The 144,179-nt window shown below is 40.3% G+C and overlaps 1 protein-coding gene across 1 annotated transcript; it reads left to right on the top strand.

Moving 5' to 3' along the window:
• Positions 1-41,291: 41,291 nt before the first annotated feature.
• LOC131224864 (uncharacterized) lies at positions 41,292-136,808 on the top strand. The gene is made up of 24 exons (XM_058220295.1): positions 41,292-41,800; positions 41,900-42,007; positions 55,518-55,666; positions 55,758-55,839; positions 56,533-56,951; positions 68,264-68,696; positions 68,798-69,021; positions 71,758-71,953; positions 72,128-72,273; positions 72,358-72,532; positions 72,689-72,742; positions 79,129-79,308; positions 87,863-87,975; positions 90,244-90,426; positions 108,452-108,509; positions 122,320-122,379; positions 122,513-122,554; positions 122,638-122,768; positions 122,909-123,044; positions 123,124-123,201; positions 131,426-131,542; positions 134,415-134,477; positions 134,597-134,716; positions 136,389-136,808. Exons 1-23 carry the CDS (start codon positions 41,654-41,656, stop codon positions 134,681-134,683), a joined length of 3,381 nt encoding a protein of 1,126 aa, XP_058076278.1. The 5' UTR covers positions 41,292-41,653; the 3' UTR covers positions 134,684-134,716; positions 136,389-136,808.
• The last annotated feature ends 7,371 nt before the right edge of the window (positions 136,809-144,179 follow it).

Here is a 144,179-nt window from a genome sequence, read left to right as displayed (position 1 = left end):
CCGTTGAGAATTAGGTCAATGGAGGTTCAGATATGAGTTTATTGAATATCTTCCAATTGGATATGATAGGACTCCAATTCCAATTGAGTGCCTTGAATCGAATAAGGAAACATCCTAATAGCTACAAGTGGATCCCTAGAAACCCTAGGTTCCCATCTTTGAATTTCTTAAGTTTTTCATTAAATCTCTCATAATTACTCTCTACACTCCCAGATTTAGATTAGATCTTCTCCTAGTTTTAATTCTACTTACTCCTAGAATAGACACACAAGATTAGTCCTCGTGGATTCAACCTCGGTCTCACCGAGATTATTACTACATTGCGACCCCGCACTTGGGGTTGTGAACACTTATAATGTTGGATCAATCGGCAAATTGACCGAATTAAGGGGTGTCCCAAGTTAGGTCAGCCACCCCAGATTTGTTTAATCGACCCAGGTCGGACATGGACGACCGACAATAACTGGACTACGTGGGATGCTTGCACCCATTGTCAGTTACGCCGAAGTTCTCCCAGGTGAATCAAATTAGTCTAACAAGGGATTGATCATGTATGTTTACAATGTATAATAATGACCAATTGAATCTAGGATACCCTAATTTTCATGGAATGAGTCTACTTATAACAATTAGCAATGTGATCCATAAGACTCATGAGCTGGGCATGGTGGTATGGGACACCGTGTTCATATTATTGGCCTACGCTGGGGTGACGAACCTCCCCATAGTGTCTGTTAAGTAATGTTATTAACAACTTGCCTATCGTATGTGTTCGATTGGGAGTGACGAACCTAAAACGGATTAAGGGACACAGGCAAGGAATCGCTACGGTCGTTTCGAGCCTAGTGATCTGGTTGAGACTGATGATAAAATGGAGGTACTTTAACATCCCCAATATGCTGGATGAGCACGACTTAATAACTACTTGGCTAAACTTATATATAAATCACATCGCATTAGTTTAGGTTGCTAAGTCGCGTGATGGGGGAGTGTTGGCATTTGCGAAATAAGTGTTGAAATTGCTTGTGAGGGAGTGTTGGATTTTAAGAGCATACATCATTTCATATTTTTATTCGTGCATTTAACAAGAGTATTTGGAAATGTTTGTTTACCCGCTCTATCATTACCTATGCTAATTAAGTTGATAACATGTGTAACTTAAAACTAATGAAACTATTGAGTTAGCTACTCATTCCCACTTAGGACTACGTTTTAAAATACCAACCAGATGATATCATTGATGCAAGTACCATCGAGATCTCAGATGGGCAGGCTTGGATCTACTTGCACCATCGCCGTTATGTTTTGGAGCATTGGGCGAAAAAATAAAATTTTACACTTTATTCATTTTAGGTATGTATATTGTGGCTTATGTAATAGTCATCTGGGCGAACACCACTTTTACAATTGTACAATTTGAATGTTATTCATGTATTTCTGAGTTTAATTATCTCTTCTTAACTTTTGATGTTGTTGATTTAAAGCTACTCTGATTATTGATGATAAGCGAATGCTAACCGGATTGTGCAGGCACGTGGGAACTTGCCTACATGCATTTTTACTAGGTTCACACCTGAAAACTCGACACTGGAGTCTCTGTACTAGGGTGTCGATTTTCGGGGCGTGACAAGGGATAATTTTGTCTCGGCTAGAATGAAGATTACCTTGTTATCCAAGATGTACTTGAATAATTGATAGATGGTTGAAGGAATCGCCCCGACCTTATGGAGCCACGACCTTCCTAGCAGCAGATTGAAGGAAGCCGATATGTCCAACATTTTAAATGTTATGGTTGAAAGGTCAGGACTGATCTGCACCTTGATGTCCACTTCTCCCTCAACTGTCATTTTTGAGTTGTCGAAGGCTCTCACATTCATGTGGTTGGGTCGGAACGTAGATGGCTTGTTGCCTAGATGAGATGCAGTCCTTAGTGGCACATGTTCAGTCTTGAACCATTATCAATGAGGACCAAAGGAATTCAAAGGTCCTTGTGTCGCGTGGCTATATTCAATGAACGCCCATGGTTGCATCCTTTTGGCGGTAGCTCCTCGTCTGCGAACGTGATGGCTTAGGGAGTGAGAAGTTTTCCAATCATGAGGGCGACCATCTCGGGTGGAGTGTCTAAAGAGATGTGCGCATCACTCAAAGTCTTGGTGAACATTTACTAGTGAACGCATGATGTATAGAATATTTCCCATCCCATAGAGAGATCTATATGGGAATAGAATTGACCTAAGTTGCTACATCATCAATACTCTTGTTCTTGTTGCCGAGACTCAATAGAGCACCTTTGGGGTCTCCTTGGTTTGGATTATCTCTTCTGATACACCATTCGTTAGGGTTCATGTTCCCCACTTCGGCACATTCTGGATAGTGCCAATGAACTACATTGTAGGAGGGAGCCGTCTTTTCTTCCAAAACTATTGACATGTCAGGAGCAAATGACTACGTTGTTGAAGAGCTGGAGGCTTGTGGACCCTCATATAGATATGTTGCTTGTAAGACCATCCTATCGCTGGTGTTGCATGGGCCATGGCTTTGTGGTTCTGAATTATCCATTATAGGAGTGGGATAGCCAATTAGAATAAATATGAGTCTGGTGAAGCACCTCCTTGCTGCTACTAGTTATTGATTGGAAGGTTTTCCAGCGTGGGCTAACTCATGCGGCAGAAGAGGGGTGTTCCCCATAGGCCCTCCGGCCTGGGGGGCTGGAGTGGCTCCTTGTAGGATGACTGGCTCAATTGTGGAGAAGGCACCTTCCAAAACTACCGGCTCCCAAACCAGGCTGTTGTAAAATGCCCCTTGCCTAGCTAGTGGGAGTGATGAGGGACTGGAGGGAAGGCTCCCTCCGAGATCATTGGTTCATCTTCGGGAGGGGGTATCGATGCCCATTGCAAGATTATAGGTTCATCTGTCGGGCCATACGTGATGGTGTGAATAGACTGTATGGAAGAGAAGTACACTCATCTTTGATGTTGTTGATGGCAAGGTCGTTTGACGAGCTAGGGCCCGATTGATGTCGCAACAAGGGATTTTGAAGAATATTTGTTGGAGCAGGAGTAGGTCCGGGTGCTAATATAATGATATTTCAGTTATCAATCAATAATAACGATCTATCGTGTGACCGTGACCTTGATGATACGCACAATACTCATTCTCGTTATAGTTTGGAGGTAGAGGATCTGAGGGAGGTCCAGTTGTAGAGGGGTGAGAAGATGCTTTTGTACTAATGTGGCCATGATCTGACTATATAATATTTGTGTTAGTAGGGTATATTTTTTGGGCTCCCTTGCCGCCGTTGGTCTGTTTTGGTATGGGTACTAGGCATTGTCCTTGGGTTGTCGTTGTTGTTGTGTTGCGGCGGTGGTTGTGGTTGTGGGATCTACTATGGTGGTGGAGGATTCGGCTGATCTCTCTGCTAAGCTTGATGAGGCTAGTATTGTTGAAACTAATGGCATCCTTGTTGGGGAGTGCACTGGTTGCCTTGAGTAGTGGCAACGATGTTGTTGATTTCTATCGGGCACTAGGCAGAAACATTTTCGTTCCCATTCTCATGCCATATGAGTCTTCCTACAACCTTGTTCCATTTCTCCAGGGCGGCCTAATGAGGCCAATGGTAGATTGTCTCGGCCCTTATTTCAGGTTTGACTTATTCCCTAGTACGGATGAGTTGGGTGAAGTTTGTGTAAGGGTACGAGATCAGGTACCCAGAAGTACTCGGGTATACCAAGTGGATGATCATGGAGATATACACCTTGTTGTCAATGAGAGTTTTCATTTTGGTAGTCATGGCCCGCCAATGTCTAACATAGGTGGATAATGTCTCATCGCTTTGCTACCTTAGGGTTGTTAGGTATGCTCTCCTGGGAGAAGGTTGAGGAGTAAAACATTTTTAAATAAGAAACATGTTTCTTTTTAATGTTGAGGCGGGGAAAAGTTTCTAAATAGGAAATATGTTTCCTTCTCTCATCTCTCTTGTAAACCTTAATTTCTTAAGTTTCAAGTAAGCACTCTCTATTTAGGGGGGGATTTCTCTTGATTTAGATAAAGAAGAAAGCTCTGTGTTGCTTCACCATGGACACACTCAGGTATATTGCCCAACCATATAAATGTCCATTTCCCTTGTTTCTTGTTTTCTTTTTAACTTTTGGCCTTTTGATGTACCTCTTTTCTTTTGTGGTTTAACAATGCCTGCATTGATTATGTAAGTGCTTTTCAGCAATAGTTAGTACTTTCCAATAAAAACGCACACATACACTATCGCTGACTTGGAAAGTTGGAACATCCATCTAGTGGGCCGTCTCATGGATGGACTAGGCTACAAAAACCATACAGATCAAGTAATCATGTCCATCTGATCAATTGACATTCTCCTTTGCCAGTAGCCCATGGACCGTTTTGCATCTCCACCTATCGAATCTAAGGCCTCAAGTCCATCGTCCAGGATTGCTCGGTCAATGTGGTTTCTCTACTTTTTTTGGTCAAGATTTCAGGCTGAAAAGTCTTCCAAGTTGGTAGCGAATGTCAAAGTCATGGCATAGACTATTAACTTGGGTGACATAATTAATGTATACAAACATGATGTTGGTGAAGAATCCCTCACAAGTGATAGAATACAAGTCGAGAAAAATGGAGTCATCATCTTCCCAAGTCCGTGTGTTCAAGGGGATCCTTTCTCTCTTCTTCATCGTCTTGGTATTATCATCATCATCAATGGCAGAGTCCAGAAAAATACTACCTGATTATAATCATCAAATAGGTATGTGCGTGGAGTCCTTCCCATCCATATGCAGCCATCCGTGCCGTGATGGTAGTTGTGCAAGATCTGGCTTTCCACTTGGTGGAACAACATCTAAAATAGATGGTTCTTTTCTCTCCAGGTGGCCCATAGCGTACAAAACAAACGGATGGCTTAACCATCGGTTTGCTTTGTACACTAAATCATAGCCCCTTCGAGCAGGAAATTAGGTGGATGATATAATCAGTGCGTCCCACACCTGATGGATGGATGGATCTTGCACACGTCTTTAGTGTTAGAACATGTGCTTGCATGCTTGTGGGCTTCACAAACTCGTGTGTATGTGTGGTTCGATTTTGTTATGATTTCATTTCTTTGTTACCTAGAAGTTAGAAGGGTTGATTCGTTTACAACTGCTCTTTGTTATCTACAACTGACGATGTTGTGTGGGTCCACTGTGATGTATGGCTCACATCCACTCCATCCATAAGGTTCAACCCTTCAATTTCATAGCATGTACCAAAAATAAGGCTGATTGGAAATACAAGTGGGTCACACCACGAGGTAAAGTTAGGGGACGCGGATTGCGTCCTACCCAGCCTGTTTCCAACTGGGAATGGGCAGGATCTTTGAGTGGCCTCCGTGACATAGGGTCTTATCCTCACCTTCGATCCATTTTTCCGTACCATTTTAGGTTACAATAACAAAATTGAGGAAGATCCAAGGCTCAAATGGACCACACCACAGGAAGGAGCGGTGATAATGATTCTCACCATTGAAAATTTTCTAGGACCCACCGTGAAATTTATTTTCCATCCAACCTATTCATAAAGTTACAAAGACTATCAGCACCATTCAAAATTTCTGTGGCCTCCAAGAAGTTTTCAACAGTAAGAGTTTAATCACCATTTTGTAGTCCATATATGTCTTGGATATAACTCAATTTTAGGCTTATATCCTAAAATGATACGAAAAAGTGGATGGACGGTGTGGATAAGACCCACACATCACGGTGGCCACTCAAAGCTCCTGGCCGTTCCTAGCATGAGACGGGCTGGGGTTGGACGCAATCCACCCACCCTTATAACCTTTCAGATTGTGTGCAGGGCCTGCCGTGCTTTGAATATCCAATCCAATTCATTCATAAGATGCACCCCACCTGGATGAAAAATCATAGGGTCCACACAAAGCGCTGTAGAATGAGATTGTTCTTCAAACATTACCGAGGAACTGACCTTAAGTTTGAAATTATATGATTCTTCTCTTCTTCTTCTTCTTCTTCTTGATTTTGTAGATGGAGATGCGCTTGTAGTAGATTCCAATGGAAGTAGAAGGTCAAGGGTGGCCAGAGAAGAACCACTTACACCACCATCTCCAAAGTCCAACCCAAACTCTCATGTACATCATTGAGCCACAACATATCATATTCTCAACATTTAACTGGATCCTCATTCCCATCAGAAAACCTCTAGTGTAATTTCACATGATTCATGAGATTTTTGTAAGATTGCGCAGCGACTTGATTCTATATCATATAACTCCAGTGTGTTGATGGAAAATGGTAGAATATTTATATTGAAAAGGAATTATTTTGATTCAACCTTCACTTCCAAGCATCCAATGACTCTGATGTGTCAGCAACCTGAGATCACAGAACAGAAAAACAGGTTTAGATTCTTTCAGTATTATCCTCCCAATACGAAAAGAAGAATGATGATTTTTTGTGCATGATCAAATGTAGTTTGGAGGATCATGAAATCACAGCACATCAACAACGCCAAAAGAACAATAAACAATCCTAGCAATATTCAGGACATCAAAAAGCACTGCGCAACGCTCGCTATTTGGGAAGCGGATTTGGAACCTCATGGAGTGCTCCTAGTATTGCTTTTCTGTCAATCGGCAAGTGCTCTACCGTAGGGAGTGATATAACATTACTGCCAGTTTTGAGTTGCAAAGCATTTGTATTCCAGAGACCACATCCAAATCCACCCTTATAATACTAAGGGATTTTCAATTTTGAAACTAGAAACCGAAAATCCAACGTTGCTTCAAGTGATACAAATGCGGTCGAAGAACGATGATTAAGACAAACAGAAAGCAATTTCCACTGAAACAGAAGATTGTGGCACAACAATAGTGTCAGGGTGGAACAGCAGTGATTATATAGTACTTCTTTCAGGGTTCAAGTCATGGTTTACCAGACAATCATATTTCTGAAGTGGTGTAACCTCACCTGTTGGAGTCCTTCCTGATTTAAACAAAGTTCAAAAGAAAAAGAAAAAATAGGAAGTTAAAAGCAGATTCACTTTGGCCAAAGCTCTGATTCTTTAACAGAGTGTGATGCATGATACCCTGGCACTTGGAACTTATAAATTGGATACTTGAAACATTTGTGGGTTCAAAATTGGATCCAATGTGAATAAAGAAATTATCCTTATCTGTTTATGTAGCAATCAGATACATGGTTATTTATTGGTCACTGGAGAACTAAAAAAATAAATCAAGAGCATATTTCAATGGTCTGTTTTTGGGACTGGTCCAGCAACAATTGTTTACATTTCAGTTGGTTTAAGTTGAATTAGTGTATGCCATGTGTGAAACTTTTGATTGCATGCTATTTTATTTTTATAAGAGAAATATTTTAAAAATAAATCATGTATTACATATGGAAACATTCTAAAAAATATTTATATGGATTAGTGGTAAGATGAGGGATTTCCACCGCACTTTGCACATCCACATCGTCACAAGAAGCCTAAACTTTTTTATAGTTGGTTTGCACCCATCTAAGCCATTGTGCAATTAGGGAGTGAATTAGGGTCTAGCTAGGGGTTTGACCCACTGATGTCTAAGGTTTTAGTTGTAGTGTTTGTTGAGTGTGCATAATACATGGTTGTACAAACAGTTTGGACCGCTGAACCCTCAACCCCATTTGTATAGAAAACCCATCACTGTACAAATTTCAGCCTGTGCATTGAATAATATCTCGTGCGAAATTACTTTCTGCCTATGTTAGACATACTCAATTCAATGAAGTCTGTCAAGCAGATGAAGAGCTCCACAACATGATGCATTTTATGTACCTAACTAACAAGCAACAAGTAAACAACCCCATCAAAATAGGAATGTTGTTTTACAATATGGAATTTTTATCCAAACTATCCGAATGAAAATTAGCAGAAGTTTCTAAACTGAAATTGACAAATCAGATATAGATCTTATACATGGAGAATCATCAACAACTAAATAGCTGGTGGGAAGATGATGGGCCAGCTCACAGTAATTTCAACAAACACAATCAATGCAGGAATTTATTAAGAATCCGATTTCAGCCATTTTTCATATTGACTTTTCAGTAATATTACAAGTGATCAATTAAACAAAGGGGAAGTCTCGGCCAAAAGGATTTGATAGCCAACTAAGGCATCTATGGTAGGAGATTTACTTACATCTGCACCTGCATTGAATATATTCGAGTAATGTAAAAGATTCTCAAACCATCAGATCCATCAGATCTCAAACCCACAAGACAAATAGGACAATTGATTATTCTTAAATGCAAATGAAGGGCCCAAGATCCATAAATTAAATCCTTAAACCAGGCAACATGCCACCACATTGACAACAACAAAAAATTCCAGCAATGCTTCAAAGCAATGAAGTATTAAAACTGAGCAAAAAAAATCATGAATCAAGTCAAAATGAAATCAAATGGAAAAATAAAGCAATCATATGTGATGCACTGAAATTGCAAATGGCTTAGCATTTATGGTCAAATTGCACATCCATGACTATAAGCATTTGTCGAATCAAGAAAACCAAAAGCATTTTTAATAGGCTCACTTTTCCACCGAGCAATAGGAGTTATTCAGTACACTTGCTGAATATAATGATCAAAACAAGTGCAATCCAATCAATCAAATTCCTCTTAGGAATTTCATCGAACACGCCATGTGCACACCCAATCACTTGGCATTTTGCATAAAAATTTAACAGCCTGATCTGCACAAACGGGGCTCATGAGATTATACAGCAACATGTTCTGCAGCGGCCAGCTTTCTGTCCTGGCATAGGAATCTGATTCCTGATCAGATCCATCAATTCCTTAAGGGAAAGGGGAAAAACAAAAAAATCAACTTCAAATACCTGTACATGCAACTGGAAACTATCCGGTAATATACCTGGGAACAAAAGCATGCTAACCCCAAAAAGGGTTTCAACAATGCAAATCCCTAAAAAGGGATTCGACAATGCAAATCCCTAATCAGGTATTCTAAATTGCAGAAAGCAACAGCAAGAAGGGAAAAGGTTTACATCATACCTGAGAATCGGAGATTCACGAGCAGCGGAAGGCCGAACTGCAGCAGAGGACCGAGGAGATAGAGAGAGAAAGAGAGAGAGAGATGACTAGGATTTTGAGAGAGAGAGAGTGAGAGGGAGAGGGAGAGGGAGAGGGAGAGTGAGGCAGAGAGCGAACGGAGAGGGAGGGAGAGGGAGAGGGAGAGCTTAAGGGACCGGAGAGGGAGAATCGGCACGCGGCTGGAGATGAAAGGGCGGAAATGAAGGTTGGTTTTTTTTTTTTCTTCTTATAGGACCCTTCACCCGCGGCTATTAAAACCGGCCGCCAGCAAACGGTAACCCCATCAGTCGGCTAAGCCACGCTTTCTTGTAGTGAGATCTGATCAGATGGTGTCAAAGATTTAGAAAAACTTTGATACTCTGGGGTGATGGATGATACACAGGCACTTTGTAATTACTTAGAAATTGCACCCATGGTGTATGAGTAATTTGAATTATAATGTCCAAATTTGCATCCTAGTTTAGATTTATCATGAAACAAAAGTAGCGCTTAATTGATTATGTGACTATTAGACTTGTGGACGTCTATTTGATGGCTAAATATGGAATATATCCGATAGTCCTACTTCAACAAATGAGTATTTGTGAATAAGAGGTTAGGATTGTTCAACCATATGTGAATCATGCATGATATACTACCAGTGTGCCAAATAACTTGAGAATTGCAAATCCAAATCATCTGCTTGCCACAGACAAAAATTCTTGTTTTTTGATTGGTCCGCATTCATTGATGTATTAAATGTAGTGTGTGATGATGTGGCCTAATCTGATTGCAACAAACAAGAATCTCTTGTTTGTGGCAAGCCGGCTATCCAGATACAAGAATTACATATGTTTTTCCTACTTGATTTTGCTTGAATTGACATACTTCTTTGTTCAATGTAACTAGAGGTGTACATGAGTCAAACCGAAACTTGACTTGGCCACTTGCTGACCCCAGCTCGAACTCGACTCGGCTCGGTCCTCAAGCCTGACTAGCCAACTCGGCTCGGTTCAGTCAGCAACTCAAGAACCAAGAACGAGCCGAGTTCGTCTGTGCAACATTTTCACAAATACATGGACTGCACCTTCAAAATATCACTATATGTAAAATAGTAGCAATGGTTTTACAAGTATTTCATCAAACACCTTCTAAGCAACATAAAAATCAAGAAACAAAAAAAAAAAGAAAAAAGAGGGTATTTGTTTCATATACATACCTTCCTTGCCACCAACCACACTTTGTTGAGTCATTTTATTAAACATTTGGTGAGCAACATTAATATCAAAGTAACCGAGTAACCAAACTGGTTCGATCCAAGTTCGATTCGAGTTGGGTTTGATCCAAGTCAAGTTGAGCTCGGGCAAGCTCAAACTCGGTTCGAAATTTTTTCGAGCTAAAAAAATCAGCTCGACTCAGCTCGAACTCAGTTTCGAACCGAGTCGAATCGAGCTTTTTCGAGTCGAGTCGAGTGAGCTAACCGAGCTAACTCGATTCGTGTACAACCCTAAATGTAACCATTGCATGTTGGCTCTCTCTCTTTCTAGTTTCTAAGCATTCCAGTCATGTAAATATGGGTTTGGTGATGATTTGGTGACCTAGATTGTTTTATCTGATGGGCCCCACTTAGGTTATTGATGAAAGGTGTGGAAGCCAAAAAATCTAAGACCCGTGCATTAAAAAAAGAAAAAAAAAACAAAGGAAAAAAAGAAAAGAAAAAAGAATCCACAACAATGCTCCTCCACTTTGGTGGAACCAAAACATATTTTGAACGCAGGCTAGGCAGATGTCCTTGATTCAAATAATCTGTACCGTTCATCAGGTGGGCCATATCCATTGCTCAAAAATGGATAATTTCTGATGATCCTAATCCTCCAATTGCTTACTTAAAATGGATGCTAAAATAAGTTTCACAATCAACATGCAAAATTCATCTGACGGAACCACTAGGATCATCCAATCTGTGTGATTTCTTTGCGAAGATATTCCAAAGTAGAGCCCAATATGATGAGCGGGCTAGATCATATCTACATGTGCCACAAGTTAGACTTTGTAGGAGTTTTGGTCTACCTAAACGGACATGTGACCTCGACAAAATAAAAATAAAATAAATAAATAAAATCTAGCCTACGTTCCGAAAGTTCTTCGATTGAATTGAAGGGCAATGTTGTTGTGTGGACTATTTGCTTGTAGATTAAGTAGGAATAGATTAAGATATAAATATGTAATTATCATAGATGCTAGCTATTATAAACCTTGTCCAGAGTCATCGGCCCCATTAATCTAGTGGGCCATCATGTAGGTCAGCCATAGCCCAAAAATCACAGCGATTGGACTTATTAATTGCACCGAGATTTGCTAATGGGAGGTATACTCAAGCAAAAGAAATGAACGGGACAATTCCGCTGGCTTATCAGATATCTAGATAGAATCGTTCATTCACAGGTACTAGTGAAGCATGGTCCATCAGATCAATGGTCACGATCATAGAGGGGAGAGAAATAAATGTATGATTTTTTAATAATTAAGAGTTCCTGTATGATCCTCAACCGATCAAAATGGCCTTGTGTTTTTGCTCCAACCAACAACCAAACTGGTGGGCTGGCTTTTGGGACAATCCAGAACGTTCATCTGGAAGGGCACATTTTGGTTGGTTCATTTGTGCTTTTCCCAATGGGAAGATGTTATAGGCATGTGGGCCCCACCTGTATGGTTGTTAGCCGACCGTACGCCAAGCCTACTGAGTAAACTCTGTGGGGCCCACCATCACTCATGCATTTTATCCACTTTTTCCATCCATTTTATAGCCCAAAAATGAAGCATATCCAAAGCTCAAGTGGACCACACCACCTGAAACAGTGTAAATTGAAAGTCTACCATTGAAAAGCTTTTGGGGTTCACAGAAGTTTTAGATCAAGCTGATATTTGTGTTTTCCCTTCGTCCATGTCCGTGTGATCTTATAAACAGGTTGAATGGCAAGCAAACTTCACTGTGAGCCTTAAGAAGGTTTCAACTGTGGAAATCAACACTTCCACTATTTTTCCTGTGGTATGGTCCACTTGAGCTTTGGATATGCTTCAATATTCGACTCAGCTCTTAAAATGATCTGAAAAACGGATAGACGGCGTGGATAAACCACGCGTATTCACGGTGAGCTCGACAGAGTTGACTCAGTATAATAAAAGCGCACGCAATCCGATTTCTCCCGTTACACCAAAATAATGTTAACGGTGTCCATTTTATTTGTTTTTTTACCCTTGGTATTGCCTACCTAAGTTTTGAATCATCGTTATCTCCAGGGTTCCACAATGGGGCGGGGTGCGGATTAAGTACTACCCCCGCCTGTTCGGAGCTCGGGGCAGGCGGAGGCTACGAGGGCCACCGTGATGTATGAATGTTATCTAAACTGTACATCAAATTTGCGTCTTTACTCTTGCTCCGGTGGTAGACTCTCACGAGTTTCAACACCCTGTCGAGGGTTCGAGTGCCCATAAGTGGTGGAATTCCACTACGGCGTGAGTGCCCGGGGTGTGTGTGTGCGCGTGTGCAAACAAAAAAAAAAAAAACTAGTCGTACATCAAAATTTCCATATCATTTTAGAGTACTGACCACAAAAATAAGGGAGGCATATTCAAGGCTTAAGTGGACAACACCATAGGGTGCTAAGGACACCCACCATTGAAACCTTCTCAAGGTCCACAATGTTTTTTATTTGTCATCCTACCACATATGCTCATATACACCTGTTTGAATTGAAAAAACAAATATCATCCTGATCCAAAACTTCTGTAGTCCCTAAGAAATTTTCAATGGTAGGAATTTAATCCCCACTGTGTGGTCCATTTGTTCCTTGGATATTCTCCATTTTTTGGTTCATAATTTAAAATGATATGAAAAAATTCAAACTTCGCGGTGGCCCTAAGTGGCCCTCCGAGCCTCTACTTGTCCCTAGCTTGGAACGGGTGGGGGTAGTACCTAATCCACACCCTCCATAATGTACATTAGGCAGTTTACCCGCCAATGGATGGCATAGATGTCATGAAAGTTTCACTTACTCATTGCTAACCTTAGTGCTAGGTCAGCGAAAGTATCCCCTTGAATACACAGATAACCTGGTTTCAACCCTAAAAGAGAACAAAAACTAAAGAAATAAGAGAAATTTTCGTCTATAATTTTTCCTTTTAATTGAGCAGCTTTTCTAAACATCCAACACTTTACTTTTCATTTCTAAATCTGTGTTGTACAGATTAACTTTTTAAACAAAAATACCCTTGTTTTTTTAGTTATACTCCTTTCATTCAATTATACCCAAAAACCCATCTTTACTTCATGGTTCTTTTTGAAATCTCCAGTTGAATCTCCCGTTATTATCATGTTACATATGCAATCTTTCACAGGATAACTGGCCACATTGATAAACCTGGAATCTTTCGGATTTTGTCCATAATTGATTTTTGCAATCTTTCTCAGGGTTGTATTTTGAAATCGTGTTTCACTTCACCACACTCTTCTTCTTCTTGAACTCCTGTTTCATTGGAATAGCAATTGTGGAAGGTATGAATATGGTTTTTTTTTTTTGTAACGAAATTGACTGGTGAAAATTCACCTAGTTCACGGTCAACCGCAGATTTTCACGGACGACCGTGACTCGCTGTCCATTTCACAGTCGACCATGGGTTTTCACGGTCGATCGTAGACTTCACATTCTAGTTCCCCTCTAGGCTTATACAGTCGACCATGGATTTTAACGGTCGACTGACTCTCTGGACATCCCAGGGCCGACTGTGCATTATCACAATTGATAGTACTCGGTCGAATATACCAAGTACTCGGGTGAAATTCACCCAGTACTAGGTCAAATTCACCGAGTACTCATTGAAATTCGGTCAAATTCACCTAGTTCACGGTCGACCGTGGATTATTTATTTTCTCATGTGACTATTTGAGGTGTCCCGGTTTATTTGATTCCAAAGAAACTATTTATTTATATTTTAATTTTTTTTTAAAAAAAAAAACCTTGATCACATGCTCATGTACTGTTGTAGGTTTCGCTTGAGCCTCAAGACAAATATTCAGAAGTTAGTTTTGTTGGGTTTCATGAGAAAAGTATAAATAATCATGAATTATGAGTGTATAACTATAAGCATGTGATAACTTCATATGAAATTACAACTACATGGTAGTGAACATTTGCTTGACCTATACCTGTATGTTAGGAATCACATTTATTGAGCCAGAAGAGGTTCTAGGCTCAAGATTTGAGCTATAAGTGTCAGGCCTAACATGTCATGTGTATTCAAATGGTCCAGGCCTATCGCATGTTTAGTTAAGCAACTTAGTTTAACTTGGTCTTTGGTATTTAAAAGCTTTAGCACCTTGAGAACAATTATATATGGGTAACATCTTTCATGGACAAAGAAACATCCTCCTAGTTAGGATGCAAGTCTTTATGCAAGGCTACATACTCAAGTGATTTATGGACTGCACATGTTGCAACTCGGAGAAGTGCACTTATAATGTTGTTTGTTCCTTACCATATCAATTTTTCCTTCTTTTGACACACGAGTTTCAGATTAATACTCCCATTTATTAGATAGGCATTTTTCCTAGTTGTGAATCATGAAACTTGTACTGAATCTTGTACCAGTTAGCCAAGTGTTGACCTGAAATAGTCATTGGTATGTTTCATCTTTTGTGGAAATCTATGAAGACGGGAAAGATGGTGTTTTAAAGCAAACTAAGTTTTCCCTTGATTTAGTCTAATCATTAGAAACCCTACCTGAATATGCTAGTGTACATCAAATACAACTTATTGGGCTTTTCATTCTTCTGTCTTTACACATTTTTCCAAGGTTGTAATTTGAGTCTAAAAATTGGATTCTTCGATTCATCGAGTACAGGTAAAAATTCACTGAGTACATGTGTTGAGACGGTTTGTGACCGTCCTAAATTCACTGTGAAATTTGGTAGTGCAGGTTAAAATTCGCAGTAGAGGTGTTGAGATGGTTTTCGACCATCGTAAATTCACTGAGTACATGAAATTTGACTATACAGGTGAAAATTCACCGAGAACAGGTCTTGAGACAATTTTCAACCGTCGTAAATTCACCGAGTACATAAAAATTGACCCTAGTGCAAGTGAAAATTCACCAGGTATAGGTGTTGAGATGGTTTTCGACTATCGTAAATTCACCGAGTACATGAAAATTGACCAAATGCAAGTGAAAATTCACCAAGTACAGGTGCTAAGATGGTTTTTGACCATCGTAAATTCACCGATACTTGAAAATTGACTATAGGTGAAAATTCATTATACATGTGTTGGGACGGTTTTCGACCGTTGTAAATTCACAGAGTACATAGGTTTTTCCAGTCAATAGTGAGATTTCACGGTCAATCATTACTCTCTGGACCTTTCGGGTTGACCATGCATTTTCATAGTTGACTGTGGAGCTACCGCTCAATTCTTCCAAGGTTAACCATGGGTCCCTATCCGTCCTTTCCTCGAACATTTGTCCAGCTATCCATGGTCGACCGTGGATTTTCACGGTCAACCATGTCTATTTGGTCAATGAAAATTGACCAAGTATTAGGTTAAAATTGATCGAGAACTATGTGAAATTGAGCAAGTTCTCCCGAAAAATGACCAAGTATAAGGTGAGAAATCACCGAGTACTCGTGAAAATTAACCAAGTACTGAGTAAAAATCGACCAAATACTTATAATCATAGTTTAGGGTTTTAGGGTTTATGATTTACACAGGATAATTTCTTCAATTATACCTGCAATGCATGACTTCTTGGATGGATGCACAATTTTCTTCATCTTCTATCTCTCAAATCCATCTTCAATGTAACTAGGTTTCAACTAATGAAGAAAATGAAGTGGAGATTCTGTGAAGAAAAAGGAGGAGACTATTTGATGAATAAATACGAAGAAAGGAGACAATTTCAGGAAGACATAAGAAGAGAGGAGACGATTTCAGATGATTTCAGGAAATGGGTTTGTGGGATATTAAAGGTATTTTCTTCTGAAAAAAGGTTTTAAAGTTTATAAATAGAAATTAAAGTGTTGGAGGTTTAGAAAGGCTGCTCAATTAAGAGTGAAATTTATAGAGAAAAACTTCTTAAGAAAGAAAGTAAACCCCTTGGCTGACATGGGGTGGCAACTTGGTAAAAACAAATGCTTTATTTCCTCATTAGTTGATTAATGGACATGTTTCAAATGAGGATTGTCACTCATTTGCATTCTAAGTTTCCAATGATAATTCACTTAGGGTGGGTTTATAATATGGACAGTTTAATTTGACTTAAAGTTGCCACGTGCGCAATTTCTAAGTGCCTAGTTTCAATTATCTCATCCGCCAAGGTATCAAATAAACTCCCCACAGTGGGAAAGGTGGACATGGATTGCGTCCTACCCTGGCCCGGATAGTAATCCGTCCGGGCAGGGTTCTGTGGGGCCCACCGTGATGTAAGTGTTTTATCCATGCTGTTCATTGCTTTTCTCAGATCATGAGCCTAAAAATGAGGCAAGTCCACAACTCCAATGGACCACACCAAAGGAAGTTGCAGTGATAATGACACCCACTATTGAAACCTTTCTAAGGGCCACTGTGATGTTTTTTTACCATCCAATCTATTCATAAGGTCATGTATACATGGATGAAGTGAAAGCACAAATATCAGCTTGATCCGAAACTTCTCCAACTCCCAAGATTTTTTTAATGGTGGACATTCAATCCCCACTTTGTGGCCCACTTAAACCTTGGAACTACCTCATTTTTTTGTAACCAGGCACACCCAGCTCGAACTCGGATCGGCTCGGTGACCGAGCCAGCATCTGTAGCTCGGCTCGACTCGGTCAGCAATCGGACCAGTTCAAGCCGAGTTTGAGCTCAAGCTTTCAAGCTATGTTCGAGTTCATTTTCAAGCCAAGTTTCGAGCTTTCGAACTTTCTAGCCGTTTAGTTTTTGAATTTTTGAGTTTCGAATTTTAGAGTTTTCGAATTTGAATTCGAGTTTAGGTTTCAAGATTATACAATGTCGGAACTTAGAATAAGAAGTCGAAAGTATCGAGTTAAAATTATAATTTTACTGCATACATTTAATAACACAATAGAGCATAAAATGAAATATCAAATACAAACTAAAGACACTACTGTAAAGGAGATTCGTTTGCTAAGCTCGAGCTGCTATCTAAATCTTCATATATGTACTCATTAACCTTTCTCAAATTAGAAGGTAGAGATAGCTTTTTATCTCCCTCTTGTATAGTTTGAATTAGATTTTTCAAACTTTCTTTGTGAGAAGATTTATACGTAGTTCCCAACATCCTGTAAAACGCATCAAGACTGGAGAGAAACTTAGATGAATTCTTATTCTTTTTCTTTTAAGCTATGCAGCTTGAACCCGCTTCGATATTGTCACGCCCCAAACTTGAAAACCGGGCTCACAAAATTTCTGATCACCGAATCCGGCGCCGACAGCCTCCGTAGAACCCCATTCTCGGCTCCCGGTACCCATCTCCCAGGTTCCGATCCTGGAATGTTATAAGGAAGATTTCTAATATCAATTTAATTCATAATGAGCATAACCATAAGCATAACCTACGAACAATAACCACAAGAATATCATTACAAAATTCACTATGATAAAAAACTTTTAAGTACAATGCGTCTGAAAGGAAATACAAGATAATGCGAATAACGGAAAATTCAAAAGCTGGACTGCACGCTCTCGCTGCTACAATGCTACGACTGCGTCTTGGAGTCACCTGCATGTATCAATCGTGCATAAGCTTATAGAAAGCTTAGATAGTGGTGTAAGTGTGTATGCAATATGAGCGTGCTCAGAATGCAAGGTCAGAGTAATGTGGAATCATGGTGATACGTACATGAATGCAATAAGCCGTACCAAGGCTATGCGGTGTAAGATATGAATGCTATCAACCATAACACGGCCGTGCGATGCGAGATGCAACTCAAGCATGCCAATCTTCATCATATATCAGTACAGTTCTCGTTCTGGATAATCAGCGGCGTTTAGTACACTCCAAGTGGCACTGCCGCTCTCCTAGACGCACAGTCCAAGTGAGCGTAAGAAACCTCACTATCCGCCTGGCCAATAGTCTGTCAATACCTATCCGGCATGTCGATAGCGGACCCATTCACGAGCTGGTCAAGCTCAGTCTAGTATTGCCCCCTACCCTCAGGCGAGTAAGGCCACACCCCTTTTCAACCGACCACGACATAGTGGGAGACGCGGCCTCCTGGTATTCGGCTCTCGTGCGCTCATATATCCACTCGATTTCGACATTGGAGTCATCCTCTAGTACCATCGGGTTTAGAGATTTTCACCCAAGGACATTTATGGAGCCCCGATACTTAGTAACAATATTTTCAGTATCCAATCCAGCCACCCATGATGTGTTTATGGAGGCTATGGCCTTGATGTCGTTAGGGCATATAATAATCACAATCATACAAATGCAAGTGCATGAATCATACTATCAGACATGCAACAATCTTGCACGTACCGTGCACTCATGTAGGGCAACTCCGCCTATCAGGGAGTCCATAAACAATCTACCCGAAGGCATGTGCAATGATTAGTCAATCCTCACATCAGGCATACATATGATGCGTATGATCATGAATCATGGATCTATACTAAGCATGTTATGTGGTGATGGGTTCTAATCAAAACGAAGATGGGCCTAGACGACCTACACATTATAGGTATGGGCTAATCAAAGGGCCTTAGGACGAGTGATAATGTGAAAATTTAACCAACATCATCCTACAATGTGGACGTCAAACCAACATTGCTTCCAAGGCACGGCCCGCCATCGAGATCATCACAAGAACCACAGAAACACATTGTAATGGGTCTTATGTATATCCCATCGGGCCTCGACCCATGGGCCTCCAATACGTCAAATGGGCCTCAAACCATGGTCTCATATATATCAAAGTGGGCCTTAGTGGGCGGGCCACAAACACATTAAGATAGGCCTCAACAATGGCCTTAAAATAATCTCCAAAATGGTTGGACGGTTGGGATGAAACTCATGCATCATGGTAGGTCCCATAGGGATGAAAGGCATAAACAAATCACATACTCCATGGTGGAGTTCCACACTGATGAAAGGTGTGGACATAATACATGCATAAGTGGGTTCTAAGTAGGACCCACCAAATGTTTATTTTCCACCCAACCTAGGGCCCAACATAATGTTTATTTGCAATCCAACTGTTCATAAGGTCACGTGGACCAGTGTAGGACCCACTGTAATATTTATTTATCATCCAATCTATTCATAAGGTCACGTGGACCAGGGGAAACTGGGGCCCACTAAAATGTTCATTTGCCACCCAAACTGTTTATAAGGTCACACGATCGGGGGGGGGGGGGGGCACCGTAATATTTACTTGTCATTCAACCTGTTTATAAGGTCACGTGGACCTAGGGGTGGGCCTGGGGCCTACTGTAATGTGGTTCACAAATCCAATCCACCCATTATGTGTTTCCCACTTGACTGAGGGTTCAGACCAAGTTTCGGCCACATTCAAATTTCAGGTAGGCCCCACCAAGTGATTTTATATGTTTTAGGCATGTCTTTACATGATTTTACATGGCATGGCCCACCTGAGTTCCGTATACGACTGATTTTTAGAATATCCCATAATTTAAAGGGGACACCTAAAATGCACAGTGTTGATGTTCGAAATGCATCACTGTGGGGCCCACAGCTGGGCCGTGAGGGCCAACCCGTCCGTCCGCCAGGCGCAGGCAGCGCCTGCGTGCGCTCTGCAGCAGCAGCGGCTGCTGCTTTCTTTTTTTTTCTTTTTTTTAAAATCTGTTTTTCTACAGATTTTCCTAGGTGGGGCCCACATCAACAAAATCCACTCCGGCCATTGGTCCCTGCAGGTCAATACAAACCTATGAAGTCCAATATTAGATGATTTTTAATGTACAAAAACACCATGGAATGTTTCAATGGTAGGAACACTGTTTTCTATAGTATGGCCCGCTAGGAAACCAGATTAGTCTCATTTTTCGGCTCAACGCCTAAAATGATCTGAGGAAGAGGATGGACAGCTTGGAGTAAGTACATGGATCAAAGTGGGGCTTGCATAAGTGGCCCACCCCAAAAGCACCTTTTTCTTCTCTTCTTTTTTTTGTTAGCCTGTAAGTACACACCCTGTCAGTACACGCACTCCATGTTAGCTACCCCTGCCTCACGTCCAGCGTCAAGAGACGCTGGACGGTTGTGATAGACACAACATCATAGTGGGTCCCACATGTACGTGGCCCACCTACACTTATATACATATATAATATATATCTTATATTATATATATAATATATCATATATATATTATATAAAATACAATATATAACAATAAGGGCATTGGATCCATTTCAATAGTGGATGGTGTGGATCATCACCTACAATAGGGTGGGCCACACCGTCTGATGTTGATGGACGGGGTAGATATAATGCATTTTGGTGGGATCCACATCATCGCAATGGAGAGAGAGAGAGAGAGAGACAAGAGAGACAGTGATGAAGGGGAGGAACCCCGCCACTATGGGCCCTTTATGGATATGTTACATTCATCAAAATGAGCCCACCAAGAAGTGGGCCCAAAAATAAAAATCAACGGTGGATCACCCACCTTTGTTCCTTCTTCTTACTCCCGTAGGCTCCTAAGCTCCTTGCCTTCATCTTTGATGGAGGTTGATGGGATTTTGATGGTGGGGATGAGAGATGAGATGGTGGGCCATACTTGTTGTTTGGGAAGGCTTGGAGAGGCTTGGACGTATGGAGTTTTTTGGTTGCTTGAGAGATTTGAGAAATGAGAGAGAGAGAGTGAGATGATGGGAGTGATATGGATGAGATGATGTAAGGAAGGGGATGGGAGGGTATGGTTTGGTTTGAAATAATTGTAAAAGAGGAATGGGTGAGTTTGAAAATTGTAAAAGGGATTGGTGAGGTGGAGAGAGAGAGAGGACTTTTGAAAAGGTGGGGATGGGTTGTTGTACTTTGGGTAAGGCTTGTACTTGACATTGATTGATGGGACATATCGTAGAGATTCCCTCGATATTCGCAACGCGTGGCGCTTCTTCGGAATGAACATAGGCCCACATCTCCTAGCCTAGGTATCGATTCGGTGCGCGAGTAGTGGCGTTGGAACCGTGGTGACGATGCGGTCGCTAAGATACAAGTTTCGGTTCGAACTGACTTAAGTATGCGGGACACAATTTAAGATCATGCACAAACGTCGGATACGGGTTGAGGATTATCGGAACTCGACCGGAAAGACCGCGGAATCTAATGGAACTGTACGGACTAGGACACGGGCCTTACAGATATCATGTTATCTTGGAGGACATCACTGATGTGTAAAAGCCTCTTCCATACTGCGCTTTAAGGTGAGTTAGAATTGTTCTTCTTCCAATGCTAATAATTTAGCTTCCTCCTCTGCCCTAGAAAGTTTGGATAGGGGAGTGAAAGCTTTTTTGTTTGAATCAATAAGTGCTTAGAAAAGAATTTAGACTTCCTTTGGGGCTTTAAGATATGGTTTTGCATCTCCACCCCAACAGGATAAGTGTAATCTGAGCTGATTAGTTTTGTTAAGAAACTTAGCTCCACATAAATGACACGAAATCTTCAACTTTCCAGACTTTGGAAAATAGACTAAGGAACTATAGTCTCAAACGTCGATCAATAGTTCACTTGAAGACATATCTACATATTGTCTTGGAAAAATTAGTATTTTAGTAATAATGAAATACAACATAAAACAACAGTAAGTTATGGATGGAAAAAAGTCATTAATGTATTACATGTATAACATCCATCAACATAACATAAAAATAAAAATAAAAAAGTACCCATTACATCATTTTCAAGTTCCAATAAATTAACAAGAAATGTTAACTAACTCCATTCATGTTTTTGTTGTTTCATGTGTTGCGGCTTGAAACACATTCTCATCATCTTCTTCATCAATATCAGAACCTTTCCAACTCGGATGCAACTAATCTTATGTACAAATTAATGCTTCCACTGTATCTAGTGAAAGGGAGCTTCGAGTCTTGCTCACGACCCTACTCCTTGTGCTAAAATCAGATTCCGATGCCACTATTGAAATATGAATTGATAAAATATCTCGTGCCACCGTCGATAGTATAAGGTATTTTCCTTCATTAACTCTCATTTTCTACCACTCCAAAACATCGAAGCCTGAATCCTACCGCATTACAACTGACTCTTTGAGATACAAGTCTAACTCTGATTATTTGGTTTCAAAGTTTGTATTTTCTTTCGTTAAGAAAGACATGTATCATCATCAAGCATAATGTCAGAGCTTGTAGCAACATGCGATCTAACTTCGTTAACACTTGATGTGGATCATGTGGTTGTGTATGTATTGTATAATGCTTCGATTACGTTACGAACCTTTGAGGCTTTAGTTACTACATTTTCATTAGAATAAATCTTTATAAAGATGTACTTAACATAATTCATCTTACACCGAAGATTAAGAACAACAACTAAGGACATTAACAAATGGCATTCATTCGAGTACTTATCGAAATTTATTTGCATACCACCTGTCATGAGTTGTAGAAAAAATAGACCTTCACTGGCACCTTTCTTTAAGGCTTTCTTGATCTTCAACACAGCTGGAAGAAACATATTTGTCGTATAAAACTTATTGTCAGAAAATATTTTCGTACAGTCATAAAAAACTTTTTAAAATTTGTGAACTTCTTTTGTTTTGCTCCAATCTTCTTCAGTAGACAACCAAACATACGCTCTATCACACGCTGCATATTCTGAAAATGCAAGTTCCAATTCTAGGGCCAAATCCAACATCTCAAAAGTCGAATTCTAACATGTGCATGCATCTAGCTTTAACGTTTTTGAAGACTTCATATTCAAATGTTGGACAATGTCATTTCATATACTCAATCTTGAAGGTGAGCCCCTTATGTACTTTATACCCTCCCTCACATTCTCTATAGTTTAGTTAATTGATTTCAACCCTTCTTGTATAATTAGGTTCAGAATGTGTGCATAACATCGAATATGAAATATTTTTTCCTCAAAATATAAATTATCAGTTGCCTTGAACTGGTTACGTAAGAATGATATTACACTATCATTTGTTGAAGTATTATCTAAAGTTAATGAAGTGACTTTTTTTCAATGCCCCAATCTCGTAGACGATTGTAAATGCAATCTGAAATAACTAAACTGGAATAGGGAGGTAAAAGGTGGCAAAAGTTTAATATTTTCTTGTGAAGTTTTCAATTTTCACCAACATAATGTCCAGTCAATGAAATGTATTACTTTCTTTGATTTTGTGCCATCTATATATCAAATGTTAAACTTTTCCTTAAAACATATGTTAAATCTTCTTTCAACTTCATTTTCTCACTTACGTACATCTTCATGCACTCCCTCTTCACGGTAACACAGGAGACCTTCAGAAACTAAGGATTAAAGAATTTATTGTATCCCATGAACACTTCACTGTCTATCATTTTAAATGGTTGTTCATCAACGATAATAAGCCTTGCAAACCACTCCTTGAACTTCTCTTTTTCAAACTTTTGAGTGGTAAGTTTACCTTAAAAATCAGCTTCTTTGGACTTTGTAAACGATAACAATTATAAACCCGAAGGTAGAATTCTAGGTCTCCTTGAACAACTTTACCTATGTCTGTTTAAATGAGTAGTCAATCCCCCAGTATTTTTGTTGTATAGAGTTTTGTAGTGCAGACATTTGATCATAACGATATTGTAAACTACTACTTCAAAATCATCCCAGATAGCTGACCGTTTCTTTCCTTTACTTGCAGCTGAAGACACATCTCCCTCAACAACAAGATGTGATGTGGCTGACGCACCGGCACTAGGGGTATTTGAGACTTCATCCTCACTAGCCATCTCTAAAGATATGAAACAATTTCATCTAACCTTAGTAAAGAATTACCTAAGTGGTGTATTATGTGTGTATAAATGTTATCTAAACTTTCAATAATTTTCTAAATGTTTAGATTAGTTACACATTCAATGTTGAATAAATTGTAATGCTTTTATTATTCAATTTAAATGCCATGTTAAAATTTTATCAGTAACTCCCCTTATTTCTCCAGAATATATGAATCGTGTATTTGATTCACACGTCAACTATCCACATAAAATATGGATATTTGATGAGAAAAATAAATGCAATAAATATATCCAAAGAGAATTAGCAGGAGTGACGAACCGAAACAAGTATGTGCATTTAAATTAGAATAAATGAAAATATTATTATTTATCCAACATTGAACTATCCAAAAATGGACAATTTGAGAATTTCCATGCATCCAAGAACACACTGAATCTATGTCTGGCAACATAGAAATCCTCAAATGGGCAACTGATTATCCTATACTACAACTAGAACAATAAAACAATTAATATCTAGGCAAACAAAAGAGCAAGCTGAAAGATAACCAACTGTCATCATCCAACTATTAACAATATTTATAAAAATAAAAGATATCTAATAGACAATAGATATAAGCATAAATTAAGACTAGCTAACAAAAATATAAAAAAAACATTGTATCTCTCTTTCAGACTCAACGGGTAGATCTAGTAGTTCTATGTTAAGACCCTTAGGCCGACGTGAAAGCGGACTCTAAAGGAGCTATCGCTCAGAGAGCACGGCTAGAGGTGTTACCTCTTCTACCAAATGGGCTGTTGAAGACCCCTCTCCCTCAAAGTTGGAGAGATTGGAATTGAATGAGAATATAATGGACCCTATACATGTGGTGGCACATGTACTTGAAATTATACATTCGTCAAGTGGACAGCCCTTCCATAGACGGACCATTGCTCAAAAATCACTATGACAGTGGACGGCCCTTCCGCAATGAACATGCTAGTATATAGTCTAGCCTGGTGGACAGGTGCAATATTTAAGCCATCCATGAAAAGGGTACCACTATTTGGTTCCCTATACTAAGAATCAAGTTGTTCTATTGGTCAGTTGGCACACTTAGCAAACATACAGTTGACAAAAAATCATTCAAAGTTCTCTAATCCATAAGGTCTGCTCTAGTGGTACTGGTACGACCATAGCTTATAGTAGTAATGGGCTGTTGTGGGGCCCACATGATGGATGCATGACATCCAACCCATCCATCAGATGCGTTCTCCCAACCTTTAGTCATAAGCTTAGAAATCAGGCTGATCCAAAACTCAGGTGGGCTATTTTCTACATAATGGTTGGATCAGTTTAATTTTTAGGGCATCTAACTTTAAAATTTTTTAAGCATCTAACTTTTATAGTGGGCCGACCCTCTTTGAAAAATTGAATTCCACACACACCACAATAACCCCGTGAATAACAGTTGTGGAACAAGCTTATTCTACGGTGACATGCAGGAAATGCCATCGTTAGGCATTTGTAACATAAACATCTCAGAATATGTTAGGGTAAAATTGGCCAGCTGAGGTCATGATGTGATCTAAACATCACATATGTACATGAAGTGGCCCACCAACGACTAGAAATAGTGGCAGAAAATTATAGCATCATTATTAGGAGTTACAACATAGATACCCATCTACATCACATGCCGCCAACCATGTCTCGGATGAATGGTCAGCCCAAAATTAGGCAATTTTGCAACTCAGCTGGGTCTTACTGAAAATCAAGCTGAAAGGTGCTGGTTTTCATACCATGTTGAATCAACACAAATGCAGAAAGAATAACAAAAAATGGAATGCATTTCTTACAACTTGTTCAAAAGGAAAGAGTTAGCACCAGAGCAAACTGCAAATCTGCAATTGATGAAGTGTTTGAAGATTTATGCCGGCAGGGGCGACGGGGCTATAATTTTGACAAAAGATTAAAATAAATAAAAAGATTAAAATAAATCATCATCATCATATGAATAAAAAGATTAAAATAATTCATCATCATCATCCATTTGGGCAGGGGCGACCGGGCTTGCGGCTTACTGGCGGTTGGACTAGGACTGGCGAGTTGCGGCAGGGGCAGGGGTGACTGAGCAGGGGAGTTGCCACCGAATAGTCGATGTGGCAACTGGACAGGGGAGTTAGGGTTTAGGGAAATGGCCAGACATCGACGCGAGCGCCTGAGAGAGGAGGGAGAGAGTAGAGAGAGAGAGAGAGGGAGGAAGATGGGTTAGAGTTTAGGGAAATGGTCGGACGGCGAGGTGAGCGCCTGAGAGAGGAGGGAGAGAGTAGAGAGAGAGAGAGGGAGGAATGCGGGTGGTCGATTTCAAGCTGGAGTGAGGGAGGGTTTGTGTTTCTGAAGTAGGGTTTTTTTTAGAAGGGTATATATACCCTGCACCGAATCGAGCTGAGTCAAACCAAGTCGAGCCGAGTTCAAGCTGGATTCGATCCGAGTCGAGTCGAGTTGGGGCAAGCTCGAACTTGGCTCGAACTCGTATTCGAGCTCCTAAAATCAGCTCGACTTGGTTTGAACTCAGCTTCAATCTGAGTTGAGTCGAGTGAGCCAACCGAGCTAGCTCAGTTCATGTACACCCCTAAATGGATTAGGATTAGGGGTATACATCGAGTCGAACTGAGTCGAGTTGGCCTTAGCTCAACTTGACTCGAACAGTGGCTAACCTTAGTTCGAACTCGGCTCGGCTAGGTCCTCAAGCCTGACTGGCCAACTCGGCTCGGTTCGGTCAGCAGCTCGAGCCAACTCGGGCCGAGTTCAACCTAAGATCGAGCCGAGTTCGCCATTGAGGCATTTCCACAAACACCTTAACTGCAACTTCAAAAGCCCACTGTTTTACAAACAGAGGCAATGATTTTATAGCTATTTTCTCAAACACCTTTTAAATAACATAAAAATTTAAAAAAAAAAAAACCAAAGAGAAAAAAGGTATTTGTTCCATGTATATACCTTTCTTACCACCTTACGTAGCTCGAGCCAACTCGGGCCGAATTCAAGCCAAGATCGAGCCGAGTTCGCCATTGAGGCATTTCCACAAACGCCTTAACTGCAACTTCAAAATCCCACTGTTTTACAAACAGAGGCAATGGTTTTACAGGTATTTTCTCAAACACCTTCTAAATAACATAAAAATTTAAAAAAAAAAAAACCAAAGAGAAAAAAGGTATTTGTTCCATGTATATACCTTTCTTGCCACCTTACCATCAGCCAAACCTTCCTTGCCACCAACCAGCCAAACCTTCATTACCACCTTGCCACCAACCACATTTCGTTGAGTCATTTTATCTAACAGTTGGTGAGCAACATCAATGCAAAGTAACCGAGCCACCTAACTAGTTCGATCCGAGTTCAATTCGAGTTGGACTTGATCCAAGTCGAGTCAAGCTGGGGCCTGCTCAAACTCGACTCGAACTCAATATCGAGCTTAAAAAATCAGCTCGACTCAGCTCGAACTCAGCTTCGAACCGAGTCGAATCAAGCTTTTTCGAGTTGAGTCGAGCGAGCAAATCGAGCTAGCTCGGTTCGTGTACACCCCTAATTAGGATTTAGGCATTACTGAACTCTCATGTGTTACTAAAAAGGCCGAGCTATTAAGTCCTAGAGGAGGAAGAAGAGGGGGGGGGACTATGCCAAATTAAAAAATTAACAGCAGAATTTAAACAAATATAAATACTGATAGCAATAACCAATCTCACGATGTTGAAATTAAATACAACCTCAAGAGTACAAGTATTGAGAGATTGATACAGATGTTGTTCTAAGGACAATCTTACATTAAAAACCAAAGGTTTATGGTAAGACAACCTAATTCCTAGAACGATCTGTGTATCAAAAACTCAAACTGATATAGAGAAATAAAGAAATAAATAGCAAAGAAAATAACTAAGCTATTATAACATTCTCACACCTACATAAAAGAAATTACAACATTCTCTACAAATGCAAAAAGAAAAATTACAAACATCCATAAAAAGAAATAATCAATCAACCACAAGACCAGAAGTTATAGTGGTTCGCTTGTGTGTACACCAACTGTTTAGAAAAATAGTCACACAACTACTCTACTCCTAATATCCTCACACAATGGATATTAGCGTTCACTATGAAAATAGGTTTTTAAAGGTTTACCTAAAACCCTCACAATTGTATCTTTCAAGTAGGCTTACATAATACAAAAACCCCACACTTTGAGTTTTCTCGATCACCTTAGACAAACCAAAACAAAGAGATTTTTCTAGCACAATCTCAATATCTTAATAAAACCAAAATAATGAATTTACAAAACTGTAAAATACTTATCTGGATATTCTCCTTTTGATGCAGCTTAGTAGAACCAAATCGGAGTAGAAGTTTAACGTAGAAGTTCAATGTTCACACTCACTTGTGAAATGGTTCTAAGTTCTAAATAGATTTTAAATTAAAACACCTTAGGCTAGCTTGATTTGATTTTAATTCCAAGAAATGAGAATACTTCAATCCCTCTTTCAAATAAAATTAGAATGAAGAATACAAAATCAAATGCAACGAAAGCCAATTAAAGAGAATATAAAATGAGCACTAAATAACTTAAGAATATTACTAACTTATCTCTCAGAGTGACGTATTGATTTAGCTTAAATTGAATATTAAACTCTGAAATTCGTACCTATTTATAGTTGCAGAAATTGCACTCTCGACTGGTCCTAAGGTCGGCATGACTAGTCGTAGGACCAACAAACTTTTAAAAGTTTGGACGCGATAAGATAAGGCCGTTCCAGGACTGGTCGTAGGGTCTGCTTGATCGGTCGAGTGGCCTCCACGACTGGATGAGTCCTATCCACGACTGGTCGTGTGGGACCCAATTTAGTTACTGGACTTTGAGTCGAGCTTGCAGGACTGGTTGAGCATTGTTCACATGACCGTTCGAGCAGTCTCTAGGACTGGTTGAGTCTTTAACAAAAATTTTCAAAAATCAGTAACAAACTTAGGACTGGCCGAGGAATTCTTGGACTGGTCGAGCCAGTGCTAGGACTAGTCGAACTTAGTCCAAGACTAGTTGAGAAACAGTCAATGCAATTATAAAGTGACTCAATTTAAATTATGTATTCAAAATGACCTACCCTATGGTCAATTTAGGGTTATTCATATCTTGTAAGTAATGTATGAACATTAAATCTTCATTTGCTTCAGTTGATAGTCGTTCTTTGAAGTTCACAAAGCTTGATATCTTGTCATATGATGAAGCTTGAACTTGAGACTTCTAAAGCTTGAATTTGACTAACATTAAATCTTAAGCTTGTAGATCAAAGTAAAGAAACTTTGTCTTAACTTGGATAAAGTTTTGAAAACTTGAACTTTGAAGCTTTAAAGATTGAAATCACACTTGGTGTTGTACTTGAACTTGAACATGTAACCTTGCATTTAAAGTTCTTGAATTAAAGACCTTTGTCCTTGTACATGAGATGCATTGTCTTGAATATGTAGATGCGCTACACAAGACACAGATTTGAAGAGGTTTTGGCACTACAAAATTTGACAATAATAGGAGCTAGAAACCATAGCACTTACAATCTCCCCCTTTGTCAAATTAGTGACAAAACACACTTCATAACATAAGCATTATATGCACAATAAACGCACAATAAAGAATCATGCACCAGTTATCAATAGGTCACAACAATTTGCATCTACTCCCCCAACAAAACTACTCCAACTAATAAAGAAATGTATACCTATCAACAATCTACATGCCATATATCACAAGCATGATAAAATTCTCCCCCCTTTTGTCACAATATGACAAAGGAAGGAACCAACAAAAGGAATAGGAAGTAGATAAATAAGGAAGAAGAAGAAGAGTAATGAGGAATAAATGATCAAGATATTAAAACAAGTATTGTTCAAGCATGATCAACCAAGTTCAACCAAGTTCAACCCTATAAAACAAAAGAAAGTCAAGTAGCATAAAAGTTATTACAAACTATATAAAAAAATACTAATTAGAACCTGAAAAAGGAGCAGGTATGGTAAGATCAAGTTGATAAAGTCCCTTGTTAAGGCGCCTAAAATATTTGCGTATATATTTAAATTGCAAATTATTGGACACATTCATATTCTCTACCTTCTCCTCAAGTGAGCGCAACCGCGCATCAAAGTCAGATGGCCGATAATCAGGATCATCTGCTGAATTGGATTTGATTTCATCAAAAATATCATTCATATTGATGTCATCGGGAGGTAAATCGCCTTCTTCTTCAGTTGCGGCATCAGCTCCACCAACACCCACATTCACTTGGCCTGCGGCCAACCGCAGATTTATTTTATTTATATTGGAATTGTTGAAAATTAGGTTTTGAATCAGAGCTTTTCCAACAGGCATAGCCACTAAAATATGGGAGGCCATAGGCGAAGGGAATGTCACTGTGTCCTGGATGGAGACAGAATTGAATGATGGAATGACAGATTAAAGAAGGAAGACATACGAAGGTACCAGAGATGATGGAATGAAGAATCCGAACCATAAACGTAGTGAGTTCGGTTTTGTTACCAGAACGAGGATAGACATTAGAAATGAATATCCCATGAAGGACTCTGTATCTGAGTAACAAATACTTTGAGGCAAGCGTATTTTCATTAGTACTCCATTTCACATCTATATTGTAAAAAGCTCTAGTAAGCATACGCTTCTCTGATTCAGATGGTTTTGCCACTAGAGTGTTAATGGGAATACCTTCATCATTGACAGGTATGTCCATTAGACCAGAAATAAGCTGTCGGTCTATTTCAACAGGACCTTCTCTAGTTGTAATAATGAATGTCAGATTTTCAGTAGAAAAATTAGAAATACATGCATACATAGCTTGCGCAATGGACCGGTATACCGGCCCACCCCAATGTAGAATGTTATCACATCCTATAGATTGGAGGAGGGGAAGGATATCAAACGGAACTAGATGTTCAACATGAACAAGTCATTCAATTATAACATTGCGCAACCTAATATCCCACACATAAGATGGATCATCTTCGGGTGACCAAAGGTGACACACTGTGATAGGAGTCGACCTAGAAGTTGAAGGACCATGAGAACTTTTTTTTCTGGCTCTATCTTCCATTTGCAACAAAGAAATCAAAGAACAAAGAGATTGCAAAAGAAATAAAGTGGGTTTTTACTAAATCAGATTTTTAAGAAGAAAACCCCAAAAATCACTATGAATCAAGAAATAAATTACACCAATGATGAAAAAGGAGTGTTAAAAACTTAAATCTACAAGGAAAACGTAAATAAAACACTAACCTTAAAGATCTAAGAGATGGGTTCGACCGGTCGACCTAGGACCCGTTGGAGAAGATACCCAAAATGAAGAAAAAATGAATTTTTTCCCCAAATAAAGCACCAACCCGCACTACACAGCTGGTCGAGTACATACTCGACTGGTCGTGTCACGACTGGTCGAGTATGCACTCAACTGGTTGTGTATAGCCCAAAATATGCAATATTCATAAAATTTTGAAATTTAAACATATATACATTATGATATAGAAATACGTAATATATCAATTCAAATTGCACATACCAAGATTAAATTTCAATTTAGCAAACCTGCTTTTGTCGAGCGGTTTTGTGAATATGTTAGCATGTTGAGACTCGGTCGGAATTCCAAAGAAATTGTTTTTCATCTACTAATTCACGAATGTAGTGGTATTTAATGTCAATGTGCTTGGTTCGTGAATGCTGAATTGGATTTTTATATATATTAATAGCACTGAAATTATCACAATATAGAACCATGGAGTCCTGTGCAATTCCATAATCGCTTAACATTCTTTTCATCCATACAAGTTGAGTAAATGTATTACCTGCTGCAATGTATTCAGCCTCAACAGTTGAGACCGATACAGAACTTTGTTTCTCACTTTGCTAAGAAACTAAATAGTTCCCAACATAGAAGCAACCACCACTGGTTGATTTTCTATCATCAACATTACCAGCCCAATCAGCATCCGTGTAACCAGCTAATTGAACACTAGTATCATGTGGACACCAAAGACCCAGATTTGCTGAACTTGAGACATATTGCATAATCCGCTTAACTGTAATTAAATGTGACTCTTTAGGGTCAGATTGATATCTAGCACAAATCCCTACGCTAAATGCAATATCAGGTCGGCTCGCAGTTAAATACAACAAACTACCTATCATATTGTGATACAATTTAGAATCCACTCTCTTACCTGTAGACTCCTTTGAGAGTTTTAAAGTAGTACTCATAAGAGTATCAAAAAATTTTTCATTCTCAAATCCAAACTTTTTAACTAAGTTTAGAGCATCTTTAGTTTGCGAGATAAAGAAACCATCAGGTTGCTGTTTAACTTGCAACCCTAGAAAATAATTTAATTCTCTAACCATACTCATTTCAAACTTAGATTTCATAAGATCTGCAAACTCAACAGTCATGTTAGCACAAGTAGATCTATAAATTATGTTATCAACATAAATTTGCACTATTAAAATATGATTATTATGCTTCTTAATAAACAAAGTCTTATCAACACTTCCCATTAGAAAATTATGACTTAGTAGAAGCTTAGTCAACTTTTCGTACCATGCCTTGGGAGCTTATTTTAAACCGTAGAGAGCCTTTTTTAGGCGATAGACATGATTAGCATTCTTAGGGTTTTCAAAATCCATTGGTTGTTCAACATATACTTCTTCATGCAAATCGTCATTCAACAAAGCACTCTTTACATCTATTCGATATATTTTGAACTTTCTAAAGTATGCAATGGATATAAATAGTATAATTGATTCAAGACAAGCTACTGGGGTAAAGGTCTCATCATAATCGATGCGTTCAATTTAAGTATATTCTTGTACAACCAGCCTAGCCTTGTTTTTAATGATATTACCACGTTCATTGACTTATTTTTGAAAATCTATTTTGTTCCAATAATGTGTTTATCTTTAAGTCTTGGAACTAAGTATCAAACATCATTTCTAACAAATTGATTTAGCTCTTCTTGTATCGCGACTATCCAGTTTTCGTCAGTAAGAGCTTCTTTTACGTTAGCTGGTTTTGTTTGAGATGTAAAACACACGTAATTATACATATCTTTTAACTGTTTACGAGTGCGCACACCAGTGAGAAGGTTTCCAATAATCTGATTAGTTGGATGGTCTTTAACAGTCCTTAGTTCAGTGTTATTTTGACTTAATAAAGTATCTTGTTTATCAATTAGAAGTACTTCATCATTTTCTGAACTTGAGACAGGTGTATTCAAGTGATCGTCAATAACCACATTAATTGACTCTTGAATAACACCGGTTCTCATATTAAGAACCCGATATACTCAACTATTCAGAGTATACCCTAAAAATACCTCTTCATCACTTTTGGTGTCGAACTTACGTAGATTTTTCCGGTCATGAAAAATGTAGCACTTGCTGCTAAAAACTCGAAAGTATTTGACAGTAAGCTTCTTATCAAACCACATTTCATAAGCCGTTTTATTATTTGATTTTTAAGTATAAACGCGGTTAAAGTATTTACGGCTTCGACCCAAAGATTTTTAGAGAGCTTCATATTATTTAACATTACATTAGCCATTTCTTGAAGTACTCTATTTTTTCTTTGTACTATACCATTTTGTTGTGGTGTTTTAGGCGTAAAGAATTCATGTAATATTCCCTGATTACAGCAAAACTTCTCAAAACCGTTATTCTCAAATTCTGATCCATGATCACTACGGATCTTATAGACTTGAGACTCTTTTTCAGTTTGGATACGTCTAAGTACCATTTTTACTTCATCGAGAGTTTCTGATTTGTCTCTTAAGAAGACTACCCATAAATATCCGATAAAGTCATCAATGATTACCAGAATGTACTTCTTGCCACCTCGACTCTCCGTTCTGGTTTGTCCAATAAAATCCATGTGGAGAAGTTCGAGCGGTTTAAATGTGGCATTGAAGTCCACCTTTTTGTGAGAACTCCTTGTTTACTTGTCAATCTGGCATTCACCACATATTTTATCTATTTTCTGTATTTTGAGTAGGCCTCTAACTAACTCTCTTTTGCTCAATATATACAAGTTGCGGTAATGTACATGTCTGTGGCGTTTATGTCATAACTCGGTCTCATCGGTATGGACCATATAGCACGTTAGATTAGATGAGCTAGAATCACTTACAATGTAGCAGTTTTCAGAAGTTCTGCGACCAGTTAATATTACAGAATTATGTTTATTTAAATTTTTGCACCCTAGGTCAGTAAATTTTACACTATGATTATTATCGTATATTTAAGAGATGCTTAATAAGTTGTGTTTTAACCCTTCTACATATAAAACATTCTCAAATAAAGGGAGGTTAAAAAGTTGGATTGTACCTTGGCCAATAATCCTGCAGTTGCTACCATCACCGAATATAACTGAACCATCAGTCATGTTTTTAAGATTGGTGAACAGACCTTTGTTACCAGTTATGTGCCTGAAGCATCCACTGTCTTAGTACCACTTTGAATGATTTATAGCTTTGAAAGCAATGTGGGCAACCAAGCATGTAACCTTAGGAACCCATTTCATTACAGTCTTGGGTTTAGGAGTATAGTTGGTCTTCTTATGTTTGTAGTTGTTATAAGATCGACCCATTGACTTAGATTTTAATAACTCCTTAAGTAAATTAACAATTTCCTTAGCTAAAGTATTACGATTTTGATTTTTATAGTTGATATGGTTGCTTTTATGTTTTAATGATTGAAAAGTTTTAGCATTTTTAGGATAATTTTGATTTAGACTTTTCCCTTTTGAGTTTGAAGACTCTCCTTTCCCAAACTTAGAATGAGTATTTTTATGTTTGGGAGGAATACATTTGTCGTAACCCAATCAAAATTGGTCGCCACATTTTCTGGATCTGGATAATAGTTTTTCTAACTTAGGATCACCTTGGGTATACTTTCATGTATCCTTTAAACTCAAAAGTGAAAAGACTTAAAGTTTTAACTTTTTGTTTTCAGATTTTAAGTTTTTAACTTGGGAGGTTTTGAAATCTAAGTCGCCCTTAGTTTTTTCATAACAGTCTGAAATGTGAGATTTTTTCAAAAGAAGAGAATCAAAATTTTCTTTAAGTTTTGAAAACTTCTCTTTTTAAAGTTTAAATTTAACAGCAATTTTACAACTCTCCTTGTAAAGGGCATTATAAGCATCTTGAAGATCTTCTTCATTTTCATGATCACTATTCAGATTTTCTTCACTAGTTGAATCATCATGATCTGAAAAAGTGAACTTGGATAAAGTCATAAGGGCTTTGACTTCATTACCCAACTCGGTTTCAGAATTTTCTGATTCAGAAGAGGCTTCAGAACCAGAAGATTCATCCTAAGTAGCCAACATACCTTTCTTTTTAAGTTTGTCCTTTTTAGGACACTTATTCGCTAAATGCCCATATTCATGGCAATTGTAACATTGACTGTCTTTTAAATATTTTCAGGTTTTAGATTTAGATCTTTTCTTTTCATTAGGTTTTTGAAAATCAATCCTCTTTTTACTTTTGAAAATCTTATAAAACTTTTTTGCTAGAAAGGTCATATCATCTTCAGAATTTTCTAAATCAGAATCACAAATATTTTTTTTAGAAATACATTTAGAAGATTTAAGAGCGATAAATTTACCTTTAGGAGCTTTAAAAGTTAACTCATAAGTCTGTAATGAGCCAACTAATTCTTCTACCCTCATATTATCCGTATCATGAAGTTCCTGAATCGCCGTCACCTTTGAATTGAACTGTTTAGATAGTGAGCGTAGTATCTTTGCACAGACTCTGCTTTTTAGGATTCTATCACCGAGACCCTTCATAGAGTTAACAATGTCATTTAATCTTATATAGAAGTCCATGAAAGTTTCACTTTCTTCCATACGTGTTTCCTCAAATTTGGTTGTGAGGATTTGGACTTTAGATTTCTTGACAATTGTTGTTCCCTCGCGTGTCATTTCTCAAATATCTCAGGCTTGCTTTGCAGTATCACAAGATATAATTATCTTGAATTCATCCAGTGATAGTGCGCAAGTAATTGCATTTAGAGCCTTTGTATTGGCATTACTCTCACTTTTCTGAAGAGTGGTCCAAGAAAAATAAGGTGTGACTTTCATAGATTTGGATCCATCGATACTAGTTACTTCAGTGGTAGGAGGGGTCCAATTAGTCACTGTGGCTTGCCACACAATCTCATTCATGGATTTTAAGAAAATCCTCATTCTGGCTTTTCAATAGGCATAGTTGAAGCCATCAAATGGTGGAGGCCTAGTGACTAAAAGGCTATCAAAATTTGACATCTTACAAAGCTTAGATCGATTAGTTCAGAAAATTAATCCAAAAGAAATAATAATTAAAACGAGCTATTAGGCTCTGATACCACTTGAAAAGGCCGAGTTATTAAGTCCTTGAGGAGGGGTGAATAGGACTATGCCAAATTAAAAAATTAACAACGGAATTTAAATAAAAATAAATACTGATAGCAATAACCAATCTCACAATGCTGAAATTAAATACAACCTCAAGAGTACAAGTATTGAGAGGTTGATGCAGATGTTGTTCTAAGGACAACCTTACACCAAAAACCAAACCTGATTCCTACAACGGTCTGTGTATTAAAAACTCAAACTGATACAGAGGAATAAAGAAATAAATAGCAAAAAAAATAGCTAAGCTATTACAACATTCCTATACTTGCATAAAAGAAATTGCAACATTCTCCACAAATGCAAAAAGGAAAATTACAAACATCCAAAAAAAGAAATAATCAATCAACCACAAGACAAGAAGTTATAATGGTTCGTTTGTATGTACACCAACTATTTAGAAAAATAGCCACACAACTACTCCACTCCTAATATCCTCACACAGTGGATATTAGCGTTCACTATGAAAATAGGCTTTTCAAGGTTCATCTAAAACCCTCACACTTGCATAAAAGAAATTACTATATTCTCCACAAATGCAAAAAGGGAAATTACAAACATCCAAAAAAAGAAATAATCAATTAACCACAAAACCAGAAGTTATAGTGGTTCATTTGTGTGTACACCAACTATTTATAAAAATAGCCACACAACTACTCCACTCCTAATATCCTCACACAGTGGATATTAACGTTCACTATGAAAATAGGCTTTTCAAGGTTCATCTAAAACCCTCACAATTGTCTTTCAAGTGGGCTTACATAATTCAAAAACCCCACATTATGAGTTTTCTGGATCACCTCAGACAAATCAAAACAATGAGTTTTTTCTAGCACAATCTCAATGAAACCAAAATAATGAATTTACAAAACTGTAAAATACTTATCTGGATATTCTCCTTTTGATGCAGCCAAGTAGAACCAAATCGGAGTAGAAGTTCAATGTAAAAGTTCAATGTTCACACTCACTTATGAAATGGTTTTAGGTTCTAAATAGATTTTAAATTAAAATACTTTGGAGTAGCTTGATTTGATTTTGATTCCAAGAAATGAGAATTCTTCAATCCCTCTTTTAAGTAAAATTAGAATAAAGAATATAAAATCAAATGCAAAGAAAGCTAATTAAAGAGAATATAAAATGAGCACTAAATAACTTAAGAATATCACTAACTTATCTCTCAGAGTGACGTATTGATTTAGCTTGAATTAAATATCAAACTCTGAAATTTGTGCTCTATTGATAGTTGCAGAAATCGCACTCTCGACTGATTCTGAGGTCGGCACGACTGGTCGTAGGACCAACAAACTTTTGAAAGTTTGGGCGCGATAAGATAAGGCCGTTCCACAAGTGGTTGTAGGGTTTGCTTGACCGGTCGAGTGACCTCCACGACTGGTTGAGTCCTGTCCATGACTGGTCGTGTGAGACCTAATTTAGTTGCTAGACTTTAAGTTGAGTCTGCAAGACTGGTCGAGCACAGGTCGAGCACTATTCACACGACCGGTCGAGCAGTCTCTAGGACTGGTCGAGGCTTTAACAAAAGTTTCCAAAAATTAATAACAAACTTAGGACTGGTCGAGGAATTCTTGGACTGGTCGAGCCAGTGCTAGGACTAGTCGACGAACTTAGACCAAGACTAGTCGAGAAATGGTAAATGCAATTATAAAGTGACCCAATTTAAATTATGTATTCAAAATAACCTACCCTATGGTCAATCTAGGGTCATTCATAACTTGTAAGTAATGTATGAACATTGAATCTTCATTTGCCTCAGTTGATAGTCGTTCTTTTAAGTTCACGAAGCTTGATATCTTGTCATATGATGAAGCATAAACTTGAGACTTCTGAAGCTTGAATTTGACTAACATTAAAGCTTGAGCTTGTAGATCAAAGTAAAGAAACTTTGTCTTAACTTAGATAAAGCTTTGAAAACTTGAACTTTAAATCTTGAAAGATTGAAATCACACTTGGTGTTATACTTGAACTTGAACATGTAACATTGCATTTGAAGTTCTTGAAATAAAGACCTTTGTCTTTGTACATTAGATGCATTGTCTTGAATATGTAGATGCACTATACAAGACACAGATTCGAAGAGGTTTTGACACTATAAAATTTGACAATAATAGGAGCTAGAAATCATAGCACTTACAGTTACTACCACCAGTACAGTCCACGGAGGTCCATTTGTAGGGGGGAGCAGGTTAGCTGTTACCAACTATTACTAATTGTTACCAGCGTAACACCTCAGTGGTGTTACCCCCAACTGTCTGGGGCCTACCTGATATATTTGTATTTGTTGTATATCCACGTCGTACATCTATTTTCTCATATCATTTTAGTATCAAATTACAAATTTTATGAAGATACAAATCTCAGGTGGACCATACCACTAGAAACAGTGATGAATGATGATTAAAAACTTTTTGTGGGCCACAAAATATTTGGATCAATCTGATATTTGTATGTTCCATTAATCCGCGTCTTCTTGACATTATCAACAGGTTGGATGGGAAATAAAAATTACTAAACCCTTACAATAGGCCGTTTGGAATTTTTAATTGTGAGGCACTCAGTCACCACTTTTTCTTGTGGTATGGTCCACCTGAGATTTGGATCTACTTAATTTTTGGGGCCGCATCTTAAAATGGTCCGGAGAAACGGACAGACGGCGTAGATATACAAAATAAAAATAAAAATCATCAAAGTGGCCCCCACGGTAAGGGTAACACCCACTGAGGTGTTTCCCGGGTAACACTTAATCCTCTCCCTCTGTAGGGAGCCCCTGAATGGAAAAGATCAGTGGGGCCACGTTAGTGTCATGTGTGACATCCACTCCTTCCATCAGTTACGCCAGTTAAACTAAGGAGTCAAAAACTCAACTAGGCCACACCGCAGGGCGAGCGGATTGGGTGAGACCCCGGATCCACCGAGGTGGGTGGGACCCTGGCTGTGGGCCCACTCTGATGTATGTGACTGAATCCACGCCGTCCATCCGTATTGAAATCTCATTTAAGGCATGACCAAAAAATGAAGTAGTTTCAAATCCCAGATGGACCATAGTACACGAAACAGTGGTGACTGACCATTAAAAACTTCTTGTGAGCCACAAAAGCTTTGGATCAAAATGATGTTTGTGTGGTCACTTCCTATAAGTGTTTATGACCTTATCAACAGGTTGGATGATATTTATACTGTTTTTTGGTAACACAAGATTTGAGTCAGCTTCCGTTTTGTCACTATACCTAAAATCAGCTTTCAAAATGGTTCGACGGTGTGGATTTAACGCACATATATCACTGTGAGCCCCACAGTCAGGGGTCCTACCCCACCTAGGTGGATCCGGGGTCTCACATAATCCCCTCCCTCATCCTAGTGGGATCTTATCAACGGTTTTTGGATGGCATATAACATCATGGTTGGCTAGGAACGTTTTGATGGCGGACATTTGCAACCTCATTGTCCCAGTGGTGTACCACCTTCAGTCTTGGATCGGTCTGATTTTCGAGATTCACCTGCTTACACGAGCTGGCTCAAATGGACGGTATGGATGTCACACGCACACACCACAGTGGGGCCTGATAGAGGGTTTTGCTGCGCGGGCTCTCTTCAACAAATGTTGTGGGAAATTCGTGTGCGTGCCGATCCGGATGAGGCTGGGAAACACCGACTTCGGTGAGGCCATGACCGTGGGGCCCACCTTGATATATTTGTTTTATATCAATGCTGTCCATCCATTTTTTCAGCTCATTTTATGGCATGATACAAAAAATGAAGCAGATCCAAATCTCAGGTTATCCACACCACAGTAAACAGTAGTGATTGACTACCAACCTTTAAAATTTCTTGTGTGTGGGCCACAGAATTTTTGGATCAAGCATAGATTTATGTTTTCCCTTCATCCATGTCCGTGTGACCTTATCAAAAGGTTGGATGACAAATAAAATTACAGTGGGCCCTAGGAAAATTTAATTGTGGGTGTTCAATCACCACTATTTTCTGTGGTGTGGTCCATCTTAGATTTAGATCTACTTTAAGTTTTGATATCATACCCTAGATGAGCTAGAAAAACGGATGGACGGCATGGATATACAAAACACACATCAAAGTGGGCCCCACTGTCACGGGCTCACCAAAGTTCTGTTTCCCCGGCCTCACCGACTCCGCTCTCCCTTCGCTCCAGTAGTGCCAACGTGGCAAGAGATCCCGATGTTCATCCGGCCCGGAATCCTCTACAACAAATTTTTTTTTGGGCATAAACACCCAAGCTCTGTGGGATCCACCATGTTGTCTTTATAAAATCCACTCCGTTCATCAGGTGACAACCATTATATGAACCGTACAACCAAAAGATAAATCCGATTAAATTCTCGTGTGAGCAAATCCCAAAACGAATGAGTTTTTTTATATCAGGATGACTTGTATCTTTTCTTCCGCCTGAATCTTACACCTGATTGACGGGCTTGATGAAAGATATTGCACCATACTGGCCCCGCAAACAAAGATTATGGGATATAGATAATTTTTTACCTTACGGCCTAACATCGAGAAAAGAACGTGATAGACGGAGTGGATTTTACATATAAAACATGGTGGGCGCTACAGGCTTCGTTGTTTTACACAGTGCGTAGCACGAGTGTTGTGGACGATTCCAGTCGCGTTCATCCAGCGGTTCCCACTTCCTACTCTATCTGCACCAGAACTCGGAACGCAGGTAGTCCGCAGTCCCCTCGTTAGGGGGGCTAAGCAAGTACGTCGAATGCCAACCACCCACAACCATCTTTATCCGTCCCATCCTCACCACAAATCTGTCGTCCGAAATGATGGCCAGATCGAGCTGACCGTTGGACCCTACCGCACATCCGTTGTAGCCCCTCCAACCAACCGGTCAGGATCTCGCACACGCGTGCCACGTCAGCACCCGTGAGGGGAGTTCCCACTCTTACTTGGCATTTCATAAGTAATAACGAAAAACAGATCCGACGGCATTCCAAGCGCGGATCTTCTCCGGCAAATCAAAATGCATCTCGCTCCCTGAAATGCTCCTCTCTCTCTCTCTCTCTCTCTCTCTCTCTCTCTCTCTCTCATCCATTCTCAGATCTCTAAGGTCCCATTTTCACCTTCCCGAATCCCAAGATGTATATGGCCTACGGATGGCCGCAGGTCATCCCTCTCCAGCCCTGCACCTGCCCTTCATCCGAGCAGATCATCTACCTCAAGCTCATCAATCGCCTCCTCCTCGTTGTGGGCCCCACTCACCTCGAACTGTGGAGCTCCTCTCAGGTATTTCCTTAATTTCTCCATTGATCCTGCCCTTTCTCTTATCCTCCTCTCTCCCGATCTCAATTTCGCTGAAATCTGTTTTTTTTTGGTCAAAATCAGCATAAGGTGAGATTGGGAAAGTATATGAGAGATGCGGATTCGGTCCAGAGAGAAGGGGAGTATTTGCAGGCGATTTGGAGCCCCGATACGAAGCTTGTTGCTGTTCTTGTAAGTGTTCGGATTACAATTACGATTATGATTTTCTCGTCTTTTTTTTTTCCTGGCTGAATTTTGTTCCGGATTCAGTGCATTTGGTTTGTGATGTTTTTTGCTTGTTTGGATGTATTATCGAATTAAATTGAAGATATTAGTGTACGAATTAGAAACAGTGAAATTGTGATTTCGTTAGATTTTACGTTGAAGCGTGTGTTTGGCTGTTAATTGAACTTAATAGCAATGAACGAGTTCAGTATAGTAGAAGTGACCAAGGTCACCTAAGCCCATAATTGTAATTCCATTCGTTTCAAGTTAAACATTAATCAGCTGTAATATCAGTTCAGGTTCTTGTCTCTCATTGTGAATGGAGTGGGATCTGGGGATAGCCTCACATTGGTCATTTCCACTTATTGGCTTGAATTATTGCAATTTAGTTCACTTGAGCATCCAAGCGCAACCTCAGGTTGTGGGATCCAAATTGCAGTGACTTGGCATGGATTTTGAGCTGATTGTGCCAGGCCGGTCGGGCCGGCTATTCAAAGCTTTGATTGCTTGGCATTGGCAGGCCCGTTAACAGCCCTGAAAGCAACCTAAGGCATCAAACCATTATATTGTTGAATCCCGTTGCATGAAACTGTAAAAAATAGAAAAACCATCCATTCAATCATAATAATTATTAGTTTGTTTATAAAAGAGTCTGACAAATTTATTTTTTGAAACGAAAGTCTGACATATTTATATACTTCTCCTCAAGGCAAAAGAAACCCTAATATGATCATAGTCATTAGTTGCTTCTAATCCTTAAAAAAAAAGATACCTATTATTTCTAATCCTGGCCATCTGTTTCAATAAATATAAAAAATGGCTAACATGACCTTGAATCTTGTTAGAACCATTCGTGCTTTACACATGTTAGCTGTAAGTTACTCAAATGATATCAAAATTGCATTATCTTGTGCTTCTTTGAAAGCTAACTCAATTGGTTTCAAATGTGATCAATTTCGTGTCATTTAGACAATGTATCGTACCTGAGAAATGTCCCACAAAATAGGCTACAAAATGCTGAAGGGGAACTTGTTCAACAATTCATGAGTAACTCTAACGAGTAATTAAATACTATCCTACCATAGGCCAATAAGATAGTCAATACGGTCTAGAATACCCATCAAAGCCATTGACATGGTTTTGACCTCCCATTAAATCGATTTGGACTCTTTGTATGGTCTAGATTTGTAATATGAATGCTTAGATGGTTAATCAGGACCCTTAGATGGGCCCACTTTGCAATTTAATGGCTTGATCATTGATCTGCCAGCAATTTGACCGTGTTGTGGTCTCCCATTGGAGTAGGACCATCTTTCATCAATTCCCAATATCTTGGAAAGAACTTGTCCCCCAGGTTAGAGCCGGCATTGATTCACTGCCTTAGTTTTCTTTTATAATGTGGCTTCTTCGTCTTCGTCAGCATTTGATGGTGAAGGCTTACATGTCCGTTTGACATCTCTTGTGTGGGAAGTCATGGTAGGTCATGCCACTTCCTATTTTATTTTGTCGTTGTTCTTCACATCCTTGGTACTGCATTCCACTTCTTTAGTTGTGGGTTTGCAAGCTTAGAAAGGTGGACTGTCAATGGGGATTTCATCTTTTGCTCTTCACTTCATCATCTTTCTTGCTACTAATCATTGATCTCTACACTCCGATCATCATTGGGATGGTACGTTGTGTCCATCTCAACCCGAACAATCTCCTTATGACTCGGCAACATGGTCTTTTAATCATCAGTGATCTTTTCTTTCACCTAGATGCTTGAGTCATCCACTGTATTACTCTTCGATTGAGATCATTTGATCCATCCATGGATCCATTTATCAACCCATTGGTGGATTCCTCAGGTTCATCACATTGGATTGGGAGGCTTTTGTTAGAAACCTCTTCACTAGAATTTTCATTCGCAACTTCTTTAGTTTTCATTGTTTCCTTAAATTCTTTTGTCTCTTCTTGCTCTTCCTATCATGAAGAATTGAAGGACAACTGAACCTCTTTAGGCATCGGATTTATTATGATCATTCTTCCATTGTTCATGAATTATGTGTTTTCTTCTACTCATCATGGATGGCTTTTTGATACTGTCCATGGTCATCCAAGCATCATATGCCAATTCTACATGGGATTGACATTAAACCATACTTCGAATATTATTCTTCAAATGAATAAGGTAAAGGTATCATCAAGTGGTATGTTTTAAATTCTTGGGAAAATATTCCAACTTTTTACAATTTCATTATTACTTCCTTGGATACAAAATTCTCGCAATTATTTCCATTGATTTTCATCTTAACACCTCTTCGATATACCATGCTTTAAATACTTCACCCCATGGCTGTTTAGCAGCACCTGCTCCAGTTTCTTACTATGGGGCATTGCTCTTGAGAAGTGTTTGTTTTGCGGCTGACTTTTGTAGTGAAGAAAGGTATTATATATGACTCGTTGTAATCAGCACATTGCTCTTGTGCCTACAGGGATTCCCTATCTCTTTTTATTAGGTTTTCTAGGAACTAGTGAAAGCAGATCTATCCAACTCTATCTTTGAGTTTAGCGAGACAGGTCACCTTTCATCAGAGTTGGGAGCTTCTTTTGTTGCATTCATCCTTAAAGTGGAAGGAGCTGATAGCCTTTGTGACTTTTGGTTGGTGAGCTTGATCGGGGGCCCTTACATGATCTTAGCTAAAATCTTGGGTACCAAATTCCAGGTAGTTCTCTACAGGGTGATCCCTGAGTTCTAGGGTGCCTTTGTAGTGGGTAGGCAAATCCTGGACAACGCACTAATAGCTCATGAGTGCTTGGATGTTCCTCATAGGGAAAAAATGGTATTGTGTGCAAATTAGATATTGAACACGCTTACCATCTTGTGAATTGGTATTTTCTTGACTACATGTTGGGAATGATGGGATGTGGGACTAATGGAGAAGGTGGATGCAAGAGTGTGTTTGCTTAGCGAGGTTCTTTGTTCTAGTCAATGGCTCTCCAAAGGTTTCTTTAAGGCCTCAAGGGGTTTTAGGCAGGGGGACTTGCTCTCCCCTTTCCTTATTGTGGTGGCGGCAAACGAATTGAGTGGGATGTTGGATTGGGGGCAATCAATTGGGTTAACAAGTGGTTTCGACATTGGAAGTGCTAGATTACAGATTTCACACATTCAGTTCATCGATGACACTATACATGGAGATTCAGTTCTGAAAGTGAAGTTCATTCAATGGTCGAACGGCTGAAAGGGACCCACATGGCCTTTTGTAATGTAGAAGTAGAGCTGTACATGAATTGAGTTAGCTCGGTTAACTCACTTGACTCGAAAAAGCTTGATTTGACTCAGTTTGAGCTGAGTTGAGCTGATTTTTGGAGCCCGAAAATTTTTTGAGCCGAGTTCAAGATTGGCCGAGCTCGAATCGACTTGGATCGAACCTCAACTCGAATTGAACTTGGATCGAACCTCAACTCGAATCGAACCAGTTCGGTGACTTGGTTATTTTGATATTGATGTTGCTCACCAAGTGTTTGAAGAAATGACTCAACGAAGTGTTGCTTCGGGTGCATACATTCTCCGTGGGATCGGCTGGTGGCGAGGAAGGTATGGATATGAAACAAATCACCATTAAAAAAATATTGCATGATGAAACTACCCTTGAAATTTGATTTTGATGCTGCCTACTGAGTATTTGATGAAATACCTGAAACTGCTGCTACTGTGTTGCATACCATGAGAAATTGAAGGTGCACTCTATGTGTTTGAGAAAATGCCACACAGGCTCAAACTGGCCCAAGTTGCTGACCGAACCGAGCCGAGTCGAGCTGTGCCAAGCTCGACTCGGTTCAACTCGTGTACAACTCTATGTAGAAGTTAAGGCGGTGTATAACTTAAGGAAATTGATTAGATGTTTTGAGGTGGTCTTTGTTGTTAATGTCTTAAAATCTGTTAGTAACAGGGTCTGTCGATGCCATCGAGCAGATGATGCCATCGACAAATGCTCGATCCCATCGAGAAAATTAGAATAAATCCATGTTGGTTGTTGGACTGTTTTAGATGTTTTCTCGATGGCATCAAATGAGGCTTCAATGCTATCGACAGGTCTTTAAGGGATGTCGATGCCATTGAAGGCCCCATCGAAGTTGCGCACAGAATTGCATAAGTGAGCAATTTATTTCCTATTATGGTTGTGATGGTATATATATCAGCTGTAATCAGGATTAGGGTGAGATTAAGGTGTATTAGGGCTTTCTAAAACATTTCTAAGGGTTGTTTTGAAGGAGATTCAAGGGTTGTTTGAATCGGTAAGATCATCTATCTGTTGTAATTATGCTTTTAATAGTGCATTACTCATTGCTTTGTGCTATGGTTTTTCCCGCAAGGGTTTTTCCGCATAAAAATTGGATTGTTCTTGTTTGGGTTTGTTTGTGCATTGCGTGTACTTTGCTTGATTTAATTCCATGTGCTTTCACAGTTCCCAATAAGTGGTGTCAGAGATAACGTTGGGAAGCAGATTGAATCTGAAAGCAAGGTATCAATGGCATCTAACATGAAGTTCGATGTAGAGAAGTATTCCGGTAAAAACAATTTTGAACTATGAAAAGTTAAGATGAACGACATCCTAGTTCAGTAAGGATTGGATGAAGCTTTCCTTAGAAAGTGACCGGAAGCTATGTCTGTAGAAGAATGGAACAAGTTGGATAAGAAAGCTAATATATCTATTCAATTGTGTCTAATGGATGAGGTCCTGTATAGTGTTGTGAAAGAGAAGACTGCGGCTGATACATGGGCAAAGTTAGAGAACATTTATACAAAGAAGTTCTTGAAAATTGTTTCTATTTGAAGTTACAATTGTTCAATATGAAGATGACAGAGGGGGCTGACGTTGAGGCCCACATCAATAACTTCAATAGGCTTGTTTGCAAGTTGGATGTGGAGGAGATGATGAAAGATGAAAATCAGGCATGTATTCTGTTGAACTCCCTTCCAGCGTCGTAGGAGTTGTTCAAAGACTCTTTGTGCACCAGTAAAACGACCATCAGCGTTGAGACTGTTATCTCAACCATTCAGTCGAATGTGATGAGAAAGAAAAGCGGTGACGTGGGTAATTCTACAGATGCACTGATTACGAGGGGAATGAATTATGAGTAGGACAGCAGATCTTCGTGATCGAGGCCAAAATCCAAGGGCAAGGGTAAAGGAAAGTTGAAGTGCTGGAATTGTGGCATGACAGGGAACATAAAGAGGGATTGTAAGAATCCTAACTCGAGGAAAGAAAATCCAAAGAGTTCTTCCAAGGAGGTTAACACAGCAGAATCTAGTGATGACTGATGAGGCGGGTGGTAGTGACGTGTTGACCACATCAAAATCCGAGTATTTCAACGATGAATAGATCTTGGATATGGGGGCTTTGTATCACATGATCCCTCATAGGAGTTGGTTCACTAGTTACAGTGAGTGCGATGGTGGTCAGGTGTTTATGGGCAATGACAATGCTTGTAACGTGGTTGGTGTTGGATTGGTACGCATCAAGATGTTTGATGGCATGGAGCATATCTTGACCGAAGTGAGACACATTCCTGAGCTAAAGAAGAGCTCGATATCTTTGGGTGTACTCGAGTCACTTGGGTGCAATTTCATTGGGTTCGATCATGTCCTTAAAGTTTCAAAAGGGGCACTTATGATCATGAAGGCGTAGAGGAATGAAAACCTTTATAGGTTGATTGGGGGTACTTTATTGGGTAGAACTGCAATGTCTATAGCGGATTCCTCATTTGCACGTATGTGGCATACACGCTTGGGCCATATGAGCAAGCGGGGCATGAATGTAGTTTCTGACCGTTGTTTAATTCCAGTCTTTAAAAGCATTTATTTTAGTATATGCGAGCATTGTATATATGGTAAATAGTCAAGGTTATCTTTTAAGTCCGGGAAATATGTTTGTAAGGGGGTTTTGGATTATGTGCATTCTGATGTATGGGGGCCATCGCCCATAGTTTCTGGTGGAGGGTCGTCATGGTTTGTTATATTAATTGATGACTATTCTAGAAAAGGTGTGTGTATACTTTATGAAAAGTAAATTCGAGGTTTTCACCAACTTCAAGCAGTGGAAGGTGATGGTGGAAAAGCAGATAGGGCGACAGGTGAAAGTGTTGAGGACAGATAACGGTGGGGAATTCACTTTTGGGGAATTCAATCGGTTTTGTAAGGGTGAAGGGATTGTGAGGTGCAACACAATGTGCGACACACTTGAGCAGAATGGTGTGGATGAGTGGATGAATCAGACTCTCTTAGAGGGCCCGATGCATGATGGACAATGCTGCGTTGGGCAAAGAAATGTGGATTGAGGCAGCTAACACGGCCTATTACTTGGTGAATCAGTCCCCTTCCACAACTATTGATTGTAAAATTTTAGAGGATGTGTGGAGTGGCAGCAGGTAGACTACTCGGGGTTGCAAGGTTTGGTTGCGATGCTTACTCTCATATATCGTCAGTTGAGAGAGATAAGCTAGACCAAAGGGCCAAAAAGTACATTTTTTTCGGCTATGGAAATGATGTGAAAGGGCACAGGATATATGACCAGGTCACACGGAAAATTATCCTTAGTTGTGACGTCAGGTTCAACGAAGGATCTTTGTTTCGTAAGGATGAACATAAGGAAGCAGAAAAGTCGGTTGTGGACATTCAGATAGATGGAGATGAGATACAAGCTGATACTGAGACGTAGACAGAGGTACATGAGTAAGTGGAGTAGCCACCTATGAGAAGGAATTCGCTAAGAAATCGTAGGTTACTGGCGAGATACATGGATGACTTGAATGTTGCATTTTCCCTCAGTACGGATGAGGAGGATCTGTCTACTTTTCAAGAGGCTCTTGACAATATAGATGTCGAAAAGTGGAAAGCAACAATACATGAGCAGATAGACTCTTTGTACAAGAATGAGACGTGGGAGCTGGTGGAGCTTCCCGTCAGCCATAAAGTGATCGAGTGCTAGTGGATCTTCAAGAAGAAACATGATAGGTATGAGGCAAGGCTGGTAGCGAAGTGATAAGCTTAAAAAAAGGTGTGGACTTCATTGAGATATCTGTGCCTGTGGTGAAACAAGTATCTATCAGATTCGTATTGGCGCTGGTTGCCCAATACAATCTTGAGCTATAATAGATGTATATGAAGACTGTTTTCCTGCATGGGGAATTGGAAGAGCAGATTTACATGAAGCAACCAGAAGGTTTCGAAATACAAGGGGTAGAAAACAAGGTTTGCAGGTTGAAGAAGTCATTGTATGGCTTAAAACAGTTGCCTAGGTAGTGGTACAAGAAATTTGATTATTTCATGATGAGTAAGAGGTTTACCAGGAGTGAATATGATCATTGTGTCTATTACAAGACACTGAGTGATGGGAAGTTTATTATCTTGGTACTGTATGTCGATGACATGTTTATCGCTAGTCATAACATGCCTGAGATCGACATACTGAAGACTTAACTATCCAGGACATTCGAGATGAAAGATCTGGGAGCTGCAAAGAGGGTTCTCGGCATTAACATATATAGAGACAGGAAGAGGAGCAGGCTATGATTATCTCAGGTGGAATACCTTGAGAAGGTATTGGTGAAGTATGAGATGGACAAGGCAAAGTTGGTTAGCGTTCCACACGCAACTCATTTTAAGCTTTCTTCTAAATGATGTCTTAAAATAGATGAAGAAAAGTAGGTTATGTCTCGTGTGCCTTATTCGAGTGCGGTTGACAGCTTGATGTATGTCATGGTCTGTACAAGACCAGATATTTCTTATGCAGTAGGTGTTGTTAGCAGATACAGGTCTAACCTTGGTAAGAAAAACTGAGAGGCATTGAAATGACTACTTCGATATATTCAAGGTATGTAGGACTACATCTTAACATTTGAAAGATCAGAGGACAAGTTAATAGGCTATGTGGATTCAGATTACGCGGGTAGTGTGGACAATAGAAGGTTGATTTTCGGTTACTTGTTTGTGTTAGCGGGTAGAACGATTTGTTGGATGTCGAAGCTTCAGTCTATAGTGGTTCTTTCCATAACTGAAGTTGAGTATATGGCGATGCCAAAAGCATTCAAGGAAGATGTTTGGTTAAGAGGAATGATAAATCAGTTGGGACTTTAGCAAGAGGCTGCGCCGATTAATTGTGACAGTGAAAACACGATCAATTTGATGAAAAATTATGTTTATCACCCACGTACTAAACATATTGATGTGCGTCATCATTTTATCTGACAGGTGCTTGAGGAAGGAGGCGTGACTCTAGAGAAGATCCATACAAGCGTGAATTTAGCTGACATGCTGACGAAGGTGGTTCCCACAAAGAAGTTCAAGTTCTGTGCAACTTCTCTAGGCTTGGTGAAGTCGAAATGAGGACGAAGTGTGCATGAGAAGCGATAATGAAGCTATGATGGAAGACAAATTAGAGATGGTGAAGGATAGGAAACTACGGACATTGATGATTGAAGACATGGTGGAGATCGTTGTTGATGTCTTAAAATTTGTCTGTAACATGGTCTGTCGATGCCATCGACAGACCACTCGTTGCCATCAACAAATGCTTGATCCCATCGAGAAAATCAGAATAAATCCATGTTGGTTGCTGGACTGTTTTAGATGTTTTTTCGAGGGATGTCGATGCCATTGAAGGTCCCATCGAAGTTACGCCCAGAATTGTGTAAGTGTGCAATTTGTTTCCTATTCTGGTTGTGTGTGTGTGTGTGTATTAGGTGTTATCGGGATTAGGGTGAGATTAAGGTGTATTAGGGTTTTCTAAAACGTTCTTAAGGGTTCAAGGGCATGGCTAGGGTTTAAAGGAGATTTGAGGGCTGTTCTAATCGGTAAGATCATCTATCTCTTGTAATTCTGCTTTCATAGTGCATTACTCGTCGCTTTGTGCCATGGTTTTTTCCTGCAAGGGTTTTTTGACGTAAAAATCAGACTGTTCTTGTTTGGGTTTGTTTGTGCGATTGCATGTACTTTGCTTGATTCAGCTCTGTGTGCTTCCACGGTTCCCAACATTCTCCAGCCTCAAAGAGAGTGTCGCTAAGTGTGAAATGTTGGGGTGTGTATCACAAAGGAAGAAGTGGACAACTTGGCAGGGGTGTTCCAGTGCCGGTCTAGTTCGTTTCTAACAACGTACCTCAGGCTTCTGCTTTGCATTGGTTGGTAAGCCCACAAAACAGTTGTGGAATAGTCATAGAAAGGGTTAAAAGGAAGTTATCTAAGTGGAAAAGTAAACCTTTATCACTAGGCGACATGCCGACGTTGATCATGGTTACATTATCCAATTTGCCTCTATACTACATCTCTCTTCAAGTACTCGGCTTCCATTTTGCATAAATTAGAAATATTGAGGAGGGATTTTTGTGGCAAGAAGCCGAAGCGAAGCAAAAGTTTGATCCGTTGAATAGGTATGAAGCGTGCAAACCATATAGGGAAGGAGGAGGAGTTAAGAGTCCAGATACTATGAATGATTCACTTCTCAGGAAATGGTTGTGGAGGTGGTAGAGGCATTGAGTAGAATGTTGGATTGGGGTCAATTGGTTAGGCTAACAAATGGTTTTAGAACTGTAAGTGCCAGATTACATTTTTGCACCTTCAGTTTACAAGCGACACTATCCTTTCTTATGATGCAGAAGTTGTGGCAGTGGATAACCTAAGGAAATTGGTTACATGTTTTGAGGTGTTCTCGAGCCTCAAAGTGAATGTCGCTAAGAGCAAAATGTTGGGAGTGTGGATCACAAAGGAAGAAGTGGAAAACTTGGTAGGTGTATTTTGGTATTGGTTTGGTTTGTTCCCAACGACATATCTTGGGCTTCCACTTTGCATTGGTATGCCCACAAAGTAGTTGTGGACAGAATCATAGAAAAGGTCAAAAGGAAGTTATCTAGGTGGAAGAGCCGGTATTTGTCACTGGGTAGCAGGCTGACATTGCTCAAGGTTGGATTATCCAATTTGCCTTTATACTTCATGTCTCTCTCTTCAAGTGATCGGCTTTCAGCTTGTGTAAATTAGAAAAATTATGGGGGGATCTTCTGCGGCAAAGGGCCAAAGTGAAGGAAAAAGTTTCGTCTCTTGAATTGGGTCAAAGAGTGCAAGCCATATAGGGAAGGAGGAGCGGGAGTTAGGAGTTTGAAGACTGAATGCTACGCTTCTCGGAAAATGGCTGTCGAGGTTTGCCATGGAGAAGGAAAGATTATGTGGGAGGTGATTGTAAGTAAATATGGAGTTATAGGATGGGAATTGGTGTGTGAAAAGATTTTCATTGTACAGGGCATTAAGGTTGCAGAAAGGGGCTTCTAGGTTGACCGGGTAAGTTCAAGGCATGTGTCTCCTATGTTTGTGGTGATAGGAAGAGGCTCCGGTTCTGGGTAGATCTCTGGTTTGGGTAAAGGCCTTTCCAAGAAGTCTTTTTGAGGCTTGCAAGTTTGGCTCTAGACTTGGGCATGACAATCGACTAGTGCTTCATTGCTTTGGTGATGCAGTGGTGTGTGCTTCCCTTTGTAGAATGAATTTAACAAAAGAGGAAACAAATGTTGTTGTTGTTGTTTTTTTTTTGTTTTTTATTTTTATTTTTTTTTGCAGTTGTTGGACGGTGGATTACTAGCTTTATACCCACTTCGGGCGAAAGGGATTCGATGGTATGGTCGTTGGGCAAGTCTGACCACTTTTCGGTTTGCTCCTTTTACAACATGCTTGAAAGTTCCCCTTTAGATGCTAGTGATAGTTATACGTCGTTTATTTGGTCTTATGCGGCCCCTCTTAAGATCACGACATTTGTGTGGTTGGTGGGGAGGGATCAGGTTCTAATAATTGATAATCTTCGGAAGAGGTCGATGGTGTTGCCTAATTGAGTGATGTGTATGCGGGGTGTGGAGATAGTGGATCACATGTTTATCCATTATTCATTCTCTATGAAGGTGTGGGAGGGAGTTGTGGTCTCGTTTGGTATGTCATGGGTCATGCTAGGAACCATTGTAGAAGCCTTGGGAAGAAGGAGAGGGTGGTGTGGAGATTAGCCATGCTGGTAGTCATTTGGGCCATTTGGGCGGAAAGGAATAACCGGAGTTTCCAGAACATATGTGGGTCGTGCAAGATGTTTATAAAAGAATAAGTCATCTAGCCTTAGGGATTTTGGCCAGGATGATTGGCCTTTGTTTTTTGTGCTGTAGTTGTTATTCTTTGAGCTTTTTGGTCCCCTTTGAATAAAATTACATTACTCTAAAAAAAAGAAAAGAAAAAAGAAACCTACTCCGGTAGGGATTTGAACGAGAGGACGGACAGTTATAATAGTTGGCGTAACTTGGATATGAATTGGAAGGTGGATAAGGAACCATTATAACAAGTACATGACTCTAAATAGAGGTATTGATAATATAAAAGGAGTATTTGTATGAAGCTTAGGAATATCCACCTCAAGAAGACATCTCAACAAGAACTCTATCGGAAAAGTTGACAGTTATGGGGTATTTGCAGGACTTTGGGAATTTTCCTGGGCATCAGGGGAAATTGGGATTTAGGTTTTTTGGGATTTGGGGGATTTTGGGGTAGGATTAGGGCTCTGGGTTCCTAGATATGGGGTTGGGGCTTGGAATGAGGGTATTTATTGCAGCTTGGTCTTAATTGGGGAATGCAAGAAAGAGTAGGAGAAGAGAAAGAGACAAATCCAATGAAAACCCTTTCTCTGATTCATGAGGCAAATAGAAGTGAAACAATCTAATTGCAGAAATCTAACGTAGTACATACTAGATCTGAAGCTGCAAACAATTCAGGAAACCCAGGAAAATCCACACTGGAAGCTGAGAAATAAATAAAGGACTGCGAACTGATTGTTTAACACCTGCTACTCTGGAACTAGTATTCGCCACAAAGAATCAGCCCCCTTCACTGCTACCACATGAAGGAACTTCCGAATTTTATTCCTGAAGGAATAACGTAACCTGTGTATGTGCATATTGGTAATTAGCCTATTTATAGGCTTGAGTACTTAAGTATCCTCTTAGCATTCAACTAATTCTTGATTGGTGTAAACACCCACCTATTATTAACATAATTATCAATCCCTAGAAAATAGGAAAACTCAAACTAAAGCACTTAATTCAACTCTAACAGCAACTAGAGACATCTAAATGAACCAGGACTTCAACATACACCTTGTGGATAGGTTTTATTGAGCCATAAACAGAACTGCATGTCTAGAATGCTGTATGGTTGGCATACGATGGGTATCTGACCATATGCAGAGTATTTTAAGGACTCCTGTGGCCCATAGTTGATCCAGTTAGGTTAAATAGACCTAACAGTCCTGATACATGAACAACTGGGTCCATTTTCGACTTCCTATGATGCACAGGTGTAATCTAAGGCCCTGATGCATTAGTTGTAAAGATTTGTCAGGAAGGGAAGGGTTCAGAATTTTTAGGTTTGTTGATGTTTGGAAGGGAAGAGTTCTAAACCTTTAGGTGGTCCAAGTTTAAGATTTTGTCAGCCATTGCTGTCTAACAGAAGGATACTATTCACTGGAAAGATTTTGCAATTGGATCTTTGTTCCTCTGAATGTGAATATTATTGATGGGAATATCAATAGTGCATCCAAACCTTAGGTGCTGTTTGGATCAAAACATTTGAAAATGGTATTCTTAAAAAGCCATACATTTTGTGGGACCTGCACCCCACACATCAGTAAGTAAATTTTAAAATTCTCACATTTTAGGGAGAACCTGCAAAATGAGAAATCCCTTGCATACTCGGTGCAACCCAAAAACTTTGTGATTTTAGACAAGGGGTATTACTGGAAGTTTCAAGTCAAACGGTAGCTTAAGCAATTTGCAAAATTAAAAAGAAGGCGATTGTTGTAAATAGAATTATTTCTTTCTCGAGTGTCATCGCTGAACTGCTTTTGCTGATATTTATACGGTGCCTGATTGAGTTGTAAACATTGACTCTTACACTTAACTCATGTGACTCTTCTCTGTTTTTTCATTTATACTCTTCTCTGTCTTTTTTTTTCATTTGATCTCTTTGTATTTCACTATTTTCATTTATTTATTTCCTTTCGCTGTTCTTTTCATTTTAATGTGCAAGCTGCATATGTCATTTCAGAGGAAATATTGAATAATAGATTGAACATTTGCTTGGTCCGAGAAACTGTACATGTGGGCCCTATCTTTTGCTGATCCACGTCGTTTATATGGTGGCACTGTGCTGGATTGGGGGATGGAGATGTACCCCCAAATTATCCCCCATTGGATGATTCCAAGTTGTGTCCACTTAGGCCCCTGTCAAGTGGAACCATTGGTTCTGACTCTTTATTTTCATTGGATACATAGGATCATCTGATTGGGTGATATTATGATACGGCCCATGCCTTGATGGGGCCCACCAATTCAATGGAGTGCCATACGTGACCTCATCATTTTGACATTTATCCAAGTATTGCTTTTGTACGTTCTTTTACTTATGCCTCTACCTTTCCTGCAGACCTCGTCATTCTTTCTTCACATTTTTAGGGTCCAGATTACAGACAAAAAACTACTAGTTGGAGGGAAGCAACCTTCTGGGTTATTTCTCGCATCTATATCTCTGGTTCTCAATGAGAAGGCACCCTTTTCAGATAGGAACTTGGCAATGTATGAACTCTGTGCCTTTCCTGGCTTGATTCACATGAGCTATCTCACCCAAGGGTATTTACATGGTTTTCCTTTCCAATTTGTCTTTCAGGAGCAATTTTGTCTGCGACAACAAATACATTCTACTTGGACTTTCTAATGGGTTTTTGCATCCTCTGTCATGGAAGGGAGAGGTACGTCTGAATCTTTCATGTGAATTGGATCAACACTGGCAGTTTCATGTGGTTTATTGTATGTATTTGGTGTGAAGCTGCATTTTGTCTTCCATTATTTGTCAGGAAACCTTTTATTACAAGCAAGTGTTAAAGTAGGGAAAAACCTAGTGTTGGCACTTATATCTAATTCAGTTCGTGCACTCCATCTCCATACTTGTGTCCCACAAGTGTGATCTGGGCGTTCATCTGCTAGGCCCTGGATGTGTTGTGCCTCAAAATCACACTGCTCAAATGATGCTAGTGACATATTGGAGGACTTCTCGTGGATAACAACAGAATGTTAGAATAAAGTTGAACCAATGGCCTACACAATGGAAAAAAATTCTAACAATTAATAGCTAGGATTTTTTAAGGGTTACAAGTGACTGTTAGAAAAAAACATGCAACCAATGGGATTGACAAAATGGACAAAAATCCCACCAGCCATTGGCTAGGATAATACGAATGCTTTGATTTTTGTGGCGTGCCCATGCAGTGTAGGGCTCAATAGACGAACGGAACCGTCCAGTTCTTGTACCTGTGCTGCATGACCTGCAATGAAGTGCTTGATAACTAAATTTGATATATGTGATCAACACTATTCTTGCTTCTGAAGTGGTATTTGCATCTATTATCCTTACTTTTTCTTGTTTTCTATGTTGTTTCATCCAGTTTGGTGGCTCCTTTGAACTTGATGGTCACCCTCGGGGCACCAATGAGACAACTGAACCCATGCGTTCTTTGGACAATGGGTCTTCTGCTTCTGAAGGAACATTAAGAGTTTCAACATCCAGCCATAGTTCTGCTAGTGGTTCTGCTGTTATCCAGCTTGAACTGTCGTTGCCATTGAGGTTACTAGTTGTTTTGTTTTCCAATGGTGAAGTTGCATTATGTTCGATAAGTAAGAAAGGTTTAAAGCAAAAGGATTCAATTAACGCTGAAAGATGGTTGAATTCTGTCGATGCTGTGTGTGCTTCAGTAGCTTCAGACCAACAAATCCTTGCAGTCGGTTGTAAAAGAGGGATTGTTGAATTATATGACCTGGCAGAGAATGCATCACTTCTTCGCACTGTATCTTTGTATGACTGGGGGTAAGTGTTGGAAATTCTTGGTAAGCACAAGAAAGAGGCATCATGAATTTTATGATATGTGTGCTTTACCTGTGATATCTGTAGTGACTTTCTTGGCTATTGCTGTTATGGCACACCTAATGTTGGTGAGCCACCAAAAAAGTACTGCATGTCATTGCCTTCACGTCAAAATCTGATCCCACCAAATGGAGTCTGGCTGCTGCAGTTTGATTTGTTGTTTCTTCTTCTGATCATGTGCAAACCTGTAAAGTTATACATTTTATTGTGGTAAGCCAGTTGGCATCAGATTTGAATAATTTCAAAGCCCAAAAAAAAGATTGTGCTATAAAGTTAGAGATGTAATACTGTTTATTAACAAAAATAAATAAATAATACTGTCAAAGCAGTTCTCTGGCAAGATGATCCTTTTTCTAGCATGCACGTATAATGTAATGACTTTTTTTCAAACATTTGAATTAACAAGCAGTGTAGTATTAGTGCAGCATGAAGAATTTCTTCTGTGTTGGCATCATTCCAGAATTATAAGATATTCAATGTATAGTATATTTCCTTTCAGTATCTAGAATTCCAAGTAGGCTTAAGATTCTATTCTTCTATGCAAAGGTATGGTGGATTAACTACTCTACTGAAGCATGCCCTGTTATAATTCCAATTATACCTCTGATATCCATTAATGAAGCTGATACCATAAGAAGCCTTGTCATGAATCTCATAAGCAAGGAGAACTAGCAACAGATACCCTTTCTGCTTTTGGATATATTTCTACTTACGAAGCTGAGTTTGTTGGGTTCGAGCCTGTAGATAGTGGTAGACAGAGTGCGTTTTGACATTGAGGTCTTAGGTTCAATCCTAGCTTACCTAACAAAATAAAAAAGCTGAGCTTGTTGTGCTTTTATTCTGCTGACTTGAATAACTTTGTTAGAGAAGAAAGTGGAATTTTTTATATGTTTCTTGGGACAAAGTGAAATTTTTTATATGTTTCTTGGGACCAAGTTTTCAGTCACATGTGGTGGTCTTTGGTCCTCCGAATATGTTGAAGTAACATTATTGGAGAAGTTCTTCAAGTGATTCGAACCTCTATCTTTGTTTAAATTATTCTGTTCAATCTGCATGTATGATGTATCCTTAATTTGGATATCAGTGTCGGTTTGTCTTCTGGAATGTGAAACGCTTGATGCTGTTGCATTTCAGCCTTAGCCTTATTTAAGAGTCCTAATTAAATCAGTCGGCTGGGTCAAGAACATCAAATATTCTTCCCTCTGTGCAGATGCTGTTTCTTGTTAACTCTGTGAAATATTCTCAATTCCCAAGCTAGTAACAATCTTCACTGATTCTGTGGATTCACATTAAGTCTGTTGATGTTGGTAGAGTGAACTATGAAGATTCTTTTGTGGTGAAGGAGATTTGTATGGTCCTTTGTGCAATTCCTTTGTCCAATTACAAATTTTGTGGGATGTGGTGAAGTGTGATTTGATCAATTTTATTTATGAATTTTTTGATTCGGGTCATTTGGCTTCAAAGTTTGGGGCGACATTTATTTCCTTAATCCCTAAAAAAGGAGTGGAGTGCTTAAGGGATCATAGGCCAATTAGCCTCTTGGGGGACCCATACAAGATCTTGGCAAATATTCTGGATTCGAGATTCAGCTATGTCCTAAGTGAGGTGGTTTCAAGATCTCAAAGGGCATTTGTGAAAGACAGGTAGATTGCGGATAGCATAATTATCGCTCATGAATGTATTGATTCTTATAAAAGGAAAGGATTGAAAGGTATTATATGCAAGCTTGATATTGGAAAGGCGTATGATTACGTTTATCGGAGCTTCCTTGATTATATGTTATAACAGTTGGGATGTGGGGAGAAATGGAGGGCTTGGATCCGAGTGTGTATTTGTTCGCCAAAATACCTGGTATTGACAAATGGTGTTCCCAGTGGATACTTCTCTCCCTCTAGAGGTTTGTGATAGGGTGATCCTCTATCTCCTTATCTATTTGTGCTGGTAATGGAGGCTCTAAGGAGGATGATTGAACAAGGGGTGTTGGCGGGTTTAGTGGAGTGTTTTCACGTGGATAATTTAGAATTTCAAATCTCTCATCTTCAGTATGTGGATGATACGTTGTTACTATGCAAGGCAGATGAAATGCAAATTGATAATATCTGAACCATTATCATATGTTTTGAGGCGATCTTGGGTTTTTAAAGGTCAACATAAGCAAAAGCGAAATCTTGGGGGTGGGCCTTTTTAAGGACAAGACGGACATCTATGTAGCTTAATTTGGTTGTAAAGTAGATTCCTTCCCATCTTCATATATGGGCCTTCCATTATGTATTGGGAAGCTAACGAAGCACCTTTGGGATAAAGTAATAAAAAGATTGAAAGGAAACTATCAGCTTGTAGGGGGAGGCATCTCTCGTTGGGTGAAAGGTTACCATTGATTAAATCGGATATGTCAAATCTTCAGATATACTTTGTCTATTTTTAGATCTCCCAAATCAGTTGAAGTCAAGTTAGAAAAGATCAGACGAGATTTTCTTTGGCAAGGGTCGGAAGAAAAAGCATAAATTTCATCTTCGGAATTGGGTTGAGGTTTGCAAACCATTATCTCAAGGAGGTGCAGGACTACAAAAATTGGGGATGATGTACATGGCATTGCTGGGTAAATGAATGTGTAGATTTGGGGTGGAGGAGGGTGGCTTGTGGAGAGAGGTGTTGGGTAGAAAATATAGTGTAGAGGAGGGAGGTAGATGGACATAAGTTTCTTCATTGTATATGGCCTTATCATTATGGAAGTTGGTGAACATATTAATGGATAAGGTTTGGGAAAGCGTGGGGTTTTCATTAGGGAATGGGAAGAATATTTGATTTTGGGAACACGTGGATGGAAAGTAAAAAATTGAGTTTGTTATTTCCTCACCTAGCTCGTATTGCTACAAATCCAAATATCTCGGTTGACAGGAGTTATTCGATTCTTGGTGAGGAAGTTATTTGGGGTCCTCCATGTAGAAGAAATTTGGCTTAGTCAGAGGTGGAGGACTTGTTAAGGTTGCTGAATTTTCTCTCGAATTGCCTCCCATCTTAGAGGAAGATCCTATGGTGTGGCTTATTGAAAAATCCAGTAAATTCTCAGTTAATTCATTTTATATAAGATTAGATGGGGGTTATTCTGAGCAAGTTGAGTGTCATATAGCTTATGTTTGGAGATATGGTGCTCCTTGTAAGGCGACGACATTTGCATGGTTGGTGGGTAGGAGAAAGGTTCTTTCAATTTGAGAACCTACATGGGTGTGGTCTAGAAATCCCTAATGTGTCTCTTATGTCATAGCGAGGAGTCAGTTGATCATCTTTTCATTCATTGCCTTTTTGCATCAAAGATGTGGTGCAACTTCTTCCAACTATTCGGAGTCTCATGGGTTATTCTAGGATCGATTGACCATTTTTTCTTGGCTTGGCATGGAGGGGGCAAGAGCAAGACCGCAAATTGAATATGGCGACTATGTTTATTAGCAGGTCTTCGGAATATTTGGATGGAAAACAAAGTCGTTAGAAATCTAAGGGAGAACTTTTTTTAGAAGTTTTTAATGGGGCGAAAATAAATGTAGTTGAGTGGGCATATGCAGCTAATGTGTTCCCTGCTGCCCAATTTCTAAATAGCTGGTTAGATTTGTTGGTGGTAGCTTTTGTTTGTTTTTTTGTCTTTTTCTTTTCTTTTGTATTGTTTGGCCTTTTGCCTTTCAGTATAAAATTTTATTATTATTAGATAATAAAAAACAATTCTCTTGTCCAATTAGCTAATAATATTGAGGACTTCCATTTAATTTGCAAGGTAAGGGTCTCTGTTTTATTTTGCCACGTTTATAAAATTACTACAATTATTTTCAGACCTCTTGAAAATTATTTTCAATTTTCTAAGTGCAACCCACGACCTGAACAAGACCCTGAACATCAATTTCATTGGGCAGGTTGAACCTTGAACTGCTCTGTAGCAATCTAGAAAATTTCCCAGTTCTTACTATTTGCTGCTGAAAACAAGGCACCACTCTTTATAACTCTCACGTCTGTCGCATTGAAGTAATTGTTCAATTCTTCCATTCAGCACCTGGACCAAAATCCCAAGGCCATATATAATATGTCCACCTGAAAGTGGATGAGACTGCACACACATACAACGTACACAACATGCTCATGAGCATTTCGAGAATTAAAGTCTCTTGGTAGCTTTTTTCCCCCCTTAATTGGCAACAAAGATTTTATTCAAGAAACTATGAGGAAAGATACAAAGATCCATCAATGCAATGGATTATTAATGCAGGGGCATTTTCACACCGGGCTCGAGTGGGGTTGCCTGTGGGATGCAGGGGCACACTCGAGGTGGGCGGCCTGTGTGAGGCGGGTGGCTCGTGTGAGGCGGTACCTATGTGATTTGGGGCCCAAGAGGGGGGTTCGGATGATGTCCTAACCCATGCGATGTGGGGCCGGGGCTATAAGATAAAGGGATTGATTCGCCATGCTCTAACAGTTCGAGCCTTTAGAGAAAGTGGTTAATTGTCTCAAATTGGTATCAGAGCGGGAGGTCTCATGTTCAAGACTCCTCACCGGAGGTGATTAATGCAGGGACATTTTCACACCGGGCTCGAGTGGGGTTGCTTGTGGGATGCAGGGGCACACTCGTGGTGGGTGGCCTGTGTGAGGCGGTACCCATGTGATTTGGGGCTCACGAGGGGGGTTCGGTCGAGGTCCTAACCCATGCGATGTGGGGATTGGGATATGAGATAAAGGGATTGATTCACCATGCTCTAACAGTTTGAGCTTTTAGAGTAAATGGTTAATTGTCTTGCATCAATTATAGTCATTGACACAGAGATGTTTTTTGGACCTAGTGTTGTCAAAATCCTACAATTTATGATTTGAGTCGAATCTTAAGCAAAATGATTTAAATCACACCTTGAATCCCTTTTTATATGAATCTTATGATTTTATGATTTGAATCCTACGATGAACGATTCAAATTATACTTATTTTCTTCTATTTTAAGCTTCACTTGTTTTTCATTTTACGTTTTTTAAATCAGTGGGCGCTTTAAGAATTGTTTAGAAAAAAGCTTTCAAAAAGAAAAAAGAATCGTATAGCAAAGGTAAATTATTTTATTTTGTTCTTGTTAAGAGATTAAATGATATATTCTCTTCAACGTTAAATCATATAGCTTTTTTTTTTTTAATATATATATAAATGATTTCTTCTTAACTAGTCGAAATATCAAATTGATGTATGCTTTATTTGGAATGTTTTTAAAGGATTGTTACGATCAAGTTGACTTATATATATATATATCTATATATATATATATATATATATATATATATATATTGTGAAATAATGGTTAGAAATAAAAATACCCTACTTCATCGATCTACATAATCAAATGTTGCTTTTCCAATGTGATTCTACATTTAAGAAAGGTAACAAGAACATAAATTATTAAAGGAACGTTGTATGTTTTGTAAGGAAAATTTCTTGAAAGACGGAAAAAAAGAAAAGAAAAGAATCCTTTAACATTATCATGACATGGCATTTCGTGGTGCACATTGATGGCTAAAGGATGATTGATGAGGTTTTAATTTTTTTCTATTTTTTTTTTTCATATTTATGATTTACGATATGATTTGTAATTTGATACGATTCAGCCGCTATTGCAATTTGTGATACAATAACACTTTTGACAACATTGGGTGGACCGCATACTTGGCTAAGGAGTGGGCTACTTTGTTAGCCCCCTAGGAAGATGGTGATAGCTAATTTGTGTTCTGGCCCTTCTGGGTAGTGTTCGAAGTAATGGTATCACCACAAGTTTTGTTGGCCTGGTATATGGAAACAATGTTGTTATCACCGGTAATATCCATTGATAATCGGAAATGTAGGGAAACATGAGGAAAATGGTAGAATTTTTCAGTGAAACTTCAGGAGATGCTAAAATATACATATTTTCCTATTTAGGAATAAAAAAATTGCAAAAAAAATGCATACATGATAAGTTTCCATTTAATGGGGGCCTAATACCATGTGTCACCGTAAGAAATCAATCCAACCATCCCATCTATCCATCCAACCATCCAATCTTTCATCCAAACATCCATCAATATGTTAGAATATTGACGACACATGATATTTCACCAAGAAATCATCGACAATTGGAAAGGATAAGAAAATTTGTGGCATCGATATTGCCCATGTTGCAATAACGATAATATCGCAATATTATCAATATTATCATTGACAAATTGAACACTGTATACAACCATGCACCCATAAAAATTTTGAAATGGAAATTCTTTTAATAAACAAAGTTTTGGCGATATTGATACATTGGCGATATTATCGAAATATCGTTGATAAACTGGTGATACAAGCAACGCCTGGAATTTACATAGTTGAAAATATTGGCGATACATTGTCGATATCGATACATTGGCAATGCAAGCGACACCTAGAATTTACACAATTGAAAATATTGGCGATACATTGGTGATATATTGGTGATACTTGTGATACATCATTGATACCTGGAATTTTTTATACTACTAGTGTTATCCACATCGCTACCAGTGTCATCAGTATTGCCACGCTAGAGATACAGATAATATTGGGGATATTTCGATAATATTGAGGATACTTTGAACAATCGTTCTAGGAGGGCATTCTTAGGTTGTTTAATATAAAGGCCACATCACAAGGTAGAGGGAATCTCCCGGAAGCCCAAGCAATTGCATCACAAGGATCACCCTCTATCAAAGGCCCAACCAGTGTTTGAAATATCAGCATCGTGTTACGTATCGCATTCTTGGGATACAGATACGTATTGATTATCACATGGGATATATTGGTTGTATCGCGTAATGTACTGATATTGTTGGAAACATTGGGAAATTGATCGAATTTTTCAATGAAACTTCAATGATTGTTATAAAAAGACATCAATATACTTATAAATCAAAATATTTAAAAAAAGATAAAATCAAGTGCACATAATAGGTTTTCTTTATATGGAGTCCTAATCTATGCGTTGTCTAACTGAATTGTTGCAAGTATATTCAAAGTATATTCATTTAATTTATAAATGTAAGAAAATGTGTGGAAACACAAGCAATACATTCAAAAACGAAAGAACAATCACTAGATTAGGTTACATACATGTTTGAACACAAAGATTGCAACCAATTTGCGAGAAATTGAGAAATTTAGTTTTTGTTTTTTGTTCTTTTGTTTTTTTCAGTTTTCCGCAACTTGGCCCATCTCCTCCAAATCTCGAAATCGAAGTTCCGAATCTATGATTTTTCATACAAAATATGAAAAAAAAAATCATGGGTTTATAACAATTTGACATCGATTTAACATGACTTACAAAAAAGGGATTGAAAATTGAAAATGCTCACCGGATCACACATGTGGGATATATCACACTACTAGTGCATTTCGTATCGCATAGGTGGATTACAAGATATATCGTGGGATATATCGGCCGATATCATCGATATTTAAAACATTAGGCCCAACCACCCATTTAGAGAATATCTCCACACTTCTTTAATAGTAAATAATTCCACTCTATATGAATTTCCCATTCCCACCAAACCATCGAATAAACTGAACTAGATTATACCATGTTCATTTTTTTTTTAAAAAAAAAAACCCCCATCATGGACATCTTGTGGTTATCTATGGAGCTCCCATCAATTGCACTTATAAGGATGGCTGCCTATTATCATTGTCAAACAACCACTTGCTCTAAAAGCTCAAGCCGCTAGAGGATGGCATATCAATGTATATCAAGGGACTTTAACACTCCCCTGCAAGTGTGGGGTGGAACTCTGCACGGGAAGATACTAGGCGAGGGTGGAGGGACACTCACAACTCACACCATAAACGACTCTCCGTGGGAGGATATATTAGGGAGGCATATTTGTTGCTTTCGAGATTCGAACACAAGACCTTCCACTCTGATACCATGTCAAACAACCACTTGCTCTAAAAGCTTGAGCCATTAAAGGATGGCATATCAATGTATATCAAGCGACTTTAACAATCATCAATGGCCCCCCATCTGCTCACAAAGGAGATTGGAAATGGAGATACCCTTTTGCACATGAATGGCTCGATTAATCAAAGATATCTTTATTTTCTGAAGCTCTTGCTCTGGTCATCTTTTTGAATGATTCTGAAAAATACCATTAGTTGGGGGGGCATTTTTGAAGCAAACAGTTTACGGCTAATAAAAGTTTAGATGAAGTTATTGATGATGGCGAACAAATCATCAATATGGTGCCATGATTAGTTTGAAGAATACTGTTGTGTTGTTTCTACACTGCCTTGCAATTCTGGAATGTGTGATGGATAGCTTTGTTATGTTATCCTAGTTGGTCGACTTGGCCTGGAACACACTCAATATTTCTAGCTCGCATTTCGTTCTCTTGTGGTTCTGTTATATATATATATATTTATATTGGTATATAACATTTTTGTAAATTCATCAGTATTTACCAGTTGCGTTAATAACATTCAAACATGCTCAGGCGATGCATCGCTGTCACTGTCGTCATCATAGTCTTAGCCTTGTCCTGGCTATTTGGAATCGGCTTTGCAAATACTGTTTTCCAATCATTCATATCTGAGAGCCTATCCTCATTAAGTGAAACAACTTCTGTATCCCTTTGATCCATGTCCATTTAGAGCTTACTCTCATCCTACATTTAGGCATCAAAGTTCCCCTATTGTGTTGTCTTCGGTTTTCTGCCTACATTGATGGGCCATCTAAAGAGGACATCACTTCACGTACACCTTTGCGTACATATCAGAGAAGGAGGAGGGCCGCACCTTTGCGTACCTATGGCTAGGCAAGTACCCGTGATCGTGCTGAAGACCCCATGCGCATGTGCGAGCATCTGGAAGACCTCACACTGGGAAGATGTGCATGGGCTGCTTTATGGAGGGATCCAGACTATTGGATTGGAAGGACGTGACGATCGGGCCGTTGGATCACATGATCGGGCCATTGATCGTGGATCGTTTACACTAATTTTTCTTAGATTTTATCACATTATAGGATTTAGTTTTGTTTATGTTATGTTTGGACACTATTATGAGTGTTTCTACTTGATTTTAGTTAGATTATGGCTATTTTTATCAAAATTCACAAAACGTGGTGTTTATTGTAATTTTTGAACTTTCTTGGAGCTATAAAAGAGGGCAGGCATGTGACCCTCTCCCTCATTGGATTTTGTGATTAAAAAAAAGAAAAAAAAGAAAAAAGAAAAAGAGAAAAACTCTTGCTTTCTTCTTCTTCTTTTATATTTATGAGATTTGAAGATACTTTCATGTAATTTGGAAGGGAGATTGGTGTTAAGCTAATCTTCATCAACGAATGTGAGGTCTCCATCTATCCCCACATCATCATTTCTTTTCCCCTCCATCAAGGTATTCTTGAAGTTATTCGATTCTTCAAACCTAAGCCTTCATTTTCTCTTAAACCTATCTTTCCCTTGTCTATCTACCATCCAAACCCTAGCCCACCTAAACCCATCCATCCCATGCCACACGTGTGACCGTATGGCCACGTGTGTGAATCCTTCGGGTTGACCGTATGACCACACTTTGCCCTTTTTGGTTTTCTATCATCCTTATATCAAAACTCCTTTCTTCCATTCCCAAAACCCTAATCCTAAACCTAAAATCCTAACATTTTTACTTTCTCAAATTATCCAAACCCTAATTTTTATCTTAGGTTGTATTAGGCATTCTACTTTGAAATAGACTACTCTATGCTCATTGGATGTCCCTACATCCATTACATCGTAGTTTCCTTTTATTTAATGATCTTGTGTGACGATATAAGTAACTTAGGCTAAGATTATGCACAACGTTCTTTTGGTTTTCCTGGTATTCGTGGTGATTATAGCAATGTTTGTGTTTTTTTGTTAATTATCTTAATTCTGCTATTTGATCTCACATGTTATTCGGTTCATGCATTGGTCCTATATCACCATCTCAATTGGTTCTCCACTGGCTATCTGTTGTTGAGGCTAATCTTTAGTTGCTTCAAATTTCCTCTTCGCTCTAATCTTCCCCTATTCTTATTTGCATGTAATGATCAAACAAAACTTCAGAGGCACATCCTCACTTTATGTACCTAGCCCTAATCCTATTGGAAGTGTCCTCTAAATCTCCATCTTTGAATGATAAAGCCAAGGTAACAAAGCTATTCAGTTTGAGGAATCTCATGGCCATCAATTTTAACTATAGTCTCACTATTCTTAATGATGTTGCATTAAAAACACTATCTTGGTTCTTCTATCTTTTAAATCTCGTGACTCTAGAAGTTGCTCCAAACCTCCATTCCATTCGCCCATACCTGGTCTCATCAACTAGAGCCACGTCATTTGAAAACATGTCCACCGAGGTACCTTATCTTAGAAACTAGCACGATGTTGACCATAACCACCAATATATCATCATCACTGTCATCGTTGTCATCATCAATATCTAAACCTTATCCCAATTAATTGAGGTTGGCTACATGAATCTTGTTCTGCCATTCCACTTTATCAAGGCCCATAACTTCGGTTTAACCACAGGTCTTCAAATCTTTTCTTACTATCTCCACCCATGTCCTCTTGGGCTTTCCCTTGCCCTTTTAGAGCCTTGAACTTGTACCAACTCACTCCTAACTACTGCAATTGTTGGTATCTATTGCACACGACCAAACCATCTAAGTCTACTCCCGGGCACCTTATATCTATTGGTGCTACTGCTAAGTTCCCTCGAATGCATTCAATTCTAGTGTTATCCCTCCTCGTCTTGCCACTCATCCATCTCGACATCCTTCTTTCAGCTGCACTCATTTCAGGACTACCAATCATAGTGACAAATCTTGTTCTTGGTAATTTCTTGGCCCAGAAAATTCTCAGTAGATTTTCAAAATTTGAGGTTTTTCTTGGGATATTATTGAGAAAATCTCGCTGAAAATAGAATATTTATTTTAAATTATTAAATAAATGTAAAATTTAAATATATTTTTGAAAAACAATTTTCTTTATGTTTTTACTACTTTTTGGAATCATATCGTGATAATATCACAGCAAGAACCCGATGTTTTAAAATCTTGTGAGATTTTGAAAATATCAGCGATATTTGTCACACTGCCACCAATCTATGTTTTACAAAATTTAGTATGGTTTGATTATAACGTCTTCAGTGGTCACAGTTGTCGTTTTGTTCTCAACTGGAGGAACTGTTTTTATGATTTGTTGATGGCATCCATTCAGGTACTGCATGGAGGATACTGGTTCTGTAAGTTGTATAGCCTGGGCACCTGATAATACTGCTTTTGCTGTTGGGTGGAAGTTTAGAGGTCTTGCCGTTTGGTCTGTATCTGGTTGCCGCTTAATGTGCACAATTCGTCAAATTGGAATGAGTTCCGTCTCTTCTCCAATGGTGAAACCGAATCAAGACTTTAAGTATGAGCCTTTGATGGGTGGCACCGCATTGGTGCAGTGGGATGAATATGGATACAGGCTCTACGCTGTTGAGGAAAGGTCTTCAGAGAGGCTTCTTGCATTTTCTTTTGGCAAATGCTGTCTTAACAGAGGCATTTCAGGCACAACATATGTTCGTCAAGTGATTTATGGTGAAGACCGAGTGCTTGTGGTGCAATCCGAAGATACAGATGAGCTTAAAATATTACATCTTAACCTTCCAGTTAAGGCCTTTGGCTTCTGTGTTTGTTGGTTGATTCTCTAGCTTCCTGCTGGTTATTCATTCAATGGGTTATTCCTGATATGATCATCTTGTTTGCCCAGGTATCTTATATTTCACAGAATTGGCCAGTTTTACATGTGGTGGCTAGCAAAGATGGTATGTACTTGGCAGTTGCAGGTCTCCATGGGTTGATCTTGTATGACATACGGAATAAAAAGTGGCGTGTATTTGGAGATATTACCCAAGAACAAAAAATTGAGTGCAAAGGCTTGTTATGGTTAGGGAAAATTGTTGTCATTTGTAACTATGTGGATTCGTCCAACACGTAAGAACATTATCCTTGTCCTTGCTTTTATTTCAGGCTATATGTTATCTTAATCTTCTTGTAGTAATTGGCGGTTATTGTGGCCACAGTTAATTGATCTTGATGATACCGAAACAATATGTTAACGTGTGCATGCTGCATCTGTGCATGTGTGTGGCTATACTGAAACTTCAACTGTTTTGTGTCTTTGACACCATGTTTCTTTGGCTATAGTGGAACTTCAATTATTTTCCTCTTTCTCAAGTTGTTGATAACAAGCTCTTAGAAATTTATGCATGGAGTTGTCAAGGTGCTGTGGATGTTACCTACTCAGCTATATTTTGGTTCCCAGGCAAAATCTTGGTACTGAAATCAGTATTGTTGTGGGATGTGGATGATTCTCAGCCTTTTGTTATCAGTTATCATTTCCTGCAATATTAGTTATTACATTTGACTGTTTTTTTCTTGGATGATGGTGTTTACACAGCATGTTCTACCATATGGGACTGGCATCCTATGAGATTTATTCATCAAAATTTTCCCCTTAAAAGAAGAGGAAATTAGGCAAATCATATTATCATAAAAATGGGATTTATTGAATGTTAGGTATTATCTTTTGGTTATTTGGGGGGCTAGGAATGGGAGATGTTTCGGTAATGAGAGTCTGGGGTGGATGAGGTAATCAGGTCTATTAAATGGCTTGTGCCGGGTTGGGCGATGTTTGCTAGGCTGGTTTGGCTGATTAAATGGCTTAGTTGTTTCCGATGGTCTTTGTATTCTTTTCCTGCTTTTGTGGGTGCTTAATAAATTCTTTGTTACCTCTCTCAAAAGAAATAAAAAACTGAGTCGATTTCTAATTCTTGAAAATACATTAACATGGCATTTTGAAGAATTGGTGCTAAGAGAAAAAGCAACGTCACACCATTGAATATGTGTATTTAATCTGCTAAAGCACAATATTATCACAATATTTGATAGAGATTTGTTTAGGTCACCTGACGTTCACAAAATTCATGAGTACATTTGTGATGCTATTTTTAAATATATAGTCAATCTCTAGAAAACGTTCGTAAGCTTTTTGTTTGGCCCAATAGATTGCGCATGTGGGGATGGGGTCCACAATCTATTGATCCAGATCATTCATATGGCGTGTCTCATGCAATTTTTAAATAGCGGTAGCGTGTGGTGTAGCATTCAACTCATTGTAGCACACAGCGTAAGCTATACGATTCTTATATTTTTTTAATTTAAAAATAGGAAAATATGATAAATAGTAAGAAAAAACAATATATCTATATATATATATATATATATATATATATATATATATATTAAAATGATTCATTTTTTCAAGTATAAGCATGTTCAAACAAGTTATATGAAGTATCATTTATCAAAAACCAATCCACATATATAAACCAAATCAAATCATTATCATATCAACAACTTTCTAAGCAAACCACTTAAATTAATAATGTCTAATTGAAATCATGAGTCACAAGTATGAAAAGAAATTAAAATCCCACAGGTTGAGAGTATTAAGTACAAAATACAAAATACATATGCTATGCGCATGCTTCATATTCTACGACCCCTATAGCGTACACTACAGGGGATTTACACTATTTGCTAATGCTACATAGTGTCGACACTATGCAGCAGACGCTACTGCTATGCTACAGGCGCTATCCAAAACACTGGTCCCATGGTGGTTGCTTGATGGGTTATCATAAACCTCTATAATCTGGTGATCCTAACCATTCAATTTGGACTTCTCAAATCTGAACTTTGATTATAGTTGTCGATTTTCATTGGATGGCTAGGATCGTTTTGTAGGTGAGATATTAGTTGGTCCATTGCATGATGAGGCCCATCGGATCAATGGATTAGATTATGGAAAGGTTGGTAGCATCTCTACCATTTCTGGGTCAGAAATAAATTCCATTTCTATCGATCAAGTATGGTATAATACCTCTGGAGTTTCCGCATGCAACTTCACACTTGGTAGAAAACAACATTTGGAAAATTGTCACTCGACTGACATTCACAGTGTGGTCTACAATTTATTTGGTGTCACAATCCTAATTTTTTGGTTTTATTTTCAACAAATCCTCAGATGTGCCTTGTTGAATATCCTTTAGGACTTGGTGAAGTATCTCCAGACTTGATTTTCTCCAAGACCTGAGCAAGTGCTTTTCTGGTCTATGTACAACCAATAAGTTATGAATGATTCTGGGTTTTGGTTCGTTTAGTTTACAAAAACACAGTTGAAAATTGGAACTTATGCAGGAAAGAGGGGAGGGGATTGAGTTGTATTGGTCAATGGGTCATGTTAAAATGCATGAAGGATCTGGTCTATTGACAAAGTTCGTTCTTTTAATCCAGGAAATGTGTTGTCCTTTGAAATCCTAGGATAGAAAGCAAAAAGGGGCTTCTTGTTGAAATTTGCAAAGTTCCATTAATGTCATTTCTTCAGCCTTAGTTGCATTGGTGATTTTATGTATAATCTTGTTTCTTCAAGATGGTGTTTTTATTCATATAGCCTTTGATGGGGGACATTCTAGCTTGAGATGGTATCTAATCAATAGTCAGTTTTTGATTGGGTTAGCTGACATCCTGACGTGTGCATGCTTCTAATTGATTGCTACATTGACGTCCAAAAACTTGTTTGATATTTTGTTTCTCTCTGTAATGTTATTGGTATTTATTACAATTCAATCATTCAATCCTAGCTGTAAATCACTTGATTCCTTGCAGGTATGAATTGCTCTTTTATCCAAGATATCATCTTGATCAGAGCTCTTTACTTTGTCGGAAACCATTGCTTGGCAAGCCAATGGTAATGGACGTGTTTCAAGATTATATACTTGTTACATATCATCCATTTGATGTTCACATATTCCATGTTAAAATCTCTGGTGAATTGTCACCTTCGAGTAATCCAGTTTTACAGGTAAGAGGAAATTTTCTCAGATGCATTTATTTTTGTGATTTACTGGGATAGTTAAAAAAAAAATTCCTAAAAGTTTCTAGCTGCTAAGATTTTGGGTTATGCTTTGGAATGGAAGGCACTAGCTGTATAACAACTGTATATTCTATACATTTTAAGTGATAAAATGACAAACAGCTTTCTACAGTACGAGAGCTTTCAATCATGACCGCAAAGAACCATCCTGCAGCAATGCGTTTCATCCCTGATCCACTGCCAAGAGAAGGTATCTCAGAGAACCATTTCGCATCTACTTCAGGTTCCTCATTTGGACAACCTGCTAGGTATTTATCCTCACCCTACCAATGATAATTGAACTTCCTTCCACCTCATAACTGGCAACTAAACAGGCATGAAAATGATGTCAGATGTTTAATATTGCGGACAAATGGCGAGCTTTCATTACTTGATTTGGATGATGGACGTGAGCGAGAGCTTGCTGATTCAGTTGAACTCTTTTGGGTTACTTGTGGAGAATCAGAGGAGAAGGCAAATCTGATTGAGGAAGTTTCGTGGTTAGATTATGGTCACCGAGGAATGCAGGTAAAAGGCTTTGTGGGACTAGTGCTTTTCCTTTCTGGGTACTAGTGATATTATACTGTCAATAACTCATTAAATTCTTCACCATATCTCTTCGACTTAATATTTCTGCATTTTACTTTTCTGATATAAATTTTTCTTCGAAGCTTACCATTACAGGTCTGGTATCCATCTCCTGGAGTTGACCCCTTTAAGCAGGAGGATTTCTTGCAGGTAATTATTTTCTCCATGGAATACTAAAACTTTTGCTTCGGCACTGGCCATTTCCTAGTTACCTCATAGAATGGAGTAATCTCGTAGTGTTTATGTATGGATTACTTCTGTTATTATTGCCTGTTCCTTTTTGAATCATGCTTTAGAAATTTCATAGGACTTCAGATTAGTGACAGTAGTAAACAGAAGAGGGGAAAACCATATCTTCTTATTTTTTTCAATTTCTTTTGTCATAGGATATGCTTTGCAATCAATTTGCTATTCTTTAGCAAACTTTGGCAGCAATGTTAAATTTTTTGTTTTGTGGACCACCCTCTTCTGGCATATATCTGACCCTTCTTAGTAAACAACTCCTATCCTCCATTCCTCCCGTTGCCAATTTGATTTCATTTGTTTCTATTTATTTATTTATTCGTTTTTCCGTGCATTGCAGAGTGAGAGGTCACACTTACCAGTGAAGCCTACTGGTCTATGGAATTGGCAACAGTTTTGAGCAAAAATTTCTTAGGAGCTTGTACTTTTAGTGACATCTATTTATGAATCATAATCTTTGTTCCTTTCATACTTTCGTTCTTAAAAAGATTTATGCTTGTTTGAGATAGTAAACGTAGAATCAGTGTTCGAAATATCGGTATCGCACAATGTATCGCACCCTTGGGATACAGATATGTATCGGTTATCGCATGGGATATATCGTTTGTATCGCATAATTTATCGCACTTTTGGGAAACATGGGGAAACATTAAGATAATTGTTGATTTTTTCAATGAAACTTCAGGGATTATTTTAAAAGACCCTAATACACACTTTTAAATCATAAAATCTGAAAAAAGAAATGGTCATAATAGGTTTCCTTTGTATATTGTACTAAGATATGCGCTGTGTGATTGAACTATGACAACTATATTCACTATCCACCCCATCCATCCGTTTTTTCATATCATTTTAGGACATTATTCAAAAAAAAAAATGAAGCAGATCCAATAATCAAGTGGACCGTACCATAGGAAACAATGATGATTGACCATTAGTGGGCCACAAAGGTTAGATCAAGCTGATAATTGTTTTTTCTCTTCATTCAAACTTACGTGAAGTTATCAATAAATTAAGTGCCTAATAAAATATAGAGAAAATCAAGGTGCACCCTAAAAAGTTTTTAATGGTACCGTGTTCAACCACCATTGTTTCCTTGAGTATAGTCCACTTGAGACGAAAAATAAGATAGATCTAATGATCAAGTGGACCACACTGAAAAAAGTAATGGAGGGATTAAACGTCTGCCATTGAAACCCTTTAGGGTTCACGGAATTTTTGGATCAATATAAAATTTGTTTTTCCTCTTAATTTATGTCTTTGTGACTTCATGAACAGATTGGATGGAAAATAAACGTTATGGTGGGCCCTACAAAATGACTCTTGCATTTAATTCCACTGACATTTAATGTTTAGTGCATTTTAATGCAACCAAGCTTATTATTTGGTGTGGTCCACTTGAGCGTTGGATATGCCTCATTTTCGTACTCATATCTTAAAATAATATGAGAAAAGGGATTAACGGTTTGGATGTATAGATACATCACGGTGGGCCCGACCACAGACCTGCCCGTTCGGAGCTAGGGACGGGCAGGGGTAGTACGCAATCCGCGTCCTCGTGTGGTACACCAGCCAATCCGATTCCTTTTGGATAGATTTAATATTATATGGCCCCACAATAATATATTTATTATATCCACACCGTTCAACCATTTGGAGAGATTATTTTAGATCATGAACCAAAAAATAATTAATATCCAAAGCTCAAGTGGACCACACCACAAATAGCAGTGTGACAGTGATTCTCACTGTTAAAACATTCGTACGGCCCACCGTGACTTTTATTTTCCATCCAATCTGTTAATGAGGTCACACAGAGCTGGATGAAGAGGAAAAATAAATATCATATTTATCCAAAACTTCTCTGACCTCAAAAGGGTTTCAATGGTAGACGTTCAATCTCCCACTATTGTCTATTGTTTGGGGTGTGGTCCACTTGTTCTCTGGATCTGTTTTATTTTTCGGCTCAAGCCTTACAACGAGCTGTCCAAATGGAAGAACGGTTTGGATATAACGCATGCCTTATGATGGGACCCACAGCACTTGATGACGTTAACACTCGGTGGTGTACGGTACACCACCCGACCCAAAATCATTGAAAGAGGGCTCGGACGCCCTTGTTTTTCGACGCAGAACCCTAAAATCTCGCCCAAATCCAGGAATTTGCATATCTCACGGTGATTTCTCGACATTTCGGAGAGGATTTCTCCGGATTTCGCTTGGATTTCTTCGGACGTCGATAGATTTCTCTCCTGTGACCCGGAAATGTCGACCACGGCCTGATTCCTCGCCGGAATCTCCAAGAAAGGGGGAAGTTGAAGAAAATTTGCAGAAAATCCTACTTACCTGTCGAGTGGCCCACCTCCAGCCAGGTACGCTCCGATTTCTTTTTCTTTTTTTTCTAATTCAATTTTTTTTTTATTCTCCACAAGCCGGATCCGATTTTCTGTCCGTGCATTTGTCTCCGACGATAATGGAGAGGAAATCTCGCCATATTGTCGATATATCGTGCGATATCGACGATATATCGGCCGATATTGGGATTTTGAATTTTTTGGTATCTTCCGGTGGTTATCGGGGGTGTATCGTCTCGCAGTGGTGCGATACCGATAATATCGGCCGATATATCGGCCGATAGTATGCTTGTTTGAGATAGTAAACGTAGAATATACTTAATCATAATGTGTATTCACACACACTTCTGGAAACTGGCAAATCATATCCACAACGGAATTCAGTAAACATGCAGATTCAGGGTCATGATCATATGAATTTCTCAATTTTCTTTTACAATGTGGTTTGTGTGGTGATGATCAGATGCAGGGCTGTTTTGTGTGCTTTCTTTAGTGTTTGTGTCTTTTGTGTTTAAGGGATTGGAAGTCTTAATGGCTTTCTTTAGTGTTTCTGTCTTTCTTACTTGTTGCAGTTTTGCTTTTCTGTTTTGTTCTGCTGGTCTTTTAGGAAAACTATGGTGCTGGTGCATGATCTCATATGTGGCTCGCATTGAATAAATTGCTATGAATCAGAAAAATGATGGAGAAGATGAGTTACTGATGTAGTAGATGTTCTAGTGACCATTCACATCTGTGGCAGATTCAGATAACAGAAATGCACTTACAGTTACAGGCACATGGCCCATACCCACAAACACACCCACAGCTATAGTTATGACACTCATGCCTTAGTAGATCAGATCACTTGCATGCAAAGCATCTTTCTACTTAGCAAAAATGTGTAGAGATGATGCCCTCCCCTCCCCTCCCCCCCTCTTCCAGGATCCTGATACAGAGATTTATTTATTGATTTATTTTGCACAACAATTTCTGAGTGATTCGTTTTTGTCATTATCTTTTCTAAAGTCTAATAACAGTTTTCTTGCATTCTCCCCTGACAAATTAAGATTTGAAAACCCACAGCTATAGTTATGACACTCATACCTTGGTAGATCAGATCACTTGCATGCATAGCATCTTTCTACTTGGCAAAAATGTGTAGAGATGATGCACAATATTCTCATTGTTTTTCTGCCATATGCTCTTCAGTTTTTTTTTTTTTTTTTTGTGGTATGGTGCTGCAGTCCTTCCAGGATCCTGATACAAATATTTATTTTGCACAACAATTTCTGAGTGATTCAGCTTTGTCATTATTTTTTATAAAGTCTAATAACAGTTTTCTTGCATTCTCCCTTGACAAATTAAGAATTGAAAACCTCTTTTCTGGAGAAACTCCTTTACATACCGCCAAAATTTGCGATGACTCATGAAGCTAGTTCAAAATACGACACAAATATGCTATTTTTGCATTTCCTTCACATGGTGGATTTCCCAAGTTACCTTCAGCTTCATCATTAGGACTGAGCTTAAATCACTGTATGCTTTGTATACGGGTGTTGCTCATTGCTTTCCGTGAATTTGATGATGCAGGTAGCGATAGCTGGATGGTAACAACCACTCACGAATTTCAACCCAGTAGCCTTGGATCCTGCAAAATACTCCAATAAATGCAGCAATAATAATGAAATATGCATCTTCAACACAACAGAAAGTTCATTAAAGATTGCCAGGAATAAGAAGCCTCGAGTGAAGAGTAATTTTGACTCCAAGCAACAAAACCAAGCATAAAAGCATGTAATGGCTCAAGCCCTAGGTCTATTGAAGAGTAGCTACATAATGCTCCAAAGACATCAAACACAAACATGTCTCATGACCATAAAACCCGACTCTAATAATCTTTTAATCATATCCTTGACAAACTCCCAAACTAACTCAATAATAATGAAATATGCAATCTTCAACACAACACAAAGTTCATTAAAGATTGCCAAGAATAAGAAGCCTCGTGTGAACAATAATTTTGACTCCAAGCAACAAAACCAAGCATAAAGGCATGTAATGGCTCAAACCCTAGGTCTATTGAAGAATAACTACATGATGCTCCAAAGACATCAAACACAAACATCTGTCTTCTTCTCATGACCATAAAGCCCAACCCTAATCACCTTTTAATCCCATCCTTAACAAACTCCCAAACTAACTCAACATATGCCTTAATTCTTAAGTTACCTAACCTAACGAAAGTACCTGGTTGAGTAAAACTCTATCTATCAACTAAAATTTCTCCTAAAAGACGGTCAATTAATTCCTTTTAATATAACAGTGAACTTCTTTAATGATTAGTTTATTAATTTAAATTAGGAAAATAATTGTTGTCAGTGTCTCTACATTGTATTATTTCATTGTGTATGATTTAGAATCTATCTTTGAAACTGAAGCATCTTTTTATAACTAGTCTGGAATATCTTGTGAGCATTTTATACATAATATGGGTTAGGTTGGTTTTATTTCTTACGTGGGGAAAGGAACTATTAATCATGCGAAACTGCCACATTATATTTTTGGGTTGCTTGTTAGTTGTTTTCCGCTCGAATCATAGTTGTGCAATCTACTTGCATATCAAGTAGTTTGATTTGGTTATTATATCAAAGAATTTGGAGTTAAGTGATGAGGACATCACTCATGTACACCTTTGCGTCTGCACCGGTTTCCTTGTGGCTAAGCGAGTATCGTTGATCGTGTTGAAGACCCCATGTGCATGTGCGAGCATCTGGAAGACCCCACACTGGAAAGATGCACATGGGCCACTTTATGGAGTGATCTAGACCGTTGGATTGGAGGGACGTGGTGATCAGGCCATTGGATTGCATGGATCACATGACCGAGCCATTGATCGTGGATCGTCTACATCAATTTTTAGACTTTATCATCTCTTTTAGGATTTAGTTTTTGATTATTTTATGTTTGGAAACATTATGAGTGCTTTTATTTAGACTAGGGCTATTTTCGTTAAAATTTATAGAACATGGTGATAATTGTAATTTTGAAACTTCTTAGAGCTATAAAGCATCGGATTTTTGTGTAAAAAAAAAAAAAACAAAACAAAAGAAGCTTTTGTTATTTTCTTCTTCTTCTTCTTCTTCCATCTTCATGAGATTTGAAGATACTTCCATGTGATTTGGAAGAGAGATTGGTGTGAGGCTAATCTTCATCAATGGAGGTGCGAGGTCTCCATCTATCCCCACATCATCATCCCTTCATTCTCCATCAAGGTTTTTTCTTTAAAGTTATTTGATTCTCTCCATCCCAAATCTCCATCTTTCTTTTAAACATAACTTTTCCTTACCTATCATCAAGCCAAGCTCTAAAGGACCTAAACCCATGCAACCTAGCCACACGTGTGAACCCCTCGGGTTGGCTGTACTGCCACACGTACCCTTAAATCAAAACCCTCTTCTTTCTTTCCCAAAACCCTAACCCTAAATCTAGAAATCCCTGACTTTCCTATTTTCCTAACTCACCTAGCTCATCCCTAACTTTCCTAAAACCCTAATTCCCACATCTTCATACCTCAAACCTTTAACCCATTTACCCAATTTGATCCCATGAACCCTGATTCCCAGGTTTCCCCAATTTCCTAAAACCCTAATTTCACCCTAGGATGTATTAGGTTTTCACTTTGAGATATGTTTTCCCTATGCTAATTGGATGTCCCTACGTACATTAGATCCTTGTTTCCTTTGCTTAATGATCTTGTATAACGATGCTTAGTAACCTAGGCTAGGATTGTGCATGATCTTCTTTAGTTTTCTTTGATATTTGTGATGATTATCGCAAGTGTTATGGGTTTTTTTTGTTAATTACTTTAATCTTACCACTTGATCTCATGCAATATTTGAGTTCATGCATCAGTCCTGCATCATTAAGTCTGATTAAGTTTGTTTTTATTCGTCTATGTAGTTGGATCCTGAGTTGGAATTTGACCGTGAGGTTTATCCCCTAGGGCTTCTCCCATATGTTGGGGTTGTAGTTGGTGTCTCCCAGAGAATGTCATTTTCAACATGCACAGAGTTTCCGTGCTTTGAGCCTTCTCCTCAATCTCAAACAATATTACATTGTTTATTACGGCATCTTCTTCAGGTACTATACTATTCACTTGTTCATGTTTCATCCAGTGTTTTGAATAGCTGTGCTATGTAGCATGTAGCTTAACACCACGTAGCGTAGCTTAGCCTTAATGCCACGTAGCTCATGAAAATAGCCTAAGTCGCATGTAGCCTACGCTACACGCTACGTAGAGCACATTGCTGGTTTTTTTTTTTAACCACGACATTAAAATCAATTAATTTTTTTAATGATATGTTACATTTTTCTATGTTTAATAAAAATTAGTTAATCTTTTCAATGCTTTTAGTAACATAATATATGTAATGGTATTAAACCAATCTCGTTGCTCTTTCTTTACCTTTGTACTTAATCATTGCCCTTTCCTATTACTTTATGTTGCATTTGGTGGCACTAAATATCATGAAAATTTGTTAAATTTCATTAGTAATGAAGTCTAATTTGGTACATAATATCATGAAATTGGTGGAACAAAGCTCAACCTTGATTAAATTTCTAGTAGTAGCATGTAGCTTACGCCTCACGCTTCAAAGTGGTGAACACTATGCTACACGCCATTCGTTATTTAAAACACTGGTTTCATCATAAAAACTGCATGACATTGTTAATGTTGTTGACTTCTGATTAATAAGAACTGGTTGGATTTCTATTTTTTTGTCATCCTTTGCACACTTTTTATTTGCATTAATGTGTCTGTACTTGGTTGTGGATTTCTGATTAATAAGATCAGGCATGATTTCTAAGTTTTTGTCATCCATTAGACATGTGATTTGCATCAATGAGTCTATCGTTGGCCAATAACCAGTATTGTGGCCTTTGAAAAATTAGTTTGGAAGATTTTTGACATAGAGATAACACACCTTTCAAGATATGCGCGTACGATCCATGGGTAGACATGTATTTGTGTTTTTTTTTTTAAAAAAATAAAATATAAAGATGAAATATTATAAAGGCCAAGGGCCACAAAAACAGAAACAAAGGACAACAAAAGGATCAAACAACCCAGACAAAGAAAGATAGAAATAACAAATACAAAAGAGACCACCACACAATAAGAAAAGAAAAGGATCTCAGGGAGCCTACTCCCTGATGTACATAATGACTCTTCCCACATCAAGTTACAAAGGCAATGGCTATTCCTTTCCATCTAGATTGCCCAGAAGGAAACCATCAAGCCGATTCTCCATTTTTTTCTTTACAAAGGAGCCACCCGATTTGACATGCCAACTGCACGAGCTTCAACCGTGATTGGCATCACTCAAGATAAGCCTGCAGATCTAAAGATCCTAAACCAAATGATATGGGAGAAAAAACAGTGAATGAACAAGTGGTCCACCGATTCTTCCACCTGACGGCAGAGAGGGCACCCATTTAGAATGATGAATGATCTTTTGATTAAGTTGTCAATAGTAAGGATTATGTTACAGCCTGCCAGCTGCACAAATGCAGCCACCTTGGGAGGAACTCCATAGGACTAGACATGGGAAGTGTGGTTGATTTCACCATCGACCGAGGGAGGCAATAAAGGTAGAGTAGAAGGACCGGACCAAGAAGGTACCACTTCTGGAAAACCTCCACATCAGGGAGTCTACCCTTGGCAATGGCTTGATCCCCTGCAAAAAGGATAGGAAGGATGAGGTCACCAAATTCAACATCTAGGCAAAAGATTCACTAAGGCCGAAAAAGACTCCAAAAGGGGGACGAACCCTAATATCATCCCCAATGGCGAAGGACAGACCACGGGCCATGAATGGGTAGATTCCGGTTATAGCTTTCCATAGAAAGGATGCCCTATAGAGAGAGGAGTCTTTGGTCCACCAACTAGAGCGGGAGGTTCCATACTTATCTATAACAACCTTCCTCCATAAGCTAAACTCCTCAACCCCAAATCTCCACACCCATTTTCCAAGAAGAGAGGAGTTAACAACATCCAGACATTTGATGCTAGCTCCTGTCTTTGAGTTAGGCTTATAAACATCATTCCATTTCAATAGGTGGTATTTTTTAGCCACTGACCCACCTTGCCAAAGAAAATCCTTTCTGATTTTATCAATGCGAGAGAACGGATTTCGAGCATCCAAAAAGAGATGGGAAGTAAATTGGAAGGTTGGAAAGAGAAGCTTTAATGAGCGTGATACCGGCCACCTAAGGATAGGAACTTCTTTTTCCAAGTTGACAACCTTCTCTCCATTCTTTCCATGATCTTATCCCAAAGGTGCACAACATGTTTGCCTAGGCATAGGGGGAGCCCCAGATAGGTAGTGAGAAACGAGGCAGATTTACACCCAAATAGAGCGGTAAAAACATTGGTCTCAGAGGGGGATAAATTGATCATGAGCAATTCAATTTTGGCAATGTTAGTGTTTAAACTTGAGACAATTTCAAACCAGTCATTGGTTACGCTCAAGGTTGCCACTTCCAATTCAGAGGCTTGACAAAAGAGAAGGGTATTGTTTGCAAATTGCAAATAGTTTATCGGAGTTGAGAGCTTAGCGATCTGAAAGCCTTTGAAGAGCCCTTTTGATGGGAACACCACTTCACACCCAGGAGATGAGTGGAAGACAACCTGCAAGACAAAGGATGGGCTATACGAGTAGCTAGTCATGCCCTTTGGCTTGACTAATGCCCCGAGCACATTTATGAGAGTGATGACCCAAGTGTTGAGACCCTTTATGGGTAAGTTGTGGTGTATTTTAATGGCATTCTTATCTATAACACATCAAAAGAACAACATCTCCACCATCCAAGGCAAGTTTGCAGGGTCCTCAGAACTGAAAAGCTATATGCCAACCTTAAGAAGTGCACATTTATGTCAAAGACCGTTATCTTCCTAGGGTTCATCGTATCATCTTCGGGCATGAGAGTGGACCCCGAGAAAGTCAGGGCCATAGTTGAGTAGCTTGAACCTTACAATATTCACGAGGTGCGAAGCTTTCATAGCTTGACAACTTTTTATAGGCTGTTCATCAGAGGATTCATGGCTCCCATCACAGATTGCATAAAAAAGGGGAGTTCGTATGGACTAAAGCTACCTCTAAAGCATTTAAGGAGATTAAGGGCAAGATGATCGAAGCCCTCGTCATGTGCCTTCCGGACTTTTTTTTAAGTCTTTGAGGTTGCGTGTGATGCATCATGGATGGTGGAGTGCTTAGTCAGGAAAGGCACCCTGTTGCTTACTTTAGTGAGAAGTTGAATGAAGCAAAGCAACGATATTCCGCCTATGACAGAGTTCTATGCAGCGGTCCAATCCTTACCTATTGGCGACATTACTTGTTACCAGTGTTTGAAATATCGGTATCGTGTTACGTATCACATTCTTGGGATATGGATACGTATCGGTTATCTCATGGGATATATTGATTGTATTGCTTAATGTACTGATGTTGTTGGAAACATTGGGAAATTGATCGAATTTTTCAATGAAACTTTAGTGATTGTTATAAAAAGACATCAATATACTTATAAATTAAAATATTAAAAAAACAAGTGCACATAATAGGTTTTCTTTATATGGAGTCCTAATCTATGCGTTGTCTAACTGAATTGATGCAAGTATATTCATTTAATTTATAAATGTAAGAAAATGTGTGGAAACACAAGCAATACATTCAAAAACGAAGTAAGAATCACTAGATTAGGTTACATACATGTTTGAATTTATGTTTGAACACAGATTGCAACCGATTTGCGAGAAATTGAGAAATATAGTTTTTTTTTTTCCAGTTTTTAGCAACTCGGCCCATCTCCTCCAAATCTCGAAATCGAAGTTCTGAATCTATGATTTTTCATACAAAATATGAAAAAAAATAATTTAAAATCATGGGTTTATAACAATTTAACACCGATTTAACATGATTTATAGAAAAAAAGGATTGAAAATTGAAAATACTCACCGGATCAAACATGTAGGATATATCGCACTACTCGTTCATTTCGTATATATCGGCTGATATCATCGATATTTAAAACACTACTTGTTACTGCAAGAATGTCTTGTTCTCTGACCACGAGGCCTTACGTTACTTCAGTTCCCATAAGAAACTAAATCCTAGGCATGCCAAATGGGTCCGATTTCTTCAGGAATATTCTTTCGTTCTAAAACATAAGGCTGATGTCGAGAACAAACCTGTTAATGCCCTTAGTTGTCGTGTGGTGCTACTCCAAAGTATGAGAGTGGAAGTGACTGGGTTTGATTGGCCGAGGGAAGAGTATCCTACATGCCCTGACTTTGGTGAGTTTTATACGTCACTGCGAGATGGTCGTTCAACTGACAGTCGCATGTTTGTCATCATCGATAAGTTCCTATTTAAAAGTGACAGACTGTGCGTTCCCTGTACCTTCCTACGTGATTTCCTAGTTTGGGAACTTCATGCAAGATGAGTAGCTGGTCATTTAGGGAGGGACAAGACCATTGCCCTTGTGGAGGATAGATTTTATTGGCCAAGTCTCAAGCGAGATTTAGCCAAGATTGTTGGGTAGTATAGGACTTGTCAACTGGTGAAGCATAGGAAGCAAAATACAAGATTGTATATGCCTTTGCCAGTACCCCATGCGCCATGGCAGGACGTAAGTATGGATTTCGTGTTGAGTTTACCGAAAATTATCAAGAAACATGATTCCGTATTTGTGGTTGTAGACCGTTTTTCCAAAATGGCTCATTTCATTCCATGCTTAAAAACATCAGATGCCTCCAATGTGGCCAAGCTTTTCTCTGGGGAGGTAGTGCATTTACATGGTCTACCTAAGACCATAGTGTCTGATCGCGATGTACGTTTTATGAATTATTTTTGGAAGACGCTATGGCACATAATGGGGACAAAGCTTCAATTTTCATCTGCCTATCATCCTCAAACAGACGGTCAGACTAAGGTTGTCAATAGGAATCTTGGAAATCTGCTTAGATGCCTTGTGGGTGATCACGTCCGAACTTGGGATACCGTTTCTCCTATAGCTGAGTTAGCATATAACAGTTCCATTAATAGTTCCATAGGCATGAGTCCATTTGAGGTTGTGCATGGCTACAAACCTAGGAAACATGTAGTTCTCATACCTATGTCTATGTATATCCCATAAGCCATCGCAGTCAGCACATGATTTTGCACGTCACATACATGAGTTGCATAGTGAGATCAGGAAGCGAATTAACGTAAGTAATGAAAAATATAAAGCGTTTGCTAATTCTCATCGCAGATTTCATGAATTCCAAATAGAAGATTATGTCATGGTTTGTACGAGGCCTTAACGGTTTCCACATGGGGCCGTTAAAAAGTTACAAGCGCGTAGTGTAGGACCATACAAAATATTGCAAAAACTAGGTCCGAATGTGTATGTAGTTGACCTTCCGCCTACCATGGGAATTAGCTCTACTTCTAATGTGAAAGATCTAATATAATACAAGGGTCTTGCTACTTCGCCTGTTGATCCATCCACGGACCTTCCCACAGACCATGACCTAGTCTGACACCCATGGCCCCTACCTGACCAATCATCCGAGCCTTTACCACGTTTACCCTCCTTACCTGCTCGAAGCGAACAAATTGAAGACATACTGGATGCACAAGCAATTTTCACTCACCATGGGGGATTTTAGAAATTCCTCGTTAAGTGGAAGCACAGGCCAGTTTCAGACAGTACTTGGATTACAGAGGATGAGATACTGCATTAGATCCAGACATTTTCGAGCACTATAGGGGTTTTAGTCCGCCAGAAGTGAACTCTTCTCAGCCGAGTAGAGTTGATGAGGACACCACTTCACATACACCTTTACATACGTATCAGAGGAGGAGGAGGGCCACACCAATTTCCCTGTGGCTAGGCGACTAACCGTGATTGTATTGAAGACCTCATGTGCATGTGCGAGCATTTGGAAGACCCCACGCTAGGAAGATGCACATGGGTTTCTATATGGAGTGATCTAGACCGGTAGATTGGAGGGACATGACGATTGGACCGTTGGATCGCATGGATCACATGGTCAGGCCCTTTATCGTTGATCGTCTACATCAAGTTTTTTTTTTCTTTTTCTTTTCTTTTTTTTTTTTTTATAGATTTTATCATCTTTTAGGATTTAGTTTTGATTATTTTATGTTTGGACACCTTATGAGTGATTTAGTAGATTCTCTTTAGACTAGGGCCATTTTTATTAAAATTTCATAAGATAAGATGTTTTTTGTAATTAGTAAAACTTGTTGGAATTATAAAAAGAGGGTGGGTGTGTGACTCTCTCACTCATTAGGTTTTGTGAAAAAAAAAAAAAAAAAAAAGAGCCTTGTGCTATTTTCTTCTTCTTCTTCCATCTTCATGAGATTTGAAGATGCTTCCATGTGATTTGGAAGGGAGATTGGTGTGAGGCTAATCTTCATCAACGGAGGTGTGAGATCTCCATCTATCCCCACATCATCATTTCTTTTCCCCTCAGTTCAGGTATTTTCTTCAAATTCTTCAATTTTTCCCTCTCAGATCTTCATCTTCTTCTAAACCTCACTTTCCCATACCCATCCACAATCCAAAACCCTAATTCCTATATTTCTCAATCTCTTATACCCCGTCTACCGAAACCTCTAATTCCTATATTTCTCAATCTCTTTTACCCCGTCCACCCAAAACCCTAATTCCTATATTTCTCATTCTCTTTTACCTTGTTTACCCAAAACCCTAATTCCTGCATCCTAACCTATAAACTCTTTAATCCCCTCACCCCATTTGATCCCATGAACCCTAATTCTTAAATTTCTCAATCTCTTTTAACCCTAATTTCACCCTAGGGTGTATTAGGTCTTTTACCTTTAAAAAATTAAAAAAAAAAGGCTTTACCCTATGCTAATTGGATATCCCTACATCCATTAGATCCTAGTTTCTTTTATTTAATGATCGTGTACTATGATGTTGGTAACCTAGGCTAGGATTATGCATGATGTTCTTATGGTTTACTTGGTATCGGTGATGATAATGGCAAGTTTTATGTTCTTTTGTTAATTACCTTAATTTTACTGCTTGATCTCACATAATATTTTGTTCATGCATCGGTCGTGCATCACCTTCCTTTTAGCCTTTGCTAAGCATGCGGCTAAGAGCCTAAACAACAATGACAAACAAGAAGGGGGAGAGGGGGGTCCCCTTGATGGATACCCCGAGAAGCGCTAAAGAAACTGAATTTGTGTTTATCGCCTCTCCCTCTCACAAGAAGTCCATCTAAAGCTTCTCATTCTTATTTGCCACCTTCCTTGGCATCTTAAAGAGAGAAATTTGGTAAATAGTCAAGTTTGAGGGGGCCACTTCAATTTCCACAAGCGCGTTGAACACAAAAGTCTATGGTTTTTACCTCCCAGTGGAAGGCCGAGTTATTTACTGGAAGCAACACTTTGCCCCATGGCCCACACCCCAACCTTGAAGGCAAAGCATGAACATCATCATCGCGAGCTGTCATGCTTGCCATTGTACTTTCCCTGAGATCGACCCTAATAAGGCTATAAACTACTTGGTAACAACAAACAATTCCTTTGAGAGCCGTGACTTGCTCCAACAAAGCACTACACGTGATGAGAGTATTGTCAGCGAACTGAAGATGAGAAATCGAGTGCCCCAATTGGCCTACTTCAAAGTTCAAACCGTTGATGAAGCCAAAACTCGCAGTTTTGCCCAGTCCCAAACTCTCAATCACAATGGAAAAGAGGAAAGGGGAAAGAGGATCTCCCTGCCCAAGACCTCTTGATCTAGTAAAAACCCTGAAGGAGAACCATTCACCAGCAGGATCCAAGATGTTCCCAACAGCCTAGTATTATTAAGCTGGTAATCACACTCCACAAATGCTCTCATAATAGAGAAGGAACTTCAAAGATTTCATTCAATTCAATTATATGACCAGGGCTCATACATATGGCCTTATGCTTATGTGTCATTATATAGACTATAAATCAATCCTAGAATATTCTAGTAAGAATCCTCTAGAACACCCTTTCGCTTAAATCTCATTTGGACTATACTTGTCATAACTACTATCAAATTGCAATAAAAGGTAAACAGCTTAAAACAAGGCATGAACCTTGTAGGAGCATTCGATTGATCGATTCTAATGTTTTGCTGAGTAATAATTATGCAGTATAATATGGTGGATGGAATTTCCAACCACCTAGGAACATTCAGCTCTAATGTTTCTTCATCTGACCTTCACTTCTTGATGTGGTTATAAGATGGGTTTACTGTTTGATAAGTCGCAACAAACACCTTTGTACCATGACTGTAGGCTTGAACTTCCTCACTAATTCAGATGCTCACAGTTGTTGTACTCAATATTCCTGTGCTCACCATAAGTTCACCCTGTCTTTTGAAATTTTGTTGGGAGTTGGAATATGGGCATTCTTGTTTCTTCTTGAAGCTCTTAGTTGAACATGCTTAGCCATTCTCACAATTGTACTACTTCACAAAATTCTCATATCTGTACTAGTGTCTGCAACAGATTTTTCTGACTCTGTATAGAGGTACTTGTGGCTATAGTGGACCCTGCAACTCTAGTTTATTCTTGGCCAACTTCTAAATTTATTTATTTTTTCCATACGTTCCTTTTTACCAGAGGGACAAAAGTGAGGAAGCTTTACGGTTAGCACACTTATCCGCAGAAAAGACTCATTTTTCCCACTGTTTGGAGTGGCTCCTTTTCACTGTATTTGATGCTGAAATAGCCAGGTAAGTTGTCTATCACATATTCTAAATGGTGAAACATTTGTGGAATTGGATAAATTATTGTGATTACAGTTTAATAAATAGAATTTCCTCCATGCCTGGTAACTCGAAGCCAAAAAAGTGATGGTAACCGATGAAGTGGCTCTCATTAAAGAAGAAAAATGACACAAAAATCAATAAATAAGAATTTCAAGAAAGCAGTTCATGTTGAAGATGATGCAAAGAGACTCTCGAAAGTCCCAATGAGAGTGGGATACACAGTGCAAGCAAGACATGTGATGCAGGACAATTAACCACTTGCTCTAAAAGCTCGAACTGTTAGAGTATGGCGAATTAATCCTTTTTATCTCATAGCCCAGGCCCCACATCGCATGGGTTAGGACCTCGGCTGAACCCCCTACGTGGGCCCCAAATCACATGGGCCGCCCACCCCAAGTGTGTCCCCGCATCTCACGGGCTACCCCACTCGAGCCTGGTGTGAAATGCGCATTAATCACCCCCGGTGAGGAGTCTCGAACACGAGACTTCCTCCGTAGGCCGCACCCACCCCGAGTGTGCCCCTGCATCTCACAAGCGACCCCACTCGAGCCCGGTGTGAAAATGCCCCTGCATTAACATGGTATGCCTCGTCACCTACTTGTTGCAGTGAGAGTTATTATTAGTGAGCAGTTTGATGCTTTTTAGTTGATCTATTTGTACTTCTATTGCTAGGTTTACCTGATGACCCTGGCAATAAATAAGACAACATATGATTAAAACATGCTAACCAAAATAAGCATGTATGCTCATCTGGAATGATCTGCTGTTCTACACTTGATCTAAACTGAAGCCGGTTACCTTCAGTGCCTTCAGCCCTTCCTCAAACATGGGTTGAGGTTTCGAGTTCTTCCTATCTTCTACAGTCTCAGACCTACTTAAAGACTCGTTAAGTAAGCTACTGGAGAGATCTAGCTTACTTCGACCCAAAAGTAGACCCAGAAAACATATGATTTCCCTTTTCTTTTCTTTTCTTTTCTTTCTTTCTTTCTTTCTTCTTCTTCTTCTTCGTCTTTTTTTTTTTTTTGTTGTTGTTGTTGTTGTTGTTGTTATTGTGCAAACTCAAGTTTCTTTTGGGATGGTCTTCATGGTGTTATGATTGTCATTGGCTTATTGTAACATCATGTAACATCACAGAAAATTCTCTGATCCCTGCAATTTGGGTTATTTTCCTCTCCTCTTTTGCAAATTTCCAGGCTTCTTTTGTGGTTTGTGCAATGCCTATGGCTGCACCAGTTCTGCCCTGCTGGGAGAAATTCAACGTTGTCTAACTCAGCTAAACACAGAGTCCTCTTTCAGTGTGCAAAACTTGAGTTGAGAAACCAGATAGCTGGCCTTTTCTTTTCACCTGTTGAAGTCACTTGTGGCCATGTGAGATTCAATGTGCCCCCTGATTTGAATGTATAAGCATTCTCATGAGTTGAATAATTTACCTCCTCATAAAGCCATGGCTTCCCTAACCATGCTTCATCCTCTAAGTGCTTCCTGATAAAAAATTGAAGAATGCTGGAGTTAGAGGCCTACCTTGCTTCCTTTAGAAATATATGCAAGCTTCTAGGTTTTAGACTTTACGAGTGTTGTTCTGCTTCAATTTTATCTTGTTGATGAATTTTGTTGACACTATTTTGAGTTCACACCATCAATCAATAAGAAGACACTTTTTTACTGCACCGCACTTTGCTTTGGGGAACTCCAGTACAGAAGATGTCATTCCTCTGTCAATCTTCTCCTACATGCCAGCGAGAAGTCAATACTCGTTACTTGAAAAAGTTTCCATTTCTGTTGAGTCTGTCTTGTGTTGTAGCGAATCTTCTCCCCCTTCGTCTTCATTGACTAGTTCATTTCCCCATTGATGAGATTTGATGAAATTCATTTCCAACTGGATGTGACTATCTTGATGAGGAGCTTTCTTACCATCTGATTTGGTTTTGACTGGTAATATTTTGGCATGACCTATCTATTTTGTTTTGTAGAATATAAGGGACTACTGGCATAAACTATCTAGTGTGATAACTGTTAGTTTCAATGATTATATTGACTTAAGCATGATCAATAGGGTTAGTAGTCCACACTCACATGTGCATAAGAGGATTCATTGAATTTTTAGATATTTTATTTGGGTCTTTCACTTGTTGATTTTATGCTTTTCATAATTAAAATGCAATGAATTCAGTTCTTGACTTGTGTTGATTTTCTGCTTTTCATAATCTAAAATGCGACGAGTTCTCATTACAGGCAGAATGCAAACAAGAACCAGGCTTCAATTCCGGAAGAGTCTGCAAATATCTCCCTTTTGGAGAAAACCTGTGATTTAATCAGAAATTTTCCTGAATACCTTGATGTAGTCGTAAGTGTTGCGAGGAAAACTGATGGGCGACATTGGGCTGATTTGTTCTCTGCTGCTGGAAGATCAACAGAGTATGTTTCTGTAATTTAATTCTATGAGTCTCGTGTGAAGCATAATGTCAAGATGTGTTATTAATGAACTATTTGTTAAATTAATGGCAATTGTTTACCATTGAGTGTCTTGCACTGTATATAAAATTATAAATCATATTTCACAAAGTTGAAAAACGACTCAACTCAGTGTCCTGTTGGATCAAATTGGGTCAAAGAAAGATAGTAGAGAGAGGTTAAGTGGTAGTTACCAGATCAAGTGTCCAGTGTCGGAAATGATGCAAGAAACGGATGCATGATTCTCTAATCTCATTAAGAAATTAATATATAACAATTGTTACAGTAATTAGCCAGAAACATTAAACAGGAGAGGGAAAAAAATGAGTGCAGCTATTAGAGAGTGGAAACCGGTTTCCCAATAACTATGGTTCAAGCTTAAAATATTTGTTCCTATTAAATGCAACCAAAATGGCCAGTTCTCTTGACCTCTTTCAAATCCTTTGCCACCATTGTTCAGAGTAGACCCGATATTATTGATAATATCCCCGATGTTATCTGTATCTCCAGCTTGGCGATACCGATAACACTGATAGTATCAGAAACTCCAGGTATTGGTGATATATTGTGAAGAATCACCAACGTATCACCAATATTTTCAACTTTGCAAATTCCAAGTGTTGCTTGTATATTGTGTAAATAATTGGGCGTGTAAAGATCACCCTGAGCTGCGGAAGCTTTCTTTAATTTTGTTGAAATCTGTTATCACCTTGAGGCTAAAGATCTCGTTAATCAATGTTATCGATGACATCTTTCTTATGAGTAGTACCCTGATCTTTTTATATAGAGGGAACTCATTTCCTCTCCTTTGATGTATCATTTTCTTTCTTTTGAATAAATTTTAGTTAATTCTCAAAAAAGAAAAAGAAAAGAAAAAAAAAAAGAGAGACCGGTAATGTCTTCTAAGATCTATCTTCATTACTTGTTTGCTGATGCATTTACTTATTGACCAGGAAGGATTTTGATTTGATTCTTCCCAAGGTGTTCCATAACAGCCACTGCCGTTGTCACTACAATATGTGTCCTCGTGGCATTTATTATTATTATTTTTTGAAAAAACCTGTTTTGGTTCTGTTAAGGGGCCGTTACAGGCAGTTTTTTTTTTTTTTTTTTTTTAACAGCCATTACAACAGTTTCTGCCCCGTAACGCATAACGGTTATAGCTGTTGCTGTTATGTAACCGTTCTTGTATACCATGATTCTTCCTTTAGGCACGCTTGGAAGTTCAATTAAGATCTTAGATGAACTTTGCCTAGGGCTGTCAAATGGGTACTCGGACCTGCAGGTACCTAATGAACCCGACCTGATTTTAACAGGTATGGGTCCCCTTTATTGGACCCGTTAACAAACTGGGTGAAGGTCAGGTTTGGGTCTCACCTTTTGGACCCAATTAAAAACCGGGTCTAGTTGGGTCCGGGTTGGGTCCAATTAGTTTTAATAGTAATATATATTATTTAATATGTATGATTATTCTAACAAAAGAAGTGATGTTTCCTATTTACACACCATGCCGTGTCTCAAAGTAGCACATATGTGTGCGTTCTAATCCATCCATCGGGTAGGCCCAACCATGTATATGCTCTTGTTTGTCCCCACACCCAACTAGATACCTATATCCAAATACCCTATGGGTACCCAACAAGTATCCGGACCCTATTAGATCTAGGTCCGGGTCTTCAAGAACTAGACCCGAACCTGGAAGGGCCTGAACTGACAAGGCCTGAACCCGGTTGTCCCGGATATGGGTGCTATAGGATCCGACCTGAACCCTACTCATTGACAGCCCTTAGTCTTTGCCTACCTACCAACTTGTGTCATAACTTTTGTGTGTATGGGAACTTGTTCCTCTCCCTCATGTATGTTCTTTTTTCTTTTCCGAATAAATTTTGCATTAATTATCATAAAGGAAAGAACCCGGCAATGTGCTTTTTGATCTATCTAGGTTACCTTTTCACTAATGCATTTGTTGATCAAGAAGATTTGGGTTCATCCTTGTTGCACACTTGGGAAGTTCAATTAAATTATTAAATTAGATGAACTCTCCCTTTTTATCTTTTGAAAAGGCTGATCGATTTTATTAGAAAGAAAACCAAGAAGAAAGCTACAAACTCTTTCCTTGCCAACTCCCAATTAACATCTCTCTAAGGGTCCAAATGGCATCGATGTACCCTTGAAAACCCTCTATATTCATTTCCTTCCACAACCCCAAATGGTTCCAAAATGCACCATCATCCACATAATCTTTCTTCAGTCCTAACCAGCCCACATATTCATTCTTGGAGCAAGTCACTAGTGAAATCCCATACCAAGCTAGGAATAAGTTTCAAATATTTTTATGCCTCCTTAATGAATGAACATGTGATCCATCGATTCTTCCTCTTTCATGCACATGACGCACGCATTTGGGAATGCCATGTTGTGTTTCTTTAGGTGGTCTAACAACAAAATTTTGCTGGCCGTAGTGGTTCAAGCGAACTTTGGCTCTTGGGGTTGCATATCATCCTTCCAAATTCTAGCACAGGGAGGGGAGTCAACATCCTACGAAGACACTGAATTCAGATTTCACCAAGTAGCCATCACTTTCATCCACCTCTATCTTCAAGATGTTTGAATGGGGAGTTTTTGGGATGTCAAAAAGCTATTATGTCCATGAGAAGTCTTGAATGGTTTTGCCATGGAAGTTGGAAGAGGAGGCTACTAGCTTTTGGAATGATTGTTAGTGTGGGGAAGTTGCTTGGAGGCTTGCCTGTGCTCATATATTTTTAGCTGTTGTATCCCAAGAAGCTAAGGTTGTGGATTGCTACGAGGTGGGGGTTGTTGCCTTCACATGGGTTGTCAGTTGTGATAGTATCCTCATGGTGGAAGACCTATGTTGTCACAATATGATTATTGTGAATGTGTGTTGTTTATGCTTGAAGGAAGTTGAGTGTTTGGGCTTGGATCGTCAGTTCAACGTGGTGTGTTCCATGCCTAAATCCATCCAACAGTTGTTTGAAGCCCATAATATTCATCATTCTCACAAGAAGTGCAAAAGAATTTGGGAATGTTGCTTCATAGCTGCCCTTAGGCCATATGGAGGGAAAGGAACAATTGCACTTTCAATGGAATCTATGTGCTTAGCTCTGCATTTATCTATAGATAAAATACCCTGTTTACTCTTGGGTGGAATCTTTGAGTTCCTCTCTATCTTCTACCTTTGAGAATGGCCAATCTATTTGATCAGTTCTGTCTATTCTTCCTTTGGGAGTGCGGGTGTCATGCGTCCCGAGAGACCTCAAAAACCCCCAAATCCCATAATCCCTCCCAGGTCTCGATTTCCCCCGAATCTTCCAAATCCTTCTCAATCCCTAAATCTCCCTTCACCCCCAAACCCAGCAGGGTGGGTTGAGGTCAGACGCATGGGCTCCTTCTCCAAATCACCCCCCGTAAACCCTAAATCATTCTCCCTATTCATTGAAAACACATCCCTCGACACCAACAAGGATGACCTAAGCCGAATCTTCGGCCGCTTCGGAAAGATCGCTGACATCTACATCCCCTAGAACCTTCCGCTTCAAAGGCCTCATAACTATGCATTTATCTGCTTCCTCTATGAAGATGACGCAAGGGCAGCCATGGGCCTCTGACGAGGACATCAGAGTACCTACTCGAGTGTACCAGATATGGAGACGAGCACCCACATCAGCGCAGCTTTCTTTGTGGATGGGAGACGAGTTCCAGATGGGGCCCGCCGAGCCATTTTGAAGACCCCATGTGCATTGGACATGCATCAGGAAGACCTCACCTTGGGATGATATATATGGGCTGCTTAGGAGAGTATTTTAGACATAGGATTTCTATTTCGTGTTGATTCGACCGTTGGATCTTGTCGATCGGGCTATCGGGCCCTTGGACTTTGATCTTACTTTCTTTATGGTTTTTGATATTTTTAGGAGTTATTTGATGGTTGAGATTGATAATATATGTTTTTGTTTTTGTATTTTGGACGATGGGCCACTTTACTTAAGTGAGTGGCATAGTTGTAATTATGTTGGATTTTAATTTTGAATTTTTTATTATAAAAGCACAAGGGGGGTGGAGTTCCAACCCTACTAGTGGAGATTCGAGGAAAAAAAAAAAGAAAAAGAAGAGAGAAACTCTCTTGTGTGAAGGAATTTTTCTCATTGTTTTCTAGGGTTTTTTTCAAAAATAAAAACCCTCCCTTCTAATTAAATTGTGGAAGGGTAGAAACTTGTTTGGTGGTTGATTCCCCAAGGTACATCATTCCTTTTCCTCTTCTTCAAAAGGTAGTCTTCTTCTTACATCCTTCCCCTCTCTTCTTCGAAAGGTATTCTTCTTCTTCTTCTTCTTCTTCTTCTCTTATCTTTCTCTTTTTCTTCCCATTACAACCTTCTAAACCCTAGATCTTCAATTTCCTATTTTCCCCAATTTCTAAAAACCCTAATTCCAAAATTCCTATGAACCCTAATTTTTCAAATTTCAGATTTTCCCCTTCTTAACCCTAATCATAAAACCTACTAGTCATCCACTTTAGTGTGTAATGTGCCTATGCTAAATTAAAAGTTTTATCCTTCCATCATTCTAGTTTTAATTGATTTATGTGATTTCTTAGAACGCGGGTATGTGATTTATGTTAAATCAGATTTTATTTCCTATTGTTTACTCTTAATTACTTGGGGATTAACATCTTTTGTTAATTGAATTACTTTATAGACTCTTTCATAATCTCCACGTTACATGCTAGCATTAAATCATGTGTCCTACATCAACCTCCTCCATCGGAAAATGGTGGACAGCAGAAGCTGGAGCATATCTTGGGCTAAACCCAGAAAGCCCCTCTGCGATCTTCGTCAATCCCTCTCCATGGCTACCGGGCACGCTCGGCCATTAGCACTGCACACATCGCTAAGGATCGGTTCCTCCTTGTCTTCAGGAGAAGGATGAAACTTATCTCCTTTTTTTCTGATGCTTCTCTGCATTCTAGTATGGGCCTAGCTAAGTTGGAGGTATGGTCTCCGGAATCCTGCCTAGAATCCGAAGGCGTGTGGGTCCGCCTCTATGGGATCTCGACACGTGCCTGGTTGCACTCGGTTTTGGTCGCTCTGGGAGGCACATTCAGTGATGTCCTGGAAATCGACAGGTGCTCGACCATTGGCCTCAACCAAATCGCAACAAGAATTAGGGTCTGGCTTCACCCAGGAGTGGATACCCAGAAGGTTAGAAGCCTTACAGTGGAGGGAAAAACCTTCTTGATTTTGCCACATCTCGAGCTATTGTCCTTAGCAGCTAATGCAGTCGACAGCTACCCCTCCTGCTAGGAGCAACAGAGAATCCACTAGGCAATTTGGTAGAAAAAGTCTTCCAGCACCGATGCCCTCTCATCCCTTGACCCCCCCCCCCCAAACAGGGAACTTCTAGCATTCCTGGCCAAACCCAGCTACCTTTATGATAGGGGACCCCCTCATTAGCTGCGCCCACCTCCCATTAGCCCCAACCGTTTCACCCCTACTCCTGTCCCTGCTCTCCACTCCTTTGAGCTGGCCCCAAAAGGCCTTGTCTGAGGGTCACAGCCCGTCGAAATTGGGAAGCCAATTCGAGATAGACCATGAAGATACCCAAGCAGAAGCCTAGAACTTATTCCCTCTCAATACAGTGGGGAGGTCTTTATCCCAGCAAGGTGGGCAACTGGCGATTGATCTCTCGCCCTACTTCATTAACCAACCAGTTATCCACTCCACAAACCAACAGGAGCAGGCCCAAAGCCTCCCAGCTGATGACAGTTCCTCTTCTGAGACGGAGGGCTCGACGACTAATTCCCCTCATCCTTTTACCATGTTGCATAGTCGGCTCAACCAGACTGCCAACCTGCCAGTCAACCAGATGGGAACTAATGAATTGGACTCCAGCAACCACCCCCATCTATCCTCTCCTGGGACCTCAACGAGAAGGAACCTGGATATCTTATTCAAAGAACAGGGGCAACCTCCTCAGCAAACCAACTCTCAACCAGGCCTAGGCCATTCCTCCCTCCCCGACCCTTTTAGGGTGAACCCAGTCAAACATGTTGCCAATCTGCCATCACCATTCAAGCTAACCTACACCAGAAGTAAAATAGCCAAGAGCCAGGGGATAGGCCTTCAAAACAACTGCTCAGATACTTCAATGCCCCTCCAGTTATGTGGTGGCCCCTCATTGTGTCAGGATCAGGTCATTGAAGAGACGAGAAGCGAGATTACTTTCGTTGTCCCATGTATGACATCCTTGTTTGGAATGCCTGCGGTGTGCGTAATGCTCCCACTATTAGTTCCATTAAAAGGTTGATCAGCTCCTTCAAGCCAGCCATCATAGCCATCCTCGAACCCATGCTCAAGGACGGTAAAAGACTTTGATGGGCCCTAAAACTGGGCTTTCACTCTTCCTTCTCCAATGCAGGTCAAGAGGGTCAGGTGTCGGTTCTCTCCACAGCTCACCTCAATAGCGACATCCTTGCATCCTCCAATCAAATGCTTATGCTGGCTGTAGGGCACCAAGGGTTTGTTGTTATTGCCATGGCCTCTTTTGTTTATGCTAAGTGCTCCTGTATATTGAGAAGGCAGCTGTGGGGCGAGATGGCCCTTCTGGGGAACGCCTGCACATGTTCGTGGATTGTCTGCGGCGACTTCAACCCCATTCTCTCCCCCTCGAAAAGAAGAGGTGCAACAACCTACGACTCACTCAGTGCTGCTGAGTTCGCAGATGGGTTGAACAGCGCATGGTTGATTGACACTCTGTTCTCGAGCAGCCAGTTTAGATGGTGTAACAACCAAGAGGGTCAAGCCAAAGGGTTTGACAGGGCCTACTGCAACAGCCTCTGGCTCTAAACCTTTCCAACTTTCCTAGTCAAACACCTGCCTAGGGTCAATTCTGACCATGCTCCCCTGTCGCTCACATCCCCTCCTCAACTCCCAGCAGCCCACAAGCTTTTCAAATTCTAGCGGATGTGGACCAAGCACGAATCCTTCCTTCAGGTCATGTCTGAGGCGTGGGTCTCCGATTCCCCTGGCGACTCGATGTTTCACCCTTCTCAGAAAATTGAAAAACATCAAGCGAGCCTTGAAGAGTTGGAATTGGGGAACCTTCAAGAACATCTTCCTGAATTTGAAGTAGGTCGTGGACGAGCTGACCATGGCAGAAAATGCAGCCCAGAATTCCTCGAACCCCTACCCGCAACAGATTCTCCAAGAAGCCAGGGAGAAAGTGGCTCTGTTGGAACTAAGGAAATCTTCTGGAGGTAGAAATCCAAGGTTCAATGGCTCATAGAGGGTGACAGGAACACCAAGTCCTTTCATGCAACTGCGTTTGGGACGACAAGGAGAGCTAGCATCTAGGAAATCAAGCTTGAGAATGGGTCCGTTACGAGAGACATCAAGTTGATCAAGCGTGAAGCGATCACATTCTCCAAGCAACTCCTGTGGGCTGAAAACCCCTTCCACTCGGGTGACTTGCTCGAAGTCATTCCACAATATGTCTCTCCAGATGATAACTAAGCCCTCCTGGTTGCCCCTTCTAGCGAAGTTCTTGTGGCAGTCAAAGCTCTCCTGGCGGACGAGGCCCCTGGCCTAGACGAATTCACAAGGGCGTTCTACCAGATGTGCTGGGACATTGTGGGCCTGGATCTTTTGAGAGTTGCCCGCTTTTTCTTCAATGGTGGAACCCTTCCCAGAGCCTTCTTAGTCACTCTGATCTGCCTCATCCCCAAGTCCACTTCGCCAGTCAAATTCTCTAACTTTAGGCCCATCAGTCTATGTAATTGCGTTTACAAGATTTTTGCTAAGATGATTGCTGACAGGTTGGGAAACATCCTCCCCAACATCATATCCGCTGAACAAGAGGCATTCGTGAAGGGCAGGTCCATCGCAGAAAACTGTGCTCTAGCCCTGGAAATCTTCAGAGATATCAAGAGAAAAGCTAGAGGTGGCAATATCATGCTTAAACTAGACGAGAAAGCATATGATAGGCTTAACTAGGAATTCCTATCGAAGGTGCTTACCAGATTTGGGTTCGACATCAGATGGATCTCCATGCTGGAAAGATCTGGTCCAACTGTTGGTTCTCAGTTCTCATCAATGGGGAAGCATGCGGGCTTTTCAAATCATCACGCGGGCTTCGTCAGGGAGACCCAATCTCCCCAACCCTCTTCATTTTGGCAGCGGAAGTCCTCAGTCGTGGCTTTGCCCACCTGTTTGGGAGTGGCCAATGCTAGCCCTTCAAGACCCGCAGGAACTGCTTTGTCATCTCCCACCTGCTGTTCGCGGACGACACCATCCTCTTCGCTAACGGCTGCAATTCCTCCCTCAGGAAAATATTTGCTTTCCTCAAGAAGTACGAGCAGACTTCTGACCAGCGCATCAACTCCCACAAAAGCTTCTTCATCATGGCAGCCAATCAACCTGAGGCTCGGTTGGGATCGGCCACTTCTATCCTAGGCTTCAACCGTGGGTCCTCTCCTTGCAGATATCTGGGTCTCCCCATCTTCCAAGGCAAACCTCGTAGAGCGTATTTCCTTCCTCTGCTTGAAAGAATTAACTCCAGAATTACTGACTGGAAAGGGAGAATCCTTACGCAGGCTGGCAAACTCACCCTTATTAACCATGTTCTGTATAGCGTGCCCATCCACATGCTAGTGGCCACGGAAGTCCTGTCTAGCATGTTGAAGGATCTCCATAGGTCCTTTGCTGATTTCCTTTGGGGAAGGGAGGGTTCTAAGAAGAAGTGTCATTGGCGCAGCTAGCGGTCGATAGCTCTCCCCAAGGCAGAAGGTGGGTTGGGCCTTAGAAGCCTCACATCCATCATGAAAGCTTTCCGCCTCCAAATGGCCTGGTCAGTCCATCACTGGGGTCTATATAGTTGCTGGAACAATTTCGTCCAAGCCAAATACTCGTCTGACATCCAAGGACCAGGCGGTTGTTCTTCATACTCCTCGGCCTCCCCACTCTAGAAGGAAATCTGCAAGGTGACCCCATCGTTGTCTCCCCTCTTGTGCTAGATGATTGGGAGGGGTGACTGTAGCTTTTGGAGGACCGATTGGACAGGGCTTGGCCCCCTCCTTGACTAGGCTCTTCGCCCCATCCCAGCCCATCTGCAAGAGGCCCGCATCAGCGATCTGATTGGGCCATATGGATGGAAGTCCAGCGCTTCACTGCTCCCGCTCCTACCCCAGTTTGTCATCGACCGTATTTCCGATGAGGGTATCTGTACTTCTATCTCGAAAGACAAATGCATCTGGACGGCTTCCACCTAAGGGGAATTTTCAATTTGCCTGGTAGCCCAACTGTTCAGAACGTAGGTCCACAAGAAGGCCTAGTCGCAATGGGTTTGGCACCCTAAGCTCCCTCCTAAACTCTCCATCTTGGTTTGGAAAATCATCCACAAGGCCATCCCGATGGATGATTGCATCCAAAGCAAAGGGATCCCATTCGCTTCTAGGTGCACCTGCTGCCCTGCGCCAAGCTCGCCCAAGATCAAATCTATCGACCATCTCTTCCTCTCGGGATCAAAGGCCTCGAAGGTTTGGGCCCACTATGGAAAGATCATCGGCTTCACCTGCCCTCCCACATCCTTAGTAGTAAGCATGGCCACCTTCTGGTGGGCCTTCGTCTCCGCTACCTCCAAGAGATGGCCCCTGATTGGCCTCATACCCTCCTTCATTTTCTGGGAGATCTGGAGGGCTAGGAACGCGACCCAATTTGAGGGTCTGGATACTCCGATCGCCACTATTATAGCTAACATTCATCGATGGTTATGCCTAATGGGCCTGCTTCTCCCCCCTCCTAATCCCTTTAACCACCGTCTGGCAGTGGCCCTTGGGGCCTTATGCATATCCATCCCCCCTTTTGCACCCCTCATTGCTCGAGTGGTAAAATGGTCTAAGCCGCAGTCCGGTTGGACCAAGCTGAATGTCGACGGTTTGGCTCTTGGAAATCCAAACTCCTCCAGCGAAGGAGGTTTGGCTAGGGATGTTGGAGGGCACACTCTCTTCGCATTCACGCATCATTATGGCCTCGCGTCTAATACTCAGGCTGAAATTCGGGCCATCCTTGATGGTCTCATCCTATGCGCTAACCATGGTCTCAAGCAAGTGGAGGTCGCCAGTGACTCCCTGTCAGTGATTCCTGCGCTCTCCCAAGGTGCGAAGCTTTCGTGGACCATGTGGTATTGGCTATCTAGGATTAAGACTCTCTCCCTTTCTGTTGATATTTGCTTTTCTCATTGCCCAAGGGAGGCCAACTACCCAGCCGATGAGCTCGCGCGTATATGGAGTACGAGGCACGAGGATATCCTTTTCCCGGGCTTGGCAGACCTCCCTGCCAAGATTCGAGGGCTCATCTTCCTTGACAAAGTCGGCCTGGGCAGCCTTCGCTCCGCATAGTCTACCTTTGGTTTTCCTATATATGATAGGCGTGGTCCGTTCCCTTTTTGTTGGGGCCTGCCCGAATGACTGTATCTCCATTTCATATATATAATTCTGTTTTCCTTTTTAAAAAAATAAAATAAAAATAAAAATAAAAAAATAGCAAAACGAGTAATTTAGTTGACAGAGAGACTTTTTGTAGTCTAATGTTCCACACTACTCTCCCACCATTTCATAGGAATATTGAATATTTTTCTTCCTTAGAAATTGCAAGAGAGGAAGTAGCTTGGTAAGATATCTCAAATGGTTGAACATCCAACTATCTTTCTAGAAGCGAACTCTGTTATGTGCGCATGTTTAGATGAGCTCCACCTACTTGCGCACTTATTTTTTTGTTTTGGTGTCAAAACTTCCATTGATGTTCAAATTGAATTACACCGATCTTCTCATGTGTAATGCCTCCTTGTTTCGTCATGGTATAATTCTTTAGATGCATAGCCATAATTTATCCCTATCTAGAAGGTATGTGTAACTTATATCCTTGTCTGGAAAGTACGTGTAAATAATAGGCCTTGTTGTTTCAAATCATTAAAATTGTGATTTTGCACCATCCTCTCATCTAGTTGGAGCCAAGAAGCTAGTCATTTTCAATCACTAACCCTTGTACATGTGCACATTGGAGATTGGGCATAGTGAATTATGGGCGTCCTCGTGAGGTGAGTTAGATGATCTTTCTAACCAAGTGCCACTCTCGCTTTGAATCATGCTTCGGATTCGCTCTCCTACTGCTTCCTACCTGTTTATTATTGGGAACATTTTGAAACAAATGCTTCCCTACTACATCTGAATCTATTACTACTTCCACTCCATAGTTTTTAGCAACTATAGGTGGAACATCGTCCTTTCCCAAAATTTGCAACATAGTTCACTCAAAAGTCAAAATCAAGTTTGAATTTTAATTAGGGAATGACCCTTGGCATCATTTCCCCTCGCATGCATCAGGTGGTGAGTAGAAAGACTATTTAGGTGAACGGGTGCTATTTGTTCTTTGGGGGAATATTTTTTGGAATGTCATATTTGTGAGAATCTTTTAGAGGAGACAGGGGAATAACTTTATGACAAGGCTCAATGAGGAATTGGGTGGATAGAAGGATTTGGAAGTGGACGACAAGTGGTGACTTTTCTTCTCTCTTTTCAGCACTTTCATGTCCCGATGTCACCACTGTTCCCCTGTTGATTTGTTAAGGGTAAACTAATTTCCCCATGTTAAGTTGCTTTTTGTTGGACCACAGTTGCTAATAAAAGCCTTTCATTGGATCATCTCCAACGTAGAAATCACCATCTTTAGAACATTTTCTCCATGTGTAAAGAGCCTTCATTCACCTGTTTGAGGTGTATTGGGTTGTCCAATGAAATTTTGCTTAGATCTTTCTAAGATTGGGCAGGGTTCTTTTTTGTGGAAAGACAGAATTTTGCCAACTATGGCAAAAGCTCCCTTGTGCTATATTATGGGGCATATGGAAAGAGGAACCATCTTTTTTTTTTTATGAAGTGTCTCTGTTGCATAGGGCCATCATGATCATCATGAATTACATGATCAGATGGGCTTTAACTTGTTAAGAACTCTAGGGATAGGCGACTGTAGCTGACTTCTTAGTCATTGGGAAGCAATTCTCTAATTGAATGCTCTCATCAAATGGAATCATGTTTGGGAGTCTTCATTGTAGGTGGAGGGTTGGAAAATGAATTTTGAAGGTTTTTCTCTATCCATGAAGGACTAACAGGTAAGTGGGATGTTACCAGTTTTTTGAAGACATGGAAGTATACCCCCCCAAAAAAAAAAGGGTGGAGATTTACCTTGAATTTCTGCCCCTTTGATCATGTGATGATTGTTGATTCCACTTGTCAACTTAGGAGATCTCTCCTTGATCTTGTCCGAACAAAGAGATGGAAAGCAAAGAGCACACATGGCCTCTATAGGGTTGGGTTTGCTCACACATGAAAGCAATTCACAAGAGTGGACCCCACACGCATACGTGTGATGAAGGAAAAAAAGATGAACTCTCTCTCTCTCTCTCTCTCTCTCTCTCTCTCTCTCTCTCTCCATTCTCCACCAAACACCTGGGGGGAGGTGTCGACATCTTTCTACTATGCTCCTTCTGATAGGATTTATTTATAAGGAGTCAAGGTTTTGGAGAGACGCACCTGTTATGGTGCTCCTCACCCCTACAGACTTTGGTCTGACCTTGCATCGTCAAAAGTTTATGATCTTGCCAATCCATATACCTCATGGATATGAATATCGGTATCGTATCGGCACAAGATGATACACGATACAGGGTCGTATCGGCCTGATATGAAAAAATGACCTGTATTGGTATGTATCGATACAGGCTGATACGCCCATAAAATCCCAATTTGGTTTTTTTTTTTTTTCCTAAAAAATTCGCTCGTCTCATCTTCTTATTTTTTATTTAAATCATGTAAGAAGCTTAAAATTCATTTTAGGCTAGATCTAGACCTGTTTTGGGATCAAAACAAATGATTTTGAATGGGATTCGACAAATCGAAGCGAAGTGGTCCATTGTGGGAAAAATCGAAAAGAAAGGTAAACATTCATTTTCTTTTTTATATTTTCATCTTCTTTTTGTTGTATTTAAATGTAATGGGCCCTAGTTCATCAAATTATGTTTGATTTGTGTTTAATTAGAACCCATTTAGTTGACCTTCAGTAAGTCAAATCGATAGACAATATTCATATCAAAGAATGGTCTAATACACCATTGAATACATGGTCAACACACACACACACACACACACACACACAAAGATAGATTCTTAGATGTCTTATTTTTTCCTAATTTTCTAATATTTTCCTCTTTTTTTTACCTAAAAAAATTGACCAATACAGGCCGATGCAGCCCCGATATCAATATGCGATGCCATATTGTATCATTTTTCTGTCAGGCCGATACGTTGACTTATACCAACATTGAGAACCATGATGTACCCATATTGACCAAATCTAACCACTAATAGCATCCATACTTGACCATAATCCCATGTTGACCTAAGAGATGAACCTTAAGATCTTAACTATCAAACGTCCATCGAATCCGACAAAACCATTTTAATGGTAAGAGCAAAAAATCAATAGTTAAAAAACTTTGAGAAAGCATCCAAAACCTTTTTAGTGTCAGACCTGGTTAGAAAACCATTTTATGGACAGTTTGATCACCAAGATCTAAGCTACAAAAGAGTTCCTGGGTGAACTAGTGGTCCCATGTTGGAGCATGTGGCTTCAGCCATATCCTAATGAGATACACCCAACAACACGGGTCAAAGCACAAAGCACTAGGACCATGAAGTCCCAACATGACCTTAGGTCTAGGATTAGTCAAAGCTAGTTCATGATCAAGTCTTCGGACATGACGGTTCTCCCGAATCGAAGACTTGATGCAATCCTCCAATGCAAGTGTCCAGTCAAGCCTAAACACAAGAACTCACAAAAATAGTGAACACTCACACTCTCATGTGGAGTGGCGCAAGGCACCGAGAGTCCGATGGTGGGGACTGTCCATCCTAACTCGTCGTTGGTTCCCAATACAAAATTATCATGAACATGATCACAAGTGGCCCATTCCCGCTGTAGTGGCTATGGACATTCAGGGTACTAAGATTTATGAATAACAAGTCTCCCTTAGCCAATGTCCATTGTATCCAAACTCATCTTTCCAAAGGCTAGCCAGAGTAACCCACAAAATCATAAGCAGTTAAAGTTTCCCACATTAATTATGGCATCCATGGTATACCAAACATAAGTGGTCATCTAGTTCCATGATCATAGTCAACATTGGGTTTTCAGGGCACACAACACCAACATGAGGTATAAAAGATTAGGGGAGTATCAAGGGGAGTATCAAATGTGTTCTTTAGTTTGGCAAGGGTTATTGATCATATTGATGCCAAAACCAAGGATCTTCATGCAAGCCTCTAGATATTCTCCAACTCCTAAGGGCCATTAATTATGGACTGTTGAGGGAACATGAAGGTGTTAACTTGGGTATCAAACATGGGTCTAGAACCTTGGAAATTGGGTGTCAGTATTGACAGAATCAAGGGAACTAGCGTTAGGATAAACATTTTGCTTTTCTCAATCTCGAAAGTTCTCAACCGGTTTGATTTTGCCCTTGTGATATGAGGGTGGAGCATGATTTTTATTGGCATTAGCTTTTCTTCTTGTTTAATAGAAGTTTTGTTATCCACACCAAAAAAACAAAATGTTTGCATCAATGTTCGAAATATCGGTATCATGCAATGTATCGCACCCTTGGGATACAGATACGTATCAGTTATTTATCGCACTTTTTGGGAAACATTGGGAAAATGGTTGAATTTTTCGATGAAACTTCAGGGATTATTAAAAAAGACCTTAATACATACTTTCAAATCATAAAATCTCAAAAAAGAAGTGCACATAATAGGTTTCCTTTGTATAGGGTCCTAAGCTATGCGTTGTCCGATTGAACTAATACAACTATATTCAAATATGATGCATAACATCTATAAATGTATCAAGACACGTATGAAAACACAACTAATGCATTCAAAAGCAAAAGATATATTAGAAATTATAAAATATACATTCCAATGATGTGACTGACTATGGCCTAGACCCACAGAGTTACGTGGTGGCTCGTAATCATCATCTCCATCTCGACGAGGCTGGAAAGAATACTGCTCCTCCACAAATTGACAGTATTGTGCCCAGGTCATAGTAGAATAGTCCCAATTAAGATACTCCATGACATAACGTTGGTGCTTATCCTCACCGAACTGAACTAATACACCCATTCGTGGGTACTGTGTAATATTCACAATTCGTGGCTGATATGGATCTGGAATGGGCATAAATGGAGCTATTGGGTATCCATACTGCCCTCCATATCCACACTGTTGCCCAAATACCTGCCCGTATGTGGAAGTGAAGTCCTGACCGTAGTCGAAAAATGATGATCCGTAACTACTGGAGTCGCTCCTCGCATATCCACTAGCTCCATATCCATACCCATACTATGACACAAAACTCGAGCTACTCTCGTGTTTGTGATCCATATCCATGTTGTGGCCTGTAACTCGGGCTCCCCTCCCTCATCCGTGAACTGAAACTAGAGCCACCTGCCTTCTCACGAACACTTGTGTCTCTCATGCATTTTGCCAATAGCTCCTCAAAATCAGGAAGCTTTGCTTTTGTGCTTTTTTTTTTTTTTTGTAACCTCTGGCACTCGTATGTCTTATTGTAGATAAAATGGGGCCGTGATCTTCTCGATGAGAACCATGGTCAAGGTCCTGTGTAGCATGATCAAAATCCCCCTCCCCAGTAAAAGGGCTAAGAGGCCTCTGAGATTGACTCACACCCTTGCTGCCACCATCCCCATCTCCATCATATGAAAAATGAGGTAGATCCAAATGTGAAGTGGACCACACCATATGAAACAGCGGTCATTGAATGGGCACAATTAAAAATTTTTTGGGGACAAACTTTTAAATCAAGTTAATATTTATGTTTTCCCTTCATCCTGGTCTGTCCGACCTTATGAACAAATTGGATGGAAAATCTTGAATCATGGTGGGCCATATGAAAGCTTCAATGGTAAACATCATTGTCACCACGTCTTCCTATGATGTGGTCCACTTGAGCCTTATATTTGCCTACCTTTTGGGCTCATGCCCTAAAATGAGCTATCAAAATGGATGGATAGTGTGGATAAAACACATACATCACGGTGGGCCCTACAAAGCCCCTAAGAGGACCGTCCAGGGTGGGCCCTACAGATTGGCTGGTGTACCACACACCACCAACCTAGCTGGTGTGTGTGCGTGTCGTGCGAAAACGAGCATTGACGCTCCTCGAGCTTCGAGTTGTACGCACGGTTCAAAGGAGATCAAAGTTACATGGGCCCCATAATGATGTGTTTATCATATCCACACAATTCATCCATTTGGTGAGACCATTTTAGATCTTGATCCCAAAAATGAGTCATATCCAAAGCTCAAGTGTACCACACCACAGATAGCAGTGATTCTCACCGTTAGGTCACATAGACCTGGATGAAGAGGTAAAACAAATATCATATTGATCCAAAATTTCTATGACCCCCAACAGGGTTTCAATGGTAGAAGTTCAATCCCCCATTGCTTTTTATAGTGTGGTCCACTTGATTTTTGGATGTCTTATTTTTCGGCTCAAGCCTTACCATGAGCTCGTCAAATCGACAGACGGTTTGGATATGGCTCATACCTCATGAGGGACCCACAAAACTAGGTGACGTCAACACACCAGCCTGGTCCGTGGTGTGTGGTACACCAGCCAATCCACTTCCATTAAAAGGGGGGATGCGGATTTCTTGTGAAAACCTTTGGCACGAAGTTCTGGCGCTGGGATGTTAGCTGGGGTCCACCTTGATGTTTGTGAGAAATCCACCATGTCCATCCATTTTCTGATATCATTTTATGACATGTGACAAAAAATGATGTGGATCCAAAAATCAAGTGGGCCATACGAGAGGGAAAACTAGGGAAAGAGTTTTCTACCGTTGAAACCTATGTGGGCTCCACCTTGATGTGTATATGCCATCCAACCCATTTATAAGGTCATTCCCACTGGGATGAAGTGAAAACACAAAACAATTAGCCTGATACGAAACTTTTGTGGCCTTAAAAATGTTTCAGCGGTGGTGATTGAATCCCCACCGTTTCCTCTAGTGCAGCCCATTTGAGTTTTGGAGCCGCCTCATTTTCTGTATCATGTCCTAAAATGATCTCAGAAAACGGATGGATGGAGTGGATTTCTCACAAACATCAAGGTGGACCCCACCTAGCATCCCAGCGCCGAAACTTAAAATCGGTTACGCATGCGTTAAAAGGGCTTTGAAGCCCATTTTGGGAAGCTAGGCGAGAAGGGTTCGAGATTTCGAAACCCCAAAATCCCACCCAAATCTCAAAAATTTTCCGATTTTCTCATGAAATTTTCTTCAATTGGGTTAGCTCTAGATGGAGATTCACTCACATACAAATGGCGCAACACTTTGATTATAATGGCCCACCAAATGAAGCTTCTGATTAGAGCCAACCCTTTTTCAGGTATCAAATCCACCTGTTGAAAGCTTTTTTTCCAATTTTTTCGAATATTTACGTTATCTCGGGTCTCCAGATATCCTGGCCCTTTTATCGGCAAATTTGGTAGGATGCTACAGTAGCTCCGTGACTGGGTAGGTGTTGTACAACGTTATCGGTGAAAAATCCTGATAAAAGTTATAATATCGTTGATATCACACGATATTCAGCGATATTGTGCGATATTTAGGGATATCGACTGATATTTAGCGATATATCAATTGATACCATGTATTCCTTTATTATTATTGTTATTATTTTATTTCTAAGTCCCTTCTGGAGGGTTTCGTATCGCTGGACTGCAATACCGATAATATCGGTCGATATATCGGCCGATATTATTGATATTGTGAACACTGGATTGCATTTTGATTATGTTGAAGTATTACTCTTGTAATTTTATTATTATTATTCTCTCTCCAGGTTGTTCGAAGAGTGCTTCCAACGAAGATGGTACCGGACTGCTGCTTGCTATATACTAGTAAGACTTACATTAACTTCTCTCATATTTAATTTGTAATAGTCATTTTAAAGTTCTTGTAACTCGTTTAGGGTATCATGAATTGCATGGCCCCTCAATTATCATATTTCCTTTTATGTTTTCTTTTCGTGTCTTCCATGTGCTTCAACAGGCTTTCTAATAAAAAATTTGCGCTCTCTCTCTCTCTCTCTCTCTCTCTCTCTCTCTCTCTCTCTCTCTCTCTCTCTGTTTCACGCATGCCCACACACACACACACAAAGAAGCCACGGCAACAAATATTGCTGAGATTTTGAAAATTTTACAAAAATTTCATAAAACGATATTGTCATGAGATTTTCAAAATCTTTATAGACTTTAATTTTATCACAAAATTATCATTATATTAAGATGAAATCTATTTAAAATCTGAAGTAATACATTATATATAGGTCAATTTTGAAAGGGATTTTTACCACAGAATTTTGAAGGAATTGGATTTTACCAAATAGTGCCTCCAGCCTTTAGTAACTGCTATTCCTGGGCAGTGCTTTTTAAGAGGAGAAATTACATTACTGCTCTTTGCTTTTTCTTTAGAACAGTGGAAAATTGAAAGTTGTGGGGTCCACATGGTATGTGTCTCACATCCAACCTGTCCAACAAATGCACACCAATATTATTATTAGACAAACAAAAATATGGTGGATCCAATCATAAGGTGGCCTAATCCAAAAAAAAAAAACAATAACAACAACAACAACAATAATAATAATGATGATCTGATTGACTTGATGTTTTGTTTGTGTTATCACCATGGTGTGGTGCATACATTTAACGAGTTGGATGTTAGACACATGCCAGATGGATCTAATGATCCAATTGACCTGATGTTTTGTTTGTGTTATCACCATGGTGTGGTGTAGACGTTTAACGAGTTGGATGTTAGACACATACCACTGAACCCACAAGTCTTGAGTTTCACTACTTTTTAAAGGGAGAAAAAAAAATTTAATGAGGGAATTTTTGTAATTTCATCCCTCAAAAAGCACCTCCATGTCATTTCTAATCGTGTAGGCATCATTTGGTAATATATAGATTCCTCAGGAATTGTGGCACCATGGTGTGGTGCAGACATTTAACGAGTTGGATGTTAGACATACCACTGAACCCACAAGTGTTGAGTTTCAATACTTTTTAAAGGGGAAAAAAATAAAATTTAATGAGGGAATTTTTGTAATTTCATCCCTCAAAAAGCACCTCCATGTCATTTCTAATTGTGTAGGCATCATTTGGTGATATATAGATTCCTCAGGAATTGTGGTAATAATCCCATTTTGAAATTATTTATGAAGTTACAATTGAATATTTTTAAGATTTTAATTTAAGCGAGATTTTCTCAATAATATTACAAGAGAAACCTCAAAAACTGAAAAGCTCCCGAGACAATCAAGAACTTAGAAATTGCCGAGAATGGGATTTGTCACTATGGCTATAGCTTACACTTTTGCGCTTGACTATATGTTTGGTACATCTTCCGCCACTTGCTGAATGTAGAAGCGATCACATGGACATGAGTTTCCAGACATAATAAGCTCAAAACAGATGAATTTCAAGCACATCTATAATGGCAGATTAGTTTTATAGAAATCCAAGTATCAATAATGAAAAAAATGGGAGAATGTTTGGCGATTGTGCAATGCAATGGCAAGTGGAACCAAATTGGTGAGGGGAGCTGTGACTATGATCCATTATGAAATCTTTGTACCTTTTGAAATTCCAAATTACTATGTGGGGCCCAAGTGTGCCCAACTATGATTGACAAAAAATGTTAGATTGGAGGGATCCACTGTAAATTGCATATACCCCAAAATAGCCACAACTGAACAACCAAACCCACGCAATTGAGGGTATGCAAAATGGAAGGGTAATATGGTCTTACCATACATTTGCAAGCCCTTTTTTGAATGTTTGTGATCCTCCAATAATCATGATATTGGGGCATGTGCAATTCACAATTGACATCTCTAATCAGGTGGATCACCATGACCATAGATTGCTCACTTTCACCACATAAATCCACACCTTAACAAGGTTTGAAGAATTACCATTCAATTTTATTTTATTTTTAAAAAGGTTCAAAGAAATTGCATTGGATCAGATCTCGCCTAAGGGTTACACTGGCATGCAATGGACATTTCATGGGGATGTACATTCAACATCACCAATACAAATGTCGTAAAGACTGAAATTAGGATAAGAAATAAAGATATTGAAGGTTGATGTAAAATTTCAAAACAGGGTCGTGAAAAAACAAGGCTCATAGGATTATCAAGATGTGTAGGTTGGTAGGAAGCCAAACTCGAGGTTGCACAAACCATTTGTTTGAGTTTGACATAGTCACTGTGGTGACGTCATACCGTACAAAATCAATGCACTGTTGTCCTAATGAGTAAGTCACCAAACATTGATTCAGCCCTGCGTCGCATCGATTCATAAAAAAGAAAAGAAAAGTCATCAGCAATTGATGCGTCACTTGTGTAATCCCATCTCCTATTCCGGTCAGCTAATGAAGTTGTGACCTTGTGGTTACCTTTCCGCTTGCAGCTGCAACTGGTCGACTGTTTCTGCGAGCCAATGCTCAGGTTACTGTCATTGTCAATGACGATCTTCATGACCTTTCTTTCACATGTTTTCAAGGTATGAAAAAATACCTATGCAGCCAAATCTCATCTTTCTGCACTATAGGAGCCGCCATAATTTGTTGGTATACAAGCACAAGATAGATTCCTTAGCCTTTGATACCATTCACATCTTTATTGTCATCCTCCTTGACAACTTTATTTGTCTTTTTTTCGTTCTCCAACTCTCCTTCAGGAGGTCACAGTAGTTGAGACTTTTGGCAGGAGACACTGTCGTGGGATGTTCGTTACCTTTACATTGGTAGCAAGAGAAATTGTCTGTCTCTTTTGGACTTAGGACTAACAGTGCATGCATCCCATGGGTATTATTGTTGCTGATCACAGGTGGATGCTGGTGATCTTCCACTTGTGGCACAATAATGCAAGTTGTGGAGATACTCATTGTAGGGCGGGAAAGTTTTTTTTTTTTTTTTTTAAATGACGACAGGGTGTCCCGGCCCCTTTAAGCCGAGACTATGTAGGTTGGGAAAGTGGGTACCTACCAACTTGGAAACTACTGCATCTGACTATCATTATTTTTTGTTTCTGGACTTCCCATGTGACGCAGGACAGCCCTAATTATGATGCATGCTCATGGAGATAATTAAACAGCGGAAATAAAAGGAATAACTGATCTAAAATTCTAACAGTAATCATCATAACTGAGAAAATCATAAAGGAAACATGCAATGGAGCGAGCCATCACTACAACCATGGAGTATGGAATTCAATTACTACTTAGGTTGGATCCGGCGAGGGATGAGACCTCCCGATCTTGCATGGTCACACCCAATCGATCAATGAAGATCACTAGTCCGAAGAACCAAGAAGCTTCTCGGATTAGGGATTTGAGAATTTGGGGATTTAGGGTTTAGATCGGTTCTCAAGATTTTGATCGAAGAGGAATTAGCCAAAACTAAAAATAGAAGAAAGAAAGTTATTACCTTGAGGAAGTTGGAGGGGCACAAGAAGAAATTAGAAGAAGAAGATCAAGGGGAGAGAAGAAGCACCATTAGAGAGAAGAGAGGAAGGAGGCAACCAAAGGGTTTGCTTTTCATTCATCAATAGTTCAAATTCGTGTTTAGGGCTTTACCCCACTTAAATAAGCAAATAAAGACATAAAATTACTAAAATACCCCTAGGATAAGCAAATAAAGATATAAGACTACTAAAAGACCCCTAACTAAGTCAAAAAACGTGCAAATAACATAAGTATGGGAAAGTTTGGGCGCTCGGTCTTCTTTCTCCAATCTTCCTTCACATGTGTCTTCCCTAAGTGGGGTCTTCTATACGTCCAATCACATGTGAAAGGTCTTCAGCTCCTCAATAGTCGCCTATCCACAAGGACGGCACTTGTGGTTGGCGCTTTCTTCGTTGGTACACCTTGAATGCACTTGTGTCCGCATCAATTCCCCTCGGGTGAGAAAAACTCGACTCCGACGATTTGAAACTTTTATAGCGCTCGAGTAGATCTGGATCAATACCCTGCAATGCGTCGCCCAACAGCCACGTAGATTCAGACGATGGTTTGTTCTTCCACTTGACAAGATACCTTTGGAAACCCCCATCTCTCGTGGATACTATCTCGTCATCCAAGATTTCCTCAATTGCTTCTTTATGGGTAATGGGTGGAGGAGGGGGTGGAAGGGGTTGGGTAGCAAACTCAGAAAAAGGCCATGAAAGGGACGATGTATCAACAATGGGAGTATGGGCACGGACTAGATCTTCCACATTAAAAGTTGGATGAATGCTCATTTCAGATGGAAGGTCAACCCGATACGCGTTGGACCCAACCTTTTGTAATATCTTGAATGGTCCAGCACTACGCGCTTGTAATTTCTTTGCAGATCCTTGAGAGAATCGCTCTGGCCTTATTTGCACCATTGCAATCTCCTTCTTGAAATTCTTGCACTCTACGATGAGAATCAGCTGAAACTTTATAATCATCATTGCTCTTATTTAACCGCTGTCTAATATGTGTATGCAAATCATGAATATGGCGTGCGAATGCATCGGCTGACTCAGAAGACCTTTGGGTAACAAACATAGGTAAGAGATCTATGGGCATTCTAGGTTTATAACCACTTACAATTTCAAAAGGACTCAACCCTGTAGATCTATTAACTGACCCATTATAAGCAAGTTCAGCAGTTGGTAAAATTAGGTCCCAAGTCTTAACATGTTCACCCACTAGACAACGTAGAAGATTTCCAAGGCTACGGTTTACCACTTCAGTTTGACCATCTGTTTGTGGGTGGTAAGCAGTAGAAAATTGCAAACGAGTTCCCATAATGTACCACAGTGTCTTCCAAAAATAGCTAGTAAATCGAACATCACGATCAGACACTATGGTTTTAGGTAACCCATGGAGACGCACCACACCATCAAAAAAGATGCAAGCAACATGAGACGTATCTGACGTCTTCGAACATGGGAGGAAATGCGCCATTTTAGAAAAACGGTCCACAACGACAAAAACGGAATCGTGCTTTTTTATAGTCTTGGGAAGCCCGAGCACGAAGTCCATACTAATGTCCTGCCACGGAGCATGTGGCACTAGCAATGGCGTGTACAGCCCGGTATTTTGCTTTCTTTGCTTTGCCAGCTGACATGTTCGACACTGCCCTAAAACTTTGGCTACGTCTCGCTTGAGGCTTGGCCAATAGAAACGATCTTCCACGAGGGCAATGGTCTTATCACGACCAAAATGGCCAGCTATCCCTCCTGAATGAAGCTCCCAGATGAGGAATTCACGAAGGGACATACGGGGAATACAAAGTCTGTCTCCCTTGAAAAGAAAGCCATCTTTAAGAACATATTCACCCATAATATGTTGGTCACTAGAGATCGACGCGTAAGTACCCCCAAAATCAGGACATGGGGTATTCATCTTTCAGTTGCTCAAATCCGACTACCTCTACACTCAAGGAGTTGAGCAACACCACTCTCCTACTAAGGGCATCCGCTGGTTTGTTTTCAACCCCGGCCTTGTGTTTCAAAACAAACGAATATTCCTAAAGAAACGCTACCCACTTGGCATGCCTTGGGTTGAGTTTCTTCTGAGAATGCAAATATCTCAAAGCCTCATGGTCAGAAAACAAAACGAATTCTTGCGGTAGGAGGTAGTGTCGCCAATGTCTCAGGGATTGCACTACCGCATAAAATTCTTTGTCGTAAGTGGAGTATTTTTGTTTTGCCTCATTCAGTTTCTCACTGAAATAGGCCACTGGGTGTCCTTCTTGACTCAACACTCCACCTATACCGACACCAAACGCATCGCACGCTACTACAAAGACTGTAGAAAAGTCAGGTAGACGCATGACAGGAGCTTCCACCATCTTGCTCTTAATTTCTTTAAAAGCCTTGACGGCGGCTTTAGACCACACGAACTCTCCCTTTTACATGCACTCGGTAATGGGAGCCATGATCGTGCTAAAACCCCTAATGAACCGACGATAAAAAGTTGCTAGGCCGTGAAAACTTCGCACCTCATGAATATTCCTTGGTTCTGACCACTCAACTATGGCCCTGACTTTTTCAGGGTCTGCTTGCATCCCTTCAGATGACACTATAAATCCTAAGAACACAACTTGGCTAGACATGAATGCACATTTCTTAAGATTAGCGTACAACTTTTCCTTCCTAAGGACACTACAGACCTTCTTTAAATGTTCAAGGTGTGATTCCTTAGTGGTACTATAAATAAGAATATCGTCAAAGTACACCACTAGGAATTTTTCCATGAACGGCCTCAAAGCTTGTGTCATCACCCGCATGAAAGTACTGGGTGCGTTAGTCAAGCCGAAGGGCATGACCAACCACTCATACAACCCATCTTTCGTCTTAAACGCCGTCTTCCACTCATCTCCTGGGCGTATACGAATTTGGTGATATCCACTCTTGAGGTCTATCTTAGAGAATATAGTGGACCTGGCCATCATGTCAAGCATATCATCAAGTCTAGGTATAGGGAACCTATACTTGACAGTAATTTTGTTTATGGCACAGCTGTCCACACACATGCGCCACGTGCCATCTCTCTTTGGCGTCAACAATGCAGGCACGGCACACGGGCTCATACTCTCTTGGATGAAACCCTTTTGCAGAAGCTCATCAACTTGCTTCTTCAACTCTGCATGCGCTGCAGGGTTCATCCTGTGGTGAGGAAGGTTCGGTAGAGTAGACCCTGGGATAAGATCAATGGCATGCTGTATGTCCCTCATAGGTGGCAACTCATTCGGTAAGTCTTCAGGAAATACATCACTGTATTCCTTCAGGACCGAGATCACCTCACAGGGCAACTCTGATGGAACCTCAGGTGTAATTTCTCTAACCACAAGGGCATACACCATAGAATCCTCCTTAGCCTCTTTTTCAAACTCTCTTTGATTATATGTAAAGACTTAGGTTTGGATTTCCCCATTTCTCTAGGCTCACTTGCCTTCTCATCCTTCTTCTTCCCTAGTGTATTCTCAGGTGGCATGGGATTAAGTTTGATCTTTTTACCATTATACATAAAAGTACACGCATTCGAACGGCCAAAGATCGTGACATCATTATCGAATAGCCATGGTCTACCTAGGATAACATGTCCCACATCCATAGGTAAAACATCACACCACAGGGACTCTTTGTATGACCCAAACTCGATGGGGACTAGACATTGCTGGGTGACAGGTAGGGATGTCTGGTCAACCCAAGAAACTTTATACGGGTCTGGATGAGGTGTGGATTTCAGTTTTAAGCGATCTAAGGTGCTAGTGGAAATCACATTCTGACAACTTCCACTGTCCACTATCACCTTACAATTCTTTTCACCACACTTGGCAATAGTGTAGAAGATAGTGCTTCGACGCCAGTCAGCACTACTTCTAGACTGAGCTAACACACGCCTGACTACTGCAGGCGTCGCTTCTCCATCCACTTCTTCATCAGTAAGTCCTCCTTCAGGGTGATACTCTTCAACTTCATAATCACCCTGGTCATCTCCACCCTCGTGGGACTCGCCTATAACTAAGGCTCTCCCATGGCTCTTCGTAGGACACTGATTAGACATGTGGCCAAGGTTGCCACACTCATAGCACCTCACTTGGCTCATGTTACTAGGACCGGCACCAAGAACCCCTTTGCCCTTGTCCTCCCTAGGCCTAGGCGGAATGGTCGCCTGTGCCCTAGGTTGATTACCAATATTAGGTCTAGTTCCTTGGGAGCTAGATCTAGCATTCGAGTCTCGGGACTCAAAACGACGAACGACAGGAGCCTTCAGATACTGCTCTAACTCCTGCACGACTTGATATGCTTCATCTAAGTCCGTTAAGGGCCGAGTAATAAGCTCGCGCTGAAGATCCGCACAAAGGCCCGTCTTAAAACGCGAGAGCGTTACTAGAGGGTCTTCTCGGATATCACATCGCATCACATACTCTTCAAATTTAGCGATGTAGTCAGCGGCAGGCATTGACCCTTGACGTAAGAATTGCCATTGGTCAAGGAGCTTCTGACGGTATGAGAGAGGAAGGTACTTCTCCTTCAACTTCTCTTTCATCTCATACCAATGTGTGATAGGGGCTCTACCAACTCTCTCTATCCTACGCTCAGTGTTGGTCCAGAAGAGCTTGGCTTGACCCACAAGCTTCATCTTAGCAAACCGCATTTGACGGTTTTCTGACATGCCATACCACTCAAAGTAGTGGTCCATGTCAGCAACCCAGTCAAGGAATGCCTTGGGATCCAAGCGCCCATCAAAACTCGGGGCCTCAACTCTCACACTCTTCATCGCACGCTCATCTGGATCATAACGGTCTTGATGACCACATGTGGCTCGTGCCTCTCGCACCACACCACGACTGTTACCACGATCTCTATCCTCACTACCACCACGTGTGACAGCACGTTCTTCCATAATTCCTTCCACTTGGGAGTGCGCATCTTCCCCTACAGCGGGGTTTTCCTTTTGGGACGCCTCTAGTTGCTCCACCTTAGTCATGGTGGTGGTAATTTGGTTCTCAAGGCGGGCAAACTCACGCCTTTGACCCGCTTCTAGGGCGGTTATCTTTTGTATCAATTGAGCAAGTTGCTCAGATAACTGCTCGTTGTTCATGGTAGGTTGAAGTCCGAAACCTCTACCTCTTCTTGTGGGCATACAATGAAGACTTGAACCAAACTCTACCCAACTAGACTACTAGGTGTTATGACTTTCAAGATGAATGCGATGAATGCAAAACTACTATGAACTGACACAATTAAGTTGAAACAGGAAACAACTCAAATCTGAAAATTTTCCAGATTAGGAACTTTCTAAAATTGGAAAGTTTCTAAAATTGAAAACTTTCTAAACCTGAAACTTTCCTAAGTTAAACCTAAAAAATCAAAACCCTAATTTGATAACTCGATCTAGACAAAAACCATGCAAGCCTAGGCTTTGATACCAAATTTGATGCAGGACAGCCCTAATTATGATGCATGCTCATGGAGATAATTAAACAGTGGAAATAAAAGGAATAACTGATCTAAAATTCTAACAGTAATCATCATAACTGAGAAAATCATAAAGGAAACATGCAATGGAGCGAGCCATCACTACAACCATGGAGTATGGAATTCAATTACTACTTAGGTTGGATCCGGCGAGGGATGAGACCTCCCGATCTTGCATGGTCACACCCAATCGATCAATGAAGATCACTAGTCCGAAGAACCAAGAAGCTTCTCGGATTAGGGATTTGAGAATTTGGGGATTTAGGGTTTAGATCGGTTCTCAAGATTTTGATCGAAGAGGAATTAGCCAAAACTAAAAATAGAAGAAAGAAAGTTATTACCTTGAGGAAGTTGGAGGGGCACAAGAAGAAATTAGAAGAAGAAGATCAAGGGGAGAGAAGAAGCACCATTAGAGAGAAGAGAGGAAGGAGGCAACCAAAGGGTTTGCTTTTCATTCATCAATAGTTCAAATTCGTGTTTAGGGCTTTACCCCACTTAAATAAGCAAATAAAGACATAAAATTACTAAAATACCCCTAGGATAAGCAAATAAAGATATAAGACTACTAAAAGACCCCTAACTAAGTCAAAAAACGTGCAAATAACATAAGTATGGGAAAGTTTGGGCGCTCGGTCTTCTTTCTCCAATCTTCCTTCACATGTGTCTTCCCTAAGTGGGGTCTTCTATACGTCCAATCACATGTGAAAGGTCTTCAGCTCCTCAATAGTCGCCTATCCACAAGGACGGCACTTGTGGTTGGCGCTTTCTTCGTTGGTACACCTTGAATGCACTTGTGTCCGCATCACCATGCCATTTGGTATGTTTCACCAACACTGTTTAACAAATGTAAGCCGAAAAGCGTGGGAGGATTAGGAATTCAATTCCGGAAGTGTATGAATATTGCACTTCTAGGGAAATGGCTTTGGTGTTTTGGAAAAGTGGAAGAAGGCTTTTGGAGGCAAGTGATAGTAAATATGGAGGAGCAGGAATTCGATTGCTCGTGTATGAATATTATGCTTCTAGGGAAATGGCTTTGGTGTTTTGGCAAAGAGGATGAAGGCTTTTGGAGGCGAGTGGTAGTTAGTAAATACTGGGAACAAGGCGGCTGGTTCCTTAAAGTCTTCTTCACCTTATAGGGCCTCTCACATTGGGAAGGTGATTTCCAATGTGAAAGGGGAGTTTGTCAAGGCAATAATCAGCATCTTGGGGATGGTTCGTGGTTGAGATTTTGGGAGGATGTGAGGCATGGGTCAGTTTTGCTTTCTCAAGTGTATCTATGTCTTTTCTCAGTGGCAGTGGACAACAAGGCCTCTCTGTTTTTTTTTTTTGTTTTTTTGGTGGCACAGGCAGTCAAGGACTATGGTTCCCACAATTTCGAAGGGCTCTCTTCGGTGCAGATATTGCAGGCCTAGGATCATTATTGAGCAATCTGAGAGATGAGATGCTGACGGGGGGTGAAAGAGATTCTTGGAGATGGTCCTTAAGTAGTGATGGAAATTTCTTGGTCAAATGTTTCTATGCTAGTCATATTGGGCCCATTTTGGGTGACTCGTTACGCATATTTGAAGTCCATATGGAAGATCTCTCTCCCACCAAGGGTGATTGCTTTTTGCTGGCTTCTTGGGAGAGATGGGGTGTAACCATAAACCACTTGAGAAGTAGGAACTTGATGAGGGATAGAGAAACGATTGATCATTTATTCATGCACTGTGAGTTGGCAACTAGTATTTGGGGGCGGTTTTTGCAGCTTTTCAAATCAAGTGGGTGATGCCAAGAGATATTACAAGCTTTTTTTGGGGCCTGGATTGGCATGTGTAAAGGGAAGAGAAGGGGCTCTCTCTGGAGGCTTTGCTTCACGGCTAACCTTATGGGCGGTCTGGAAAGAGCAGAGCAACAGAACTTTCCCCAGTGTTTCTAGACCTTGGGAGGAACTCTTTGGGAGGGTAAGAATTGGGCTATCTCTTGGGCATTGATATTGAAGACCTTCTTTGGTTGTAATCGTTTTTCCTATGTAGGTCCTTATGGGCCATTTTGTCAGTTGTTTGTTGGCTGATCTCTCATCACCCTGCTTTTGTTTGGATTTCTGAGCTTTTTAGCTTGCCTTAAGAATAAAGGGAAAAGGAAAAAAAAAAAAAAAGAAGCTCTCCAGATATCTGACTGTAGTTTATTGCAGTAACACACAATCTGCTGCTTGGCCTTCTCCACAAGTTCAGAACGGTTGCCAATTCATAGAACTGTTGTGTATTCTCAATGCTCAGATTATCCTGACTCATGGAAAGGAGTTCCTGGAACGAGATGGTCTCGTAGTCCAGACTCCAGAGGTAGCAAGCCTGTTTCATCCTTATCTTTGCCTCGCTCCAACTGTCAACAGGGGGGAATGCCATTACAATACTAGTTAGCTTTGACTGATTTCAACCAGTCTTGAGCCAGCCCTTTTGAGTTTCAATGCTATTAAACATGCTTAAAGGCTTCACCCATCTCTTACCATTGGCGGTAACTTTCCATGGACCTCAATCATTTGTGTGAAATGCTTCACTTCAGATTAATATTTAAATCTCGATATTTATGTGCTTGGTTGGATCTTTAGTGTGAAAGTTTTTTTCTCTCATAGGATGAGTTGGATAAACATGTTGAGAGGATTGGGTGCCCTTGCACCCTGTCTAGGATGGCGAGGCTGTTGGATCCCCAGGTATAGTTTATGTTCACCTTTGAGGTTTCAATCATTCAACTCAGGCTGTCTTGGGGAGACATTCCAAAAATTCATAATTCCTTCTGGGTTATAGTTAGATGTTTGGGGTTTGAGTTATTTCCTTTATTGTTTTCCTCCATAGAGGCCATCCGACCTTCCATAACGACACTATGCTCTGTGAATCGTTTGTTCAGGTGATTCATTTGTTTCGTGGACATTTCTTTCATTTGTTGCATGGTTGTTGTCGTCTCATTTTGGTTTTCGGCTGCCATTTCATGACCAGTGGAAGTCACTCATCATAAACATACAATTCCTTTATAGCCACAGATAAGAGACAACATATAAAACCTAGATGGAATGTGACATATCTTTGTCCGGATCTCACCAGAAATGGTAGATCCGTAAGATAGATCATTTCTATTGGAGATCTGAAGACAGATTCATAATGCGGGCTGCTTCCAATGGTAGATTGGCACTGCAGAACTGGAACATGGACTTATCCAACAGCTGATCCGATCGCAGATCTATAATACAAGGTTCTTCCAATCAAGTTTTTATTGTAACGGTATTGGCTGGCTCATTGACCGATACAGCCCTGTAACAAAATTTGTCATCTTTTTTCTGTTTTGGACATGTATTTGATGGTGTATGGGTCATTTTTTGGTAAGGATGCTACCTTTCGGGTAGTGTTAGCTTGACCTATTGACAGTTGACCAAATAGGCCCTAATTGAACACAAATCTAACATGATTTAGTGGATTATGGCCCGTTACATATATATACAACAGAACAAAGATTGGAAATTGAAAGAAAAAAAAAAAGTGATGATTCACCCCTTCTTCCAACATTTCCCAAAATGGTCCACTCTGCTTCAATTCATTGAATCCTGCTCTATATTTTGTGTTTTGATCCTCAAAATAGACCTAAATCAAATTTAAAATTAGTTTCTAAGTTCCCTTTATGGTTGAAATGAAGAAAAAAGTGGAAAACTCTGAAAATAAATTTTTTTTAAATGGGCGCTTTATAGTTGTATTTGTCTGTAATGGGTGTATCAGCCTGTATTGACTGGTATGGGCCGGCGTGGGCCCTTTTTTCTCATAACAGACCAATTCACCCCCGTATCACATAATGGGGGTGAATGTTTCCTTGACATAATGGCCAATACAGCCGTTGTGTAGCTATTTTTTAATACCATGCTTCCAATGGTATTTCTGCAACACAGTGCTGGAACATGGGACATGTCAAACAGCAGATCTGATCACACATCAGGAATTGGCAATGCTTCCAATGGTAAATCTGCAATACAGATCTGTCACAAGGAATGTGCCCAACTGGAAGTCTGGGACACAGCTGAAGTGTTGGACATTCCCAATGGCAGATCCGTAGCACAGATCTAGAATATCGAACATTTCCAATCACGATTTGAAATACATATCCAAAATACAAATCTGTTCAGTCAACAGATCCAAAATACATATTTGAAACACAAAATGTCTCCAGTCAACAGATCCAAAACACAAACATGAAATACAAAATGTCTTCATTCAACAAATCTAAAAAAGGATGGTTGGGCCATTTAAAAGTTTTATATATGAATTGTGAACTTCAGTTATCGAAGCAACGAATTGGTTTCAGCTTTTCTAGTTGTCGATTTTGTTTTATTTTTGGCCATCCACTTGTTATAACACTGTAGCCCACCCGTTGAGTGAACTGGCCTGAATCTTTGGTCTGGTCATGCATTGAGCCCACCTTATAGATGCATTCAATATTCACCACATTTGCTACATTGGCACCCATGATGGCATGTTGAGAGACTGGCCAATACATGCATGTGGGATTAGCAAGGCTCTTCACTTTTAGTCACATAAGGAATACTTTACCAAAAGTATCCAAGAAACTAATATTTTCTATGTATAAGGATACAGGAAAAGTATCATGTGTTCAGCTAATCATGCTTAAAGTGTTTAGGTTTTCTGATAACCTAAATGTGGCAGGTGATTGCTAAACTTGAAGGTCCTGCCGTGAGTCAGTACTGTGCTTTGCGGTTATTACAGGTAAACATGCGGTATTATATATTGGGTACTTATTTTTTTCCTTTTTCCTTTTTTCTTTTTTCTTTTTTCTTTTTGTAATTTTTCTTCCACTTAGAGAAACTAGGTCATTGACACAATGTTCAATGCCTTGCAGGCAACACTTGATGAATCTTTATATGAGCTTGCTGGAGAGCTGGTATGCATTCTCATATAGCCACGTCCATCTTTTCTAGTTAGAGGTGTAAGAGGAGGTGATAATTTATTGTGTCATGTTCTCAGGTGAGGTTCTTGCTTAGATCTGGAAGAGATTATGAACATGCTGGTGCAGAGGCTGACAAAATGTCTCCAAGATTCTTGGGGTATTTCCTTTTCCGCTCTAGTTTCAAGCGGCAGCCTTCTGACTTGAAAAGGTAGAATCTATTTGGCATTGAGTATGGTGTAGTTGCATACATATTCTTTATCATTTAAATACTTTTTGTTAATTTAAACACGAAATACTTTCCTGTTCAGACCTTTTCTATTCTTATCTTGACCCTTTCTGTTAGAGCAGCACTGCAGTCAAAGAGCAAAGCGCACATGTTGCTTCTGTTAAGAACATTCTGGAAAGCCATGCTAGCTATTTGATGTCAGGAAAGGAACTTTCCAAACTTGTGGCATTTGTAAAGGGAACTCAATTTGATCTAGTGGTGAGAGTATAATCCATTTTTTTCAGTTATCTTTTCAGCTACTTGGGAATTTGAGTTTGATTCCATCAACTAATTGCAGGAGTATCTTCAGCGAGAAAGATCTGGATCTGCTCGCTTAGAGAATTTTGCGTCTGGGCTTGAACTAATTGGGCAAAAGGTGTTGTCTCCAAATGACTTTGCTTTTATGCGTGATTCCTTTGAATGTGTTAGTTGGAATCTATTGATGTTCAAAAATTAAAAAGAAACAGAAAAAAGAACAGAGAAAGAAGAAAAACACTTTGCAGCCTGTCACATAACTAGGGTTGTACACGAACCGGGCTAGCCCGGTTAACTCACTCCACTCGGCCCGACCCGGAACTGAGTTCAGGTCGGGACGGACCATTTTCTTCAGCCCGAAACTGAGTTCGGGCCGAGTTCGGATAGGTCCCAGTTCGGCCCGACCCGGCCCGAAACCCAACTCGACCTAGCCCGACCTGACCCAGCCCGACTCGGTCAAGTGGGGTGTGTGTGTGTGTGTGTGTGTGTGTATATATATATATATTCAAAACCCTACCCGTCCCTTTCCTCTTTACCCTTCTAGGATAGTTCACCGCCTATCTTTGAAGCGACAGTGACTCATCCACCTCACAGACGTATAACTTGAACAGCCTATATTCATCCAAATACAAAAAGGAATTATAATGTCCTGACTAGTTAGATTTTTTATGGAGTCTATAGTTCAACTATCTAAACCGTTAATCGAGGGCCCTGTAATGGGACACGGATTACCTGCCAAAGCCCTTCCCATGAACTTCCTGTAAGGTCCGAAACTGGCCCAAACTCGCCCGATTGCTGACTGGGCCGAGTTTAGGCTGGACATGTTGGCCCGGTGACCGAGTCAGGCCGGGTTCGGGCTGAGTTTGGCTGGTGGCCGGGCCGGGCTGGGTTGAGCCCAGTTCGACTTGGATCGACTCGTGTACACCCCTACACATAACCACAGCATTAAGCCTTTAGTAACGTGAAGACCATCCAATAGCTGATTTTGCGTTGGCTTTCTTGTTATTTTCCCCCAAGCACACCAGATTTTGTCATGCTTTTTACAACCATATTCTTCCTTTTTATTGTCTAGTACATGTAATTCACTGCCTACCAATGCCCATTTCCCTATTTGCCATCTTATGAAATCCTGGGACTCCACTAATACATATCTATTGAGGGCATCTTTGCACTGAGGAAACCTTGGTGTGGGATTAGAAATCTCAATCATTATGTACTGATTATTTCCCTAGGCATTATGCAAATATTAATTCCATTTTTAGGGGTCTTGATAGCGAGTGGAAAACTAATATTCCTCTCACAATGGTTGTTGTCAGATGTCTTCAATCTGTGTAGAAAACAAGGGCTCGATCGATCGACCAGCCTGGTCGATCCATCGAGTGAGCCCCGGATTTAGTAGATTGGTCTCTGGACAGTTTTGGACAATCTCGATTGATCGACTATAGTCGGGAAATTCTTGTAAACTGTCTAGACACTTTTGAGCATGTTCGACCAATCAAACATGGGAGCTTGATCGATTGAGGATTGCTCGATCGATGTCAATCGGTCGACAGCGCGCGGTTTTGCATAATTGCGCTATTGTGAGATTAGGTTATTCCAATCGAGGCTAAGTCGTTTCTAGGGTCTGGAGAGGAGGAAACTAGGGTTTTCAGATTTGTAAGTTCATTTAATCTCTTGTAATTCGTTTTCATAGTGATTGCTCGTCACTTTGTGTCGTGGTTTTTTCCCCGCAAGGGTTTTTCCATGTAAAATTCGTGTGTACTTGTGCATGCTTTGTTTACGTTTATTTCTCACGTGTTTGATTCGAATTCGGGGTTTACTTCGGCGGTTCCCCAACAAGTGGTATCAGAAATATACGTTGGGATTCAAGTTTGAATATGAAACATGACGATCAAGGGATCTAATGTGAAGTATAAAACGAAAAATTTCACTGGTAAAAACAACTTTGAACAGTGGAATGTGAAGATGAGAGGCCTTCTAGTTTAGCAAGGATTGCAACAGGCACTCTGTGGTGTAGCGAAGCATCCTGCAACTATGAGCAGTGAAGAGTAGGAAGAAGTGGATAAGAGAGGGAAAACATCAATCCAATTGTGTCTGGCAGATTATGTTCTCTTTAATGTTCTTGATCAAAAGACCATTGCAAGGCTTTGGGCGAAGTTAGAAAGCTTGTACATAACAAAATCTTATTAAATCATTTGTATCTAAAAAAGCAATTCTATAACCTGAAGATGGTATAAGGGTCTGATTTGAATGGACACATTAGCGAATTCAATCGGTTACTTTGCAAATTGACGAGGTGGAGGTGAAGATTGACAAAGAAGATCAAGCCCTAAGTCTGATGAACTCTCTTCTAGAGTCTTGTAGACATTATGTGTCACGGTAGGTAGACCATAGATGTCAAAACTATCATCTCAGCCCTTCATTCGAAGCAATTGAGAAAGAAGGACAATGGCAGTGGTTCCTCTACGGATACGTTGGTTGCTAGGGGAATGAATTCTGAGTGAGAGAAGGGAAACTCGCGATCTTGGTCCAAGTCTAAGGGTAAGGGAAAGATGAAGTGCTAGAACTGTGGGAGGCAAGCATATATGAAGGATTACCAGAATTCTAAAGCCCAGAAAGGAGAAAAATCAGATGAAATGCCAAAGGAGGCCAACACAACGGAATCTAGTTAGGAGGTGGGTGGTGATGTTCTATCATGGTAGTTGGTTCACCAGTTAAAGTAAATATGATGTGTCAAACAGCCATTTACTCTAAAAGCTTAAGCTGTCAGAGTGTGGTGTAGCAATGTATATCAAGGGACTTTCACTTCAACACCCCCCTGCATGTGTGGGGTGGGAACTCTGCACGGGAACATACTGACGAGGGTGGAGGGACACTCACACCATAAATAGGCCGGGCTTGATTTCCCGATCTCTGGGCCGGACCTGATTTTTCCTGACCCCTCGTGGAAGAATAATATATCAGTGAGGCATATTTGCTGCTCTCAAGATTCAAACATAGGACATTCCTCTCTAATACCATGTCAAACAACTATTTACTCTAAAAGCTTAAGCTGTCAAAGTGTGGTGTAGCAATGTATCAAGGGACTTTATCACTTCAACACGATGGTGGCTAGGTGTTTATGGGCAATGACGTTGCCGGTTGTTGGTACCGGAACAGTGAACATTAAGATGTTTAATGGAATGGAGTGTTATCCTGACGAATGTGTGACATGTTCCTGAACTAGGGAAAAATCTTATTTCTCTGGGAGCTATCGATGCACTTGGGTGCAAGTTTACTGGATTTGTTGTCTCCTAAAGGTTTTAAAGGAGGCACTCGTAGTATTGAAGGCATAGCGAAGCGGTAACCTTTACAAGCTGATCGGGAATACCGAAACAGGTGAAGTTGCAGCATCTATAGCAGTCCACATTGGCATGTTTGTAGCATGCACGTCTGAGCTACATGAGCGAACATGGTATAAAGGTGCTTGAGGAAGGCAGTGTTACTCTTGAAAAAATTCACATGAGTGTGAATCCGGCTGATATGCTTATAAAGGTGGTTCCCGTAGAGAAGTTCAGATTTTGTTCGACTTCTCTGGGTCTAACAAAGATTTGATGAACGTGGAGCGTGCATGAAAAACGACGATAATAATGAAGCTATGATGGAGGCGATTAGAAATGGAGCTTGGACCTGTGGTCCATGATGATTGAAGTCATGGTGGAGATTGTTGTCAGATGTCTTCAATCTATGCAGAAAACAAGCGCTCGATCAATCGACCAGCCTGGTTGATCAATCGAGTGAGCCCCAGATTTGGTAAATTGGTCTTTGGACAGTCTCAATCGATCAAACTGTCGGGTCAATCGATCGACCATAGTCGGGAAATTCTTGTAAACTCTCTAGACACTTTTGAGCATGTTCGACCAATCGAACATGGGAGCTTGATTGATCAAGGACTACTTGTTCAATGTCAATCCGTTGTTACTTAGATAGATGGCGCGTGCAATTTTGCATATATATATATATATAGAGAGAGAGAGAGAGAGAGAGAGAGAGAGGAATGCTCACCTACGCAACGGTTCACACGTCATTACGTGCGAACTTTCATGTCAGCCGTAGGATCTAACGTATGGTTTAGAGATAATGTGCGAGTTTGAGAGTGAATTTCGATCAAGCACACCTCGTGGAGAGAGTAGAGAGATCCTCTCCCACTCCCACGCCTCCTTATGCGGGTTTCCTACATAAGCCTTTCGCATGAAGTTACTGCGCTGGATGCTAGGTGGGGCCCCGCATGATGTTTGTGAGAAATCCACCCCGTCCATCCATTTTGTGAGATCATTTTAGTACATTAGACCAAAACTGGAGTGGATCCAAAACTCTAGTATGCTGCACGAGAGGAAACAATGGGGATTCAATGATTACTGTTAAAACATTCATTTAGCCACAAAAGCTACTTATCAAGCTAAGTTTTTTATGATTTTACTTCATCTCATTAGGAATGACCTTACAAAAGTTTGGATGGCAAATAAACATCAAGGTGGAGCCCAGAAAGGTTTCAACGGTAGGAAACTCTTTCCCTAGTTTTCCATCTTATATTGCCCACTTGAATTTTGAATCTGCCCCAGTTTTTGTCGTATGTCCTAGGATGATCTCGCAAAACAGATGAACAGGGTGGATTTCTCACAAACATTATGATGGGCCTCAAATAGCACCCCAACACACATAATCCCCGCGGCAGGCTTAAGCAGGAAACCGGTGTAAATGGAAACAGATTGGTTATTCCCCTATCGGTGCTCTGTGGACCCCAACATGGTGTATGTGTCTCATCCATGTCATCTATCCATTTTTCTAATAAATTTATGGTATGATCCCAAAACTGAGTTAGATCAAAGTCTCAAGTGGGCCACACAGTGTTAATTGAACTCTTTCCTTTAAAAATTTTCTTGGGGCTACGAAAGTTTTAGATCAAGCTTATATTTGTTTTTTGCCTTCATCCAAGTCTGAATGACATGAATCACATGATCTACAAGTTGGATGTCAAATAAACAATATAGTGGGCCATATGAGCTTTTTAATGGTAGATGTTCAATCACTACTGTTTTCCCATGGTGTGGTCCACCTGAGATTTTGATCTGCCTCATTTATTGGATAAATTATTAAAATGATGTGTAAAAATGGATGGACGGTGTAGATAAAACACATAGATCATGATGGGGCCCACATAACACCGACCACTAGCCAGCTAGCTAGTGGCAGCGTCACTAGACTAACCCCATCCTCTGTCCGCTCTCTTGATTTTCGAAGTTGCTCCCGGCTTTAGTAGGAAGTTAACATAGGTGGGACTCACCATGATATTTGTGAAAAATCTACTCCATTCATCCGTTTTTGAGCTCATTTTAGGACTTGAGACCAAAAGTAAGCAAGATAAAATACTCAAGTGGGCCGCACTAAAGGAAAAGGTGGGTAAGGAAATTCCTACCATTGAAACCTCCTTGGGTCAACAATGATGTTTACATGCCATCCATACCATTCATAACATCATTCCTACTCGGATGAACTGAGAAAAAAAAATAGTAGCCTGATTCAAAACTTCCATAGCCACACGAATATTTCAATTGTGGAAGTTCAATCCTCACGTTTTTTGCCCAATTGAGTGTAGGATCGGGCTCATTTTTTGACCCTTGTCCTAAAATGACCTCACAAAATGGATGGACGGGGTGGATTTCTCACAAACATTACAGTGGGCCTCACCAAGGTTTCCAGCGTAAAAGCTTCCTGCGGAAATCCGCATCCGATATTCTCTCACACACAACCCCCACTTTCTTAGACTCTCTCTATCCTTTAAAAAAACACCCTCTCAAACCCACCCTCGGGAAAAACACGGTTTGGCTAGTGGTCGGTGCTATGTGAGCCCCACCATGATCTGTGTTTTATCCAAACCGTCTATCTATTTTTAAACATCATTTTAATAATTTATTCCATAAATGGGGCATACAAAATATCAAATGGGCCACACCATGGGAAAATAGTAGTGATGGAACGTCTGCCATTAAAAACCTCCTATGTCCCACCTTAATATTTATTTGACATCCAACCTGTAGACCAGGTCATACATACTTGGATGAAGGCAAAAAAAAAAAAAACAAACAAACAAATATCAGCTTATCCAAAACTTTTGTAGCCTAAAGAAATTTTTAATGGTGAGAGTTCAATTAACATTGTGTGGATCACTTGAGATTTTGATCTACCTCAATTTTGGGTTCATATCATAAAATTATTTGGAAAAATACATGGATGGCATGGATGAGACACATACACCGTGTTGGGGTCCATAGAGCACCGAACACTAGTAGGGGAGTAGCCAATCCGTTTCCATTTACAACGGTTTTCATGCGGAAGCCTGTTACACGTGCTGAGATGCTATCTAGGGGCCACCGTGATGTTTGTGAGAAATCCACCCTGTTCATTTGTTTTGCAAGATCATCTTAGGACATACGACTAAAAATGGAGCAAATTCAAAACTCGAGTGGGCAATACAAGATGGGAAACTGGGGATAGACTTTCCTACCATTGAAACCTTCCTCGGCTCCACCTTGATGTTTATATGCCATCCAAACCGTTTATAATGTCATTAATAAAGTGATGAAGTAGAATCACAAAAAACTTAGTCTAATAAGTAGCTTTTGCGGCCGAATGAATGTTTCAATGGTAGTCACTCAATCCCCATTGTCTCCTATCGTGCATCACACTTGAGTTTTAGATCTACTTCAATTTTGGTCTAATGTACTACAATGATCTCACAAAACGGATGGACGGAGTGGATTTCTCACAAATATCATGGTGGGGCCCACCTAGCATTTGAGTGCAGTAACTTCCTGCGAAAGGCTTCCGTAGGAAACCCGCGCCAGGAGGCGTGCGAGTGGGATAGTCTCTCTGCGAGTTGCGCGTGATCGAAATTTACTCTCAAACTCGCATATCATCTAGACCATACATTAGATCTTACGGTTGACATTAAGGTTCGCACGTAATGACGTCCGAACCGGTGCGCAAGTGAGCATTCCTCTCTCTCTCTCTCTCTCTCTCTCTCTCTCTCTCTCTCTCTCTATATATATATATATATATATATATATATATATGGGTGTAATTGCGAGATTAGGGTATTACAATCGCGGCTAAGTTATTTATGGGGTTTGGAGAGGAGAAAACGAGGGTTTTCATATCTGTAAGTTCATCTAATCTCTTGTAATTTGTTTTCATAGTAATTGCTCATTTTTTTGTGCAGTGGTTTTTGCTTGCGAGGGTTTTTTCCACGTAAAATTCATGTGTGCTTGTGTATGCTTTGTTTGCGTTTATTTCTCACATGTTTAATTCGAATTCGGGGTTTGTTTCTGCGATTCTCCAACAATAGTCACCTTGTATCTTATGCTTGATAATCCAAAAGATGGAGAAGGCTAATGATGTCTTAGTGGAATCCACTATTTTCTTTGCTATCTAAACAAATAAGGTCACATCAATGGAAACACTTTTCCATTTCCTTGTATTTCCATGGTTTTTCTCTTTTCCTGTCTGTTTCTTTTCGGGGTTTCGTAACCTCCTTTTAATACTCTTTTCTTTCAATAAATAAATAAATAAATGAAATTGTTATTTTGAGTGAAGAAGGCACAAAAACTGATAACTCTTACCATTTGGTTCCTTTTATGCACAACCCCAAACTCCCGGAAAGTTAAAAATGGTGCAACTTCATAGACATATCCAAAGAAATGTGGATTTGGGGCATGCATCGAGACCATGGTGTGTTGTAAAGGCTGTTACGGGGTTGTAAAGGCCGTTACATAAAGTTAACGGTGGCAACCGTTACACGTTATGGGGTCGTGATGCCTGTTATTTTAAAGTTAATGGTGGCAACCATTACACGTTACGGGGTCGTAAAGGCCATAATGGCCATTATGGAGAAAATGACCCGTAAAGGCCGTTACAACCCCCGTAATGGCTCATTACACCCCTTGTAAAGGCCGTAACAGCCCCGTAACGATCTATAATGGATGCAGGCTTTTCAGGTTCTTTTTTCAATAATTTTTTTTAAGTGACTGCAGCAGCCGTTATAGCCCTTGTAACGGTTGTTACACTCCGTATCATAAAGGTAACAGTGGTGGCCGTTACAGCCACTATTACTATTAGAGAATACCTTGATCGAGATGCATCCAAAACCTTGAACTACTCCTAAATACAGATATATATAAGTCCTGTTTGTCACGAGCAGTGCAGGATGTTAGCTGTCATATAGATCATAAGGGGGAGTATATTGTGATTTCAAATTTTTAATATTTTGGCACTTACAATTATCATCCTATTTTCGTCATGGTTTGCAGCTTCAAATGAATACTTTGCAAAGTCGGTTGGATGCTGAATTTTTGTTGTCACATATGTGTGCGGTCAAGTTTAAAGAATGGATTGTGGTCCTGGCTACTCTTTTAAGGCGTGCAGAGGTATCATTGGCTTCTGTTAACTATTATGCAACTCTGGTGGATACATTCACTGCATTGCTGATTTAACATCTTTGGCTTATTTCACTTCAGTTAGTGATTCCATCACCCCAATCTCATATGTCAGCAAGATGTAAAGTATCAGTCGAAACCAGTACGCATTGTGCACGAATTTGCTGATATGTCCTGCGCGCACGTGCACACACACCCCAAAACCAAAAAGAAAAAAAGAAAGAAGAAGAAAGAAAAATGGTAGCTTCCATGGACCACAACACAGGGAACGGTGAGGGAGGACAGGATGCCCATGATAGAAATATGTCAAATCATGTTTGGGCCCCACCATGGTGTGTATATGCAATCCATTCTGCTTGTTAGTTGTGCCCCAGCAGGATGAAGGGATGTCAAAAAAATCAGGTTGATGAAAAACTCAGGTGGGCAAAAACACTTGAATTTGGAGATATTGGGAATGTTTTTGTTTCATATTGGTCTGGTCCGCCTGTGTTTTGGATAGCTGGATTTTTGGCATGTTTTCTACATGGTATGAGGAACACCTAATGCACCATCTGGATGCGAAGCACACATAATGATGGGTCCCCCAAAGAACTCTGCAGTATGGTAAGTTTACCGTACCATTTGACTAGTTCCTGAATAATGGGCTGGACTATGTTACTTTAGCACCATTCTGAAGTGGTGGCTCATATTGCTGACATGTGGCACTGATGTGCAACAATACAGATCATCCAAATTGTGGGTCTCATACTCTCATTATGGGTGGAGCATCTCAAAAATCACACTGATCAGGCAATCCTTAATATCCAATTGATGGCTATCAGGTAGATGGTCAAAAGTAAATAGTGAGTGGTCCAAATTTTAAGGGAGAAATTTGATGGTTATATTATATTCTCGTTCAATTCCTTAGTTATGCTTCATCCCCAGATGTGTCAGCTCTTTGGATGACCTGGATTACTATACGACTATGCCATGTGTATGGTTGAATAGTCACCACCATTTTCGAAATGGTGCAAAACCAACTAATTAAAAGGCCTAAAGAAGTAATCCTGACTGTCGGTTTGGTCTAAACCAATATGAATGCCATTCCCAAGAATCAATTCACGTTGAGAGGTCCCAGACCAAATGGATATACAGTCATTGTGTTTCTCTTTTTCTCTCTTTTTTAAAAAAAAATCTTTTTTAACCATCTATCTATTTGCCCACAAATTGAAAGCATAAGACTGTCTTATGGATCAGTGTTTTGGGGAATAGTCAATGCATGACCGCATACAACAGATAAAGGATTCTGGATCCACCAGCCATGGTCCCACTCATTGGAATTCAAAACACTGCCTCTATCGGCCAATAGGTATAGGTTTTGAGGGTCACTGATACAGTAAAATAAACTGATTTTTAATACTTGTATGAGAGGCATATGCGAGCATTCTGGTTGGTGGGCAATGAAGTTTGAACTGAACTAGATGAACAATCCAGATTGATGTCTTGACTTTCCATGTGTGCAATACCACTCATTTGCACCTTAATATGGTGCAAATTCATTCTATATAGTCTCATTTCCCTATAAATAGTGCTAGTCAGTGTTGTCAAAATCCAAAATCCTACGACTTACTATTTGAGTCAAATCTTAAGCAAAAACGATTTGATTCCCACCTTGAATCCTTTTTTATATGAATCCTAGGATTCTATGATTTGAATCCTATGATTTAGGATTCACGTTGTGCTTTATAATTCAAATTATACTTGTTCTCTTCTATTTTAAGCTTCACTTGGCTTGCATTTTATATGGGCTTTAAGAATAATTTAGAAAAGGTAAATTACTATATTTTGCTCTGTGTAAGAGATTAAATGATACACACACACACACACACACACACACACACACACACACACACACACACATTCTCTTCAATGTTAAATCATGGAGCTTTTTTTTTTAATGATTTCTTACCTCTTAATTGGTTGAAACACCAGATCAATGTATGGCTTATTTAAAATGCTTTTATGGAAAGACAAAAAATAAAGGAAATATATGAATCCTTTAACACCATCATGATATGGTATTACTTGGTGCATATTAACGGCAAAAGGATGATTGCTGAGTTTTTTTTTTCTGATTTATTTATATTTTTTCAATTTTTTAAGAAAATCATTTTAAAAATTACGATTTACGATACAATTTTCAATTCTATACAATTCAACCCCTATTATGATTTGCGATATGATAATGATTTTGACAACATTGATGCTAGCTACAAGTAAAATGTTTTTCTTTTCCTCAAGCTGGATGATGATGTGCGGGATAGGCATTTGACATTGAAAATTCTTTAGAAGCCGGAGTGTCCATGTTCCATGGCTTAATTAGGGCTCATTTGGCACTGTGGATTTGAACTCCAGTGGAATCAAGTAGATTTTAGTGTGTACGGAAGTCAGTGGATTTGAAATCAGAGCTTCGATGTGGGAGTTCAAAAAGAGCTCTATTTTATAGGATTTGGATTCCTCTCAAATTCAAATCCCTCCAATTCCTAGCTACTAAATGCCCAAAAAACAGCAAATCCTCACAAATCCCCTGATTCGACGCTGCCAAACGACCCCTTATATTGTTTTACGGATGTTTTTGACAGCCGTATGGTTGTAACCCCATTAAATGGGTGGAGCCCCTTGAGAGAAACATGGTTTTAGGAATTTGTGGGTCTCTCCCTCTCTCCTTCCCTCCCTCCCTCCCTATCTATCTATCTATCTATGTTCTGGCGGCAGTGGGTGCTGCTTGAATGGAAGAAGAATAAAATGGTAGAAAATATTTAGGAAGACGAATGAGAAAAGGGTTGTACAGAAACTGACGATCATTTATTTTTTTACTTTAAAGGTCTTGTTTGATCTTTTCCAACATGATATGCGGTTGTGGAAAGCATATAGCATGACTCTCCTGGTACGTCTGTCCCATCTTAAGTGCTTGTTTATCATATATAAAAATCCTCACCACCCATCTCTTACGTTTCTGCTGCCTTTTGACTTTTTCTTTATCTTTTTTCTTCTTTTTTTGGCCAGTCACAACCTGCTTTTGCTGAGTACTATGATCTGCTGAAAATCTTGGAAGAGCAGCTTTCTTCTATTCCTAATTCAGAGGAGAGATGAGGGGGCATTGAACATCTCATGGTAAATGGAATTGTAAGCTTTCTCAGCAATGTAATTCTAAAGATACTGTCATCGATTAATGGAAAGGGTTTTCAAAAAGGATTACGGATCCTTTCACAAGAAAAAACCATTGCACAGATCCATAGCACACGGGATTTCATCCTTGGAGGTCAGAAATTGCCACAACTGTTACTATTGCTGCAATTTGCGATGTGACGGACTGGTTGCCCAAGTGGTGAATCTTGAGACGAGATATTGTGCAACCTGGAAGCTAGAATTTCTGCAGTTTCATGGGCTTTCAGTTTGCATAACTTGGGCCCATTGTTCAGAAATCCAGACCATTGATATGAACCTTCACCTTGAATGCACAGTATACAGAAGTCTCCAATAGTGGAAGATCCTAGCCCATGAATCTTTGGTCCTTTTTGGTTGAATACATGCTTTTGTGGTGCCTTCTCCAATTGAAGGCTAGAATTTTCTTAGGTCCATTATGTCAAAGGTTGGATCACTGAGCCATGGGCTCCCCCTGTATACGAACTGAAAACCCAATCAAACTGTACATAATCTAGGGTCCAGCACCATATACTTTCTATGGGGATTTAAAAATTCCTCCCCCCCCCCCCGTTCTTTTCGGTACAAGGGGGGAGACTAGTCTACACAGGAACCAGTCTATGTATGTTATCATAGCCTTGCAGCAGGTGGGGACATGCAGATTGTGTGGCCAAACCAGTAGAACACACAAGAAGTAAAACAATGGACGGTTGAGGGCCACAAACCAGTAGAACACACAAGAAGTAAAACAATGGATGGTTGAGGTTTTTTAAGATCATTATTTTCGTTCATGTGGCCTGCCCATACCTGATAGTTGACCACCCTGACAGTACATGAGTTGGAAAATGTTTTGCCCAATATTTCTTTCAAGTTATTCTGAATTCTAAATTTTGTTCATCGTCGTAATCATGTAAGCCATGAATTCTGTTATGCCATTGCACTCTTAACTGGAGATGGCACTATTGTTTGGACTCATGATGAAAGTTATGGCAAAAGTTTTATGCTGGCTGTCAACCTGATGCAACCCTAATTTATTCAGGTTTGGGACCGCAAATGAAAAAACAAAACTCCCACAGGTGACATGTAATAGGCTATTACCATTAAAAATGCCTTTCTTTTTCCAATATAATGGTGTTTCATCGAAGGTTTGGCATCATGGATTTGGATTCTGACGTAGGAATCCGAATCCTGGATATTCAAACCTGGATTTTGCGTGCTTTGCAGAATGAATTGTCAATCCTATGAAAATCATAATTTATGTTTGGCAGCCCAGATTTTGATTTATAAGAGAGGAGGGCAGTTGTGACAGTTTTGAGGGGATTAAAAATCAACAAGTTTGCACCCCATCTCTTGGATTTTAGGAGCTCTCTGAGTATTTTCAACTCAAGTGGGATTTGAAATTTTATGATTTGGGGGAGGGGAACCAATCATGATTTTGATTGAAAATCCTGTATTACAATTCTTAACTACACAATTAATGTTGCAATTTTTCTCTGTGTATCTAATTTTATTTTATTTATTTATTTATTTTAGGGTATAGTCAGCTATTAGCTTTACATTGTTTTGTTCTATACATTTTTCCATTCCACAATAGCTGTTACTCTTATACAATGTGCCTGTTTGGGTGCCATTTAAAAGTGATTTTATTTTTCAGTTTTTGTCCAACAGGCTAGACAATAGTGATCAGCATTTGTTGGAATTTGCATCAATGATTTACAGGTGCACTGTTATAGCCCACCTCAACATTAAGAGGGTATGAAATTTCAGCGTAGGCCTGATCACATCAGTGAGCTTCAGCTGGATGGCTTGGATCCGACGTACATGTGATGCATTCACTTGTGCGCAAGAGATGGAAAATCAATGCCTCCCCCCATGATTTTGTTTTTTGAGCTGCATCGCCGTAACAGGCAAGAAACCCTTTGGATGAACACTTTGTAATGCCCATTATGTAAAGAGCAACAAATGACATTTGAAAGTTATTGCCGTTGTAATGAATGTGTTTTTAAAACGGTGTTGTAACCTTTATAACACGATGACTGATAGGACCGTCCACCATTTGGGTCCACTTGGTTTATCCAGTATCCCTGATCCATCTATGGCCTGAGTCTAGATCCCAAATTGGTGTCCATCGGCTCCAATCTGGAAATAGGTGATGGGATCTATAACTAATTAGTTCAGGTCAATCCGACCCATTGAATCAATACCTCCTTTATGGTTTCAATCAGTTTTTCTTCGATTGGATTTGGGTCCCAGCTGGTTTACGGCCCTACCGACCTATCAAGTGGGCCAAGTGTATGGAAACATTTCCATGCATCTGGTTGCATTTGGATTGAATTGCATACACATAACCTATCTGGACCACTCATATAATCCAGTCTGACACTTAGTAGGGTGTTTTGAGAAGTTAATCATGGTGATACATTATTTAATCAGTATAATGCGCCAAAGATAGGTTCAGTCACAGATAGAGCTGGGCATTGAGTCGAGTCAGACCTAGTTACGGTTGACTTGACTCGATCCGGTTTTGAAATAGGCTTGACTCGAACTCGATCCGACTCGATACTGAGTCCAGCATGCTTGACTCGATCCGAGTTCGGTCTAGCCTGGATTGATCCAAACCAAGATCCGGTCAGAAGTACCGAGTCGGGTCGAGTTGGCACTGAGTCCGATTGAGCGATGAGGGAGGGAGGGAGTGGAGAGGAGAGAGAGGAGGGTGATGGTAGTGGGTGGTTGCCGGGCTTGGAAGAGGAAGAGGAGGAGGATGAGGGAGGGAGTGGAGAGGAGAGAGAGGAGGAGGGTGATGGTGGGGGTGGTTGCCGGGCTTGGAAGAGGAGGATGAGGGAGGTTAGGATCGGGTCGGGGTAGGGTTGGAGAGTCGGGTTTCAGATCGAGTCGAGTTTCAGGTCGAATTACTGGGTAACTCGAACTTGACTCAGTTTGAGTTCGGATTGGGCGAAGCTTACTCGGTTCAAACTGACTCACCCATTCAGTTCAGTCGAGTCGGATCGGACCGAGTCAGACGAGTCAAGTTAGCTGGATCGGGTCGTCCCATGCCCACCTCTAGTCACGGATATTTATGACCACATATTTCTGTGATTTTGAAGTGTAGTGGATGGTCCAGATAGGTCATGTATACCAACGAGTCTATACGCAACTAGTGCATGGGACGCTTAGCCCACTTGCTCACTTGATCATTCCTTTTCATTTCTTCAGCGGAGTTTTGTATTTCTTCTCCAAGGAGCAATCTCAGTACGTGGGCCCGCACAGACCACTCTCGCTCCTTGCATGTAAGTCCAGACCACCCAAGTTGTGGGCCGCATTAAGGTCCCCAAAAGTCACACCCTCGGGACCCTCGGTAATCTTACCTGTTGAAATCTGAACCGCTCACCATTTTGTTGCCGCCATGCCTTTGATAGCCATCAAATGGACGGTTAACCCTATCTATTAGGAGTGATCCTTGTTGGCATTCTTAGCACTCTTCATTACAATGGGCCCCACTGACAGTTAAGATGGTATGTTCGGGCTTCAAAGTGATTTTTGGGCCACGTTGTTCGCTACAAAGTGGGGCCCTGGACAGTTATGTGTAGAGCTGTACATGAGTCGAGCTTGGCACAGCTCAGCTTGGCTCGTCCAGTAGCTAACCCCATCTTGAACTCGGCTTGGCTCGGCTCAGTCCTTGAGCCTGTCTGGCTAGATCAGCTCGGTTTGGTCAGCAGCTCGGCCAATTCAACCCCATGCGGCATTTTCTCAAATATGTAGAGTGCATCTTCATTTTCTCAAACATGTAGAGTGCATCTTCAAATTCTCAAAATATACAAAACAATATCAACATTTTTACGGGTATTTCATCAAATAACCGTAAGCAGCATCAAAATCAAACACCCGGTGTATCTATTCCTTCCTCGCTAATACTTCGTTAAGTCATTTCATCAAACACTTGGTGAGCATCATCCATATCAGAATAAACGAGTCAGTGAGCTGAGTCGGTTCAAGTCAAGGTTCGATCCGAGTCGAGTTGAGCTTAGGCAAGCTTGAATTCGGATTGAAATTTTTTCGAGCTCTAAAAACCAGTTGGGCTCAGTCCGAAGTCAATATCAAGCCAAGGCAAGTCGAGCTTTTCTGAGTCGAATCGAGCAAGCTGACTGAGCTAACTCGGCTCGTGTACAGCTACGTTGAGAGTAATTTCTGCACCGTTCGCTCTGCAACGAGGCTCATGATTTATACAGTACAGAATGACTTGCATGGGCTCTGTGACGCCCCCAACTCAGAAACCGGGCTCACAAAATTTTCGATCGCCGAATCCGGCGCCGACAGCCTCCGTAGAACTCTATTCTCAGCTCCCAGCGCCCATTCGCCAGGTTCCGATCCTGGGATGCTACAAGGAGAATTTTCAACATCAGTTTGATTCGTAAGAAGCATAACCAAAGGCATAACCCACAAACAACAACCAAAAACTCCATCACATTTTCACTATGATAAAAAACTTTATAAGTACAATGAGTATAAAGGAAAATACAATGATGAAAGACCAAAAGCTCCAAAATGATCTGCCACGCGTCCAAGCTTCAGCGCTGCTGCGATCCAACGTCACCTGCACGTAACGGTCGTGCATAAGCTTATGGAAAGTTTAGAGGGTGGTGAAAGTGTATGCTCAAGGTGGTAATGCAGCCATGTAGTATCAGAGTAATGCGGAACATGCTGAGGAATGACAAGAATACCATTAGCCGTACCAAGGCCATGCGGTGCAAAGAATGATGTCGGCCATACCAAGGTCATGCAATGCGCAATGCAACTCAAGCATACAAATCCTCATTTAAGTCCACATATCAATACAGCTCAAAATCTGGAATATCACCGGGGTCCAATACACTTCAAGCCAGATTGTCGTCCCATCGCGCGCAATAAGGTGAGTGAAAAAGATCTCACTATCCGCCTGCCAAAATCAGGCTCGGCTCGTCAATAGCGGACTCATTCCTCGAGCTGGTCAGACTCAGCCTAGCATTGCCCCCTACTCTCGGGCGAGTAAGGCTGCACCCCCTTCCAACCGACCACGACACAGTGGAAAGCGCAACCGTCTGGTAATTGGCACCGGCGCTCATGCACCCACTCGGTCTAGACGTTGGAGCAACCTCTTGGTACCATAAGGGTTTAGGGACTTTCACCCAGGGATATCTATCGCACCCCATGTAGAACAGTATTTCTGGTATCCAATCCTGCCAACCACGATACGTCTATGGAGGCTACGGCCCTGATGTCGCTAAGGCGTACAATACCATATCACACAATGCGAATGCATGAATCACACTATCCAGTCATGCAGCAATCCTGCGCGTATCATACGCTCATGTAGGGCAACACCCCCTATCCGGGAGCCCCTAAACTATCTGCCCGAAGGCATATGCTATGATCAGTCACTCCTCATATCAAGCATACATATGATGTGTATGATCATGAGTTATGGAGCTATACTACACATGTTATAAAGTAATGCACTATCCTTGCAATGCAGATGGCCTAGACGGCCTACACACAACAAGTACGGGCCAAACAATGGGCCCTAAGGAGAGTCGTAATGTGGACGTTTAACCAACATTTAAACTTGCAATGTGGACGTCAAACCAACATTGCTCCTAAGGCATGGCCGCCATAAACATCATTACTCAAACCATGGTAGGGTTGCACATTGTAATGGACTTGTATACATCCTATTGGGCCTCAACCCATAGGCCTTAGTTACATCGAATGGGCCCCCTAACATGGCTTCATATATATTAAGGTGGGCCCCAACGGATGGGCCATAACTACATCAAGATGGGCCTAAACATATGGGCCGATCAAATGGGCCGAATCATTTGAGCCAAATCAAATAGGCCAAGTCAAATGGGCCTCAGGTCATTAAATTGGGCCCACCCTCATATATTTTTGAGATCCGTCTTATTCACAAGTTAATATAGAGATAAAAGAAGTGAAAATAATATCAGCTCAATTAGAACTACCACGGCCTTTAGAAGTTTGAACGGTGGATATTACGATCTACTATTTAAACGGTGGGTCCCACTTGAACTTTAGATCTGACCCACTCCTTGCTCACGCCGTAGAATGATATTTCAAATGGTTGGACGGCTTGCACACAACACATGCATCATGGTGGGTCCCATAGGTGGACAGTGTAGATGGAAAAAGGGTGGGACCCACGTAACTTGCTGCTGAAATAGAGAGAGAGAGAGAGTGACAGAGAGAGACAGAGAGCCAAGTACTACTTTATGAGCAGCAAGGCTGCATCATTTTTTTTTCGTCTTTTTCATCTCTGTCACAAACAGAGGTGAGTGCCACGTAGGGCCCACCACAATACCATATTTAATATATATAATACATATATTATATTATATAATAAAATATATCATATATAATATAGTATATATATCATATGGCAAAAGTCCAGGCCGTGGATGGCCTAGACAGTTGCATACATCATGGTGCTGCCCCCACACATGGGGTGGGTCCCACTTATGTGATGGTGTGGCCTACTCCAAGTGGATGAACGGCGTGGATGGGTCCCATGGACCCCACAGCCAGCACACACCTATGACCCCACACTCCACGTTAGCCAACACCATAGGGATTGATACCAAGACCTCACGTGTTGAGACGAGGCATCTTTCACTCCGTCTGCCACGTGAGCTAGGGCCCACCGTGATGTTTGCCAAATATCTAACCCATCAGGCAGATGCACCATTCCAGCGTGGGCATAAGTCTCAAAAATCAAGCCAATCCGTGACATGTGTGGGCCATACCAAATACAACAGTAGAGAGGGCCACCCCCGTTAAAACATTCATATACATTTATTTGGCCCATCGAGCTGGGGTCCACAAATCCAGCCCACCCATCATGGGCGTCCCACTTGAATGGACGGTCAGACTAAGCTCCAGCCGCATCCAAGACTAAGGTGGGTCCCACGCGCAGGCCACCCCTGTTGGGGAATCGTGTCATGACCTCAGTGTTGCAATGAGGTATCTCCACTCAGTCTGCCATTTGAGCTATGAATCTGGGTGTGTAAGGAGGGCCCCACACGAATGTGGACCCCACCGTCTTGGGTGGTGGACGGCTTGAAGGGAGCACGCACACCATGGTGGGCCCCGTCAAAAAGGGTGGACGGTGTGGATGGGTCCCGTGGACCCCATGCCCGTACACACCCACTGTCAGTGCACACTCCATGTTAGCCACCTCCACAGGGTGCTGAAACAAGGTATCTTTCACTCGGTCGGCCACCTGATCTAAGGGGCTGGGTGGGCAAACGTCAGTTCACATTTCACTGGCAGCCACTCCCATTATTAGCCACCTCAAGGTGGGCCCCCAATGGATGGTTGGGATGTCACATAAACATCATGGTGTGTCCCACATGGATGGGGTCCACCGAAAATGGCATGGATGATAAACATACATATTAGGTGGGCCACAACCATAGAAAGAGAGAGAGAAAGAAGGAGAAGGACGCCAACAAAGATGGAGGGGCCCCGCCACTATGGGCCCCTCTTTGATACAATGCCTACATCAAGGTGGGTCCCACATAGATGGACCCTTAAATTTAAAAAAAAGGAAACCATAATCTAATATCACCCACCACTTGATCTTCTTGCTTCCTTGGCTTCCTTAGCTCCTTGTGCTTCTCTTTGATGGAGGAAGATGAGAAATGGATGGTTGAGATGAGAGATCTAGGGATGGAAAGGGGGGCCACACTTGCATTTTCTCACCATGGGAGGGCTCATACGTATGGGATTTTTTTTTCTTAAGGGAGAGTTTGAAAATGAGAGAGACTTGTAAGGGAGAGAGAGAAAGGGAGTGATGGGTGATGGAGTGATGGATGGGAGAGAGAGGGATGGGTGTAAGAGCTTCTTTTTGACTTTTTGGGCAAAAGTTGTAAGAGAGGTAAGGCTTGTGTAAGAACTTTTTGACTTTGGGGCTTGCTTGGGAAAAGGTGAAAGGTGATGTGCACTTGACATGATGGGATTGATTGATTGATGTGACACCTTGTAGAGATTCTCTCGGAATTCGCACGCGCGACATTTCCTCGCACCGAACGCTGGCCCACATCTCCCAACCACGGTATCACCTTGGCGCGCAAGTCGCGGCATCGGAACCGCGGCGACGACGCGGTCGCTAAGGTATAAGTCCTGGGTTGAGTCGACTCGGGTTGACGGCATGAGAATCAGGGTCGCGCGCAAATACCGGTTAAGGGTCGAAGGTTGCCGGAATTCGACCGGAAAGACCGCGGAAGCCTATGGAACGGTACGGTCTAGGATACGGGGCTTACAGGCTCATCATGTAACATGGATAGGCCATGGATTGAACGATCCAACGCGTTGATCCATTAGGCCCACATGAGGGACGCTCTAAAATATTTCAGATTAGATGATTCCATCCTTTCCAATGGTTTACCTTCCACGAAAGAAAAAGGCCAAATATTAAACTGTTAGGATCTGCGGTCGAGGTGGTTGTGGGCCACCTATATACGTGACATACTCCAAAAGTCACATTGCCGATGGAACTGTCGATCTTTAGCACATGATTTCACCCATCTGATCACATCTTTATAATGCATTATCTGATGGTCATCAATTCCTACGAAAATGATCGTCTAATCATCATGCTATCTGGGGTGTATTAAAAAATGCCACAATTTGGGTGGTCTGGATTGATGCACACGTATGTCACATGTGCCATGTGGAAGCGTTACACACGCGCCCTTATTTGTGGGCAACTCACACCGTAGTCCGTCCTGGAAGATGCTTGTCCTGCATCCTGAAAAATGTCTGCAATACAGCTATTTTTTTCTATCCAACTTGTCAATTTTCTTAGAAAATTCAATCCGTTGATAAGGTGGACCAAACCATAAAGATCAACTGAGGTGAAAATCAGAACTATTCACTATTCTAAGTGAGAAACAATGGTACACTAACTCAGAACATCGCCTGTCCTTTGATTTAGATGGTGCAGCCTGCCTGATTAATGGGCCATCCTGGTTTTCACACCAGATAATCTTATGGTTTGATCCACCCTTTTCAAATGCAACGTTGTATTTGAACATTTCTCACCCCTATCTTTATGATCGACGTCAAACCATCACCCTACCGCTTGAAAGCTCTGTACCTCGAGCTTCTAACACATGTTGGGAGCATTGCTACTTAGACTAGTTGGGTCAATTTTTAAGCTAAACTAACAATTAAATAAGTTATGAGAGTGAGCCCATGTATTAAAAACACTTTGTAAAAAGCAGCAATGTTCCCCAACATATGTTACAATACTTATACATTATTTATATGGCCTACTATATTGTTTATATGCCATCTAATCCATTTACTATGCTAGCCTCAATAAGATGAATCGACAAAAATCAGGTTACTCCAAAACTCAGGTGTGTCATACTTGGAGGTCTTAGGTATGATT

The sequence above is a fragment of the Magnolia sinica genome, chromosome 14, assembly GCF_029962835.1.
Source record: "Magnolia sinica isolate HGM2019 chromosome 14, MsV1, whole genome shotgun sequence".
Taxonomy (NCBI): domain Eukaryota; kingdom Viridiplantae; phylum Streptophyta; class Magnoliopsida; order Magnoliales; family Magnoliaceae; genus Magnolia; species Magnolia sinica.
This window is presented reverse-complemented; position numbering and strand designations above follow the sequence as displayed.

Bases quoted from the DNA above. Each gene is read 5' to 3' on its own strand.
- LOC131224864 (XM_058220295.1), top strand. From the start codon at position 41,654: ATGTATATGGCCTACGGATGGCCGCAGGTCATCCCTCTCCAGCCCTGC. The intron at 41,801-41,899 runs GTATTTCCTTAA...GGTCAAAATCAG, and splicing joins AACTGTGGAGCTCCTCTCAG to CATAAGGTGAGATTGGGAAA. The intron at 87,976-90,243 runs GTAAGTTGTCTA...TTCTCATTACAG, and splicing joins TTTGATGCTGAAATAGCCAG to GCAGAATGCAAACAAGAACC.